General features: G+C 44.9%; 1 protein-coding gene and 1 pseudogene across 2 annotated transcripts; both read right to left on the bottom strand.

The window, feature by feature from the left end:
- Positions 1-50,867: 50,867 nt before the first annotated feature.
- LOC148500999 (uncharacterized) lies at positions 50,868-58,727 on the bottom strand (annotated as a pseudogene).
- A 10,653-nt stretch (positions 58,728-69,380) lies between these two features.
- Positions 69,381-124,966, bottom strand: KCTD15 (potassium channel tetramerization domain containing 15). Of its 2 annotated transcripts, none has more exons than XM_088451142.1 (5): positions 124,885-124,966; positions 119,588-119,763; positions 101,307-101,451; positions 73,518-73,823; positions 69,381-70,087 (listed from the first exon to the last, which is right to left on the bottom strand). In XM_088451142.1, exons 2-5 carry the CDS (start codon positions 119,749-119,751, stop codon positions 69,935-69,937), a joined length of 768 nt encoding a protein of 255 aa, XP_088307268.1. In that variant the 5' UTR covers positions 119,752-119,763; positions 124,885-124,966; the 3' UTR covers positions 69,381-69,934. The 2 variants fall into 2 exon arrangements, with proteins under 2 accessions (XP_088307268.1, XP_088307269.1); XM_088451143.1 differs by lacking the exon at positions 124,885-124,966 and adding an exon at positions 122,987-123,701.
- Between the last annotated feature and the right edge of the window lie 19,213 nt (positions 124,967-144,179).

The following is a 144,179-nucleotide window of genomic DNA, read 5'->3' as shown; positions in this document are numbered from 1 at the left end:
AGTGGGGACGAATTAATACTCTGTGAGGATGAGGATGTACACAACACTGAAGAGGGTGAGGAATCGGTGAATGAGGAGGATGAGGACGAAATCTTGCCTCCGTAGAGCCAGTTTGTGCAGCGACAGATTAATTGCCAGCTTGTTTTGTGGGGGCCCAAACGAACCAATCATTTCAGCCACAGTCGTGTGGCAGACTCTGGCGCTGAAATTATTGGTTTGTTAAAGTGTGTATGTCCTGTTTATACAACATAAGGGTGGGTGGAAGGGCCCAAGGACAATTCCATCTTGCACCTCTTTTTTTTCTTTGCATTATGTACTGTTTGGGGCCTAGTTTTTGAAACTGCCATCCTGTCTGCCACTGCAGTGCCACTCCTAGATGGACCACGTGTTTGTGCCGCCCACTCGTATCTCTTAGCATAGTCATCCAGCTACCTCGGTGCAACCTTTTGGACATAAAAACACTATTGTGAGGTGTGAGGTGTTCAGAATAGACTGTAAATGAGTGGAAATTAAGGTTATTGAGGTTAATAATAGCATGGGAGCAGAAAAACACACAAATTCTGTGATTTTAGCTGTTTTTATGCTTTTTTTAAAAAAAATACAGATCCAAAACACAAAACCCAGAACCCAAAACACGGAAGGGTGGTTTTGGCAAAGCCAATCCAGATCCAAAACACAAAGAAAGATCCAGATCCAAAACACGAAAAGTTGCCGGTGCACACCCCTATTTTAAATAAGAATCCCAGAGAGGAGATGCAGCAGACCACTTTGGGGGGGAGGGTCCAGGCTTTTTACGTCATTAGGCCGCTCCCCGGAGACGACAAAATGATGCAAGTCACTTGTCCGAGGGGAGTGGGCGAGGCTAAAACAATGCGTTTTGCATCATTTTAGCACCACCCCTTGCGACCTGGCGCCGCCCACCATCGCGATCATCGATGGTCGTGATGGTGATCCCAGCCTGCGACCTCCATCAGTGCTGGGACCGAAAATGCAGCAGGGGGCATCATATACTGCCTGCGTGCAGCGTTGCAATTGCGAACCTTGCAGAATCGCCCCCATATATTTTTATACGTTTATACACATATCCATACCTCCCAACATGACCCTCTCCAGGAGGGACACAATGCTCTGGTCCTGGTCTTCCCTGGTAAGAGGTGGGGCTGCAGAGCAGCTGAAATGTCAAATAGAGGAGTCACACCAACTGTCATTTCACACACTGCAAAACATCACTGGCTGGGACTCACTGGCAGTTGGTGTGACTCCCCTATATGAATTTTGGACTGTACTGCAGCCCCGCCTCTGAAGCCTCCACCAATCATACATTACCAGGGAAGTCCAGGACCAGAGCAATAGTGTCCCTCCTGTAGAGGGTCATGTTGGGAGGTATGCATATCAGCGCTGCAATGTTGCAATCTGAATTCTAGCTGCGTAGACACTTTAAGGGCCCCAAAATGCACACTAAGGCTATTTGGGTTAAAGGACCCTCCATTACTTAAAGGGACATTTGTAGAGTGCTACTGTAGCAGAATGCATATTATGTTTATATGACTTAATCCAGTATTTCTGTACGTTTATAGAATTTGGGGTATATTTACTAAGGTGCGGGTTTTTAGAAGTGGTTTTGTTGCCCATAGCAACCAATCAGATTCTAGCTATTACCTTCTAGAAGGTGCTAGATAAATGTTAAGTAGAATCTGTTTGGTTGCTATGGGCAACAAAACCACTTCTAAAAACCCGCACCTTAGTAAATATACCCCTTTGTCTTAAAGAAACATTCTGTAGTTTCATAGTAATATTCTGTGAGATATTTAATAGGTTTATAGGTTCCTTACTACCTTGTATTGGCTTTCTAGATCATAACTATTTCGAATTGTTTTTCATTAGTGATAAAGCTACAAGTAATTATGAGACTGCATTTAATTTGTTGTGAACCTAATGTTTATTTAAACAGGGCCGTAGGGATGGTCGTGCAAGCGTGGCCGTTGTCCATGGCGTAGGGCCCTGGGGGCAGTACCGTCGCTGCTGTACAGCCGCTGCAGTGTGTAGAGCTGCCTGGAGTGTCCAGGCAGCTCTCCACTCTTCCCCTGTCAGTGGCCCCGGCCCCTCCTGTGATGTCATGTTTGGGGGTGGGCAAGACACAGGGGTTCTCTGGTGGAAGCAGCTAGATCCCCTTACGTAGATTGACCCTGACGTCATCAGCCAGTGTCCAACGTCATACCCTACCATCCACGTGGGCATAGAGGGGGAATATAATCATGTGGCGAGCGTAGCGAGCCCCCGAGCCTGAAGCGTGGCGAGCGAAGCGAGCCCGCGAAGGACCAACTTTCTTTTTTTGTTGGACTGTGTGGGCAGGAAACTGCACTTCTGCCCTCAGTTCACGTCACTTCCAGGTACATTATCTGAAGGGGAACTAGTCTTTTCCCGTCTCTGGCGCTGGCCAGTTGCCTCCTAAAATAGGGAAATTCCAAAGGCAATAGTACATTTCAGTTTGGTCAACTGATCATTGGACGGGTATGGACGGGTATGGGTAGAGGAGCAGCCTATGAAGGTACTTCGATGGGGAGAAAGATGTGTTCTGTGGAAAATATTTGGGAAACAATTCCCTGCACATACTGGAGGGAATCAAATGGCAAGGCTTCAAAAGAGCCAACAGAAGAGAGTCAATAGGCTACATTTAAGCTTACGCAGTGGAACTGAAAGCCTAGAGTTGGTCTTTCAGTTCCACTAATAAAAATAAATTAATCAAATAAACAATAAAAAAAAATAATACATGAAAATATGTATTCTTAAAGTGTTGATAGAAAAAATACTTTATTGAAATAATAAAGTTTTTTTTCATTAATTTTTTCCCCCTGTTATTGCCATATGGAGATCGTGATAATGGAAAAAGGATTGCGGCCATGCCTTCCACAGCATGTAGTACTGAAGGAATGTCCACGCATAATAGCAGTTGTAAAACTATTTGACTTAATGATCAACACCGTTTATTATATTAATCAGTCAGGGAGTGACCTCACACATCATTAGGACCTGCAGTAGGTGTGACATGACCCCTTTGCCAGCTGGTTGGATGGTAACATTACCCAACCTGTTACTTTTAGAACAATGGGATTAGTACCTGAGTCAAGTATACCATACAGCTGGGATTCCATGACCACTATACTCATACTTGAGGGTGAGGTGGGGGATTAAATGAGGGCAGGAACAGACAGGTAACAACCTCCATCCTATCCAGAGGTTAGGCTAGAACTTTGAGGGCCCTATAGCGCGCCCCCCCCTCCATATCTTATAGAGACAATTTTCTCAGCAGCGTTCCACCGGAGTGGGCTTGCCTACTGCTGCCCAGAGGCCTTGCTTACAGCCACCAATCAGTTTTTCATGCAAGCACTGGTCCTTCAGTTTTGCTGGACAGTGACTGAAAGCCCAGCTCACATCTCAAGTCCAGATCCTCCATCCACAGTGCCTCTTCGGTGCATGGGGAATGCTGGGAGGTGTGATACAAGCAGGGAACACTGTTCTGCAGCGTTTGATGACGGGAATTACGGACATGCGCAGAGAATGCTGGGAGGAGTGACGTGACTGTCTCTCACAGCAGCAAACACTGTTCTGCGGCGTGAGGTTAACCCTGGATGCAGAGGGAAGCTGGCCCGTGGGTGCGACTTTGGACCCATAGAAGCCACACCCCCTGTACCTACGGTAGCTATGCCTTTGATCCTATCCATTATGCTAGGGAATGTTCACTGTTAGGTATTTATTAAATCTACGTATATATTGCAGTTTATTTAATTAGACTAAACAGTAACTTTTAGAGATGTGCGGGTTCGGTTTTATTCAGTTCTTTACACCAAATTAGGCAAATTCAATTAGTTCGGATTTATCTTATTGGCTATCCAAAACATGTGAGAGCCAGATAGCCACTATGATGCTGTTTTTGAGATCCGAACATAACCGCGTACAACCGAACCCGCACATCTTATTTTGGTGGTTTTTATAGCTCGATTATTTTGCTCCTTAATATGACATTTTAGTGCAGGGCAGGGCCACCTATTCCTCATTTACTGTCTGTAAAAGCATTTAATGGTTAAACCTCTGCATAGCATTGGAAACAATGATGCCTGCAAGCTATAGAATAAAATAAATGTACTCTTTTTTTTTTTTATAACACGGAAATCATGTCTCACATTGGGAATAACCCTGCAACATGTGTATTCTCCAGAATTGTGATTCAAGCCCTGTTAAGGTGCAGCTCATACTGTCTCACCCTCTTTTACAACACCCTGTCCTTTCAAAAGTCTCTGTGTTATTTTGTCATCTGTTGGATTATAGACTCCAAAACTACTCCTCTCCCTGAAAGCCCTACATTCCGTCTGCTCCTCCTTAGATATTAGGTTTTATATTCCAATATATCACACCTCATTCTGTATGTCATGCTCAGGGCACTCTATTATCTATCCAATTCATCTGATGTATAAAACCTTTCTAATCGCCCTTGTCTCTGCAACTCCTTGCCTAAAACCGTCCAGCGGGATTGCAAGATGTACACCCCAGGAGGATGTACACCCCAAACTGGGTTTTCCCATTTAAAAACTGCTTCTAAATTTACAACTTGGTGACGACTCCATACTCCCCTAACACTATATATAGGGCCGTACTCAATTAGAAGCGAAAAGTCAGAGGCTGGACTTTTCGCCGTCATCGGCGGTTGTGGGTGCGAAAAAGTATCGCGCTCGTCCCCGCTTATCCCCGCTTATCCCCGTATTCAATTCCACATCTGCGAAAACGGGACCCGGCAAAACACAAACAGGCGAAAAGTGCTGTCATTTTTGGGGAAATCAGCCTGACACCCCTCAAAATATGCTCTGACATGGGGGATCACTATGGGTACCCCCAATTAGCCCTGCTGAAGGTATTTGGGGTCTTTGAATGGTCTCAATAGGCGCTATTTAGCGTCTTTGAGACAGTGGTGAGGAATAGCATTTAGCCATTTTTGGGGGGAAAATAAGTCGTTCCAGCAAATTTGGGGTACATGAAAATGGGCGCAAGCATATTTTAAAGTTGCTAAAGTCAAGCATTAAAAAGCGCCCAAAACGCACCTTCAGCAAACACCTGCAATCAAAAAAACACCTCCCCCATACTTCCAGACCCCCCAAAGGCTATTACGCTAGTTTTTGATTATGTACCCCCACTTAGATTTTTTAGCCAACTTTTTCAAAGTGCATTTTCGGGGTGTCCTTTGTGTTTTCTTTTGCGTTTTTGACGCAGTTAGCGTCAAGGGGTGTCCAAAGGGTGCAGGGTGGTTGTCGCAATTGTTGCACCCCAAAACCCCAATTCTGCACTTTTTCCCGCCGGGTAATCTTTTTTGCTGGTTACAAGGCGCAAACTTTACACCAGCGAAAAGTCGGACAAATTGAATATGGGGATAAGTTGCAACCGGCGAAAATGACGTCATCGTCGAAAAAGTATCGCGGAAACGGACTTTTTTTGCTTCTAACTGAATACGGCCCTTAGTCGCCATTACACACAATTCCTAGAATCACCCACAATTTAAAAGTAGTGAGGCACTGGCGTTATGTCTTGTCTTCAGGTCTCGCAGTGACGTCACCGGTCTGTTGCTCCACCAAAGGTTATTGCTGGTAGAACAGAGCAGATGGAAAAAAAAGGCATTTTGGAGCTGGTGTTCATTGGCTCTGTAGGACCGCTAGTGTTTAAAATCATGTAGTAGGATGGCTCAGCCTACACCGATTCTGAACCAATTTTGAAGCTACTAAAATACTAGTACCTGCTTTGTGCTAATGTTAGCGTGATATAGGTGTAATTTAGGATTGCTACACTTACAGGGAACACCCCTACCACTTTTTGTGCAAATCACCTCCTTAAACACTTTTTGAGAATCATAGTCTCTCTCTCACCGGCCTAATTGCAGAGTAGACTGTGGGCCTGTAGCAGAGGCTACTGTGCCTTCACAGGTCTTCCGAGAAAATGGCAGCTGCGGCCATTTTCCCAGTTCTTTCTGCAGTTTCAGCGCAGGACTCCCGAGAGGAAAGTACACTTTATGGGTGCAGGGTGTGCATTGTGGCCCCCTCTGTACCCATGCACCCGGCACCCATTATAGATGCTCCCATGTTGAGGATGCATTTCACAGTAATATTTAACGGATGCGTAGCATCAATTTAGCACCTGTTTTATTCCCATATTTTTGTATATCTCACCTCTTACATAGATTTACTGTTCTGCTGTCAATTGTAAAGTGAAACTGAATATGCTGATGATGTATAAGTTAATGTTAATAAAGAAATAGATGCAGGGTTAGTATTAGGTAAAATAGGTCTCTGTTTGGGGGCAGCATACTAGAGATGGGGCTCCTTCCCTGTCTGGCACGTATGTCAGTCTGAGGGTGTTTATTCAGCAAAGAGAAAGGAACGGATGGAGTGAGAATAGTTAGCCGATGTGAGACTACCTGGAAATTACTCTTCTGGGATAGCGGCACTAGATTCTACGCCAACATTCTCAAGATTCGCAGCTTCCTAGAGGTTCCTGGCGAGGAGATGAGTATGGTAGAAGGTGAGGCTAGTGGATGGAGCAGGGTTTAGTGCAGCAAAACAAATATATTTCCAATGTCTCATCTTTGTTTTATCACATATAGGACCTCATTCAGAGTCGGTCGTTGCGGCCGCACGGTCGTACGCCACCGATGTTCGCTATACTGCGCATGCGTAAAGTTCGCAATGCGCGTGCGCAAACTAGCCGCTACGATCAGAAATTTCTCTCTCCTTGAACACAGCCAGGTCGGTAGTTTGAGTGACAGATGGAGGTGTTTGTGGGTGGTAACAGGGGAAGGGGCTTGAAAACGGGGGAGTGGAGATCCGAATGCAGGCGTGCCTCATTATGCGAATGGCGTTTTATGGGAGTGCATACGGATTATGGGAGTGCATAATTAACAAAGTAGCGTCATGGCACATGTGACATGGGAGGTTTTTACACTGACATGATCGTTGAGCTTAAGAAAGGGTATGGTCAACCTTAAGCTCTACGACCAGTTCCGATGGTCTCGATTAATCCTTATATGCCCGGAGATGACGTGCAATGCGTACGAGAAGGGGGCGTATTTTTTTGTCTTCCGACCGCTTCCTCCCCTTGGTCGGCCAACTACTGATCCGAACTTAGGGAAGCAACTTGCGAGGGAATCATTTGAATATCCGGCCCCTTTTCCCGTACGACCGCTTCGACCGACTCTGAATGAGGTCCATAATCTCCATCCAGGTCCTGTCATATACTTCTAAGAAACTTATCTAGGATATGCCCATATCTCGCACAGTACACTGCAAAAACTTGAATGCACTCCATCATTGACTATTGCAGTAGCCTTCATACTGGTCCTATGACCAGGCTTCCACCAATACATTGAATACAGGTTGGGTACGCGATCCCGGCGCTGATAATGCCAGTGGTCAGAATTCCAGGAAGCAGAATCCCGACGGGGGAAATCCTGACGCATGCAGTTAACTATTCTAACCCTTCCCCTAACCCTCCCCCTAACTCTAACCCTACCCTCCCGCTGCCTAACCCTAACCGCCCCCCTGCAGCCTAAACCGTCCCCTCCCACAGCCTAACAGAGGATAGTTGGGAGCTGATTGGCTGGAGCACCATTATCAAAAACAACGAGTTTTAAAACTTGTTGCGTATGATAAAACTCGTTGACAAATGGGACTCTGAATAAATGGCAGATGCAGGGTGCTTTCTAGAATTGCGCTCATCTTTGTTTGTTTAACTTGTGAATGTACCAAACAGAACCGTAACTAGACTTTTTGGTGCCCTGTGCCAGAGAGAGCATTGGCACCCCCCCTATTTTTTAAATAGAGACATAAGATAGTGGACCTGAAAAAGGGCAATGACCTCATGGGGAAGGGCCAGGGAAGAGATAGGGGAGGCCAGGAGATGCTGGGGATAAAAGAAGAGGAATCTACAAGTGAGAATGATAATAAACAGGAGAATGGACAGGCCCTGTACCATGGCACTGGTCGCACTACCCTAGTTACGGCCCTGGTACCAAAACATGAAAACAAATACTTTATTGCTAATTTGTATTAGAACAAATTGCAACTTTTTCTATGCGGGCAACTGCTTTGCATCTTACCCCTAGTTCTCTATACATGATATTTGGTGTACATTCGTTACTTATTGCTGGTGGCTGGCATTGGCAAAATAATCTGGTGGCGGATGAGTCTTCCCATGCATACGGCCTGAAAGGGAGTCACACAATCAATACTTTAAGCAATTCGATAACTTTCAGAAGCGTTACTATATTGATAAGTCGATTACTCGATTGTGTTAGAATTCAGTGTTCGTCAGCTTGTACTACCAATGAGTGTTAAAGTAGGCAATCTCTCTCTCCTCAATTCCATCTCTCTCGTCTTACTTTTCTCTCTCTTATAATATTCCAGAATATGCAATCTATACATAACGCCGTAGACCATCAAACCGTCTCCAGGCGCAAAGAAAAACAATATAGTGTGGAATTAAAAATCTGATTAATGTTAAACAGAGGAGGGCTGCAAATCCCCTCCATCGCCTGGCAATGTGTTCCAGGCTTTCCGGCAGCGCAAGGGTTAATCAGAAATTGAGTGGGTACGCTCCAGGGCAGCAGTGCTTCAGAACATAGCAGTGTTTCGTGAGAAAGAAAGTCATTTCCCGAAAACACTGCAGACACATGTCCTCGGGCGGTCTAAAACCTTTGGAGACCAAAATGGCTTGCAGGAGTTAGAAGTAATAAGGTGTTTTTTTTTTTTTTTTCCCTTCTCTTTCTCCTTGACTGAAATACTGTAAGGTTCTATGTATTTCCACAGAAACAATGGCACAGTCTATTCTGTGTTTCTATCCGGGTATTAAGATCTATTGCCAATGTGATAGTTTCTAGATTGGCTATACTGTAGCGTGATGTTCAATCACGGCTGTTTGTTCTGAATTGAATTATTCAGGTTTTGTTTTTTTGTTTGTTTTGTTTTTTTACTCTTTTATTTTTATCCACCACTAATGTAAAGACGGCGTGGATAAGTGGGACGGACGAAGGGTTTTCTTTACCAGTATATTGTTTCAGCTGTACATAATAGAATGATGTCTTGTAATAAAGGGGGGGGTGTATTGGGCACAGATTGTGCGATGTTAGGTGTTTGGAAAAGGGTGTTACTCACCTCAGCATTGCCTGAAAATCTGTATTTGGAGATGGAACCTGTGCAGGGCTGAGATGAAGCTGTTTTAAATCTAATTGCGTTGAAATTGCGGCGTGTATGAATCAAACAGAGAAGGCGATCCAGTCCCAAATGCTATCTGGTTGGGATCTATCAAATTTCAAATATCCTCCTGTTACCTGTAGGAAGGGTTTTACACACAGGTGCACTACATGGGTGTGATTGGTTTGGGATGTGTGGGGAGGATAAAAGGACTGCGGGATTCAGTGGGCAGGGCTTCCGATGCTGATTAACAGCCGGATGATAGCTAGGGCTGGTGGGTTCAGCTAGTGTCAGGAAGCTGTGGAGTGTGTCAATTGTTGTGTTACAGTGTATCTGTGATGACATAAAAAAGCCATCAGACTATGCAGGCGGGGCGAGGAGTCATTTGTAAGCAGGATTTTTCCAAAAGTTTCTATTTTTTTCTAAAGAAAATGTGTTTTGCAAAGAGCAACAATGGGCAACAAAATAATTTTGTTACATCCTGAAGACATTTTACAGAGCTGGGGGAAAAGAACAGTGTAAATTACGATCTTTACACTTCAATAGACATAACCCCTAGTGGCCAGAGTATATTAGGATTCTGTAGAATACATTATCTGCGGGCGATAAAATTGATCAGCCGTCGGCTATTTTGTTAAGGTGCCCGACGGAGGAATTCAATTGTTGCTCCGTCTGAGCGCAACAGCCACAGGCACTGGCAGTTAGGGCGCCTTAACCAGGACTTTAGGCGGGTTTAGCCGCTTTACAAGGCTGAACCGGTCTAATAGGGCATGAAAAGGGTGATAATTATTGAGCGCCCAGAACAATTGAATTGCAAAACTAGGCGTTCATTAATTATCGCTGCCCACGCACCAATTGAATCGCCCACTTAATATTACCCAGCAATATGGATAAGCGGGCTATTCTTCAGTCTTGTAGAACTTTGTATTTTAGAATGGAAACGACTAATAAAATTGCCATAAAACCATTCAGTGTCAGGATTATTATGCGTCTATTTATTAAGCCTTTCTGCCCTTAACATATGCTGATTCCGCATATTTAAGGGCAAAATAAAGTATCCCTACAATGTCGTAAGATATCTCCTACTTTCCGTCTGCCATCTCTTGCCGCAGCCGGCCCCTTCTTACTTTTCTATGGGCACGGTATGTAACCCAGGCTTGCCGACATTTAGCTCCCTCCTTCCGGGAGGGAGCTGTCGGGCTTACAGGGCTGGGGGCGTGACGTGGCCAAAGGGGGAGGGGCCCGGCACCTGACGTGTTGTTGGGGGCGGAGCATGAGGCGTGACAGCGCGATCGCGTCATCGTGGCTCCGCCCCCTCTGCACAATGCCGTGATTAATGCCATTGTGCAGCTGGGGGCGGAGCCACGATGACACGATTCAGCGCGAATCGCGTCACCGGCCCCCCTGCTGCCGGTGTTTTTACCTAAAAGTGCGGGGGGGGGGGGGTGCGGGCACATCGCCGGGGCCGGGAGGATTGCCTGCCTTCCCGGGAGGTCGGGAGCGGCACCCGATGTTCGGGAGGCTCCCGGCCAAATCGGGAGGGTAGGCAAGTATGATGTAACCATATCTGCAAAGTGTAGCTTTCCGAATCTTGCATGAGTGGGCAAGCACCATGCCGTTAGCCCGTCACCCTACCAGAGAGGGATCTTGTATTGGTATAGGTAATGTCTCTGTGTACCTATAATAATATAGCCTGCACTTGGGTTACACCACTGTCTATACTTTGCTGTGCAGGTAGCAGTGATATCTTTATCGCCTGGATCAATTTCCCCTGAGACAAGCTGAATAAAAGGTAATGCTGTGATATTGCTGGTGGAGATATTGGTATATTGGCCTAATACCGACGCATGCACCTTCCAGCATGAGCGTGATGTCCACAAAACAGACATTGGGTCCGATTCAGGGTTTTACACTATTCTGATGTTCACGCAACTGAGAGACTATCGGTGGCCTGCGCATGCAACACAGCCACAATGCGCATGCGCGGCGTTTGAATTGCGAATATGGTTGCAGTGAGGATTCATTCGCAAATGATTGACATGAAGCAAAAATGTTTTCTGGGAGGTAAAGGGGAGTGACGGCTAAAATAGAGGCGTGTTCTGGCCATTTTTGGGGTGTGTTTCCGACAGGGACATGCAGTCAGGGACAGGCAGGGGAGGCAGAGCCTCCCCTCTCATACTCCTGAGATTGCTATAAAAATGATTAGAATAATATAAAAGATATTTCTAACTTATAAACATCTTCTTTGTTTATTGTAATAATTGTTATAGTTAACAGTCACCAGCTTTGTGGAGCTCCCTGGGACTGCAGGGAGACAAGAGATGAGACAGCAACAGCTCAGCCTCGCTTTTGTATAGTCAGTCGGTCAGACAATGCTTGCAGATCTGAGGGCGGGGCCACACCACAGGCAGTTAGCTGCACAGAAAGAGAGCTAAAAGAGGCATGCCTCTGATAATGGGGATGTGCCTTGAGCACTGATGGACACTTTGGATGTGTCATGTGACCAGGAAGTGCACTGCAGTGTTTAGAGATCGAAGCTCAACAGCAGCAAGAGAAGATACAGTAATTCAAGTAGGAGAATCAATGGACACTGAAGCTTAGTGTAGTGAGGGGAGAGTTACAGTGAGTAGGGGGTGAGACAGGCTCCCAGCACTCAGACCCATCTCCATGTGTACCTCCCCAGCCAATGACCTCACCGCACATCACTGGTTTCAATTCGACACAATTCGAACAATTGAAGACAATAGCCGCAGTATTTGAAATTGTATATTTAATTTCTACGAGAAAAATTTTGTTATCTTTATTCACACACTATCATTTAAAAAAATATTTCACCTATTGATGACAGCAAGCCCCCTTTGGTACGAGACCCGGAGCAACGGAGTGCCCGCCGCTATCCGGGTCTCGCACATGTGCACAATGGAGCCGGCTCCGTCTAGCGCATGCGCACTGGGCCACCATTGACTCCCTCGCGAGCGCGTCTGAATCAGGCCCACTGTCTGAAGATGGCGCTTGTTCTCGTGAGCAAACTCTGAAAACTTTCAGTCTTCGGAGTTTGCTGAATATCAGGGGGTCCTATCGGGCCCCTGATGATGAATGGCCCGCTAACTACAATATGTGGAAACTAGCGTTTCCACATGGTTACCAGGCCATTTATCGATGATGAATAGGCCCCTAAGTGCTTTGTCAATTAATATGTTACGACACTGGCCTATCATATGTAAGTCTGGCATTTTTTATATCTATTCTTTTTATTTTGAATGCACTTTAGTCCTGTTCAGTGGTAATAACAGTAAAATATATCTAAAGAGATATAAGCATACATATACATAATGCTTTTCTTCCTATTACAATAAAAGTGATTCTGGAAAGTGGGGAGCAGATCGGATGCTTAAGTGATAAGATAACCTGCTTCTACAGACTGTGGTAATAAGATGTTGTCTTGCTGTGCTACATTAAAAGAGCTCTCAATAGTGTGAATTTACATAGCATTTCATCAACATTACACCACTGCCAATGGTGTGTAAAATTTATGCAAAGTAAGATTAGCTAGATCAATGTGATCCCCCCCCCTTCTGCTTTCAGAAACATGCATACATTGGATTATGCTAAAAGACCTTCCGTACTTTCAGGAAAATACATATTAACTGGTCGATGAAACTTCTTGCAAACAAGAGGACACTCTTCTGCTGCTGCAGTTTGGGAGTTTTACTTGTGGACACAATTATTTTGCAGACTTGCTGTCCGTGTATTTACATGAGAGCTTATTCCAGGCACACAGGAGGCTCATCACCTCTATTCTAGGGGGCCGAGACGCTGCCCATCTGCTTTCAATAAACTTCTCTTTAGCAATGAGAGCTGTGAGTGCTGATTCCTGATCATTTTCAACACATGCAGCTGAGTGATCGGAGCTTTTGCCTGGATTTAAAGGCACAGCAATGCTCTAGATTTCGTGCAAAGAACTATAATCTCTGGCAGTGTTGTAAATCTTAGTTTAATGGTTAAGGAAGGAGCAGGAGTAATATGAATCTAACCTGTAGGGGCTAGTGCAGATTTGGAAATAAAATGGACAAACAGGCTTACATTCAACCCTCCATTGGCCTCAGAGTATATAAACTAAGATATGTTGAGGGCGCAGAATGCTGTTGCGGGGCCCAGGTTCCTTTGGGCACAAATTGCCATTTTTCACTTTATTTTAGTAAAAATAATGTTAATAAATAGACCCCTTAGTAAGATTGTGTAGGCTGCTTTTTGCTACCACTTCAAAAAAAATCTGAATATCCTGAACATTGGGCCTGATTCAGAGCCGGACGCTATTTGTGGACGGTCGTTCCAAAAAAGGGGCTGGTTATTTAAATTGAGCGCTCGCTCATTGCGGTTTGTTGACGCCTCTATGTCTGAGCGAGCGAACGAAAAATTGCGTTCGCTATTTTGTAAAGACGCCCCTTTGCCGTTCGCATCACACGTCATCTCCGGTATTTATTTGATTAATCGGGTACATCGAAAGGCATCTGAACTGCTCGCAGTGCTTGTGGTAGGTTTTTCTTCCCGCTATCACTGCGAGCAGTTCAGGCTAAAAGACAACCAAGTGACGTGGTCGATGACGCTCCTTTACTAATTATGCACTCCCATTAAATGCCCTTTTTACCATTAGGCACGCCTGCGTTCGGATCTCCACTCCCCCGTTTTCAAGCACCTTCCCCTGTTACCACCCACAAACGGTATATTCTGTCAATCAAATTAGCAGCCCCTCGCTGTTTTGCGAGCGCACGATTTCCGACCGCAATGACTGGTTTGCGCATGCGCATTACGACCCATACGCATGCGCAGTTGTGCGAACATCGCTCATAGCGAACGAGCGGCCGCTTACGAGCGGCTCTGAATCAGGCCCATAGTATGATAGAGGTCTAGTACAGGAGGATAGGAAATTGTTCTCAAGTTGCCATATTAATAGATTTACATATTGTAGTGCAGTTCCTCTGGCCCTACTGGTTCCCATTCATTGTAAATGTATATCCTGGCAAAATGAGATGCAAATGTGTAATGAATATGAATTCATTGACTCATTGGTATCTGATAAGGTAAGATATCCTGGTCCAGATAGGATGAAAAAAGGATGTCTCTTTCAGTCCCAGACAGGTTGGTTTAGTGTGTGTGAGGGTGGTTTTATTGAATGCTGCCAGGGTTAGTGAATGTGGGGCCTATTCATCATACCTAAACTTTCTCTGGCGGTAATTAGGTTTAGAACTCGCATGAAGTTCTACCTAATTACCGGAGGAATCCATCATTCCTCCTCTCCATAACTATCTATTTCGAAAAGCTGTCATTTTTGCGATGACAGCTTTTCAGGAAATAGATAGTTATCTCTATCTACACTAACTTACCGCAGCTAGAATCCGTTCTGCGCATGCGCTGTTACATTCGCAAAGCCAGCGCATGCGCAGCACTGCCTACAGCGGCGGTAAGTTTGTGTGTCCCCCAACGCTCACCTCCCCCCCCCATTCCCGCACTTACCTGCCCGCTGTAGCGCCTCCGGAGGCTGTGCTGTCACGTGTTCTCCCAGTAGACCACAGTAGTTTCGAAGAAACAAAAAGTTTTTTTATTTTCTAACCTTTATTGTGTTCTGCTGGGAGAACACATGACAGCACAGCCTCCGGAGCCAGAGGACGGACCAGAGCGCTGGAGGGAGATGTTACCTGCTATTCGCCACCTCACAGTGGCAAATAGTAACTCAATCAAATTCCGAAAATACATAATTTTCGGAATTTGATGAATACCATAAATTCCATACCCCTCATACTAATGTACTAATGTATGGGGAGTGTGGAAATTAACGCAGGGGGACTTAGCCAGGAGATCAGTGATATCTCCTGTGCTAAGTGTGTTAATGAATACTAAAAGCAGTTTTCGGAGCCTTGACCGCATTTTGGGCTAGATGTAACCCGCCCATAAGCTCATAGCGCATAACTCTAACAATGTCATGTGATGTGGGAGAGAGGGGGAGGATGTCATGAAAACCTCTCTGTTGACTACAGGTTCTCATGGTAATTCATGACCCTGGAAATTTCCACATCATAAATAGCAGCCTGAATAGACACATTAAGAGAAAATGGTAAATTCCGGCATACCATAGTGATTCATGCATACTTACCTACTTCACTGACCTGCTATCTGGAAGAACAGGGCATGGAAAGGTCCAGATGACAGGAGTGGGGGGTGTAGATGTATGAATTACATGATTGCGCCCCTTAGTGAAACGCGTCGCCAAGTCTGCCCACCTTGCCCATTTCATTGGAGAAATGGTGGGTTACCCTTTCCCCCTGGAGAACTCACCCAAAACTGAGGAGTCTTCTGAAAATTCCTGGACAGTGAGCAAGTTTGGTCACTCCCTGATGAAATCAATGTGATGACAAATGCGTGGGTCATAATGGAGAGAACAGAAGCACAGCAGAATCCGTTCTAGTAAAGCGAGTCTTGTAGTAGCTCAAGTCCTTACGGAAAATCTTCACGGTTAGTGCAAGAAGCCTCTTGATCACTGCAGTCATCCAAGAAAACGATGGTTGATATGTGAATGTATTTTTAGTCTGATGTATGTGTTTTTAAATTTCAAGTAAAGAATTAAATGTTTTCATATACTTTACTATCTGCGCCCCCTTTTTTTTTTTTTTACAAGTATGGACTAATTTTTTACTGGATTGCTGCTTTAAATGTTATTTTATACATAATATTGTTAATACTTTATTATGAGAGCTGAAGCTGTTGTCCGCAAGCTCGAGGGCCAGTTTATTGATAAGAGAACCTGCGCTGCAGGGCCTCAGTGAGCTTTGCATAATCAAGCAACTGGGTGACGCAGCTAATACACATTAAAATAAAATTTGCAGCTAACACATATTTAATAAATTATGTATCGAATACATATATTCTATATTTATCCCAACCACAACGGAGTCTAAAAAATTTACGGTGAAAGCAATGCTATGCTCCAAACGTGCTTTACTTTATTGCAGCGCAGGTAAATAAACAAAGTGAGAATAAAACACACGTTATATACGGTAAAACGCAACATTGTGGTTTTTTTTATTTATTTCTGTCATTCTAACTTTATGTAAAATGCAGGAAATAAATATATAAGGATCACTGATAAGGTGACCATGTCTGTTAGTTTCTGTGTTGTGTGCAGAATAAGGAGACAACAAAATATCAAAAAATGCTTTGACAGAGGTACATCCAAAACAAGAGGAGAATAGAGAGAATTCAGCTTTAGAGCAGCCTGCGGGCAGCAAGTTCTACCACATATATTGCTTGTGTTCAGTCATATCATAATACTCCGGAATCTCCAGAGCCAACCAGAGCTGCCTCAGTGTTCTTTTATTATCGCCCATGGTGCAAATAAACCCCAGGGCATTATTCTACTTCTATTGATCACGCTACGTTTAAAATTGTGGAGCATCCTTTAGTTTATTGTGTTAATATATATATATATATATATATATATATACTCTCATCCCTTCCACAATAGATCACTGAAACATTGTCAGTGCAGGACTGGTGCCAGTAACGACATGGAACGGAGATATACAGCTGTGATTTGTGTACTTCTAACAGATGATAAAATATTGGTCCAAATAAAAGCAATCCCGGACCAAGCAATCCCGGAGGCGCTCGCTATCTGAATCAGGGCGGATTTTTTAAAAAAAAAATCCGTCTCCAGGCCGCTCGCATAGCTGTGGGTGACCACCCACAGCTTGTGCCGGCGGCCTGGCGATGGTCGCGGTTATCGCGACCATCGGGCTTGCGACGAGACCCTTGTGGTAGGGTCTCGCCCACCGCAAGCCCCAGTGAACTTTTTGCTCTAATTGACGTGTGATGTCAGTAGGGCCGCCCACAAACGGCAGGTGTTCCTTCGGGCCCGTATTCAATTAGAGGCGAAAAGTCGGAAAAGTTTCGCCTGTCCGACTTTCCGCCTCCTTCACCTGTTTCAGAGTCAAAAACTTTCCGTGCGCGTCCCCGCTTTTCGCCCTATTCAATTCCAAAACAGGCAAAAACGGAATTCGGCAAATGCGGAACAGGCGGAAAGTACTGTCAGAAGTGGGGAAATTAGTCTGTACCCCAAAAAAAGATGCACTGACATAGGGAAGATGTATACTAATAACTCTAATAAAAGTGTTTGGGGTACTTAAGTAGTTTAAATTGTTTCTTATTAGCGTCTTTATAAAAGTGGTGAAGAACGGCATAAAGCTGTATTTTTTTTTTGAAAATAAGTAGTCCAGTCAAATTTGGGGTACTTGAAAATGGGTGCTAGCATATTTTTATGTCTCTAAAGTGAACTTAAAAAAAAAACGAGAAAAACGCACCTTCAGCATGCACCTGCAATTCTAAAAACACCTGACCCATCCTTACAAACCACCAAGAAGTCTATTTCGATAGTTTCTATGCTTGTCCCCCCACTTTTATCTTTTTCGCCCCCAAAAGGAAAGTACGTTTTTTGGGTGTTCTGAGGTAACTTTTTTAATTTTTTTGTTGATTTGTCCTTTGGGGGGGCTGTTCCAAGGGTTCTGAGTTGTGTCCCCACGTTTGCACCCCAAAATAACGATTTTGCACTTTTTTTCACCTGCTATTCATAGGAGATACTTTTCCGCCTATTACATTGCATTGAGTTTCCTCTTAGGCGAAATCGTCCTGGAATTGAATATGGAGATACTTTGAAAACAGGCGGAAAGTCCGAAACAACGGAAACTTTTTGCCAAACGACACTTTTCGCCTCTAATTGAATACGGCCCCATGTCGAAATTAAGACCAAGGACCCCATTTATCAACGGGTTTTATCATTCGCAAAACAAATTTTAAATCTCATTGTGTATGATAAAGGTGCCCCAGCCAATCAACTCCTAACTGTCATCTGTTTGAAAAATTACAGTTGGTAGCTGATTGGCTGGAGCACCATTTATCATATGCAATGAGTTTTAAAACTCGTTGTGTATGATAAAACTCGTTACTCAATGGGCCCCCAAGTGGACAGTAATTGCGGCATATACTCAGAGTGTGGTCACATATACATTATTGCGGTGTAAGCACCGCGGCAGACGGATTTTGTCTTTCTTTCGAGTATCCATACACAGTAAAGGGTTACACCACTATTCATAAGGTTTTCGGTCTTTTGGTGGGAATAGCTTCCTCCTTCCCCTTTTGCGAAGTACTACGGCAATGGCAGATGAATATCATTTCTAAAAAGTTGCTTTGTGCTAAGCATTTTTTTTTCAATTTCAAAAGATTTTAGAATTTATTTTTTTTCTGGAACTTTTTTTTTTTTTTAAATATATTTATTTTTAGTTTTTTACTAGTAGAACTGAAATCCCAAAACCGGGCATTTAGGGCCCCATTTACAAACGAAGGGAAATACCAGCGGGAATTTTCGTTCAGTATCACTGTGATACAAACGAAAATTCCACTGGTATTTAGTAATACTTACCCCTCCGGCGAGGTCCTCTGCTGGGCTGCTGGCAGCCTAATGCTGCCAGCGACAGGGCTCCAGGGTCATGTGCATGCGCGACGGTCCGTCTGCGCATGTACATGACAGGGAGACCTGGCAGTGCCTGGAAGGCTTCGCTGAAGCCGGAAAGGCACCGCCGGGTCTCCATTGCCGACAATGGGGCCCGCATCGCTCTCGCCATCTTTTAGATGGCGAGAGCGATGCTGTACAAACAGCGGTAATCTTAGATTACCGCTGTTTACTAAATATAGCAGGATGGTATAACCCCTTTAGCGAGCGCTAAAGGGGTTATATTTTGTTTGTAAATGGGGCCCTTAGTGACACTGCGTGTGGGCTGGCTGAATTATGCAAGACAATGGCAAAAGGAAGCATTAGCTTAGCTGCTTTTGCTATATTATTTGGTAAATTATGATAAGAGGCTAAGCAATAAATGAATAAGATCGATTAATATGCCTCTAAGATCCGGAGAGTAACATGAGTCACAGGAGGTCTGCGTGTATTGTGCACTGTTTGGGCTTCCCATCACCCATGTGACTGCCATTGCTCCCCGGCTTGAGATAGATTCTCCAGATGATTTAGTGGATCAGCGTTCAATAAATCTGTGTTGTCCCATAAAATGACGTGTTGATGGCTGGATATTGAACGCTATAACATAGTAGTAAATAAATCAGACTTTTGATGCGTTTTTTCCGCCGATCTTGTGATTAATTTACATATGTGTTGTGTGCATGTGATGGTGCTTGACGTAAAATCTACAGAGGGCAGCTTTCACCTACGGCAAACGAGTATAAGCCATTTTTGGGGGCGCCTAGATAAGTTTTTGTTTCATCTCAGCAAAAGCAAACAATTGCTTGCAGATATCAGGGTTCCAAAAGAGATTGTAAGGAAATGGACCTGTACCTGTGTATGTTGAATATTGCTCAGGGCAGGATTAAGGCTTGTGGGGGCCCTGGGGCAACTAAATTGTGCCAAGCCACACAGAGCCTTGCCCCCGAACACCACACGGAGCCTACTCCAATCCCCCCATCTCCCTCTGATTATTTACACACCAATACATACATACATAATACATACATATATATATATATTATATATATATATATATACATACATACATACATACATACATACATACACTAACACGTAGACAGTATACACATACTGTTTATACAATAACACATATACACACAAACACATATATAGTTATATACACACTAATACATGCATACACATATACAGTCAGGTGCATAAATATTGGGACATTGAAATAATTTTCATATTTTGGCCTCTATTCACCACCACAATGGCTTTGAAATGAAACAAACAAGATGTGCTTTAATTGCAGACTTTCAGATTTAATTTGAGGGTGATTACATCCAAATCAGGTGAATGGTGTAGGAATTACAACGGTTTCTATATGTGCCTCCCACTTTTTAAAGGGCCAAAAGTAATGGGACTATCAACTCAAAAGCTATTTCATGGACAGGTGTGGGCTATTCCCTCGTTATTTCATTATCAATTAAGCAGGTAAAAGGTCTGGAGTTGATTCTAGGTGTGACATTTGCATTTGGACTCAGTTGCTGTCGACTCTCAATATGAGATCCAAAGAGCTGTCACTATCAGTGAAGCAAGCCATCATTAGGCTGAAAAATCAAAACAAATCCATCAGAGAGATAGCAAAAACATTAGGTGTGGCCAAATCAACTGTTTGGAACATTCTTAAAAAGAAAGAACGCACCGAAGAGCTCAGCAACACCAAAAGACCCGGAAGACCACAGAAAACAACTGTGGTGGATGACAGAAGAATTATTTCCCTGGTGAAGAAAAACCCCTTCACAACAGATGGCCAAATCAAGAACACTCTCCAGGAGGTAGGTGTATATGTGTCAAAGTCAACAATCAAGAGAAGACTTCACAAGAGTGAATATAGAGGGTTCACCACAAGATGTAAACCATTGTGAGCCACAAAAACAGGAAGACCAGATTAGAGTTTGCCAAACAACATCTAAAAAAGCCATTACAGTTCTGGAACAACATCCTATGGACAGTTGAGACAAAGATCAACTTGTACCAGAGTGATGGGAAGAGAAGAGTATGGAGTATGGAGAAGGAAAGTAACTGCTCATGATCCAAAACATACCACCTCATCAATGAAGCATGGTGGTGGTAGTGTCATGGCGTGGGCATGTATGGCTGCCAATGGAACTGGTTCCCTTGTATTTATTGATGATGTGACTGCTGACAAAAGCAGCAGACTGAATTCTGAAGTGTTTCGGGCAATGTTATATGCTCATATTCAGTCAAATGCTTCAGAACTCATTGGACGGCGCTTCACAGTGCAGATGGACAATGACCCGAAGCATACTGCAAAAGCAGCCAAAGAGTTTTTTAAGGCTAAAAAGTGGAATGTTATGCAATGACCAAGTCAATCCCCTGACCTGAATCCGATTGAGCATATATTTCACTTGATGAAGACAAAACTGAAGGGAAAATGCCCCAAGAACAAGCAGGAACTGAAGACATTTGCAGTAGAGGCCTGGCAGAGCATCACCAGGGATGAAACCCAGTGTCCGGTGTTGTCTATGCGTTCCAGACTTCAGGCTGTAATTGCCTGCAAAGGATTTGCAACAAAGTATTAAAAAGTGAAAGTTACATTTAGGATTGTTTAGTTTGTCCCATTAGTTTTGGCCCCTTAAAAAGTGGGGAGGCACATATAGAAACCGTTGTAATTCCAACACCGTTCACCTGATTTGGATGTAATTACCCTCAAATTAAATCTGAAAGTCTGCAGTTAAAGCACATCTTGTTTGTTTCATTTCAAAGCCATTGTAGTGGTGAATAGAGGCCAAAATATGACACTTCTGTCAATGTCCCAATATTTATGCACCTGACTGTACATACACATATACACACTAACACATAGACAGTATACACATATACACACTAACACATAGACAGTATACACATATACACACTAACACATAGACAGTATACACATATACACACTAACACATAGACAGTATACACATATACACACTAACACATAGACAGTATACACATATACACACTAACACATAGACAGTATACACATACTGTTTATACAATAACAAAAACCATACTGTATATACACACTTATATTACTGTGCAGCAGCTGCAAGTTGCTAGTGGGTGCGGGAACCTCACATGATTAGGCGCCGCCCCTCACGCTGTAATTCCGCAAATCGTGGGGAATATGGGGCAGAGCTTGCCGTATCAGCTCTGCCCTCACTTCGCCAGTGTAGGGGGGGGTTGTTCTGTCAGGGGGGGTTTCTAGGTACTCAGAACCACCCCCTGCATGCGCTAGTGGTGGGGGCCTCTTTGTGTGTGTGGACCTAGCGAGACCGCCCCTGTCGGCCCCCTTCCCCCCATAATCCAGCCCTGATAGCGCTGGAAATGAGTTCTCGCATCTATTCATTTGTCCCCATCCCGAGATGAGGTTTACGGCGCCTAATGCTGGGTCTTTAGTCGCGGTAAACGGCATTCTCCATCTAAAGTGCCGGCTGCTATGCTGTTAGCACACACGCTAAGGCCGCAACCAGCAACGCGGCAGTTTAGTCGGATTTCGGGAGTATGCGAGCACAAATCCTCTAGGCGTGGGTTAACAGCGCAGCCAATTGAATAGCTCAGAGCGCTATACAATACCGCCTTTAATTTAATTGCCCCCTTTATCTTAGATGGTCAACCTTACAATGAGACTACTGCACACTTGGAAAACAAGAAATGAGACTATGTAAATAAAAGCCATTGAATACTCAGTATGGTGGGAAAAAGAAAATATTGATTGTACAGCTTCGACTCGATTTTCATAATCCAGGGATGTAATCAACAGATAAGAGAGAAGGGAGATGGATAAGGGAAGGAGAGGGAGGAGGCTGGGGGTGGAATGCAGACATATTAATAAATAAGTAGTAGGAATAAGATTCTATGAGAGACTAGGGGGTATATTTACTAAAGTGCTGTTTTTTAGAAGTGGAGATGTTGCCCATAGCAACCAATTAGGTTCTACTTATCATTTATCTAACACCTTCAAGAAGATAATAGCTAGAATCTGATTGGTTGCTATGGCAACATCTCTACTTCTAAAAACTGGCACTTTAGTAAATATACCCCCAGGAGTAGGTATAGATAACAGGGCAGATGTCCAATGACAGATGATAGGATGGAAACATATTTCTCACGGTTTGCCCTGGGCCATACTTGCTGACTTTTAGTTCCCTCCCTCCTTCCAGGAGGGAGCTGTTGGGCTTCCACGATGGGGGGCCGTGCCGCGGCAAAAGGGGGAATGACACAGCAATGACGCACCATTGGGGGCAGAGCATGGGGCATGATTGTGGCCTCGTCCCCTCTTCACAAAGCCGTGATTAACGGCATTGTGAAGCAGGGGGAGGAGCCACAATGATGAGATTCAGCGCAAATCATGCCACTGCCCCCCCAACACCCCCCCCCCCGGGGTATATATTGTAGTTGGGGCCTGGAGGCTTGCCTGCCATTCCGGGGGTCCAGGCATGGCACCCGATTTTCGGGGGGCTCCCGGCTGAATTGGGAGGGTGGGCAAGTATGTCCTAGGCACCTTTGAGAAGGGTAATGTTAGCATAGAATGCTATTCTAGAGAATTGTGTGCTTCCAACTTTGTGGCAACAGTTTGGAGAGGGCCCTTTCCTGTCTCGGTGCCCTTGTGCACAGAGCGGGGTCCAACAAAAAATAGTTTGTCAAGTTTGGTGGGAAAAACCTGAGCGGCCTTCACGGCGCCCTGACCGCCGCTCTATCGAACTTATTTGGGATGAGTTGCATATCTACCATACTGCATCACATCTATGCCCGACCCCACGGCAGTGGCGGATCCAGGGGATCGCCCCCGTACCACAACTGCAAAAAAAAATTATTATTTTTTCTTCCTTCACAAGGGGGCGTGGCCACCTGACCCGCAATTAGGCCACGCCCTCTTGACCCAGTCGGCTCTCTTCAGGCACTGCTCAGGAAGAGGAAGAGCCTGAGGAGCAGCAGGAGCAGTAGGACGCCGTACTGGAAGAAAAAGGAACAGTCCGGCTGCAGAAATGAAGGTAAGTGGGTTGGTTGTTGAGGTTACTCGGGGCTGGAGGCTTAAATGACAGGGGCTTGGAGGGGAGACAGGATGACTTGGGCCTGGTAGGGAGACAGGATGACAGGGGCCTGGAGGGGAGACAGAATGACAGGGGCCTGGAGGGGAGACAGGTGGCTGGAATGTTGGGGGGCTGCAGGGGACTGAAGGCTGGAATGTTGAGGGGCTGGAGGGGACAGGAGGCTGGAGACTGGAATGACAGGGAACTGGAGGGGACACAGAGGACTGGAGACTGGAATGACAGGGGACTGGAGACTGGAATGACAGGGAACTGGAGGGGACACAGAGGACTGGAGACTGGAATGACAGGGGACTGGAGGGGACACAGAGTGGTGGATGCTGGAATGATGGGGGCTGGAGGGGACACAGAGGACTGGAGACTGGAATGAGAGGGGGCTGGAGGGGACACTGGGCTGAAGGTTGGAATCACAGCAGTCTGGAGACTAGAATCATGTGGGGCTGGAGGGGAAAGAGGGGGCTGGAGGGGACCCAGAGGGCTGGAGGCTGGAATGATGGGGCTGGAAGGAACACAGGGGGCAGGAGGCTGGAGAGGACACAAGGGGCACATTTCTGGTTCAACTTCTGTCGTATGATGATGACATTGATTATATTCCTACACAAACAGGAATCTTCCGGACCATGTGATCTTCAACGTGAATAGTGACTACTGATTGAGGACACTGCCCATGGAGGATCAATTTCTTCGAACGTTCCCCATTGCCGAGAATCCACCATATAGGTAAGGTGAGTTTTTATTTAGTACACACAAAAACAGTACTGATTTTTTTGTCCTTGTAAGTGGGGCACCAAAGGAATTTTCACCCTGGGCTCTACTTGTTCTAGAACCGGCCCTGATATGACACACAAGGTCCCCCTCCTACAGGTGCCTAAAACCGGATTAATGAGGTGTCTGAGGACACAGGTAGTGTTCCCGCTAGGCTGTTTTAACGGGGCACGGCGCCCTGCCCTCCTTCTGGAGGGCAAAAAGCACCCTGCCCTCCTTTAGGAGGGCAAAAAGCGCCCTGCCCTCACAGCCTGCGGGTGCCGTCTTCACCCGTGGGTCGCAGTGTCCCGGGGGTGGGGAAATGTGCGTCGACCCGGTTACCGCCGGTGAATAGACACTGGGCGCATGCACTCGGCATCTATTCTCCCTGTCAGCAGCGCTTGGGGGCTGCCCGGCGTGTCTGTAAGTGCCGGGCACGCCCCCAAGAGTGACGAAAAGGGTGACGCGTCTTATAGACACTCCCCCTTTTCAATGGTCACGCCCCCTTTTCGGGTGCGGCGCACGTGGAAGTGCCTTCTCTAGCTCCGGCGCCCTGCCTGCTGCCGGAGCTAGAGTGAACACTACACAGGCGACACGTACCTCACTCCCAGGGGTCCCATTGGGATCCATGATGATGGACGGATGGCCGACGCGGTGGCAAGCACATCCTTGCCACCACTGCACATACAGACACACACCGCCCCCCCTAAAGCAAGAGTCTAGATCCGCCCCTGCTAAGAGGGAGATGTCTCAAGCCTTGGAGAGGGATAAAGTGGAGAAGTTGCCCAAAGCGACCAATCAGCTTCTAACTGTCATTTATCTAGCACAGTTAGAAGCTGATTGGTTGCTTTGGGCAGGCGGGGGCCTGGGTCCGGCGCCGATCTCCCCCTCCCTCCTCCCACCCACACAGCAGCCCAGTCCAGCACATGCTGTGTGCTGTGCTGCAGTGGGAGACTGCTCGCAGCGCTGCAAAAGTGTTTTTTTTTCTTTCTTTCGGTCAACGGGGTGTGGCCACGCCTCCCGCAATTAGATCACGCCCCCTTCACCTGGGCCTGGCCGGGCTCTCTACGCCCCTGCGTGTGTCTTATAGGGGGCAATCGCCCTGATGACCCCCCCTATAACTACCACGGAAAGGATAGATGGATTAGTGTTAGGCTAGGCTAGGTTAGTGCTAGGCTGTTTCAGTGGGGTGCCACGCCTTGCCAGATTTAAAATCACTGAAATGCACCCTTCCCTTATGGCGGCACACCGCTGAAACAGCCGTCCCCGATTTGCGGGCCGTACTGTCCCGCGGGGGCCGTGGGAAATTCCAGTGAATAGAGTCACTGGTGAGTGAAAAGATGAATATTCACACTGCGGGGGGAGCTTGGGGGCAGCTTTGAAAAGGGGGCATGCCTCATGGACACACCCCATATTCTAGTGACCACACTCATTTTTCAAACGTGCGTGCTCAGAGCAGTACCCTACAGCGACAGCCGCCCTGCCGACCCTAGAGGCAACCGTATTGATGGATGGATTCAAAGAAAGGACACTGATAACTTACGGTGTAACTGCCACAAATTTAAGACTGGATGGGGTACCCTCCTTTGCCTTATTTGTGTACCACATTGAGGGTTTACTGTCATTTCAGATGAGTCCAGGGCAGAGTGTCCCCCAGCCGTCACCTGAGTCATGGTCTCTCTGATCTCTCATGGCTGTGTCGCGCACCCTCTGACTGAGTCCTCCGCTGGCAGCGCTAGGCTTATATGTCTAATGCAGTCAAACATCAAATACATTAGGTTTTTTCTATTCCCTGTACCTGGTGATAATAAACAGATTCATACAGATGCAGATGACCTTAACTGCCATTATGTTAAGTAGTCAGACAATAGAAGCAGTCTCCAGATGGCATTCAGTACGAAAGGTTAAGGATCATTTGACTGCCCTGCGGCCCTACAGATTCTGCACAAATGCCATTAACGTACTGTCGGCTGGTTATGAAGAAATGGTACCGCAATCAGGGGGAAACTACCCTGTCCCCTTGAGCATGAATACAAGGCACCAAATCTGAGGCTGTCGGACATGGGGAACATGTGTACACACAGCATCCTGGCCCCCTCTAATCATCATCTGTATATGTACCAGACATTACATAAATCCACCTCCAACATCCTGCTCACTGGTAAATGTTTCTCTGGCAGGTACTGAACGTATGATCCTTTATACGAACAGCATTTGGAACCTCGCATTTGATCTTATACAGAACGCAACATGTACGTTTCTTATATTCGTTATTTGATCTGCAAAGATAGATACAATTTTTTTTGGTACTCCCAAGTACCTGGTGACATACAGTATGCATGTTGGTAAATATTGGGGAGCAACTATCACTTTTGCAGATCAAGATTAATCCAAACACAGGATCTATATTTGTCCTTCACTTCCTGGACTTTTGAAGTTGCTATGGAAACTCCACGGCAATAATGCAAATCATTTTCTATAGAAACTTGATCCTTGCCCTTTGCTTTTAATTGATAGTAGAGAGAAACTTGGCGAAAGCCATAATAATAATTTCAACGTTAAAACAAAAAGCATTATTTTTATGTTTTAGGGGAAGCCCTCACTGGATTTTAAGTTTAGTATTTTACCCTTGTTTATAATACATGTAAAATGCATGTAACTGGATTTGAAACTTGAAATGATTGTTTTTAGAGTCACCACAGACATTAGCGCAATAACCTCTAAAACACATATCAAAAATCACGCTTCATATATTCTTCTATAAAGTCCCAGGCCACCAGTCTAAGGGGCATACGTAATAGGGTGCCAGCTGCGACCGCTGTGGGAACTCCTGCGAGCCTTCCTGTATTTTTAAAGCAGCAATCATTTTAATGGTAAAAACAAGCTGGTTTTGCCTTTAAAATGATTGCTGCCTTAAAAATATGGGAAGGCTCGCAGGGGATCCCGTAGCGGCTGCAGCTCGCAAACCTATTACATAGGCCCACATGTCTCTTAGGGGTCTATTCATCATTATAATTTATATAAAAGCAGGTGATGTGTAAATTAAGTATCGGGGCTATTCATTATAAAGGTAACGCAGGAGATATCACAGTTACCACCTACTTACATTTCACTCCCAATCTGACCCGCTGAAATTCATCGAGCTCCAAAAATACAACATTTTTGGTACTTTACTGCTGGAACTTTCACCATCTTCAAATGGCGTTTGTTCGCATTCTGGGCTTGATTCAGACCCGGTCGCAAAGCTGCGTTCGCACGCACGCAGCCTGTCGAGGCGAAAATATGCTAATGACCGCATACGCGATGTAACTGCAGCACATTAAGTAGACACCCAACACTAGATAATGCCGCATGCTTCCCTTCACATTCTCGCAAAACAGCGAAAATATCGGTAACATCGGGAACCATCGGACCCATACGCACAAGTTGTGGTTGACCTGACCCTACCGCAGACATTGCTAATGTTTGTGTGTATAACTAGACGTTAGGATGCGTATGCCATCGCTGGGGCCTAATTATGCACGCCCCTGAAACGGCATCTAGACGCCCAGGCACGCCTGTGTTTCTCTGTCCACCCACCGTCACCACCCTCAAACGTTCACTTCCTGTCAATCACTGTATAAAGCCTCTGCGTGCTCGCTGCGGTCGATTCCCGAACGCAGCGGCCGGTTCGCGCATGCACACTGTGATGCATATGCATGCGCAGAATGCAAATATTGGCAGGCTGTGTGCGAACGCAGCCTTGTGACCGGGTCTGAATCAGGCCCTCTGCTTCTTCTCTATGGGAAGGAATCCCAGTCCCACCACCACTGCTCGGCTCTCTCCGTCGGAAGTTGCGCACGTACAGTGGTACTGCGAGTCAGACTTGGTAATGCTAAGTTTTGTGGTGACAGCTGATCTCGCTCCTGGAGAGTTAGAATGTCAATTATCACTGGCCGTCCGGTCCCCGATAATTACCATAGTGAATAGGCCCCTTACAGATTGATTTATCATATCCCACATTTTAAACGCTGATGGGATATGATACTATTGACTAACTATGCAGGTGTGAACATGTCAGTTTTCAGTAGGGATATGCAGGCATTAGTTCAGATTTTCCCGCCAAATTTGAATTTTCCCGCCAAAAATCGGGTCTCAGAAAGAGGCACAATGTCATCTTTCATAGACAAACATCATCACTCCTGGACAAAAGTCCATGAAAGATGATGTTTGTCTATGAAAGATTAAGAAATGCCTCTTTCTAAGACCCGACTTTTGGCGGGAAAAAAAATCAGAATTTGTCAGGAAAATCCGAACTAATCCAAGCCTGCACATCCCTAGTTTTCACATAGATTTGATATTAATTGCTTGCTGGGACAAGGGCTCTGATAAAAGCCCACCCTTGCAAAGAGCTGGAAGCTTAGCGCTATCACTCCGCTCCCGGGCTCCATGGTAGATATTGGACATATCTGGTGCGGTACTTGTTTCTTACAACCTGAGGATCATTAATATTTGCGGATATCTCGCAAATACTCTTTAATAATTGTTCTCCTTTGGCTCATAATTGTGGAAAAAAAATCCTTGATGCATCCCTAAAAAGTAATATATCTTATTGCCGTACATTGCCATCACTTATTGCGGTACATTACTATCACTTTATTTTTGGGTTTGGACCCAGACTTGCAACTGTGCATGCTGCATTTGCACAGTGGAATTGTTGCAATCGGCTCCAGCCCTCCAGAGAGGGATCACAGATACCTCCATTGATGTAAGCGAGCGGTCTAACACCATCTTCACCTGAGGTCTCTAGGAGCTGCAGCCAGTGGACTGATGGCCGAGGGTGTGGTCACTCTGCCTCTGAAGCCTAAATTGGGCCAGAGGGAATGATCATGTCCCCCCAACAAAGCCCTGGAGAAAGATCTAGGTGGGAGATTAAAAAAGAAAAAGAAAAAGAAAAAAATCACAGTAATTAATGATTGATCCTCATTATGGACAGTTCAGTTTTGATTGCATTTATTTATACTCTTGGGATATTGCTTATAGTTATATTATTGTTATGTTGTCCTTTATACTGTAGTTTAAATTACTTTTAACTCTCACTATTACCTTTGCTGGTTAGTTACTAAATTCTTATTTATATCTTTACACTTTAGTTTTTTAGTTATACACCTGCTGATCTCTATAGCACTGCATAAACCAATCTTTTTAGCGAATATTTAGTATATATATATTAGGGGTGAGCGGGTTCGGATTTCTGAAATCTGATCCCCCCCGAGCCCCCCCGATCCGAGGCCGATCCGAGTCAGGCTCGGCTTTTCCCGCCTGACTCGGATCTGAAATCGAGGCAAAACGTCATCATCCCGCCTTCCGGGTTTCGCGGGTTTTGGATTCTATATAAGGGACACGCGTCGGCGCCATTTTCTGACTCGGCTGTGGACAGTGAAGAGGGAGGGTGGGAGTTAGGGCTGGCTGGGCTGTGTAGTGTAGTGTAGTGCAGTGTAATGTTGTGCTGTGCTGTGCTGTGCTGTGCTGCGCTGTGCTGCTGTTGTCCATAGGGGCTGTGTCCACTCCTCCAAAGTCCATAGGGGCTGGCTGGACTGTGTTGTGCAGTCAGTTGTCCATAGGGGCTGTGTCCACTACAAAGTCCTGTGCAGTGTCCCAGTCCTAAAGGGGTGCTGTAGTGTTGTCCAGGGGGTGCTCTGTCCATCAGGGGTGCTCCCCCCAAGTGCTAAAAAAATAAATATTTTTTCTGTGTTTGTGAATTGTGTGCGCAGTAGCCGCACGTGCATCAACAAAGTAGTGCCAAGCGTGCGCCTGTGTCATAAGTAAAGGGCCGGCTGGCTTGACCGTTAAAGGGTGCTGTAACCCCCAAAGTACACTCCAAACCAAATAAAAAAATATTTTCTGTGTTTGTGAATTGTGTGCACTGTGGCTGCACGTGCATCAACAAAGGAGCAGCGCCAAGCGTGCGCCTGTGTCCCATAAGTAAAGGGCCGGCTGGCTCATTTCTTAAAGGGTGGTGTAGCCCACAAAGTGCACTAGTCTCCAACAAAAATAAAAAAATATTTTCTGTGTTTGTGTGCACCTTAGCCGCACGTATATATCAATATAACATAAATGGAGGACCAAACTTTCTCCGATAAAAATAAAATAGGTAAAGATCAAGAACCACTTCCTCCTAGTGCTGTTGCTGCTGCTGGGAGTTGTTCATCATCCCAGAGAGGAAGTAGGAATATCACTACTTTTACTAAACAATTGACCCTCCAACAGTCCTTAGCGAGGAGGATGAAATACGACAGCAGTCATCCTGAAGCAAAACGTATAACTGAGGCCTTGACTGCTATGTTGGTGTTAGACATGCGTCCGGTATCTGCCATTAGTGCACAGGGGTGTATCTACCCATTGGCCAGGATGGCACTCGCCAGGGGCGCCGGACAAAGGGGGGGCGCCGCCCGGCAGTGCCACAAGTAGCCAAGGGGTGGACAAGTCCCTCGGCCCCACAAGTGTAGGGCAGACCGCAGTGAGAGTGGTCTGCCCTACACAGTGTACAAACAGACAGCCGCCAGCGGCGGCTGTGTGTTTGTAATAGCAGCCAGCCAATGAGAGTCATACAGACTCTCATTAGCTGCTGCATCGTCTGCGGAGGGAGCCGGCTGGAACTCACTCATGAGCTCCGTGTTCCGGCTCCCCCCGCAGCATGTGACGGGAGAGATGTCATACGTCATGACGTCTTTCCATGCAGGAGAAGAGCGGGCTGGGACTCGGACAGCGGCGGTCGTGTCAGGAGCAGGGACCAGGTAAGTTTAATTTTTTTTTTGTGTGTGTGTGTAAGCAGGGGGGAGGGGCACTGAAATAGGGGGTGTCCGCTACTGGGACACTTTATGGGGGGTGCCCGCTACTGTATTGGGGTGGCCACTACTGGGGGCAATTTATGGGGGGTGGCCACTACTGGGAGCCCTGTATGGGGGTCTACAACTGGGGGCACTGTATAGGGGACTACTACTGGGGGCTACTACTGGGAGCACTGTTTTGGGGGGCTACTACTGGGGGCAATGTAAGGGGGGACTACTACTGGGGGCAATGTATAGGGGGGACTACTACTGGGGGCAATGTATAGGGGGCACTACTACTGGGTACTATTACTGGGGGCACTGTATAGGAGGGACTACTACTGGGTACTATTACTGGGGGCACTGTATAGGGGACTACTACTGGGGTCTACTACTGTTGGCACTGTATAGGGGGGACTACTACTGGGGCAATGCAGCATAGGGGGGATTATTACTGGGGGCACTGTATAGGGGGCTACTACTGGTGGCAATGCAGCATAGGGGGGATTACTACTGCGGGCACTGTATAGGGGGGCTACTACTGGGGGCAATGCAGCATAGCGGGGATTACTACTGGGGACACTGCATAAGGGAGATAGGGGGGCGCCATTACATTACATTGCCAGGGGCACTTGGATCCCTAGATACACCCCTGTTAGTGCAGTGGGATTTAGACAATTGATGGAGGTAGTGTGTCCCCGGTTCCAAATCCCGTCTAGATTCCACCTGCATCCTCAAAGCAGCAGCGACAAGCATGCATCTGTCTGTTAAAGGGTGGTGTAACCCCCAAAGTGCTCCAAAAAATAAAAAACATTTTTTTTTCTGTGTTTGTGACTTGTGTGCGATGTAGCTGCACGTGCATCAACACAGTAGCAGCGCCAAGCGTGCGCCTGTGTCATAAGTCAAGGGCCGGTTTGGACATCTGGTCCGGACTGAAGGACGTGCCAACAATTTCTGACAAGTCTACTGTCACTGCATATGATACTGTCCTCAAAGCAGCAGCGACAAGCGTGCGTCTGTCTGTTAAAGGGTGGTGTAACCCTCGAAGTGCGCTCCACATAAAGTAAACAATTCTTTTTTTTTCTGTTTTTGTGAATTGTGTGGGCTGTAGCCGCACCTGCATCCTCAAAGCAGCAGCAACAAGCATGCATCTGTCTGTTAAAGGATTACATCGGTGACAGCATCCAAGTAGGCATGTCAGACAGTCCGTACCTGTACTGGCAGGAATAAGAGGCAATTTGGAGGCCCCTGTACAAACTGGCTCTATTTTACCTGAGTTGCCCCCCCTCCAGTGTGTACTCCGAAAGAGTGTTTAGTGCAGCCGGGAACCTTATTAGCGAAAGGCGTAGGAGGTTGTTTCCACAAAATGTGGAGAAGATGATGTTCATAAAAATGAATGATCAACTCTTGCAGGGAGACCAGCCTCCATAACGTACAGAGGGACCTGTGGTGGTGGATTCCAGCGGGGACGAATTAATACTCTGTGAGGATGAGGATGTACACAACACTGAAGAGGGTGAGGAATCGGTGGATGAGGAGGATGAGGACGACATCTTGCCTCCGTAGAGCCAGTTTGTGCAGGGACAGATTAATTGCCAGCTTGTTTTGTGGGGGCCCAAACGAACCAATCATTTCAGCCACAGTCGTGTGGCAGACCCTGGCGCTGAAATGATTGGTTTGTTAAAGTGTGCATGTCCTGTTTATACAACATATTCCCAAGGACAATTCCATCTTGCACCTCTTTTTTTTCTTTGCATTATGTACTGTTTGGGGTCTAGTTTTTCAAACTGCCATCCTGTCTGCCACTGCAGTGTCACTCCTAGATGGACCACGTGTCTGTGCCGGCCACTCGTGTCGCTTAGCATCATCCAGCTACCTCGGTGCAACCTTTTGGACATAAAAACACTATTGTGAGGTGTTCAGAATAGACTGGAAATGAGTGGAAATTAAGGTTATTGAGGTTAATAATAGCATAGGAGCAGAAAAATCAACACATTCTGTGATTTTAGCTGTTTTTATGCTTTTTAAAAAAAAATACAGATCCAAAACACAAAACCCAGAACCCAAAACACGGAAGGGTGGTTTTGGCAAAACCAATCCAGATCCAAAACACGAAGAAAGATCCAGATCCAAAACCAAAACGCCCCTAATATATATATATATATATATATATATATATATATATATATATATTAATTATATATAATATCGCTACTGTTTGTAAGCTATAAGTTATTTTAAGGTGATTAATAACTGGTAATGTAGATGAGCACAGTAAAGGTTGGTTGGACTGGCTCGCCAGGCTGACAGACAGCCCTCCAGTAATATCCTAGCAAGTGAGGTGTGTATGAATTAATATTGGTGTATATCCTGCCTCCCTCATTACTGTGCAGCTGTGTATATATTACTGCTCCTACAGAATGTGTGTTTTGTATTAGACGCCTTTACGGCTCAGCACTGGACCTTTCCTAAACCTGACACTGGAGAATGTCTCTGCTATGAGCTAACGCTGGATCATGTCCATGTTTTTCTATTAGGATATGTGTCCCAGGAGAAGCTGAAATTCCAATTCTCTGCTTCCAAATTCCCTACTGAGGCGGAAGCTGTCCAGCTGCCAAGTGACGGGGCACCGCGCAGCGTACACTGGACCAGGAAGCTAAGGGAACACTCATTTGTTTTCTTACTGACCTATAAACCTGCATGTGATCCTGCCAGTTCTCTTCTGCAGAGAGACACCTATTTACTTGCCATTGCAATAGATGGCAGGTTATTCATTTAAAGGGGAACCCCACCTTCAGAGGGATCTGTCCTTCACTATGACAACTGCTGGTCCAATGCACAAACCCTACTGACAAACAAATCTGTCTGGGCCACAGATTTCTATGATAATGAAGATACTGTACTGCTGCATAGTTTACAAATATTCTCCAGGGGCACAGAGCACATCTTATACCCTACTGACCTTTGGAGTACTAGAACAATATCATGTCACGGGTTCCAGACTATAGATAGACAGTAAAATGATCGACAATGTCTAGATAGACACCAGGGGTGGGATGCATGACACGTCGAACTTGCGATGCATTCCACCGGTCAACGCATGCATGGTTGGTAACGTCGGGATGCATGACGATCCCCGCAAAGGACCGCTCTGTCGCTAAGAGCGGCCCTTTGCGGTGGAGGGACTTCTGGGTCATGCGCAGAAGGACGCGTGTGCTTCGGGGGGTGCTGGGAGGGATCCGATTGGATCCCTCTATCAGCACTCGTTGGAGAGAAGCCCATAGGCTTCTATGGGTAACGCCATCAGGAAGACGCATTACCCACCGCAGCCAAATCTTGGAGTGCATCGCACTCCGGGGCTTGGTGCATATTAAAAATGTGGTCAAACCCACATTTTCGGGGTTTGCCCGCATTTTTACCTTTGATGCAGATGTTAGACAGTCAATAGGTCGACTGGGACAAATGATCAACATGGTGAAAAGGTTGACAGAAAAAAATGTTGACGCAAAAAAAAGGTCGACACGTGATTTTTTTTTTAATGGTTGGGGTTATGATTAGGCACTTACCGGAGGGTTTGGGTTAGGCACTTACGCCAAGTGTTAGGGTTAGGCACCAGGAGGGAGAATTAGGGCTAGGCACTTACCGGAGGGTTAGGCACTAGAAGGGACGGTTAGGGTCAGGCACCTACCCCAATGGTTAGGGTTAGGCACCAAGGGGAGGGTTAAGGTTAGGTTGAAGATTAGGGCTAGAAAACTAAAAAAAAAAACATGCGTCGACCATTTTTTATGTTGGTCTTTGACAATGTCGACCATCTTTACATGTCGACCTTCTCACATGTTGACCATTAGTGTGTCGACCTTTTGTCACTGTCGACCTTTTGTCTCAGTCGACCTATTGACTGTCTAACATCTGGTGTCTATCTAGACCAGTGTTGGCTAACCTTGACACTCCAGCTGTTATGGAACTACATAACCCAGCATGCACTGCTACAGTTTTGCTATTAGGGCATGCTAAAACTGTGGCAGGGCATGCTGGGATATATAGTTCCACAACAGCTGGAGTGTCAAGGTTAGCCAACACTGATCTAGACACTGTCGACCTTTTTACTGTCTATCTCTTAACCCACACCCTCATGTCACGTGTAATGAATATCCTGGTATCATTTTATTTTGGACTTTAAACGCCCAAATATTAGTGATTAAGCGTCACAGGGGCATGTCCAGTGCGGAACGGCTGGTCAGCGCCCTGGCCTGTGCCTCTCCACTAAAAGCACCCTTTCAATGCCACTCACAGCATGGCATGTACGTGCAGCGCCCGCATACTGCCGTTCTATTCTGCAAAGTAGCATTGAACAGGACATACACCCCAGCCATCCAGCCCGATCAGGAGAACGCCCTCAAAGTGAGACTGTCCTGCCGAGTTCGGGACAGTTGGGATGTATGGATTTTACAATGATAAAATATTGCAAGAGCATTGCATGGTGACATCAGCATGCAACGCTTCACAACAGAAGGCTCCTATCTGATTAATAGCCCTCAGGCCCTGTATATGTGGAAGCAATCCACTTCTGCTTTGTGAATACAGGAGCTCATGGCGACTATGGCGCAAATGTGTCAAAATACATAAATATTTAAGGAAGCACCTATCAATCTTCAGAGGTGAATTTGCAATCAGCCAATCAGATCAACTAGCTAGTACTAGTCATTTATCTGCACGGTCACCATTGCTGAGGCACCTATAAGTTATATGACCACTGACAGGCATATCTGCATCTCCGTGCCTGCCTCAGTTAGTAATTAAACAAAGACGCCCTTACTGTCCTTGGCTGTATTTGGACGCACCTCCCCTCTCCCATTCCGCCTTTCCAAGTTTAAGATGGCTCAAGTGGCAGAAATGTATGCGGGCTTTGGTAGATTCTTTTCTTGGGAATGCAGAGTAAAATGTATCTATTTTAAATGGGCGTACGCCAATCTCACCAGGATTAGGAGCCAATCAGACAGCAGGATCCAGAGATGAAGCCGCAAACTGCCTCCATCTCCGGCCCCCTGGCACCCATTGCTGTTCTCCCAAAGTAGAGTTCCCATTGCCCACAGTCTATGGGGTATATGTACTAAAGTGAGAGTTTTTAGAAGTGGAGATGTTGCCCATAGCAACCAATCAGATTCTACTTATCATTTAAGTATCACCTTCTAGAAGATAATAGCTAGAATCTGATTGGTGCCTAACCCTAACCCCCCCCGGAGGTGCCTAACCCTAACCCCCCTTCCCGCACCCTAACCTAACCCTCCCAGGGGGAGGGTGCCTGACCCTACCCTCCCCCCGGGGGTGCCTTACCCTAACCCCTCTTCCCCGCAGACTAATCATAATCCTCCCGGGGTGGTGCCTAACCCTAAATCCTCCTGGGAGTGCCGAATCCTAACCCCCCGTGGCTATCACTTTACTGGGTTCACTGTCTTACGATCCGGATGCTGGCTGACGGGATTCCAATGCCGGTATCCTGATCCCTAAGGAGATAGCGGCCTCAGTATTTGGCCGGGCGGTGGGATTTCGGCATCAGTATATCGGCGGCTGGCATCCCGTCCGCCGCCAATATAACTACATGTATTATTATTGCATGCAGGGTAAATACTGGCTACTTTTGCATGTAACCCAGAAATGCTGGACAGCTTTATTTTAACACAGCAATTTAGATTTCAGTCTGGACGCGACGCTCTAACATCTAAGTCTCTCTGCACATGTTACATCTGGTACATGAGTTTATATACCTCATGCCATAGGGACACAGATGCTGGGCCTGCACCGCTGGGGGTGATGAGTGGCCAGAGTCTATCAATGAGTCATATGAGGTCCCGGCCCAGACTTACCATTGTTCTTCCCTGTATCACGCAGTCATATGTTGCAACCATGTTGGTATTTTTAATGCTTGTAAATACTCGTGGAAATCAAGTTTTCCTGATGTTCGGCTGCAGGGCAGGGCGTGTGTTTTAAATGCCTGGGGAAAATGGGATGCAATTACATCCAAGAGGGTGTAGCGTGCAAGCATATGCCAGATCTGAATGGTTTCAGGCGCTTTGCCTTAACTAGTTTGGACTAAACATTCCAGCTTAGGAAAACAACAGGGAAAGTCTGAGATTGTCTCCTGAATAAATTCTGCTTTTGTTACAGCACAAACCAGTCTATTGTGTCAGGTTTCAGGCACACACACAACTCTGTCTCATCCGTCGAATTTAAAAAGAGGTAAGGGCTCCTTATTGCTGTTTACTCAGTCATCAATGTAGGAATCATTTAATTTTATTAAAATAATACGTTTGATATATATGTTGTTTAAAATTAAAAAAATTAGAAAATAAATTAAAAAAAACTACAAATAAACATGCAAACATATAAGTAAATGTCCGGGAGACTCGTGAATACTGTAGGGGTCTCCCTGACCGCTGAGAGAGTAGCGCAGCCTCCTGGATCCTCTCACAGCCTCTTAGGAGTAAGTGGTCTGGGGGCTCATTGACGCAATTAACGGTACCAGGTCCCCTCACATTTCCCCCTTTGTCATATGCTGGGCGGCACGGGTGACAAGCCGCACGTGTGATTGGAAAACACTTCAGAAGCCTAAAATGGTTGATACCACACTACATGGAGAAATCCTAGCGCTGTTGTTATATATAGAAATCTTAATTAATACCTGCGCTGCAGGTAATTATTATGGTCTAGTTAGGACCCGCAAGATACGAAAAATATCCCAAAAATAATAAAAAACAATAATCACTGCGCTGGTATTAAATATTCTCTACTTGATAAATATTTGCAATTCATTTGATGGAAGTTTTGCTCTCTATTATATAAACAGGAGGTGTATTTAATCATACCAAACATAGGTTTTATTAAAAAACATAGACATATATCACAAAAGTAAATTCACATAAATAGCAGCAATAATCTCATTAGACAATAAAACCCAATCACATGAAAATATATATGGAATATTTGGAAGGTGCTCCCGGTGGCTGGATGGAGGGTGGTGCTGCTTAGACAGGTGCCTGGTATGCTGGGTGCTGGTTGTACGGACAGAGTGGGCGCCCAGCATAACAGGCTTCTGTCTGTGCAGCACCACCCTCCATCCGGCCACCAGCAGAGCCTGTCTCCATGGGCCTGTGGGGTCACTGCATTTTACAGCCCTCCACAAATCCAGCATCACCGCCAAGCAGACAGAGGAGTAGAGAGAGTCCACCAGGACTGAATACAGATGCTGCATACCTACCGGTGGGTAAGTCCTACCACTAATTGAAGTCCTAACACCAACCAGATAGAGGAGTAGTGGGAGCCACATAGGACTGAATACAGGTGCTAAATGCCTACTGGGCTGTAAGTCCTCCCCCTAACCACGCAGGACGCTGCTTCTTATTCTTGTTTGCACTACAAACACCAGCAGGTTTGTAGACTCACCAAGGCTGCAGACCATAGATCCAGCAGGGGAAACGTACTGGTCTGGAACCATAGGTAAAGGAGCCCCCTAAAAGGGTTCACCAACCTCCCCTACAGAGCACATAATTTCATACCTAGCAGGGGTCAGTCTTTGACTACACCAGACAGGGTGTTCCACAAGAACATAGCCAAATTATCCATCTCCACCATCCATTGAGAAGCACTGTGCCTGCTCTAAATAAACGGATTTGGTCCTGCAATATTGTCTCCCTGTCATTCTTTCACCCCGCACAATGTAGTCAGCTCATACAACTATTCACACCACCCACTCCACTACCAACCACCACACTGAAACTCATTCACCATCAAACATATATCCACTCCTACACACAAAGAACACACCACCTTCCATGATACCAACACAATCATTCACACTTCCATGCCACACACTCAACACAGCCGCTCCCCTCTAAACCCACCAACCCATTTCCTCGCCTTCCCCACACTTACACAAGCGGTGAGTGCTCATATCCACTCTCTTCTCTGTTCCTTACAGTAGGACAGGTACTCCTACCATACTGAGCTGCACACCCATTCCCATTCCCTTCCACCTTCCCCATCGCCCACATCAAACACATAAGACCCCAAATCTCAACATAACGATAAAGTGCGGTTCACCATCCTTCCATTAATAGTGCAGCATAGCAAATGCCCTGATTGCGATCGGCTACAGTAGCTTTATATTCTGTGCACCAATGTTCATAAATGAAAGGATAATTCCTTCAACATGGATACGTTGGCCACTGCCATATTAATGCATTGTGTGCCCCCAGCGCATACTTGCCAGCAATGGAGAGACTGGGCAGCCCGGTGGGAGGTGTGTGTCCCTCAATCGCATTGTTGTTGCCCAACACCCTGCTGTACCAAGCTGCAATTCCCGCCATTGTAAACCGGAGGCAGATCCAAAATTATGTGATTCGCATTGAATCAAGTAAGCCTGTGAGCAGTAGTTACAGTCTAAGGATGCACAGAGTGGCTCTCCAGTGTATCTGAAGGCTACAGGGTATAGGCATATTTATAATTGCTCTAATGTTTGCTGTTCACACGGTCCCCTGAGTCCTGGAGGGCCCCGTACCATACACCCTCCAAGTACCTATCACAAATGCTGTCAAACTGGTCTCTCGCTGGGACAGTGCCATCTTCCCAGTTATAACTTTGGAAAGATGGCACCATGCAGTGAAAGCAAAGACTCTGGCACTGTGCCAGGGCCTTCAGTATCTCCTGTGCATGGGCCAACTTCCTGAATATTACTAACAAGTTGGTGCCAGAAGTGGGGAAAAAGGATTAATAATACACCAGATGCCCTATAAGCAAATACAGGTGCCACTGGGCAGCAGTGGTGCCTCCCCCTCTGACTTGCACCCTGGACGGTGGCACCTCTCGCACTTCCCTAAGTATGGCCCTCATATTGGCTGTAATGTACTCCAAGACATAACAGGGAGAGTGATAAACAAAGGAGGAAGGGGATAATTGTGCTGCTCTTAGTTCCACAGAGAGGGTAAAATGAAGAGAAACGTTAGGAAGGGATACTTATCTGCATGTGCAGTTCTCCTTCATTTGTGTTCCTCGTAAGCAAGCGATTTCAACGTGATATGAAAATAAAATACTTGAAAAACTTATTAGCTTCTCCCCTTAAAATGAAAAAAGGATGATGGTGAATATAGCAGTCCCAAGCAAAAAAAACAGGGGTTTTGTGCTGCACACTAAATGAGGTTTTGTGTGGAAAAAATGTAGTAGACCTTGTCAAGGGACCTTGATAAAGACATCAACCATGTCGAAATGCGTTGGTTTAGGACTAGCATAAGTGGATTTTGTGCTGGTTACACTCAGCGGTATATGCTTTATATTTATTTTTTATTCAATTTTGTGTAGCAGGAACCGGACCTACTACATTTTTTCCACACAAAACCTCATTAGAGTGCAGCATAAAACCCCAGTTTTTTTTGCTAGGGACTGATATATTCACCATCACCCTTTTTTCATTTTAAGGGGAGAAGCTAATAAGTTTTTAAAGTATTTGCATAATAAACACATTATCCTTATAAACCGAAGTTGAGAATCTCACCGGAAGAAACGTACAGAAACCTTGACGTGTATGAAAATGCTTGGCGTCGTGTAAGTATTGGTACGCTATTCCTATTAACTACTCAAATGCAGCCAATATTACCCCATATTGACCGAGTGTTATCATTATTGTCTGGAGAAAGAAACCGCTACCAGTCTGACCAAACACTATCCTGAGGTGCGTGCGAAAACCTACTCATTCAGAGAAAGTTGGTTGTGTCTTTCAGCAATACTTAAAGAGGTATGCAGTCGGAAAGCCGGCGGACCTAATCCCAACAGCCGGCTTCCCGACTATCATATCCCGGCAAGGGTCTAAAGACAGGCGTTGATATGCCGACGCCTGTCATTAGACATACGCCAGGAGCCCGACGCTCGGCATCCCGATCGAAGGGACGCAGAGGGTGGATAGCCGCGGGGTTGAGGGTTAGGTTTAGAGTTCCCGGGGGGGGACTTAGGGTTAGGCACCCCCCGAGAGGTTAGGTTTAGGCTAGGGGAAGGGGGGTTAGGGTTAGGCACCCACGGGGGGAGGTCAGGGTTAGGCACCCCCTGGGGGACTTAGGTTTAGGCGGCGGGGAAGGGGGGGCTAGGTTTCGGCACTTAGAGGGGGGATTAGGGTTAAGTACTGGGGGGGAGGTTAGGGTTAGACACCCCTAAGGAGGGTTAGGGGGTAGAATTAGGTTACCTAATACTTACCTGAGGATAATCGGGATTTCCACTGCTGCCGGGATGGTGGTGTCGGGATTCCAAACCATACCGTTTCCCTTAAAGATACCATTATGAGGGTGCAACAACTCTATTATGTGTGAGTTGGGGTGAGCCCACTGACTTTAGTATAGAGAGAAAAAATCTTGAAGGATGTTTATATAGAAGAAACTATACGTTGTGTTATTATTTTATTTTCATATCACCTCGAAATCGCTTGCTTACGAGGAACACAAACGAAGGAGAACTGCACATGCAGATAAGTTTCCCTTCCTAACATTTCTCTACATTTTACCCTCTCTGTTGAACTAAGAACAGCGCCATTATCCCCTTCCTCCTTTGTTTATCAGTTTGTCTATTTCCTAAGATCTTGAGGGAAGATCTTTATAGTTATTGGAGGCTGCAGCTTTTACTGTGTAGTGCCACCTCATTTCCTAAAAACTCCCTACATATAACAGGGAGGGTGTTGTATGTAGATAGTTGTGCAGTTTACAAAAATAGTTGTTGGGGATCACATTTTGCACTGGACCTGACTGTTTTGCTTAATTCAGAAGTTCCAACGAAACAAACATCAAGCCTGCATTTTGCATTACCAATACGTATTGTATTTGTAAAAAAACAAAATTCTAAATTTATATCCCGAACAAACATCTGGGAAAATGATAATAAATGCATTCTGGTTTGCATTGCATTTGGTTTGAATTCTGATCAAAACTAAAATATGTCCAATTACATTAAAAAAAAACATTCCAAATTCCGCTGCAGAAACATTCGAAATTCTCCAACCAAATTCAAAGCAAAGTAGAAATTCCAAGGAATAGTATGGAAAATGTTACTGGTCTCTAGGGAGAATGAATACCAGCCCATCTTTAATAGGCTGGATATTAAAAAAGAATTTGTATTTGTGTTTATATATAACATACTTAAAGCATATGTGAATAAAAATAACACAAACATACTGCAGTATAAAATATATATTTTGTTGTTAGGCTAAGTGGCCCTTTTAAAGCTAAAGAAAATCAATATGCGTACAAATCTTTTCCAATCCAGTGTCACAAATGTGAGAACTGATAATGATAGATCCCAGTTGTTACACACCCGATATGTTCTGTTCCAGCACTGCCCTAATTGCTCATCACAGCGGTGGTCCGAGCAGTCCTGGGGTTAATCCTATCTGACTGGAAGAGGGGTGTCTGCATTTGAATGACTGATCTGGTGATCAACGCATCTGAGTGTATTATTTATTAATTGTTATTATTGTTTGTAAGGCTCAACAGTGCTCTGCAGCGCCAGACAGTGGGGAAAACAGGACATATAGAAAATAGGGACATACCAGGTAGACAAAATAATGTACACATGAAGCCAAAGGGTGTAAGGGGCTCTGATCAGGAGTGATTACATTGTAATTGGAAATGAGCAGAGGTAAAATAATAGTGTAGAGTAGAGGTTGGGACAGGCAAGGTTGTAGTAGTCAGGTTAGTACAGGTGGGAGTAGGTGAGGTGTGAGGGGCATTAGTGTGGGTAGTATAGGTGGGAGTAGAAAAGGTGTGTGGGTGCATTAGTATGGGTAGTATAGGTGGGAGTAGGGTTGGTTTGTGGATGCATTAGTGTGTGTAGTATAGGTGATAGTAGGGTAGGTGTGAGGGTTTATTAGTGTGGGGAGTATTGGTGGGAGTAGGGTAGGTGGGAGGGTGTATTAGTGTGGGTAGTATAGGTGGGAGTAGGGTAGGTGTGAGGGTGTATTAGTGTGGGTAGTATAGTTGAGAGCAGGGAAGGTGTGAGGGTGTATTAGTGTGGGTAGTATAGGTGAGAGCAGGGAAGGTGTGAGGGTGTATTAGTGTGGTGGGTAGTATAGGTGGGAGTAGGGTAGGTGTGTATGTGTATTAGTGTGGGTAGTATAGGTCATGCTTCATTTTATTAAAACTTGCAACAAGTATAATAATAATAATAAATACATAAAATGTAAATAAATAATTACATAAAATCAAAAACTTAATAAAAAAGGCAAAAAAATTAAAATACATAATATTATACTTTTCCTAACCTAATACAAACACTTATCTACCCTACTACCTATATACAATCCACCACCTGCAAGGGAAAACTAAGCAAGGATTTAGAAACCACCTCAAGTATAAGGAAACTATCTAAATCATACATCAAACCCTAAACTATATTACCCATCACCAACACCTACAGGCAGATGTATGCAAACCTTTCCATAAATAAAACAAAATACTTCAAAAAAACATCTACAAGGTAGTGAAAAAAGAGAAAAGAAAACCCAAAGCCGGAATTGAGAGAGACTGTTTGCCACCCACTCAAGGGGGTTTCAACTGGCCCCACCGACGAGACCAGCTGACAGCATCCAACCCCTCCCTATCCAGATCCATCATCCTTCTCACCTCTTGAAGAATCAAACCCACCACATTCCTATAGGGGAGGAACTTTTTCCTTATGGACACCTGACACCGTGCGCTCAACATGTGAAATCTAACTGCTAAACTAACTAAATAAATCGTGACTAAATTAAATCCACCGTATCTTCTGACTACCCCATAAACCCACTCAGGGTAACTAAGCCCCGAAAGGCACGGAATACCAATGGCTTTTGACACCTCCTCATAAACCCTTACATTGAAGGGACACTCAAGCAGAAAGTGGTCCATCGTCTCCACCACCCCTGGACACTCCTCGCGTGGGCAGCCACGATCATTGACACTCTTCCACCTGAGATTCTCCCCAACATAAAGTCTTCTGTGAAAATAGAGCCAAGCAATGTCTCTAAACTTCTGCGGTATCCTCTGTGAATTTAACAGAGCTAACCTGGCAGAGCATCTAAAATCAAACTCCCAAGATTAAATTTTAAAAAGGCTGCTACAAAAAAGACAACGGGGTTTACCATATTTAAACCCCCATCTTTCCTCATTCTGTAGGTGATGTTTCTCCTGACAATATTGACCCCATTTCCCCACAAAAGAAGGAAAAACAAGGAATTCAATCTGGACCACATAGATTGAGGCAAATAACACACATAACTGACATATAAAAAAATCGGAATCAAGTAAGTCTTACACAAGTCAACCCTTTCCCTCAGAGATAACTTCCATCTCTTCCAGCTCTCTACCTTCTTGGTAGCATCTTCCAGCTTCTTATCCCAATTTAGGGTGGCATAGTCACCATGGTCAAATGTTATGCCTAGAATTTTAATCTGCTGACTGGCCCGAGGGAAGCTGTCCGGAAGGCAAAATTCATCACCCTCCTCCCCCATCCAGAAAACTTCACACTTTTCACGGTTTACACTGGAGCACGAGGCTTCAGAGTATTCACAGATAAGATGTTCCACATCACGGGCCTCTGTCCGTGAGGAGAAAACCACCGTGACATCATCTGCGTAGGCCACCATCTTTAGCGGAAACTCTGGGCTCAGCTGCACCCCACCCACAGTTCCGCTCTCTACCCTTCTGATGAAGGGGTCAATCGCAAAAACATATAGGAGGGGGCTCAGGGGGCATCCCTGACGAACACCAGAGCCTACCCCAAAAGTTGGACCCACCCAACCATTTACAAGTGGGAAGCTCTCGGCCTGACGATAAATAGCCTGCAGCCAATTCACCACCCGCTCTGGAAGACCATACCTTTTCAGTAGGGCCCAAAGGTACTCATGGTCTACCCGATCAAAAGCCTTAGATTGATCCAATGCCAGTAAATACTTTCCACACTTCTCAGCCCTGCACCGCTCAATGACCTCCCGGACACCTAGGACAGCACTAAAGGTGCTACGGCCCTTCACCGTACAGTGCTGAGAGGGGGAAAGCAACAGCTCGGAAAATTCCGATAGCCTACTGAACAGTACTTTTGCCAAAATCTTCCTGTCCGTATTAAGAAGGGTTATGGGGCGCCAGTTCTCAATACGGGACGGATCCTTTCCTTTAGACAGTAGTATAAGGGCAGATAACCTCATGGAAGGAGGGAGGACTCCCTCATCCAGGCTCTCATTAAATACTTCCACAAGGCGAGGAGTTAAGAGGTCTGAAAAGGTCTTATAGAATTCAGATGTTAAACCATCCGGTCCTGGAGATTTTTTGGAGTTTAACCCCTCTATTGCTATCTTAACTTCCTCTGCCGTTATATCACTCTCTAAAGATTCAGAAGAAACAACCTGAGAACCCAAACCTGGTGTCCTCCTCAGAAATTCCTCCATCCTCTCCCTGATGAGTGAATGCTCAGATAAAAGATCTGAATAATAGGACTCAATCACTTCCAGAATGCCCTTCTTATCAATATGAAGAACACCCTGTCCATCCTTCAGTCCCCTGATCTCTTTGGCATCAACTGACCTCCTACAGCTCTGGTAGGGATCTGGCGAGTGGTATGTTCCATAATCCCTCTCCAGAACTAAGGATGCCAGTCGGTTGTACTGAAACTCCTTCATCCGAGCCTTCACCCGGGAGATTTCCCCACTATCTCCCTCCTCAGAGATCAAGAGATCCAATTTCTTTCTTAGGCTATGGTAGATGTTACGTCTTAACAAGTTTTTTTTAGCAATAGACCCACGGAAAAACTTCCGGATTCTCTTTTTAATCACCTCCCACCACTCAGATCTACTCCAACCCGCCTCCAAAAGTGTCTCCTGAGATTGAAAGAAGACCTTAAAGGATTGTCTAACGCTCTCTTCTTCCAGAAGCTCTGAGTTCAATCGCCACAGGCCCCGCCCTTTCTGAGGCATTCAAAGTCACTGAGAGAAAAGCATGATCGGAAAACTCCACTAACCTCACCCCTAAAGATGAGGTCTTTGAAGATTCCTTAACAAAAAAAACTATCTATTCTAGATCTATGACTACCACTAAAAAAGGTGAAACCTGTGAGGTCTGGGAAATGCCGAATATGCACATCTACCAGACCTGCCTGTGTAATCATGCTAACTAAAAAATTGGAGTCATAGCCCAGAGTTTTCTTTGAACCTCCCCTATCTTTTGGCCTAATTATGGTATTAAAATCACCACCAAAGATAACTTGCTGGGCAGTAAAAAGAAAAGGTTTTATCTCCATGAAGAGACATTTCCTATCCCACTGTGACTGAGGACCATAAATATTAATTAACCTAAGGTCCTGTCCCTTCATGTTGATATCCAAAATCATACATCTACCTGCTTGCAACTCTATAACCTTGTACACAGTTACCATGTCAGTAAAAAGCACTGCCACCCCACCGTATGGCTTGGCCGCAAGAGACCAGTAAGAAGGACCCCTCCTCCACTCACGCTTCGCTTTGTGGAGGAGATCCAATTTACTAATCCTAATCTCCTGCAAAAACAAAAAATCAACCTCAACCGTGTTGAAATAATCAAAGGCCATTATACGAGCACGTTCAGAAACGACGGAAGCCACATTAATCGTGGCACATCGTGTGGGTTGGGGATCCATGATGTATAGATTATTAAATGCAAGACCTTGCTTTCTTTTACCTTGCACAATTCCCAGCACCAAATCCACCACAAAACTACAAGCTAACCCTACTCGGGCCAGCCTTCTCTTCCATAGCGACAACTGTCATTACCCCTTCTTCCCTCACTCCCTGACAATCTACAGGGACCTTCTCCCCCGTACGAGAAGGCCCAGGATCAGGAGGTTTGGGTACAAACTTGATAACCTGATGCTCAGTACCAGGTACCTTTACCTGACTCGGCCCTACACAGGAGCCTTGGGACACACCTTGAGCCACCCTGTCCTCCTCCATACCCTGGATTTCCTCTATCACCGTCACTTCCTCCACCACACTCCCTAAACTGCACATATTTTCCTCTTCCAGCTGAGTTCCAGCAGGGTCACACTCTAAACCCTCCCCATCACCTTAATCCTGATCTGCTCTCTTTCTCCTCCTTTTATTCCTTTCCTCCCCCCCTCCAATTTTATTAACTTTCTTTGTCACTGTCCTTGCTTGCTTCTTATCCTTCCCTGTTACCAAAATCAATTCACCCCCACTCCTCATTACTTCCTCCTCATCAGAGGAAAATACATCAAATTTGTTGCTTAGCACAACTTGCACATTTTCACCTTTCCTCTTTTTCTTATTTCCTCTCCTTACCTCCTGAAAAGGTGCCTCCTCTACCTGTTTCCCTTGCACCTGCTTTACATGCCCATCACGTTCATCTACACCTAGTAGTTCTTTTTGTCTCACCTCCTCCTCCTCCCTTCTTGGTTCTGGCCTAAGCTCCTGCCCACTATTATGGCTGGCCCGAGGACACCTGCTATATGGGTGGCCTTCTTCCCCGCATAAATTACATTTTACCACCCCACATTCTCTTGATACATGACCGATCTTATTACACAATGAACATTTTATCACATTACATTCGCTGCTCAGATGCCTAAAATCCCCGCACTTAAAGCAGGTTCTTGGTTGACCCTGGTAGAAGCATTGTACTCGATCCCTACCAATGTACGCAGCGGACGGTACATGGATGAATCCTCTGTCAGAATGACGCAGCTTTACCAGGGCCTCCCAAGCTCCCCCCCATACCCCCATTGTATATCCAGATTTGCTTAGGTCAGACTGTATATCACAATATCTGGACAACCAGTACGCAATATCTTGTACAGGAATGGACTCATTCCTCACTAGAATATGCATCTTCACTTTATCATGCTTTGTAACCAAATTTAGGATAAAAAACTCAAATCAAACTCTGCAGATTTGACCGGGTGTATGCAAGCATATAAATCTGAGGGTTTAAACCCCAGACCAAAAATCATTTTTAAGAAAGTCTCTTTTGTAGGAACTTCCCCCTCTCCTGCCCATCGGAACTGGATTAAATTTCTCCTTTTTCCAACCTGGCATGCTGCACCCGGCATTTGTGGACCAGCATTATTCACATTCATATTGAAAACATTAGATCTTGTCACCATTTTAGCATACGATATACTTCCAGGAACAGTTTGTTTGTCCAATACGTTTGTTACCACACTCCCCCCACCCTCTCTCCTTCTTACATCATCACAAATAATTTGGGCAGCCTCTGCAGCCCTGGCTGGTACAAGCATTTTATCTCCATAAACAGTTTCTATTACTTTAATCTACTCCTCCGGCAGCCCAGTCTTTTCTAATGCAAGCATTCCTTGTGCAAATTGTCTTTCCTTTATGCGCCCTCCTAAACCAGTACCATGCGGCAACCTCCTTGTACCTATAACCTTCTCGCCCTGCACGTCTCCGGGTACAATCCCCAGAGCCTCCCCAGTAACAGGTAATTCACCTGCCACTGCAGATTCACCTGGAGATCCCCCCTCAGTGCCACTTTTCTGAAAAGCTTCCTCAAGCCTTAATTCCAGCATAACAACCTCCATTTGAGCCTGTAACACCGCGCCCTCTGTGTTCCTGGCTCCGCCATCTGCCATCACTACAGGTGGAAATAGTTCATGCCGGGCACTGTCAGGTTCAGCCGTCACCGGCCACTTCTTTCCTGCCTTACCCCCAGCAACCGGCACACTGTTACTCACTTGCAGGACAGCCGGCTCACCGAAAGCACCCTTTTCCGCACCATCCTCCACCTCAGGCTCGCAAGACATCTCCACTGTGTCCCCTGCCACGGACTTCTCCTGGGAATCAGCAATCACAGCACCAGACACCACCACCTCTGTCATAACTTTATCCTCCATATTTACTGCATCTTCAGCTGTATTAGACTCATCCACTGCTGCTGCCTCCAGCTGCATACTCTCTGCCTGGACATCAGCTGGTAGGTTTGTGTCACTTTCAGATGCACAGACAGGCTGTGGGGTGCTGCTGCAATCACCAGGTACACTGATAACACCTGTCTCCATGGGTGTCGGCCTTGATTGGACCTTTGCATGAACTGGTAACCCTTTCACTGCTGCCTGCATCTGCTTTTCACAGAAAGAGTTTCAATCACATCTTTTAACACCGGTTTCTCCCATTCATAGCAGGTATTTCTTTTTTTCTTCTTATCATTAATTCTGGTCTGTATACGCTTTGCCTCTCTTTGTAATTCCTTTGTAATTCCTCAATAGAGAAGCTATCAAATGATTCCTCCTCCTCATCTTCCTCTTCATCCCCAGTATCACCAGGGAACCAGGAACATTCTCCAAGGCATCAAGGGGCCTCACCCCCCTACATACTTCACTACCCCCTGGGCAGACAGTAGCTGCTGTCACTCCACCCTGTGTTACATCACACAGGGGAGCACCCAGGGAGAGTTTGTGGGAATCCGACTGTGGGTCCAGTTTCTTCACTGGGCCCACACCGACAGGGTAGGTAGCTTCCAGCACTGCTCGACCCTTTGTTCCATCACATAGGGGAGCACCCTCAGACATAGGGGGAACAAGCTGTGGTTCCAACTGCACAGAAGCCGGGCTGATGATATTACCTCCACTGTCACTCATGCTGCTTACTGATGATCCGGACTGGCCTGCCGCACTACTTGTCCGGACACCAGGAGTCTTTGCTTTGGCTTTTGCTTTAGAGCCCGAGCCATGGGCTGAACGTCGGGAGCACTGTCCCCCAGGAGGATCCAACCCCCTGGGGAAGCCAGCAGGGAGTCTCCCTGCAGACACGGGACACACCTGCAGCAGCTAGAGCTCTCCTCCACACAACCTCCTCACAGCTCAGACAGCACACACTGCAGAGTCTCCGCCCCCAGGATAGGTGGGAGTAGGGTAGGTGTGAGGGTGCATTAGTGTGGGTAGTATAGGTGGGAGTAGGGTAGGTGTGAGGGTGTATTATTATGAGTAGTATAGGTGAGAGTAGGGTAGGTGTGAGGGTGTATAAGTGTGGGTAGTATAGGTGAGAGCAGGGAAGGTGTGAGGATGTATTAGTGTGAGTAGTATAGGTGGGATTAGGGTAGGTGTGAGGGTGTATTAGTGTGGGTAGTATAGGTGAGAGTAGGGAAGGTGTGTGGGTGTATTAGTGTGGGTAGTATAGGTGAGAGTAGGGAAGGTGTGTGGGTGTATTAGTGTGGGTAGTATAGGTGGGAGTAGGGTAGGTTTGAGGGTGTATTAGTGTGGGTAGTATAGGTAGGAGTAGGGTAGGTGTGAGGGTGTATTAGTGTGGGTAGTATAGGTGAGAGTAGGGAAGGTGTGTGGGTGCATTAGTGTAAGTAGTATAGGTGAGAGTAGGGAAGGTGTGAGGATGTACTAGTGTGGGAAGTATAGGTGAGAGCAGGGAAGGTGTGCAGGTGTATTAGTGTGGGTAGTATAGGTGAGAGCAGGGTAGGTGTGAGGGTGTATTAGTGTGGGTAGTATAGGTGGGAGTAGGGTAGGTGTGAGGGTGTATTAGTGTGGGTAGTATAGGTGAGAGCAGGGAAGGTGTGAGGGTGTATAAGTGTGAGTAGTATAGGTGAGAGTAGGGAAGTTGTGAGGGTGTATTAGTGTGGGTAGTATAGGTGAGAGCAGGGTAGGTGTGAGGGTGTATTAGTGTGGGTAGTATAGGTGGGAGTAGGGTAGGTGTGAGGGTGAATTAGTGTGGGTAGTATAGGTGGGAGTAGGGTAGGTGTGAGGGTGTATTAGTGTGGGTAGTATAGGTGAGAGCAGGGAAGGTGTGAGGGTGTATTAGTGTGAGTAGTATAGGTGAGAGTAGGGAAGGTGTGAGGGTGTATTAGTGTGGGTAGTATAGGTGAGAGCAGGGTAGGTGTGAGGGTGTATTAGTGTGGGTAGTATAGGTGGGAGTAGGGTAGGTGTGAGGGTGTATTAGTGTGGGTAGTATAGGTGGGAGTAGGGTAGGTGTGAGGGTGTATTAGTGTGAGTAGTATAGGTGAGAGTAGGGAAGGTGTTTGGGTGTATTAGTGTGAGTAGTATAGGTGGGAGTAGGAAAGGTGTGAGGGTGTATTAGTGTGAGTAGTATGGGTGGGAGTAGGGAAGGTGTGAGGGTGTATTAGTGTGGGTAGTATAGGTGAGAGCAGGGTAGGTGTGAGGGTGTATTAGTGTGGGTAGTATGGGTGGGAGTAGGGAAGGTGTGAGGGTGTATTAGTGTGGGTAGTATAGGTGAGAGCAGGGTAGGTGTGAGGGTGTATTAGTGTGGGTAGTATAGGTGGGAGTAGGGTAGGTGTGAGGGTGTATTAGTGTGGGTAGTATAGGTGAGAGCAGGGAAGGTGTGAGGGTGTATTAGTGTGAGTAGTATAGGTGAGAGTAGGGAAGGTGTTTGGGTGCATTAGTGTGAGTAGTATAGGTGAGAGTAGGGAAGGTGTGTGGGTGCATTAGTGTGAGTAGTATAGGTGAGAGTAGGGTAGGTGTGAGGGTGTATTAGTGTGGGTAGTATAGGTAGGAGTATGGTAGGTGTGCGGGTGTATTAGTGTGGGTAGTATAGGTGGGAGTAGGGTAGGTGTGAGGGTGTATTAGTGTGAGTAGTATAGGTGAGAGTAGGGAAGGTGTTTGGGTGTATTAGTGTGAGTAGTATAGGTGAGAGTAGGGAAGGTGTGAGGGTGTATTAGTGTGAGTAGTATAGGTGAGAGTAGGGAAGGTGTTTGGGTGCATTAGTGTGAGTAGTATAGGTGAGAGTAGGGTAGGTGTGAGGGTGTATTAGTGTGGGTAGTATAGGTAGGAGTATGGTAGGTGTGAGGGTGCATTAGTGTGAGTAGTATAGGTTAGGGTAGGGAAGGTGTTAGGGTGTATTAGTGTGGGTAGTATAGGTGGGAGTAGGAAAGGTGTGAGGGTGTATTAGTGTTAGTAGTATGGGTGGGAGTAGGGAAGGTGTGAGGGTGTATTAGTGTGGGTAGTATAGGTGAGAGCAGGGTAGGTGTGAGGGTGTATTAGTGTGGGTAGTATAGGTGGGAGTAGGGTAGGTGTGAGGGTGTATTAGTGTGGGTAGTATAGGTGAGAGCAGGGAAGGTGTGAGGGTGTATTAGTGTGAGTAGTATAGGTGAGAGTAGGGAAGGTGTTTGGGTGCATTAGTGTGAGTAGTATAGGTGAGAGTAGGGAAGGTGTGTGGGTGCATTAGTGTGAGTAGTATAGGTTAGAGTAGGGAAGGTGTAAGGGTGTATTAGTGTAGGTAGTATAGGTGGGAGTAGGGTAGGTGTGAGGGTGTATTAGTGTGGGTAGTATAGGTGAGAGTAGGGTAGGTGTGAGGGTGTATTAGTGTGGGTAGTATGGGTGGGAGTAGGGTAGGTGTGAGGGTGTATTAGTGTGGGTAGTATAGGTGGGAGTAGGGTAGGTGTGTGGGTGTATTAGTGTAAGTAGTGTAGGTGGGAGTAGGGTAGGTGTGAGGGTGTATTAGTGTGGGTAGTATAGGTCGGAGTAGGGTAGGTGTGAGGGTGTATTAGTGTGGGTAGTATAGGTCGGAGTAGGGTAGGTGTGTGGGTGTATTAGTGTAAGTAGTGTAGGTGGGAGTAGGGTAGGTGTGAGGGTGTATTAGTGTGGGTAGTATAGGTGGGAGTAGGGTAGGTGTGAGGGTGTATTAGTGTGGGTAGTATAGGTGTGAGTAGGGAAGGTGTGAGGGTGTATTAGTGTGGGTAGTATGGGTGGGAGTAGGGTAGGTGTGAGGGTGTATTAGTGTGGGTAGTATGGGTGGGAGTAGGGTAGGTGTGAGGGTGTATTAGTGTGGGTAGTGTAGGTGAGAGTAGGGTAGGTGTGAGGGTGTATTAGTGTGGGTAGTATAGGTGAGAGTAGGGAAGGTGTGAGGGTGTATTAGTGTGGGTAGTATGGGTGGGAGTAGGGTAGGTGTGAGGGTGTATTAGTGTGGGTAGTATAGGTGGGAGTAGGGTAGGTGTGTGGGTGTATTAGTGTAAGTAGTGTAAGTGGGAGTAGGGTAGGTGTGAGGGTGTATTAGTGTGGGTAGTACAGGTGGGAGTAGGGTAGGTGTGAGGATGTATTAGTGTGGGTAGTACAAGTGGGAGTAGGGTAGGTGTGAGGGTGCATTAGTGTGGGTAGTATGGGTGGGAGTAGGGAAGGTGTGAGGGTGCATTAGTGTGAGTAGTATAGGTGGGAGTAGGGTAGGTGTGAGGGTGTATTAGTGTGAGTAGTATAGGTTAGAGTAGGGAAGGTGTGAGGGTATATTAGTGTGAGTAGTATAGGTGAGAGTAGGGCAGGTGTGAGGGTGTATTAGTGTGGGTAGTATAGGTGGGAGTAGGGAAGGTGTGAGGGTGTATTAGTGTGAGTAGTATAGGTGTTCAACCTGGGTAGAGACACTAATGGATCGGTTCAATAGGAAGTGAATCAGGATAGACCTGTGTCTGACGCTAATGGAGCGTTTGGCGTTTAGGAGAAGAGTGCGACCAACAGAGACGAAGCAGCAACGTGGTCCTGGAATACTCGTATATCTGTAAGTATGGAGAAGTCCAACATAGAATTCCCTGGAAGTAGATCATTGATCACTTTTGTGAGTGTAGTCTCAGTGGAATGTTGGGGGCGGAAGCCTGATTGCAGAGAGTTGGGAATGGAGCGAGTGGAGAGGAAGTGAGATAAACGATGTACACAAGTCACTCAAGGCGTTTGGGAGGAGAGACATTGGGCAGTAGCTTGAGAGAGGAACTTGGTCTAGAGATGGTTTCTTTAGAATTGGTTAGACAAGAGCATGTTTAAAGGAGGATGAGAATGTGCTGATGAGAATGTGCCGTTGTAGAGGAGGAGTTGGGAGGAAACAGAACGGGGGGGTAGGTTGTAGGATGAGATGATGAAATGAGTGCAGGAGAAGGTGGGTAGAGTGTGTGGGATTTAACATGAGGAAATATCTGACGAATAGTGGTGGGGGGCAATGCCCTCTCTGGCACAGGGCACCAAAAAGTCTAGTTACGCCTCTGGATGGCGTTATATAAAGATTTATCGAGAGCAAAAAAACGTTAAAGCACTGTAGAGAGCAATGGCTTGCTCCCTACAGTGCGATATTCTGCGAGATAGGTATTAACAGAGAAGATAATTGCATTATCCTCTCTGCTAACCCTTTACTGAATAGTGAAAATACTTTCAAATTGCGGAAACATTTGTTTCTGGATTATTTAAGTAAATATTGCATAACTGAATAGAGTCCTGTGTAATCCCTGTTACCTTGTGTGGGTGATGGCAATGAATTAGACTTAAGTCCTGTCTTACAGTTTACTGGGGTCACCCTCCAGGTGTAGCTCAGTCTCCGTGGCTCACCGAGCCTGTATTGTACCATTTCAGAGTGTCTTTGGAAACTATTCTGAAGTGCTGGAAAGTATGTAAGTATAGTCAGGTCCATAAATATTGGGACATTGACAGAATTTTCATATTTTGGCCTCTATTCACCACCACAATGGCTTTGAAATGAAACAAACAAGATGTGATTTAACTGCAGACTTTCAGATTAATTTGAGGGTAATTACATCCAAATCAGGTGAACGGTGTAGGAATTACAACGGTTTCTATATGTGCCTTCCACTTTTTAAGGGGCCAAAAGTAATGGGACAAACTAAACAACCCTAAATCTAACTTTGACTTTTTAATACTTTGTTGCAAATCCTTTGCAGGCAATTACAGCCTGAAGTCTGGAACGCATAGACATCACCAGATGCTGGGTTTCATCCCTGGTGATGCTCTGCCAGGCCTCTACTGCAAATGTCTTCAGTTCCTGCTTGTTCTTGGGGCATTTTCCCTTCAGTTTTGTCTTCATCAAGTGAAGTATATGCTCAATCGGATTCAGGTCAGGGGATTGACTTGGCCATTGCATAACATTCCACTTTTTAACCTTAAAAAACTCTTTGGTTGCTTTTGCAGTATGCTTCGGGTCATTGTCCATCTGCACTGTGAAGAGCTGTCCAATGAGTTCTGAAGCATTTGACTGAATATGAGCATATAATATTGCCCGAAACACTTCAGAATTCATTCTGTTGCTTTTGTCAGCAGTCACATCATCAATAAATACAAGGGAACCAGTTCCATTGGCAGCCATACATGCCCACGCCATGACACTACCACCACCATGCTTCACTGATGAGGTGGTATGTTTTGGATCATGAGCAGTTCCTTTCCTTCTCTTCTCTTCCCATCACTCTGGTACAAGTTGATCTTTGTCTCATCTGTCAATAGGATGTTGTTCCAGAACTGTAATGGCTTTTTTAGATGTTGTTTGGCAAACTCTAATCTGGTCTTCCTGTTTGTGTGGCTCACCAATGGTTTGTATCTTGTGGTGAACCCTCTATATTCACTCTTGTGAAGTCTTCTCTTGATTGTTGACTTTGACACATATACATCTACCTCCTGGAGAGTGTTCTTGATTTGGCCAACTGTTGTGAAGGGGTTTTTCTTCACCAGGGAAATAATTCTTTTGTCATCCACCACAGTTGTTTTCCGTGGTCTTCCGGGTCTTTTGGTGTTGCTGAGCTCTCCGGTGCGTTCTTTCTTTTTAAGAATGTTCCAAACAGTTGATTTGGCCACACCTAATGTTTTTGCTATCTCTCTGAAAGGGTTTGTTTTGATTTTTCAGCCTAATGATGGCTTGCTTCACTGATAGTGACAGCTCTTTGGATCTCATATTGAGAGTCGACAGCAACTGATTCCAAATGCAAATGTCACACCTAGAATCAACTCCAGACCTTTTACCTGCTTAATTGATAATGAAATAACGAGGGAATAGCCCACACCTGTCCATGAAATAGCTTTTGAGTTGACAGTCCCATTACTTTTGGCCCCTTAAAAAGTGGAAGGCACATATTGAAACTGTTGTAATTCCTACACCGTTCACCCGATTTGGATGCAATTACCCTCAAATTAAATCTGAAAGTCTGCAGTTAAAGCACGTCTTGTTTGTTTCATTTCAAAGCCATTGTGGTGGTGAATAGAGGCCAAAATCTGAAAATTCTGTAAATGTCCCAATATTTATGGACCTGACTGTATGTTATACCCCTTTTACACCGGAACTAAAACCTGAGTTATTGCAGGGTTAACCCGGGCAGCTCCCTGGTGTAAAAGGGGAGAGGGTTGGATCGCCGGGTTTAGAGACCCGGCAATCCAACCCAGTAAATAGCAGGGTTTAACATGGGCGTAGCCCGTGAAACCCTGCTGTGAGAACAGTGCACTCCGGGTCACGATGACCTGGAATGCGCTGCTAGCCGGCCGATTGGGCCGGCTGCAGTGGCGCTTGGAGATGACGTCATCTCCAAGCATCCACTTTGACGCCGGGAAAGCCAGGTCTATGCAGACCCGACTCCGGTGCGAGCGGCACCGACTCGGGAATATCCCAAGTCGGCGCCAGCTAAATTCCGGGTCTGATCCAGATAGGAACTGTGGTTCAGACCCGCTCGCGAGCGCTGAGCGCTCGCAAACGGGTCAATGTTGGCCCAATGCGCATGCGCACGACGGAGCTGGCTCTGTCGTGCGCATGCGCGAGACCCAGATAGCGATGGGCAAACCGTCGCTCCGGGTCTCGTACCAAAGGGGGTGTGCTGTCGATGGTGAGTGACAACACGCCCCCTTTGGTGGGCATGCCGGGGGCGTGGCTGCCCAGACGGAGGCATTCCCATAGGAACGCATACCGTCTGGGGCCGGCCCCACTGACATCACAAGTGATGTCAGTGGCAGTGCTCTCGGCTCTGATAGAGCCAAAAGCACTCCAGGGCTTGCGGCAACGAGATCCTACCACAAGGGTCTCGTCGCAAGCCCGATGGTCGCGATGGTCTTGACCATCGTGACCATCTTCCTGGCCGCTCGCTATAGCTGTGGGTGGTCACCCACAGCTATACGAGAGTCCAGGACGCCGCTCTAAAAATTAAGGACGGCCCTGTTTCAGAGAGAGCGCTCTGTCAGAGCGTCCGGCTGTGAATCAGGGCCTCTGGGCCTGATTCAGAGCCGGACGCTCTGACCAGAGCGCTCGCTCTGAATCAGGGCCCTCCTCCCTGAAAATGGAGCGGCCTCATGGACACTCGCATAGCTGTGGGTGACCACCCACAGCTATAGCGAGAGTCCATGATGATGGTCGCGATGGTCAAGACCATCGCGACCATCGGGCTTGCGACGGAGACCCTGCGGTAGGGTCTCGCTGCCTCAAGCCCTGGAGTGATTTTGGCTCTATCAGAGCCAAAATCACTCCCATTGACATCACTAGTGATGTCAGTGGGGCTGGCTTCAGACGGTAGGCGTTCCCATGGGAACGCCTCCGTCTGGCAGGCACGCCCTCATCCCGCCCCCCAAAGGGGGCGTGCTGTCACTCAACATCGACAGCACGCCCCCTTTGGTGCGAGACCCGGAGCGACGGAGAGCCCGTCGCTCGACGGGTCTCGCGCATGCGCACGACGGAGCTCCCTCCGTCGTGCGCATGCGCAGTAGGGCAACATCGACCCACTGAATGACCCCCTCTGTTCCAACTCCGGGTCAGACCCGGAATTTTGGTGGAAAAAGGGTATAAGTGTGCTTCAGCCAACCCTGGGAAATTGTGAAAGGGAGTTTTCTTATACGAGATATACCTACTGTAGCAGCCAGTATCATAAATGTTGTGGTTTTTTATGGTGATTGTTGACAAGAACCAGACTTTAACTTTGCGATTATTTTGATATTTGTTCTGAATTTTGTTTTCTCATATCAAGTACTGTTATGTATTGTATATTTAGCAATTAATGCTGCAATTATCCCCCTTTGGATAAAGGAGTCACATTTGGTTTATTTCTAGACCTAGCGGTGTAAATTGGAATCCAGCCCTGAACCAATGATGTTTGGTTTGTAAGAAGGCCAAAAGTGTTTTTGGATGTATAAAGTAAGCACATACATTTACCACATTTCTCTCACTTGTCCTATTTGGATTACTGCCAGTTATCCCCCTCTACCTTCATTCATTACCTGAATCCTGGATTATAAACTGCAGATTAAGCTGCGGACGCCTCTATGGCGGTGTATGTTGTGCTTCAGGAAAACTTTAAATCCGTGAAAGCCGCGGTATACTGTCGTACCCCGAGGACCCGTGTGTCTCCTAGTGAATCTCAAAGTTTGTGCTTATCAACATCAGGTCTCGCCTGTTTCAGGTCTTGTTACGGCTTTGATGTGCCAGTCCACCATCCCGCTTCAGTTGAGACAGTGCATCTGTTTCATCATTTTCGCCTTGTCTCTCTGGGTCACAGCGAAGCAATATCCTCAGCTGCAGTTCGTTATTCAAAGCCCTCATGTCAGGAGTGTGATGGAGAAGCTGTGCGTTAACTCCTGGGCTGCCAAACAGACCTGCCCAGCCAATTGCAAAGCAAAGTGCTCAGCTGGTGACACAGAGCTCAGGTACTTCCTATGGAGAGTTCGGGACTCTCACACTGTATCTCTCTCTAGGTCAGGGGTCTTCAAACTTGGCCCTCCAGCTGCTGTGGAACTACACATCCCAGCATGCACTGCCACCTTTTTGATATAACAGCATGCTAAATGCTAAAACTATGTGCAGTGCATGCTGGGATGTGTAGTTCCACAGCATCTGGAGGGCCAAGTTTGAAGACCCCTGCTCTAGGTAATCCCTCTACCATAGGCTGGGACATAAATGTGATCTTTATGATTCATCATTCCCAATGATCAGCTCTTCTGCAGTCAATGACACCGCTATTCCACGGGTCAATTATTCATTCGGAGCAGTGGTTAGCATGGCTGCCTCACGTCCCTGAGGTCATGAGTTCAATTCCTGCCCAGGGCCCTATCTGTGCTGAGTTTTTATGTTCTCTTTTCCTCCTGCACTCCATAACTCCAATGCTATTAAGTTTATTGGGTTTTGACAAAAATAAAATAAAATAACCATAGTGTGTGTGTGACCATGTGGTGGAGAATATAGATTGTGTTCTCCGCTGGGCAAGGGACTAATGCAGTGTTGGCTAACCTTGACACTCCAGCTGTTGTGGAACTATATATCCCAGCATGCCCTGCCACAGTTTTAGCATGCCCTAATAGCAAAACTGTAGCAGTGCATGCTGGGTTATGTAGTTCCATAACAGCTGGAGTGTCAAGGTTAGCCAACACTGGACTAATGTGAATGACTAAAATATTCTCTGAAACGCACTGCATAATATGTGTGCGCTTTATAAATAACTGCTAATAAATAATATTAAGTAAGTATCTTTCCCACTCAGAATGGGCAAGTAGCCCCCGAAGTTCAGAAGAAAACTATGCTGTAATGATTGCTTGGCTTCTACGACTGTGGACCCTGCTTAAGCATTGTAGGGAGTTATTTAGTAGCATGCATAGTTATCCTTAGTGTGCCACTGTTGTTGTTGTAGTCTCAATTATATATATATATATATATATATATATATATATATATATATACATACACACACACACACACACACCGGGTAAAAGAAGTATTGAACACAACATTTTTCTCAGTAAATATATTTGTAATGGGGCAGTTGTAATTTTCACCAAATGTCAGCAACAACCCATGCAATCCACACATGCAACTAAATCAAATCATAGATGTCCATAAATGAAGTAATGCGTAATAATGTGAAATGACACAGGGAAAAAGTATTGATCACATGAAGAAAGGGAGGTGCAAAAAGGCATGGAAAGCCAAGACACCAGCTGAAATCTATCAGTAATTAGAAAGCAATCCTGCCCCTTGTCAGTGCAAATTAATATAAACTGGTTCAGTCCCAACTGATGGCCTATAAAAAGGTGTCTCATTACCAAGGTGTCACACAAGGAACATGTCAAGATGAGTAAAAGCAAAGAGCTCTCTCAAGACCTTCACAACCTTATTGTTGCAAAACATACTGATGGCATTGGTTACAGAAGGATTTCTAAACTTCTGAATGTTCCAGTGAGCACTGTTGGGGCCATAATCTGGAAGTGGAAAGAGCACTGTTGGGGCCATAATCCGGAAGTGGAAAGAGCATCATTTCACCATAAACCAGCCACAACCAGGTGCTCCTCGCAAGATTTCTGACAGGGGAGTGAAAATAATTATCACAAGAGTTGTCTATGAGCCAAGGACCACTTTTGGAGAGCTTCAGAAAGACCTGGAATTATCAGGTACAACTGTTTCAAAGAAAACAATAAGTAATGCACTCAACCACCATGGCCTGTATGCACACTCACCACGCAAGACTCCAATTGCTGAAGAAAAAGCTTGTTAAAAGTTTGCTGCACAACATTTGAACAAGCCTGTGAAATACTGGGAGTATAGTCTGGTCAGATGAGACCAAAATTTAACTCTTTGAATGCCATAATACACACCATGTTTTTAGGAGAAATGGCACTGCACATCACCCCAAAAACACCATACCAACAGTGACGTTTGGAGCTGGAAACATCACGGTGTGGGGCTGTTTTTCAGCATACGGTACTGGTATACTTCATGTGATTGAATGGAAAAATGTACCGAGACATTATTGATAAAAATCTGCTGACATCTACCAATATGGTGAAGATGAAACAATGGTGGACATTTCAGCAAGTCAATGATCCCAATCACACAGCCAAGGACAATCGCAATTGGTTTCAGAGAATCAAAATAACGCTGCTAGAATGGCCCAGCCAATCACCTGACTTGAATCCAATTGAAAAATCTATGGAAAGAACTAAAGATCAGAGTTCATAGAAGAGGCCCACGGATCCTTCAAGATTTGAAGACTGTGTGGAAGAATGGGCCAAAATCACACCTGAGCAATGCATGCGACTACTTTCTCCATACAGGAGGCATCTTGGAGCTGTCATTACCAACAAAGGCTTTTGTACGAAGTATTAAATACATTTCAGTAAGTGTGTTCAATTCTTTTTCCCTGTTTCATTTTATATTATTACACATAATTTATGGATAAATATGAATTGATTTCTTTGCATGTGTGGATTGCATGGGTTGTTGCTGACATTTGGTGAAAATTTCATTACAACTGCCCCATTACAAATATATTTACTGAGAAAAATGTGGTGTTCAATACGTATTTTACCGGCTGTAATATATATATATATATTTCTCCCCATGCACAGGATGACAGCACCATGATGTACTGTATGCTGAGCGTATGCCTTTTTACTTAACCTCTGCCCGTACCTCACCCTGGGGGGGCCTGCTGTCTGTCCCCTGGGGACATTCTGCACTCTAGAAGAGCGTTCGGCCTCGCCCATACCCCCAGCAGCTACTGTACTTCTTTATTTACCAAGCTGCCTCTTCATTTGATCTCTCAGCATTGTCATATAAAAGCTGCATTACCTCGCCGCCCTGAATACATCATTACCCTACATCACTGCATGAGCCTGTTGTCATAACACGTATATGCATAACATGTATGTAGATGAAATGGGAAGAGGGGACTTTTTAGAAAAAAAAACTTGGCTTGAAAAGAAGGCAGCACAAATGTGAACAATTTGCCCCAGGCTCTCTCAGTGCACACAAAAAGCTCCGCAGCCTGCAGCTCTCCTGCTCAGAAAATAGTCTCGCCATGGGTCAAACATTGCCATAGGCGCACAGGCACCTTCTCCTGACTCTCTCGCCAGAGGGGGAGAAGAGAATGGACTTCAAACTATGCAACGAGAGACGTGGTCTGTGACACACATCAGAAGGGAAGCATTCATCAGTGCTGGCCTGTACTTCTGGGTATTCCATGGCTGCAAACAGTGATCGGGCTGTACTGTGAAATGACAGATACAAGCAGGTTTACCAGCTTGGCTATTCAGGTGGAACAATTCATTTCAAGGCATTCCATCTGCTCACTAACACTCCAATGCATCTGTCCAAGACTAAGCCAGCTCCTGAGGGTTGGCTGTGTCCCTTTCTAGGGGGGCAATTATCAGCAAGGGTGAACCCTCACCTGAATATAGGTCCGGCACCAGGACTGGGTACAGTGAGAATATATATGTTGATGCCTTCAAATAAATTTCACGCTCCCAACTCAAGATCTCCTGATGTTTCTGAAACACTACTGATGCTGTGTAATACATAATAATCTGTGTAAGAGAGGAGGGTATGATGTCCGATAGGCATACCCGTGGCTCAGAGGTCTAAGTATATACATATAGTTTATCCAGAGCCCCCAGCACAGTGGACGCAGTCAATTTGTAAGATGTACTGTAATAAGAATGCAGCCGATCTATTCAATACAGACTAAAGACCGCACTGTTGGATGTAACAAATTCACTTAGGGCCATTAGTTGGCCAAAAATGCTGTTAATAGTCCCCCAAAAATATTAGAAAGCTCTATTTGTAATGGGAGCAAGTCTAAATCCCTTCTTGTTTTAGGTGAAGGGTAAATATAGGTGTCTTATATAGAGGGGGTTATGTAGTATTTAGGGTACACAATTACTAACTTAAGGCACATTTGTTTACAATGGCAAAAACTTTTTTAGTAGAGATTGAGCTGTACTTTGGGTATAAAAAAAACTGCTGGGTAATGAATTATTATTTGCTTATCGATTGCCATATTTAAAAAAAAAAAAAAACTCAAGGCAGAATAAATATATAAATTATCATATAAATTAGCAGCAACATGCTACATTTCTTCATTTTAGCTGACCATACATGGATCAAACCTGCCGCCACGCAACAAGATCGATGCCCAGTTTGACCACACACAGAAGTGATGAAATTGGACGCCGATTGGCTTCTTGAGCAGAGCAGTAGGGCGAAGTTGCTGCATAACTGAGGCCCTGTTGGTGCAGCTGAAGATCAGGACATCACAGTGTTTTGGGCACACGCTCTACTATTTTGCCACATTATAAAATAAAAATAAAGTTTTGGTATATTCTATAGTGTCACCTCCTTGGCTAGTCATTGGCAGCTTCCAAATCAGCAGAAGCAAATGCTAGTCGCACACAAAACAGACAGCAACATGCAGCAACTTGGCATAACACGCTCAATATAAGTCAGTTCTTCATTGGTAATGTTGGTAAAACGCGTCTGGTAAATGACAAATGTCCTGTGTGTAGTTTTCTCTAACAGGATTTAGAGAAGACAGAAATTTGTGCCTGGGGGGGGACTTGTCCTAATTGCCAGACCTCACCTGAGACAAATCCCTGGCACTTGTTGGCTATGGAAAACATGTATAGTTTTATAAAAGTGTTTAGAATGAAAATGTAGCGTTTCTCGTGAAAAGGGCGTCTCTCACTGTTAAGCTGACGTACTGTATTTTATGGAGACAGCAGAAGCGAAAAAAGCCCAGTGTCTCAGTCTAACGATCATATTTTATGGACAGTACATGGATAACATAATTGAAACATGTCATTTTCACTTAAAGGTCTATCTTAAAAGCATTCCTGAAAAGCAAACTGCTTAATTTTCTTTAATCTGTTGGCAATTAGACCATAATAACTGGCAGATAGGAAAAAAAAAAATCTATACTGTGAGCATCCATGTTGTGCTGTCAATCACAGCGGATAACGAAGGGTGTTTAGATTCTTCTGCAGGGCGTGAGACGGATACATGTACACAAAACCATCTCTCAAAAAAAAAAAAAATAGCCCGCGTAGGTCTGATGTCTGGGAGATACTAAACAGACTATGAATTCAAGATGTCTTAGCAATGCCTAGGGCAGGACGAATGCTACGCATTTACATGAAGAGATCTGCATATATGTTACAAGCATGTGCGCGTGGCCCAAATACTATAGTAAATTATATCATACAGTAGAACCTATGGTGGCAGTTAGGGATGCAAGCGTCCAAAGAAGTCTTGGAAGGCCAGTTGGGTAGTCCTGACCAAATGAATGTATAAATATCTTTATTTTCAGAGGGGTTGCTACAGTATGTTAATATTTAGAATTAGTCCTGGAAAGTTTTTTGTAACAGTCTGTGTAATGCACAGAAGATATATTATTATATTACTCAAGTAAGATGACTATTTTTATGTAAAAGACTCAGGTAACATATGTCCTCATAGTGGTGACGTCATCATTTAGCCGTTGTCATGGTACTATGCTATAACCTACGTCCACGGTGTCCCCCACAACCACTTTGTATGACATCTGTCTAACCGACACTCTACCTCTTCATTAAGCGATGGTGGAACTTACACCAATGTTTGATAATCAATAGCAAACAGTCAGGTGTACCCTAATTTACACTAAAGCTGTTATCTCCTGGTTGGTTGCTACAGGGAACTGCACATTTGTACATTATTTTGTTTCACATGTTATTGAATAACCTTTTAAAATGAGCTGGTTAATTCAGATTCATCCTAGGCATGAACCCAGTTGGCCTATTTGGTGAAATAAAAAAAAATTGCCCATTCTATTAAAACGGATTGTATATTCAGACTTGGAACAAGTGAGGCTGGAACAGACAAGTGAACTGAGGTTGAGAACATCCAACAGTATTTGAATGTCACTTGTTATAGTCTGGGCCGGTCTAAGCAACCAACACAACATAGTTACTGGGCAATGTGCAACAACTCTACAAACAAATGCATCTTGTATTAACTTGTGTTACTACCTGTACCCTAAAAGTAAATACATCTAATGGAAATAGCTACTTGGTTTCTGTATATATATATATATATATATATATATATATATATATATAAACGACAGGCTCAATCCACGGCACTCGACCATCTGGGGTGCCCTTGGTATGTGACCACACCATCTACATAAAAAATATCATACAAACTCGGCACTCACATGCTTTTCAAACTGCAACTCCTTTGAACATAGGGAATGTTGGTTCCAAAATATTGCAATAATTTGTTAAGCTGGCCACCGCTTCACGGTCATTCCCATCTAGCCAGTCCCTACATTGATTCTCAGATAAATGAACTTGATCTGCCATCTTGGCCTCAAGCTTGCATACATTTTAAACAGAAAAACAAAATTGTTTTTCTAAAGCTCCACCCCCCATTCCTGAACCTATTTTACCAGAAAAATAGCCCTGTATATAGTTATAACAACACAATGTGTAAACACTGCTTGTGTGCACAAGACATTATTATGCTTTCCATGTTTTCACATTGAAATTTGAAAATGTGGTAGAGGTACTTCCCCTGGCTGCCTAACCTGGGGAGATTATAATGACTGCCTAGCTGCAGTAACCAATCACCTAAGGCAGGCGCTCCACAAAGCTGATGCTCCATCCTATTTACAAAGTTCTTGCTAGAACGAACATGATTATCTTGTAAGTAGTAATTGATTTCTTCAAGATGGGCCAACTTGAGAGACGATGCCTCTTTATGTTGGGGCCAACTCTTGAAGCCGGTGGAAGCTTTCCACTTACAGTATGTTGAAGGCAGGGAAATTGCCCAATTATGTTGGGACTAACTCTTGAAGGTGGGGATTCTGTAAATTTGCACCAACTCTTGAAGACGGGGAAGCTGTCCACTTCTCCTGGTTTTGGTGTCATGTACACACTACTTGCTATCTCTTTAGTCAGTGCATCATGCCATTGGGGCGACTAGAACCCAAGGTGTTTGAATTTTATCCCTTTAATTTCCAAACTGTCTCTAACATCATGCTACCAGACCTGGCCTTGTTTCCTTCCCAAACGCGAAACTTTGTTTCATTTAAAATAAGTTCAATAACCAGTTAAGACCAGAAGTTGTCAAAGTGCTAAACTAATTTCAATTACTAAAGCGCCTTGAGTCCTATTGGGGAAAAGCGATATATAAATAAAATTATTATTACTTTGTACCAATATTGTGCGCCATCCTTCAGTACTCCTGCTTCTTGTAAACCTTAAATATGCTAATAGACATTTTTGGTCTCAGCCAGGAGTACTGTTGGCAAAGTGAACATTTCTAAATGTGGGGAAGGAGGGATGTAGGGAATCTAGCATCCGATTGGTTGTCAGCAGCATCTGCCCAATCAGGTTCTGCTTTTATTACACGCCTCATTAGTACTGTACAACTTTAGCACCCCCTGTAATCCTTATCCAAAACAGACACAGGTAAATCTCTGGACATTAAGCGGTATATTTACTAAAGTGCTGGTTTTTATAAGTGGAGATGTTGCCCATAGCAACCAACTACTTATCATCTATCTAGCACCTTCTAGAAGATAATAGCTGGAATCTGATTGGTTGCTATGGGCAACATCTCCACTTCTAAAAACCCGCACTTTAGTAAATATACCCCTTAGTCATTATTTTTTTTTTTTGTATACTAAATATTTTATTTGCTGGATTGCAGTTCTGCTTTATAGCACGATGTAGTCACTGCTGCTTACACTATTGGTGGCTAAACCATTTTAGATACAGTAGACGTTACACAAATGGTTCAATCTAATATAAGAAAGATGAGGGACAGTAAGGGCCTGACGCTGAGGCACAGGCAATGCCGATTGTCACGGTTTTGAGCGATTATTTGATACTGAGCATGCGCAAAAATCACTAAAAACTAGTATGGCGCATACGTTATAGATGTGTCCACATACATCTTTCCTCCATGCGCTACAAGTCGCGCCACACAATGCGGGAGCACCGCGTGCCTATGTAGCGCCGAGCGCCGTCCGTGTGACTTTTTACCATCAAATGCGTGTTATGCACACAGAGAAGGGAATAGGACGCATAAGCAGCTTCTGCTGATTAAAATGATATGCAGCATGCCTATATTCTGCGTGCGTCTGCATGTAAAGTGCTACATTACAGTGTCAGCGGCTGTGATACTGTAACGTAGCATTCCGCATGCAGATACACCCGCAGACGCACACAGAGCACAGGCATGCCGCATATCATTTTATTCAGCAGAAGCTGCTTGTGTTATTTATTTACATCGTTGTGTGAATAAGACGCATTTGAAGGTAAAGAGTCGCACAAAAAGACGTTCAGCTCTACCGCGTCAGGCCACGGCATGGTGCGATTAGAAGGGCTGTTTAAAGCGCAAAGGAGGCTTGATGTATGAGGACACATCTGTATGCTGTGTGTATACAGAGGCGCAGCTACGATTGAGACATCAGAAATGTGCTGGTCGGTGACTGGGAGGTGGCTATTCAGCCGCATGAAAATGGTCCATCTTAGGGGCGTGTAGCTGTAATGGCTGCGCACACAGATGCTTAATCACTCACATTGGAGGCCATACTAAGACGGAAAATAGACGCTCAAAGTGGGCGCCCCCGTCCTTGTACAGTTAGACTCGCGCTTGTACACCAGGGGAAGGCCTGACATTAGCATAAAGTGCAGCCGCGACGACATAAGACGTTAAAGCGGTCGTAGCAGCTGGTGACTCAGATCCAGCCCCTAAATGTCATTACAATTACGCCGCCGTCTTCTAATGAAAAAAAAATAAAAAAAATAGAAAAGCAACGTTCTACTACACATCATATTAAAAATATATTTTGAGATTCTACCTCTTTAACAGCAGTCAAGTAGACAAAATGTTGTGATTTACTAAGATAAAAAAAAAACTCTTGCTTTAAAAAAACAAAAACAAAACCAAAGTATATAAATAAGTAACTGAATTCAGATTCCACCTTTTATCATTTACTATACAGAAATGTTTATGGCATGAATTACTATATTAGAAATATGTATACACAAGTACATGACAATATTTTTTTTTTGTCCTTTTTACAATAATATGTAATATACAATTCTACATAAAGTTTATGTACAGATCTGAATGCAGCACCTGACCCATACAGATAGAAAATTGCGGAGATAAAACATTTCCAAAAACATTTTATGTGAGTCCAATGGGATAGTGTGTGTCAGTGATACGTCACCCCAGATATGTAGCGTGTTTAACCCTTATACGACTGGAGCGCTGTATCCTGACACCGCCGGATACTCCAGTACTAAGAAGTGATACAATGTAACCCCTTCCTCTGTGTTTAGGTACAGGTATTTCTGTTATATACAATAGCTTAGTTAACTTGTGTGCGCTCATTGGGGCAACTTGAGTTCTAGATCAATCCGGTAACTTATAAATAAAAGGGGACGACAGGTGGGGGATGAAAATTGCAATTAACATTGGGGTCATTTATTGGGACCAGAAACATGCTAACGTCACGGCGTACAGAGGGACGCCGTTATGGTCAGACACCTGCATCACCTGCCACCCTTATGTCGGGCAGGGAACTGTACGTTAAAAAGTTGGCTATAAATATCACAAGAAGCTAAATATGGGGTGTGAACATGTTCAATAAATTCAGTTTTCATCCATTTTAACGGAAAATACGAGTACTAACGTGACAAAGACCCTTGTTTCGGGGGGGGGGGGGGGGGGGGGTTAGAGCCCCCTATTTTTTTTATAAATGGAACTCTGGGACACACCTTCTATTTGAGTGCTACAGGTATTAAAAGCATTATTATATGTGTCTATCCAACACATCTTGTTAGGAGTTTGAATTCAAGGATTTGTGTTGTCAAATACTTGGGACTGTCCAAAACCTGGACCCACGATCACCCACGTTAATTTTGGATTTATGGAACAGAACAGACTTCTTCACCACCGCAGTAAACAAAAGAGTTTGAACCAAGTAAAATAGTGCTACCCTAACCCTGAGAGTGTACCACTAACCCCCCCCCCCCCCCCCGCCCGCTCCCCTCCCACAGCTATACGTTTCCTTCAATTGGGGTAAGTGCACTCTGGATTCTGATTCATTAATAATTACTGGCTACTTGCCTTAATAAAGGTTATATTACATAAGAAAAATAAAATCCTAGATGGACTGAAAACTCGACCTCCTGCTGAAGTGTTCATTTTGCTACGCAGCGAAGGCTAAACAAAATCATCGCCGTAGGCCGCCATCTTTACTTACACGCTATACTTTATGTTCATCGACCTCATGCAGAGCAACAAGGCAATTCCGTCTCCCTGTGAGGAAACCGTTGGTGGGACTTCTAATGGAATTTGTGAATTAAAAACCAAACAATGTTTCATGGAACAGCAAAACTCTGCAATAGACTGCACATGGCCTGGTCTGTATCTTTTTTTTTTTTTTTTTACATCTTTAACATTTTTATTGGTTTTTAATCTAAAATGTCAGCAGCATCAATCCAGAAGACTACTGTATATAAAGGTATTCCCCTTTCTCTTTTCTAGGGAACGGCCATTGAAGCAATCGGACAATAGTGATGTTCTTCTACTCAATGCGTTACACTTAGAAAAACAAGGCAGCTTGTTTCATAGGTCTGGAATATCCTCATTATTAGGGGCCTTGGTCGCTGGATTGTCCCAGCTGATCATCTCTGGCTTTGTTGGGGGCACAAGAATCCAAATTTGGGCAGAAGTATCCACTTGGCGAGAGTTTCGTCCTTACAGCACAGCTGTTGAGGTGAACTGGCATGGCTCGTGGCCTCATCAGTCGAGAATCGGGCAATTTGTTTGGCTATGTCCAAGTTACCCTTTTAAAAATATCACAAACTGGCAACAAAAAGAGAGAGTCATATGAAGTCTATTAATACTGGTTTGCGGGTCCTGACGTTTTCCACATCAAGGACTATGGAACACTTCAACGGTGCCAAATATCTCCGGAATCGTCAGTCTAGAGGTTCCTGTTTTATCCTCATTGTGTTCGGCTGCATTCGTCTGTCTTCTCGGCACAGTACGTATTCGCTAAACTGGGAGGAGTCAACTCCACCTCCGCAAGAGGCGGCCACATGAAAGCCCTTTTGAAACAGTCTTTCGAGAACCTGAAAGGTAAAAAAGGAGGAAAGGCTGTCAGAATGGTGGACAGAAAAAAAAAATATATATATATTTATTTTAAATTCCAGCTACACATAACTTTTACTTTCCCGAAAACAGATTAGTCCCCCGAGGTCATTTCCGTATCCGGCAAACCCATATCCTATCTACTTTTCTGATCATTCGTAACCACAGAAAGAAAAAACTAAACCATCCCTGGGCACGGTTATAGCAGTAGGTGAAATATACCTCTTATTAAAGCCCAGGTTTCTAATTTTATCACTTTATATAGACGGAAGTTTTGCTGTGAAAAAAAAAACCAAGGCGTTATCAGCGAGATTGGTAATAGTGGCCGTGGTAACACCTCGGTAAATCAGAGTCAACTCCACAGCAGATCGTTCCTCTGGCAGGGAGGCGATAAAGTGCATTACTCAGGTATTAAGTGATACCCAACAGTTGTACCTGACTAGGCCGCAATTTACTTGTTTGCACCTTCCTGACATTTTGAATGCAGCATTTTTTATTTCTTTTTTTTGGTCCATTTTGGCCTCCGTATGTGCTTTTCAGCTACGTCTTTATATGACCAAGTGGAGGTTTATTATTTTAATTGCCCTAATGTACAACCTAAAGCTCCCAAGCTAGATTCATTTGCCTCCAGCACAGAAAACTTTCGCCATACTCCAGGGCAACAGACAAAAAACATAATGTAGCCTTATGCATGGGAGTTTAAAATAAAAGAAAAAAAACAGAAAAAAAAACAGAAAAAGGGGTTTCTTTTTTTAAAATTTTTGTATCCGATTGCGCTTTAAATAAAACCTGTATTCCAGCTAGCCAAGGAACAAACACTTGTTATCAAGTCTACGGGCAACTTTCCTGGGAACTCTGCTTTTGAAAAATAAAAAAAGGAAAAGTACAGATCAATTTTTTTTTTTTTTAAGTCCACACCGCAGGCGCCATCATTTAATTATGAGCAGCCCATAAATTATGCATTTATACATTGTTGCATTCTCTGAAATGGCAGAACATTTTACTATTTATAAAAAAAAAAAAAAAAAAAAAAAAAAAAAAAAATTATATATATATATATATATATATATATATATATATATATATATATATATATATATATATATATATATATATATATATATATATATATATATATATATACACACATATATATATATATATATATATATATACACATATATATATATATACACACACACACACAAATATATATATATTATATATATATATTTTCTTTTGGGGGCTAGGGTATTTTTGGGGGTATATAATTCACTGGATGTGGTGGGTAGTAGATATACATTTACATTACAACAGTAATGACAGAACTACATATATTATTCTCTGTTTGATCTTATTTCCATTGAAATGCTGCCTTGGTGCATTAGGTTTGCAGTTAAATGCAGCTCGTCAAAGATCTTTTAGGATTCAGATACGCTCTTGTTTCGGCAAATAAAGGACCACAAACTGGATCATCGTGAGTTTAGCCAGGTTTTCTTGCCTAATGTCACAAGTAACGATTAGGGAAGCAGGTTGTGCAGTGGTAAGCATTGTTGTCTCTCAGCACTGGGGTTAAGGTTTAGTAATAACCAGACGTCTATCTGTGTGGAGCCTGTATGTTCTCCCCATATTTGTGTGGGTTTCTTCTGGGTTCTCAGTTTTCCTCCCACACTCAAGGCCTGATTCAGAGCCGGACGCTATTTGCGGACGCTCGTTTAGAAAAAGGGGCTGGCTATTTAAATTAAGCGCTCGCTCTTTGCGGTCTGTTGACGCCTCTATGTCTGAACGAGCGAACAAAACATGCGCTCACTATTTTGGAAAAAACGCCCCCTGGCCGCTTGCATCCTACGTCATCTCCGCTATTTATTTGATTAATCGAGTACATCGTAAGGCATATGAACTGCTCGCAGTGCTTGTGGTTGGATTTTCCTACCGCAATCATGCGAGCAGTTCAGGCTAAAAGACAACCAAGTGACGTGGTCAATGACGCTGCTTTGTTAATTATGCACACCCTTAAAACGACCGTTTTGACCGTTTGGCACGCCTGCGTTCTGATCTCCACTCCCCGTTTTCAAGCACCTTCCCCTGTTACCACCCACAAACGCCTCATCCTGTCACTCAAAATAGCAGGCATTCGCTATTTTGCGAGCACACGATTTTCGACCGCACTGACTGATGTGCGAACATCGCCCGGAGCGAACGAGCGGCTCTGAATCAGGCCCTCTATACGTTAATTGCCTTCTGAAGGTTTTCTGACACGGACCCTGAACTCGCTGCTGCTTTTGCTTGAGCACACTCTCCCAGCCAATATATTATCGGGCATCAAAGACCGGGTCAGCAATAGAAAGGAGACTCTACGGCTAGATTTAGTAAGCGGTGGCTTTTGCAAGTTGCTGATTCTCTGTAGTTTTCTATCCAAAATATAAAACGGCAACAACATGCGGAGTTTTTGCATTTATTATTATTGGCCTTTTAAATATCAGGGTCAAAAATGCAGAGAATTGGCAACCCGCAAAAGCCTCCGCTTTGTACATGTAGCCCCGAATGTCTGCTCTGTTCTCCCCACCTTCTGCAGAGTTAATGTATTTTTCAGACAGGACACGGCTGTTTTCTGATAATCGGCTGCCTTCGGGAGTGTGGAGGGGTGCGAGTCGCAGCCACAGGCGTGCTCAGGATATCAGGGGACTTGCTGGAGAGCCTACAGTAAATGCCAGAAACGAGGTGAACGACCTCTAGGGACCGGGCTACACTTACAATATAACACCCCTAAAACTAAAACAAAAAATTAACAAACCTGGAAATATTTTTAAACTACAGCTGTGGCTGAAACCCTAAAACACTCCAAACTGACAAATCCACAAGAGTATCTGCACCTCCCTAGAACAACCTCAGCATGCACTCTGGTACAAATAAAAAAACCAAACACAAAATATCTGCTTATTCCTTTGTTGTCATTGGGATTCCACGTTGACGTCTATGATTTCTGAATCTTCCTGAAAACATCATGTAGAACCATAAATCTCAGCAAACGTACAGTGCTACTTACTTTCTAAAGCAAAAACATAAAAGCAACACATAGGGCCGATTTCAATTACCCGTGGGAAACCCGCAGGCTGCACTTAACGGCGAGTTTTGTTGGCAGCTGCCCGCGAGTGGTTAACCCATGGCTCTGGGCACTTAACCCGGGATCTATGGGTTACCGCGGGATATGAGGGATATAACTGAATGGCTCCAGACATTAAACCCGTGAGCTGCAGCCGCGCGGTAAGTTCTATGACTACTTGAATTCCTCCTGTAACGTAAATATATAGAAAACATGAACTATAAATGAATTTAGGTAAAATAAAATGAGGGGGATAATGACCTATAAAGTAGTACATCAGTACGTAAAAAGCACTAATTAAAAATTACCTGCACAGAGTTTAATCGGCAGTAGCCGTTTAGTGGAAACCTGATAACGTGAGTTGGGTCTTGGTTCCATCCGGCGTTTACCGAGTTGCACATGACATCTCCGGTTTCGGGGAAGATCTCCTCTATTAATGCCTTCTCTCCGCTCAGTGCAATCCTCTCTCCGAGGTCTGGAGTCACCCGGACCACTAAACAGTCACAGGGCTGGAAATGCTTCCGATGCTCCTTGTCCTGTTTCCACCGCTCGAGTTCCTTCACCATCGGATGGAGCTGATAATACTTTGCTTCTTCAAACAACAGGTTAAACTCCTGGAACCGTAAAAGAAAGACAAACGTCAGATATAGTGGTAACACAGTTGCATGTACTCAAGGTTCGTTCTATGAAAACCCTGGCTCTAGCGACAGCCCAACAGGAACCCGATGAGCTACAGTATGAACAGTCTTTTACCTATCCACCTAGGTCCATATCTACCGTGTGAGAACAAGCCAACAGAACCACACTACCGATAACCGGTAGTCAACGTTCATCGGAATACTGGCTGTAAGCTGGTGAGAAGACTCCTGCAGGACCCTACTAGCTAGACTGTGACAACCAGAATACCAGCTCCAGCAAGTGAGAAGACCTCGGAGTCTACAACGTGTGACCAGTAAAAGGTTCACTGCAATCCGTGTCTGGTACTGGAACCTCACAGCTCTAGTAATTTAGGGGTGTGAGGTTTAATATAAACAAAGTGGGCTCAGGTGGACCTTTAAAGTACCAGTAGCACCATCGCAAACTCTGTTGGAGTATTTAGCAGAAGAAGAATTAGATATGAGTGAAGTTGTGGGGAAAATTTATTGTTGAACAAACCGCCATAATGCTCAAGTAGCAGAATTTTGTTTACTTACGTAAGTGTCACAACTTGCCCTATTCTTTCTATGCTTCGTGTTTCATTGTGCATGCATGTTAAATTCAGATCTAGACAATTATATATGAGACACTTCGTACCTGTCAGAAATGATCCCTTGTTAATTCATACAAAACTATTAGGTAGTTGTTAGTAGGTAGTAAATTGTCTGATTAGTGACGTGTGAGATACAAATTGAATGGATATGAGCGTCTATTAATGGCAGATGACCTCTCCCGTCTCTGACATGCAGTTCCCATGGCGAGATACGTAGTGAAGGGACAGCGGGGAGTAATGGGTCCAGGGATCGGTCGAAACATGGTACAACCCCTGAAGCATAGAGGGGGAGGGGGGGATCCCACGACCCTTGTATTGACGGGTTCATTTTGCTAGTGAAGGAGAATAATCAACCATACACGGAGCACATATACAATGTTTAACTCTGTATATAGTAGATCCCTATGCTCAGTGGTTGGACTTGGGCATGAAGGGTCCAGCAGGGGTATGCAGCGGTAGGGGCCCATGCTTAAGGGGTGTGGACAGCCAACAGGCCATGATCCTTCTCCACCCAATAACTGACCTTCTAACAGAGTAACAGTGTATTTATAGAGTACATGGTGTGGAACATGACCCGTAAGGGAGGGGAAGGGGCCCACCAGGGTTTTCCCCTGTCCCCCTATAGGCCAGTCCTACCTTGCCTATACTATATATATGTTCGTCTCCACTGATAATATATAAGAGATTGCACTGCGTCTTCACAAGCAATTACAGACACTAATGTACACAATAGGAACAAGCAATTCCTGTAAATGGAATAGAAACCTCCTTGTAAGTACAGTATGTATACATTATACCCAAATGCAGGACACACGTGTGTATAATATAAAGTACACGGCTAGTGCAGCCACTACATAATATCATCTTTATTATACTTACAGGATAACTCCGGCTAACGCAAAGAAACATGACACTTACCTTGGACCCGCCATTTGTCAGGGTATGTCTGTATCAGTCCCACAATGCCCTGCGCTCTCCTCTTACCGCATTGTCTGAGTTTGTCAGAGTTAGCTCAATGCCCCTCCATGCAAACAGAGCGCAGCACTGACAGCTGTTCTGCAGCCTGGGCACTTAGAGGCAAAACGCAGCACTGACAACCGCTCTGCAGCCTGGGCGCTTAGAGACAAAACAGAGCTCTGCACTGACCCCCATTCTCCAGCCTGGGCAGTTAAGAGGCAAAACAGCGCTGCACTGACACCCGTTCTGCAGCCTGCGCGGTTAGAGGCAAAACAGAACGCTGCACTGACACCCGTTCTGCAGCCTGGGCGCTTAGAGGCAAAACAGAGCGCTGCACTGGCACCCGTTCTGCAGCCAGAGCACTGCACTGACACCCGTTCTGCAGCCTGGGCAGTTAGATGCAAAACAGAGTGCTGCACTGACACCCATTCTGCAACCAGAGATCTGCACTGACACCCGTTCTGTAGCCAGAGCGCTGCACTGACACCCGTTCTGCAGCCAGAGCACTGCACTGACACCCGTTCTGCAGCCTGGGCAGTTAGATGCAAAACAGAGCGCTGCACTGACACCCGTTCTGCAACCAGAGCGCTGCACTGACACCTGTTCTGCAGCCAGAGCGCTGCACTGACAACCGTTCTGCAGCCAGAGCGCTGCACTGACACCCGTTCTGCAGCCAGAGCACTGCACTGACACCCGTTCTGCAGCCTGGGCAGTTAGATGCAAAACAGAGTGCTGCACTGACACCCATTCTGCAACCAGAGATCTGCACTGACACCCGTTCTGCAGCCAGAGCGCTGCACTGACACCCGTTCTGCAGCCAGAGCACTGCACTGACACCCGTTCTGCAGCCTGGGCAGTTAGATGCAAAACAGAGCGCTGCACTGACACCCGTTCTGCAACCAGAGCGCTGCACTGACACCTGTTCTGCAGCCAGAGCGCTGCACTGACACCCGTTCTGCAGCCAGAGCGCTGCACTGACACCCGTACTGCAGCCAGAGCGCTGCACTGACACCCGTTCTGCAGCCTGGGGGCTTAGAGGCAAAACAGAGCGCTGCACTGACACCCGTTCTGCAGCCTGGGTGCTCAGAGGCAAAACACAGCGCCATAACTGTTACTACTATTGGGGGGTCCCCGGCAGTTTAGTTTATTATATGACCCCTTTATACTCCACTCAAAATGTCATTTTCAGTGTTAGGGGCAATTTTTCTTTAAAATATCTGATTTACAGGAGACAGCATGTTATTTTGCTATGCCTGGAACAGCAAACGGTTGTCACGTTTCAATGATCAATGACGCCCACACATATAGCTGTTGGTTTGTGAACGGAATTATCAGACATGCAGGACACTGAACAGACTCTCTAACACGTAAGATATTAAATAATTATCATTTTATGTATTTATTTCACTCAAAATAATTCAATAGAAATTTTTTTTTCCATTGTCTTTAACTATATCCCAGTGCAATTATTCCATTAAAAACTGGGAATATTTTTTTATTTTGAAAGGATTTGGGCTGGAAGCCAATATCTCGATTCTTATTCCCCCTGCTAAAACCTCTCTGAAAGTTCTACGCTGAAATCCATCCTCTCCTGGAAATCAAATGAACATACACAAAAAAAATATAATTTTCAAAAAATTAGTCATGGAAGGAATAGGGATTGAACTTTTAATAATGAATTTCCATTTACATAGTCACCTGAAGCAAACGTAATTACAAATGGCCAAAAGCCCTAATAACTTGTAGAAAGTGCCGAAACACAGGTATGATATTAACCGGCACCCTGATCGATAGGCCACGTGGGGCGGACAAGCTGTTATTACTAATTGGAAAAATACCAATGTACCATCGCTGTCCTTTAAAGGGGCGCCACCCTCAGATATATATTTAATTCTTTATAAACAACTATTTATATAGTGCAAATATTCTGCAGCGACTTACAGAGTATTTCAGTCACTCACATCAGTCCCTGTCACGGTGGAGCTTACACTCTATGGCCCTCATTCAGAGCCGTACGCTCTGAGCAGAGCGCACGCTCTGAATGAGGGCCGGGCTCCATTTTCATGGAGCGTCCTCCTGGACGCTCGTATAGCTGTGGGTCACCACCCACAGGCTATACGAGCGTGCATTGTGATGGCCGCGATGGTCGAGACCATCGCGACCATCGAAATTGCGAGCCGGAGCCTGCGGTTGAGGTTTTCAACCGCAAGCTCCGGAGTGATTTTGGCTCTATCAGAGCCAAAATCACTCCCACTGACATCACTAGTGATGTCAGTGGGCCGGCTTCTGACGGGAGGCGTTCCCGTGGGAACGCCCCCGTCAGGGAGGCACGCCCCCGGCACACCCACCAAAGGCGGCGTGCTGTCAATCAACATTGACAGCACGCCCCCTTTGATCGGACACAACGAGCGAAGGACTTTCCTTCGCTCGTCGCGTCTGGCGCATGCGCACGACGGAGCTCCCTCCGTCGTGCGCATGCTCAGTCCATAACATCGACCCACTTGCGAGCGGACAGCCGCTCGCGAGTGGGTCTGAATCAGGCCCTATATTCCCTACCACATGTACACACACATGGGGAATACGTAGTCAAGTGTGTGTTTTTAGTTTTTCTAGCTATGATCTTCTAGAAGGTGCTAGATAAATGATAAGTAGAGTCTGATTGGTTGCTATGGGCAACATCTCCACTTCTAAAAACCCCGCACTTTAGTAAATAGTAATACACTCCCTTAGGGTTCATTTGTTTTGTCAGAAGCCAATTAACCTGCCGGGATGTTTTTGAAGTTGGGGAGGAAACCGGTGTACCTAGAGGAAACTCACGCATGCACGGGTAGAACATACAAACGCCACACAGATAGTGTCTTTGGTCAGCAATTGATTTTATGATCCCAGGGCAGCGAGACAGCAATGCAAACCATGCTGGTTGGTAAATCGTGATACCAATGCATATCGACCACATTGCACTACCACATATAGGAATAAAAGGGGCTAAACCCCTGAACAGCCCAAAACGCGCCCAATCTCCCTATACCACATCCATATTTCCTGTCCCAGGTGTTCAAGTTATAGTTAAACAGAGATTTAAAGGAGAATATGGCTATTATCTATTTTTGTTTTTATCATACACTTTAAAAAAAAAAAAATGATCTGTGTTATTCCTTGCACAGTGGCGTCTCAGTGGTTCTCCGTATAGGTTTTATATGTCGGTCTCACAGTGCTGCATAGAAACACCTTGCTGTAATATCACTAGTTATCTGTTACAGTTGTCTATTACTCAGTCTGTGGTGGAGGGTTCAATGGGTGAATGAACAGGACAAGTTACCATGAGCAAGGCTTTGGCAGAGACACATCGTTCCTCAGTGAGACAGGACAGTGATGGCGGGTGGCTGTGAGGAATGGAAGTGGACTTTGATAAATAGCTTGTTGTTAGTTTTTATAGCCGCCCTATAACATGGCATTTAGTTATCTAACAATTATTACAACATATTTCTATTTTTTCACCTGGCGATGGTGACTGTTTAGTCCTTATCAGGTGATGGCTTGGCGTAATGCACTGGATGTTTGAACTTCATCTTGTATAGACTTTGGTACATGTTACACCATTGCATAACCACTCTGTGCTTTTGGGGGGACCCTGCGTCTTCCACTATCTAAGCCTCAGTCTGTAGCTTCACCTTCCAGTATAATGATACCGCCCCGGTCTCATGCAGCCCTGTCCTCCCCTATACTTTTACGCGAGGGCGTAGCCCAGTGACTTGTGCAAGATCAAAACAATCCTGAAATACTCTGTGCAGCTTTAACAGAAAAGGGGGAGATGGAGTCTAAAAACAAAAAGATGCTCAGGCCATTGTCAAACTCACCTTACCAATCTGTGATTTCAGCTTCTGAAATGTTACATGTCTGTCTGACTAACGACCCTACCTAGCTTTGGATGCTGTCCACGTAATACTTTTATGTGGCGGGCAAAGTTATCAATCGAATGACAGTAGGTGACGACAGCCAGCGTCATCAGCCTGGTGTATACTCTTTGGGGTGGAAGAGACCCGTCTGACCCAGGCTTCCTGTCCCCTCAGGCACGCCTTGATCCGCTATATGCGCAAACTTTCCATGTGTGCACGTGGAGAGAGCTCCGGGCCATTCACAATCAGCCTCTTACTGTTCTCAGCCAATCTGATCATTTTTGTCCCTTATTCACCCAACATTTTGGGAACCTATAGAAACTACTGCAAAGGCAAATCACTAGTGTTGCCCATGGAAACCAATGAAATCGTACTGGTCACTTTGTTAATGCAGCTAGTAAAATGAAAGCAAAGCTCTGATTGAATGCTCAGGGCTGGGCTAGTCATAGTTTTCATAAAGGTCTCCCCCCTCGCTGTAAGTCTCTCCTCCACCGATGGCAATTCCCCAGGGCACACTATGACCCAGCCAGTCGCCCAGTTCGTTTATTGAATTATTTTTTGCCATATTTAAAGCATACTGAAGAGACCTTTTTGGGCTTTACGAATATTCAAAACTTCACATGCATTCACCAAAGTGATGGTGAGGTCACCAATTCCCAGCTGCATTACTACCAATAAAATGGCTGCTTCCGATGTGCGTTGGCGGCAAATCCATCTTAGGTTGGCTAAAACCAGATCTGTACTGTAACGCCAAGCAAACAATTTGACATTTGCCACCATTAGACTGATCAGAGGAAGCATCTGATTGGCTGCTATTGCTCATCACACCAGATACATATATGACTGTATTCGGAGATCATGTTATTAGATTATTCTGTCAAAGGCCCACCTCTACGCTCCCTTCCTGTCCCGCCATCCGTCTGCTTGCATTTGGATTAAGGACCTGATTCACTACCGTTCGCAACTGCGATTACTCATGCAATCGGGTGATTGTTGCCGTATGCGCATGCGCGAACCGGCCACTGTGATCGGGACTGCGATCGCAGTGGGTTCCGGACTTTAGACAGTAATTCTATAGACACCTGAAGTTAGGCAGTTAATAGATCGACAGGTACAAATGGTCGACAGGTACAAATGGTCGACTTAATTTTTTTGTTGTTAAGGGTTAGGTTTAGGGTTAGGCACTAGACGGAACAGTTAGGGTCAGGCTCCTACCCCGATGGTTAGGGTTAGGCACCAAGGGGAGGGTTAGGGTGAAGATTAGGGCTAGAAAAAGAATATATATAAAAATCATGTGTCAACCTTTTGACCCCGTCAATCATTTGTACCTGTCAACCGTTAGTGTGTCGACCTTTAGTCCCGGTCGCTCTCTTGTCTGTCTAACATCTGGTGTCAACCTAGACATTGTCTATCTAATTACTTTCTATCTCCTAGACCATACCCGATCGCAGTGACTACGCAGACCCATCGCAGTGTGATTGCCAGGAAGTGCCGTTTGTGGGAGGTGATAAGGGGAGGGGGTCGGCGGAACGCAGGCGTAACAGGGCTTTTGAGCTCTGTTGCAGGGGCGTGCAGAAATTATCCACTGTGATGCCTTACACAGCTTGAGCTCTCGCTGCGTGCGATGAGGTTAGCAATTCCGGAGTAAAGTCTGATCTTGTGCAAGTGTGCGTGAGGCTGCGATGGTACTCGATGTTACCGATGGTTTTGCAGTCTTGCTAAGCATTACGGATGTGTGTACGGTAAAGTGGGCGTCCTTGTGTAGTGCTGTGATGGCATAGCGATCTCAATGGATTAGCATACTATCGCAGTTGAACTGCTTGCGTAATCGTTATTGCAATCGCAGTTGCGTTTCTGTAGTGAATCAGGCCCTAAACACTCAAATTCTCGGTACGGCCGGGTACCCCTCTCATTACTGACGAGCCCCTACGAAAGCCATCTTGATGACAACCAATTTGAGGCTGTATTTTTTGCCAGGCATCCTGCAAGTTAACACATCAAAGGTTGAGAGAAGCCCCGGGTTATTTTCAGAGATCACAGCAAAACCCTGCTGCCGTAATGCTATTTTTTGGGCGTGAAAGGGCTGAGCTGTCTGCAGTAGTGAGGGGTATTAGTGGTGAACGCAGACAGATTTAAGAGTTGTGCAATCACCAGGTTGAGCCACCTTCTGAGTGACTGCACTTAATGGTGCGGATGAGAATCACGAGATGGGCACTTAAAAGTGCATGACTGTATCTTACTATACGTGTATTTATATATAGCAGTGACACGCTGTGCATTACAGGACGCACATGAGTAAAAACGTAACACTCAAAGGTGTAAATAAAAGGGCGGACTTAGGCCTTGCGAATTCACTGATCTATACAGTATACATAAAAAACATTTTGCTGCCCTGACAGAACTTTCTATTCCATAAACTGTACATGAAATGTTCTCTGAACACATTTCACAGTCTCTCTCCCTTAAGGCTTCTTTGACAGAGCTTGAGGCAAATTGTGTGTTTACTTTTGGTGCAGAAAAAGCATATTTTAAAGATAAGCATATACTCAATTTATCCAATTAACTGCAAAAAAAAAAAAAAATCAAATAAAGATTATAAAAAAATAAATAATTTCAGGACTACTGAAATCTCCAAGCTCACAAGTCCATAGGTTAGAAACAGTATATACACCTGCTTTGTTTATCATCAAAAGGCAATAGGGAACTGAACGTTTGCTCTGCAGTAAAGCGAGCACAACAGAGTATCAACAGCTCCTAGACTGCGACAATGCAGATGGTAGTTGCAACTATATCTATTCTCATTAACCTGCTGAATCCATGCAGTCTTCCTTTGTACTTGGCAGTACAATGATCTGAATCTCTATACTGAACATTGGTAGGTTTGAGGGAAAATAAATTGTAAATGAGAGTGAACTATGCAAACGTTTAGGTTTTTCTTAAAAAAAAAATATGAGATATGGTAAGAACTTACCCTTGTTATCTCTATTTCTACGAAGTCCATAGGGTTCCACAGGATACCTTGGGGTATAGGTGTGACGTCAGTCGCAGGGCACCAAAGAGTTAAGCTTTCAGCCTCCCAGGATGCACTAGGTCCCCCTCCTATACCCCGCCCCCAGGCCAAGGCACCTCAGTTAGTTACCAAGCCATAGGCCGGAGGAGGAGAAGGAAGAGAGAGAACAAAGATCTGGACACATACAAGAATCACATTCTCACCAGAGGGAGACGGAAAACCGGTGACCAGAGCAAAGCCCATCTGCAGCACAGGTGCGACAGGGCGGGAGTCCTGTGGAACCCTATGGACTTCGTAGAAATAGAGATAACAAGGGTAAGTTCTTACCATATCTCATATTTTCTACTTCAGGGTCCATAGGGTATCCACAGGATACCTTGGGGATGTCCCAAAGCAGTATCCTTTAAGGGTGGGGACGCTCCTGTGCAGAAAGGAGAATCCGCCGCCCGAAGGAAGCATCCTGAGAGGCGAAGGTGTCAAACCTGTAATACCTCACGAAGGTATGGACAGAAGACCACGTAGCAGCCTTGCAGATCTGAACTGCCGAGGCACCACGTCAAGCTGCCCACGAAGGACCCACAGACCTAGTGGAATGAGCCTTCAGAGAAGGAGGGACCGGTAGGCCTTCATGAAGATAAGCTTCAGAAATAGCCATACGGATCCAGGCTGCCAAAGTTTGCTTTGAAGCAGGCCAACCCTTTTTACAGAAGCCATAGAGGACAACAAAGCGTCCGACTTCCTAAACAAAGAAGTGCGGTCCACATAAGTCCTTAAGGCCCGCACAACATCCAAAGAGGCCTCACCCACGGAAAGACCCGGTGAGTTAAAGGCCGGAACAACTATTTCCTCGTTAACATGAAACTGGGAAACAACTTTGGGAAGAAACTTGGGCCGAGTGCGGAGCACTGCCCTGTTCCCATGAAAAACCAAGAAAGGGGGTCTACAAGAAAGAGCCCCTAACTCAGAAACACGTCTGGCTGAAGCAACGGCCAGAAGGAAAACAGTCTTAGCTGTTAGCCATTTAATATCCACTGAGCCCAGTGGTTCAAACGGCGGTCCTTGGAGAGCCCTCAGGACCACAGCCAAATCCCAAGGCGCCACAGGTGGAACAAAGGGCGGCTGAATACGGAGAACACCTTGCATAAAGGTGCGCACATCCGGGATTGTAGCAATCCTACGGTGAAACCAGACAGATAGGGCCGAAACCTGTACCTTCAAAGAAACAAGGCGAAGCCCATGATCTAGTCCCGCTTGCAGGAAGGCGAGAATCCGAGACAGACGAAACTCCCGCGGTGCATAACCTCTCGGTCGACACCACTGGAAGAACATATGCCACACGCGATGGTATATCCTCGCGGAAGACGGTTTCCGAGCTCGTAACATGGTACGCACCACAGAGCTGGAAAACCCCCGGGACCTCAGCATGGCCGTCTCAATAGCCACGCCGCCAAAGACAGCCGAGTCAGGTCCGGGTGAAGACAAGGACCCTGAGACAGAATGTCCGGTCGTAGCGGCAACCGCAGAGGACTGTCCACGGACAGACCCTGAAGGTCTGAGAACCAGTGCCGTCTGGGCCACGCGGGAGCTATCAACAGGAGCATCCCTCCTTCCTGTTTGAATTTCCGGACTACCCGTGGAAGAAGGGAGACCGGAGGGAACAGGTATGTGAACCTGAACGTCCACCGGACGGACAGAGCATCCACCAGAGACGCCCCTTCGTCTCTTGTGCGAGACCCGTACACCGGCAACTTGTTGTTGTGCCGGGACGCCATGAGGTCGATTTCTGGAAGACCCCACCTGTCCACCAGTAGTTGAAAAACGTCCGGGTGCAGGGACCATTCCCCTGGATGAACGTCCTGGCGACTTAGAAAGTCCGCCTGCCAATTTAGCACTCCCGGGATGAAGACCGCTGATATGGCCGGAAGATTGCGCTCCGCCCAAACCAGGATCCGAGAGACCTCTACGAGAGCCTCCCGACTGCGAGTTCCTCCTTGCCTGTTTATGTAGGCCACGGTGGTAGCATTGTCCGACTGGACCTGCACCGGGTGACCCTGGAGAAACCGCTGTGCCTGCAGGAGAGCATTGAAGACCGCACGGAGTTCCAAGATATTTATTGGAAGCTCCGCTTCTGTCGGCGTCCACCTGCCCTGGAACAAGTGTGGACCCAAAACTGCTCCCCAGCCCCGAAGACTGGCGTCCGTTGTCAACAGGACCCAATTTGGAACCCAGAACGGACGTCCCTTGTTGAGGTGGGTCGTCTTTAACCACCACGCAAGGGACAGGCGAACCTCCGGGGTGAGCACAATCGTCTGGAACTTCAGAGACTGAGGCAGCCCGTTCCACTTGGACAGGATCAGGTGCTGCAGAGGTCTGGAGTGAAACAGGGCGTATTCCACCATGTCGAACACCGACACCATGGAGCCCAGTAACCTCATCGCCGAGTGTAAGGACACCCGGCGGCTGTGCAGACAACTGCGCACCCTTGACTGTAAAGCAGAGATCTTGTCCTCCGTCACGAAGATCCTTTGCTGTCCCGAGTTCAATAAGGCTCCAAGATGCAGAATCCTCCGAGACGGGATTAGAGTGGACTTCTGCCAGTTGATTAGCCAGCCGTGCCGTTGCAGCAGTGCAATGGTCAGGTCCAAGTGGTGTAACAGGAGCTCTGGAGATCCTGTCACCAATAACAGGTCGTCCAAGTACGGCAACATGCGGACTCCTTGCAGCCGCAGAGAAGCCGCCATGACCGTCATCACCTTGGTGAAACACGTGGTGCTGTCGCCAGGCCAAAAGGTAACGCCCGAAACTGGAAATGGTCGCTGCGGTTGCAAACCGAAAGAACTCTTGATGGCGCAAAAGAATAGGGACATGCAGGTAAGCGTCCTGTATGTCCAATGACACCATGTAGTCCCCAGGTTCCAGCGCCAGAATGATGGACCGTAGGGTCTCCATCCGAAACTTCGGGACCCGCAAAGACTTGTTGAGTGCTTTGAGGTTGAGAATCGGACGATATGACCCATTGGGTTTCTGTACCAAAAATAGATTTGAATAGAAACCCTGGCCCCTCTGGGAGAATGGAACAGGCACTATAACTCCAGCCTGGAGCATAGTGTGCAATACCTTCCGCAGCTCCGTAGCCTTGTTCCGGTCTGATGGTAGACCCGTGGTGAAGAATCGAGCCGGGGGTCTGTGCCGGAAGGAGAGGGCGTACCCGTGAGAGACCACCTCCAGAACCCAAGTGTCTGTCGTAGTGAACGACCAACACCGGGAGAACTGCAGCAGGCGGCCTCCCACCCTGGGATCCCCCAAGGGGAGACCCGGACCGTCAGGCCGCAGGCTTGTCATCTGGCTTGGGGGCCGGACGTCTGGTACTCCATGCCTGTTTCCGGGGCTTGCCCGATTTCTTAGGGCCAGCCTGTCGAGGAAACGACTGTGGTTTGGGCCTGCCCTGGGCCCTAGATGACCGAAAGGACGATGGTCCAGAACCAGAAGGAGCAGCGGCCGACGGGAGACAAGCAGATTTGGCTGCCGCCAGCGTGGCCACAATCTTATCCAGATCCGGACCGAAGAGAACTTCTCCGGTAAACGGCAACGCTTCCAGACCTTTCTTGGATCTGCGTCCGCCTTCCAGGATCGCAGCCACAAGGTGCGACGAGCAGCTACCGCTGCTGAAGAAATTCTAGACACCAGAGTACTAATGTCTAGAGCCGCCTCGTTGATGTAGGTGGCCGAATCACGGAGATTGCCAATCAACTCCGCTTGTTCGGCCGGACAGTCGGATTCAAAAGAAGCCTCTAATGAATCCGCCCAGCGCTCCATCGCTCTGGCAACCCAGCAAATGGCCATAGCCGGCCGTGCTGCCCCCCCTGCAAGGGAATAAGCGGACTTCAGGCAGATTTCTACCTTGCAGTCCGTAGCATCCTTAAGGGAGGACATGGATGGCATCGGCAATGTGGCACTACGGACAAGACGGGTCACGTGAGAATCCACCTGTGGAGGGGATTCACACTTAGCAAAATAATTATCCGCGAACGGATAAGCCACCGCCAGGCGTCTCTGCGGCTGGTATCTTTTGCCAGGTTGTTTCCACGCCTCCTCTAAATGGTCCACCAACTGACCCGAAAGAGGAAAGACTGTGGCATCGCCCTTCACATCTTTGAAAAAGGCATACTTAGATTTAGCCGCTGGGGGAACTTCGTCCTCAATCACCAAGGCTGTGCGGACCGCCCGAATAAGTCCAGGAATATATACTTTGGACTTAGCATCAGCGTCCTTAGTATGGAAAGGTTCCTGATCGTAAGGATCCAGAATCTCCCCATCATCAGACGTCCCTTCGTCATCCTCATAAGGAGCGGACAGAGACGCCACCGGCCTTTTATGAGGCCGCATCACAGACTCCCCTTGCAATACATCCGACAAGTGCTGTAAAGAACTCGTCAGGGAGTTAACCCACGCTGGCTCCTGAGAACCCGGGTGCGGGGAAATAGGGAGACTGTGGGGTACCACCAATTGTCGTGGGAACCCCTGCATGGGTGACGACACCACAGACTGCTGGGACAAACCCATCGGAGTAAACGCGGGCTGCGGAGCTAACTGGCCCACTAAAGCTGTTAACGCCTGAGCGAAACAAGCCCAGGGCGGCTCCTGTACCGGTGCTGTAACCGTAATAGGCCGCGCCATGGACAACACTGCCGGCAAAGGCCCTCCGCGCTACCCTCCCCCTCCGCTAACGGTACTTTGCACGTGGTACACTGTAGCCGGAGGGGAAAATCACTTTCAGACATGATGGCACCACGTATGTGACCTCTCTCACCAATTAAGTATTAAATAGGCGAGAGACCACCCTGCAGCACCGCACCGCAAGGGCTTTAGCAGAAAGAACAGGGACAGTAATAAAGCTGACAGTTTAGTGAAGAATAGTTACAGGCAGCGCTAGCACAGTCACATACAATGCAGAGAAATAACAATTCCTGCACTAACAGCGCTGATCACTCAACTACACAGACACAGGGCCTGGTAGGACACAGCGCTGCATACACAGACCTGAGCCACAGCGGAGGAGAGGTATGCGGGGGGACCCAGACCACGATGCTTCCTTCCAGACTTCCAGCAGCGTTCACCATGCGTTGCAGAGAAGATGGCCGCCGAGGAGCAGAGAGAAGCTGGCCTGGGGGAGGAGCGCTGACACAGGACCAGTCAGCACAGTGCAGAGAGGGCTGTGTGCAGCGGGGGAGGCGCCGGCTGTGAGACAGGGAAGGCGCGCTCCCCTGGCATGCATTTAACCCCTGGGACGCCGCAGCGCTACCGCTCTGCTGCGGTCCGCTGTCCCAGGGGGTAGTGGAAGCGCAGGTTGGTCGCCTGGCTCCACGCTGCAGCCAGTCCCCAGGGAGCCCCCTGCCTGGGGACTTAGGACCATGTGATCAGCGGGGACCCACCGCGGGACCCCGCTGCTTACCTCTGTCCCCCTTGAATCCGGCCATGGTCCGGAGCATCTGGGGTCACCGCTAGCTGTGACCCCAGACGCCCACCAGCATCCCCGGATCAGTACCGGCGTTCTGGTACCGGCGGGGTGTAGGGAAGACAGCATGGACGTCAGGACTGACTGTCCATGCTGTTCATCCAGTTGTGCAGCCACAGCTGCATGAAGAATAAGCTTCAGGGGCTCTTCTAGCCCCCACTCCAACAGGTGCACCCGACTCCGGCCGGGCACCAAACTAAACTGAGGTGCCTTGGCCTGGGGGCGGGGTATAGGAGGGGGACCTAGTGCATCCTGGGAGGCTGAAAGCTTAACTCTTTGGTGCCCTGCGACTGACGTCACACCTATACCCCAAGGTATCCTGTGGATACCCTATGGACCCTGAAGTAGAAAAATAATTTTAAAGTTGTTCACCAAGAAGTGCCATATTTCTGTGGTAGTGGGCAGAGATCTCAGGTATGAAAGCACTCAGACGAAGACTGATGTAGGATCTGCTACCCTCTGGATAGTGCGGTATCCAGGTGAAAGTAGGAGAGGGTGGTCGAGTGGGCACAGGGCCGGAATAAGGGTCACATGGGCCTCGGGCTGAAAATGATCAAGGGTCTATTGTGAGGAGCAGGGGAGGCGTGCCTAGTGCTGTGTGGGTGTGGCCAGTGACATGTGGGCGTGTTCACCGCTACACTATAAGCCCCAATGTGTCCCTATACCTAAAAAGTACAACAATTTTATCATTTTGTAAGGAAAAAACTATTTTAATACTTAATTGCTGCCCGTGTGGCCAGCCTGGCAACTGGTCATCAGCATGCTGTCATAACAGGCCTAATTTTATGTGGAGGTTGGGTTGTAGTCCCATCCGGCCCATTGTCAGACCATGGGTGGACATTATTAGGAGGATGGGCTGGGGGGTGTTAATGAAAAATGACAATGATGATAGGTGGCCAATGGAGAATAATGATGGTGTTACAGGAAGGATTAATGACTGATCATTTATTTAATGGGGAATGAAGAGGGGTTAATAAGAGGATGATTGGGGGGTTTAGCAGACACTGATGATGAAAGGGGGTTAATGATGGATGCTGGAAGGATCCACATGCTTCCGGATGTAATGTTAGCCACTAATCGCCATTTATCATTATCACAGATATGTACAGATGCTGTGCCCCTTACATGTGGTATTATGCTATATACTCAGAGTTTCAGATCTTGCGCAGATCAGACTGATATATCTTGTTCTATGATTATTTAGTCTAAACTCTAGATGAGGTAAACAGTCTAAAATTGTTGCTGTGGAACTAATAGTACCAGCATGCATTGCCGAGCTGCCAGACAGTTAAGGTGCGTACACACTGGGCGATTAAAGTGGACGACTGAACTAAAACGTCCATTTATCGTCCATTTTTTTACCTAAATGATGAACGATAGACGAACGATGTGCGTTCCCGCAGGTCGTTAGTCTTTATCGTTCATCGGGCAAACATGCAGGCCAACCTGACGATATCGTCAGGTTGCTGTATGTTGGGCAATGGAGGAGAGAGCCCGGCGCTGAACGATATCGTTAATGATATCGTACAGCGGGTGTGCTCAATGTCATGAACGACATTGAGCGCACCCTGCCAGGGACACTAGACGATATCGCTCAGGGAGCATATAGTCTAGTGTGTACGCACCATTACCGTAACTTCTGCGTGACATTCATGTCTGCTTCCTACAACTTCTTGGTGCTCTAAAACCTGCCAATGTTCTCACTTTGATTTCTCCCTACAATTCTGCAAATCAAACTCCAACCACTGGGATACACTTGCATATATTATACATGAAGGGGCATTTGTCTCCAAGGGAGGATGAGATGAACGAACAACAATTAGCAATAATAATGCAAATGAAATTCATAGGAATACAGCGATCCCAGTTCAGTAACGCCCGGGAGGTTCAGAGTGTGACACTTCATGTACGTACGACAATTTCACGCCCGCTCCCTAAGCGCTGCAAGACCTATAGACGGCCCCCTCGCTGGTTTCGTGTAAGGTTGGCAGAAATTAACAGGGACCTCAGTTGAACACTAAATATTGCAAAACTTTTAACATCTTTCACAACTGTCTCGGTGAAGCGAAATGCGATTTAACCCAAAGGCACTTTATTCTATTTGATTAAACAAAGGTGAAAACTGATAAATATTCAGGAGCCCGTTGTAATGATTTCTTTAGCATAAGACGAGGCTCAGAAATAGAGCAAAAACTGCCTGTGTTTTACACTCTCCAAAGTGTTTGCCAATTAGAAAAACACAAACACTATATTTATCTTCGCTATACAATTTCCCAACATCCTACTACTTACTGTGGGAGGTGATTTTTTTTTTTTACTGCTAAAACTCACCAAGGGCATCCAATTAGAGACTAGTATTGACTTTCTAACTTGCACAATGCAAATGAAGGCTAATTGCTGATTGGTTTGCTGTGGCCCCAGAATGCACTGGTACTAAGAAGCGACCACTATGCAGATATAGACGGAGCTATTTGCTGACAAACCACCAGTTGTATAATATACTTGAATGGTCACAAGCAGGCTTCCCTGTATCATATACCACATTTATTGCACAAACATTCTAAAAATGTAGATAAAATATATCCAGGACTGTTATACCCCTTTTACACCAGAGCTAAAACCCGGGTTATTGCAGGGTTATCCCGGGTAGCTCCTTGGTGTAAAAGGGGAGAGGGTTAAATTCTTGGGTGGAGCGACCCAGCAACCCAGCAATCCAACCCAGGTAACTTGCAGGGTTTCACATGGGAATAACCCGTGAAACCCTGCAGTGTAAACAGTGCGATCTGGGTCACAATGACCTGGATCGTGCCGCATGCCTGCCAATTGGCCGGCTTCAGTGGCTCTTTTAGATGACGTCATCTCCAAGCGTCCACTTCAATGCCGGAAAAGCCGGGTCACTGCAGACCCGGCTCCGGTGTGAACGGCGCAGAATCATGAAAATCCTGGGTCAGTGCCGGCTAAATTCCGGGTCTGATCCGGTTTGGAACCCAGGCCCTGATTCAGAGCCGGACGCTCTGACAGAGCGCTCGCTCAGAATCAGGGCCGGCCTTCTTCATTTTTAGAGCGGCCTCCTGGCTGCTCGTATAGCTGTGGGTGACCACCCACAGCTATAGCGAGCGGCCAGGAAGATGGTCAAGACCATCGCGACCATCGGGCTTGCAACGAGACCCTTGTGGTAGGGTCTCGTTGCCGCAAGCCCTGGAGTGCTTTGGGCTCTGTCAGAGCCGAGAGCAGTCCCACTGACATCACTTGTGATGTCAGTGGGGCCGGCCCCAGACGGTAGGCGTTCCCATGGGAATGCCTCCGTCTGGGCAGCCACGCCCCCGGCATGCACACCAAAGGGGGTGTGCTGTCACTCACCATCGACAGCACACCCCCTTTGTAGCGAGACCCGCAGCGACGGCTTGCCCGTCGCTATCCGGGTCTTGCGCATGCGCACGTCGGAGCCGCCTCCGTCTTGCGCATGCGCACTGGGCCAACATCGACCCGCTTGCGAGCAAAACTTATATATAGCTACCTATGGATATTAACACATACAGCATATAATAACAATAGTTCTATCCAATACACCATTCTCCTCAGTGAATCTCAACCTGATAATCACCACAATGCTAATAACTTACCTGGAATATTATTATCCCAATCTCCACCTAAATAAAGAGAATTACTGCAGTGTCCAGCAATAGGGTGATTTAGATAGTACCTATGGAATCTCAATTAAATCCAGAGAAAATCTTTCCAAAGTGTGTCCAACTCATTAGTTGTATAAATTGTTAATGGCAGGATGGTATCTGTAGTGCACCAGTCCAGCACCTTTACCATAAAATCCCTCTGATTGTGAGTTATAGCCACATATATGGATAATAGCAAAGTCAGTAGTCTATTCTCCAGAGAACAACTGCAGCACCGTGAAAGACCAATTTAGTATATCAATCCCAGTTGGCTGTATCTCTATCCTGAAAAAGCTCCAAGGTGTGAGCGAAACGCGTCGATTAGCATATACTACTACCACTGCTACCTTGGAATTGATCTATCCATCCATCCATTATAATCAGTAACTTACAAACTTTTCCCAGCGGCAGTCCTAAAGGAAACAACAGGCCGCGTACCCGTGGCTCGAGGAAAAGGCGGAAGCGGCAGATTTGTCATAGCCAGGGCTGAACATACGCTGGGCAGCTGACCGCGGCCTTCAGAGAACGCAGTGAGCCGGGACACAGCGAGCTGGGACTCAGCGCTGTTACACTCATGGACAAGGTGACCACTGTATTTCTGTGGGGTCCAGTGTGAAGCGGGCTTATGTCGACAGCCAGGAGATACAGCCAACTGGGACTGAAAGAATACTAAATTGGTCTTTCACGGTGCCTCAATTGTTCTCTGGGGAATAGACTACTGACTTTGCTATTATCCATATATGTGGCAATAAATCACAATCAGAGGGATTTTATGGTAAAGGTGCTGAACTGGTGCACTACAGATACCATCCTGCCATTAACAATTAATACAACTAATGAGTTGGACACACTTTGGAAAGATTTTCTCTGGATTTAATTGAGATACCATAGGTACTATCTAAATCACCCTATTGCTGGACACTGCAGTAATTCTCTTTATTTAAGTGGAGATTGGGATAATAATATTCCAGGTAAGTTATTAGCATTGTGGTGATGATCAGGTTGAGATTCACTGAGGAGAATGGTGTATTGGATAGAAACTATTGTTATTACATGCTGTATGTGATAATATCCATAGGTAGCTATATATAAGTGTTATTGTTACTAACAGTACTGGATATATTTTATCTACATTTTTAGAATGTTTGTGCAATAAATGTGCTATATGATACAGAGATGCCGGCTTGTGACCATTCGAATATATTATACAACTGGTGGTTTGTCAGCAATTAATGCTGTCTATATCTGCATAGTGGTGTTTTCTTTTAGGTGTGTCAGAATTGCAACCGACACTTAGTCCAGCTGCACTGCTGAAATTTACTACACCCCTGTTTTATATACTGCCTTAATTATCATTATTTCACTTATACATTTGTTTTAAATTTTATATAATTAATCTACCTCTCTATAAGCGACGGGACAACTATAGCTTCCCGGCGATTGGGCAGCTATAGTAAGGATGGCCCTCGATAATGAAGCATCCAACTCCATTATTACGGTTGTGGGATAGCTTCTCCAAAAAAAAAAAAAAAAAAAAACAGCTGTCCCGTGATCTCTATCACTGATAATATCACCTCTGATCCTTAGCGGTGAAAGTTTACACTGCCAGGCAGTGTGAGTGCACATGCACACAGAGGGCGACTGGAGGCGGAAGGATCTGTTCGGATCCCTCCGCCACTGGAGGCGGAAAGGTCTGTTCGGCTCCCTCTTCACACTTCGGAAAGAGTGGGCCACCGAATACTAGCGCCACCTAAAGGTGGCAAGAGTTCCTGCAGACAAACTTCACAAACTACATTTTGAAACACTATGGGGTAAATTTACTAAAGTGAGAGTTTTTAGAAGTGAGTTTTAGAATAGATGTTGCCCATAGCAACCAATCAGATTCTAGCAATTATCTTCCAGAAGGTGCTAGTTAAATGCTAAGTAAAATCTGATTGGTTGCTATGGGCAACATCTCTTCTAAAACTCACTTCTAAAAACTCTCACTTTAGTAAATTTACCCCTATGTGTTGAGTAACGGGCCCATAATGATAATGAATAGGCCCATGAATGAGCCCCAAAGTGCTAAGACTTCAGATTAGTACAGAATATGAAACAAAGCAGCATAAGTAAGTATTGTATATAAGCTTCAACCATGGATTCTCCAAATAAGCAATTGTGATAGCAGCCCAGGAAACTTAAGAGCACAGGTGTGTGCACAGGGCATGTGGAGTGGGCACTCGCACACACCATAGGCAGCCTCAACCCGTCTGCACTGACTATAATCACTGGGATCAGCAGACACATATCCAAGTCGTGTACCTGGGGATGGAGCAATGCAGAAGTGATATCCATCCAATCCAGCACAACCACTTCATCGGCCGGCCCCCAGGTAAGCAGTCTGTGTCTGAGGAGAGAGGGTGTGGCTATTTTCCGCACACCCCTCGCCAAGGCGCTGCGCACGCCTATGCTTAACAGTTCCAATCTGGGAAATGTGGACGTCATTTGGTACTCGTTAATCGTTTGACATAGCTCCAGCAACAGGAATGGGACCTTGAGTGGCAGGTTATCATCAAAGGTCCTCGACACAGAACTCTCAAAGTATGAAAAACAGATTCCCGATGCATCCCACCGTGGAAAACGCTTTCACGATGAATCATGTGATACAAATGACTTCACTACTGTCTCTGTATAAAAGTTATACTTTTCGGATGTGACATCACCGCTTTCCAAATATAAGTGACATCATCACTACTCACCAAACATATACTGTACTTTACAGATGTGACATCACATTTCACTAAATAGAAGGATATATTTTACAAACATTAGAAATGCTACTTGTGTATTGAACATGCTATTGATATTGAAAATGATATGGAAATTCTGTGATGAATATAAAAACACACAGCTCTATGAAATAAAGGAACCGGATTACTATGGAAACACAAAATAGCAAGGCTTCTCTAAAGTCCTGTACCGAGACGTTACTGTATGCAAACAAAAAGGAAGTGTAGCCAACCAGGAGGTAGATACATACATACATACATACATACATACATACATATTACTAAATCCCTATCTTGTCCCATCCCAAACACTACTTTTCCCTTACAAAGTTTTATATGAACCTTATATCTGTACCAACTTCAGCACTAAACAGGGCCAAATAGGCGTCACTGCAATGGTGCCGGATGACACAGATGCTCAGGGGTGGGTAGAGAGGGGGCCTCGGAAATAGATGAATCTGTTCCGCCAGGCCCCCCCCTCACTGCCCTTGTGTAACCACCTCCAGCCTCCAACGTGCCATACCTTGGGCAATGACTAGGTCCTTTTTAGTAATACTTACGTAGCCATAGAACACTGATTGTGTTTGGTATATTGGACAATGCATGGCATACTGTAACATGTAAACATACTTGTGAGCTAACTGGCTACTAGCTGCATTGGCAAGAGTGTGTCTGTGTAGTAGGGAGAGTAGATTGTAAGCTCCACTGGTGCAGGGAATGGTGTGAATGAATAGACATTCTATGCGTAATATGATGGTGCTATACTATATTACCATACTATGATAGGAGGAGATGCATCAAGGTTTTCAAAGAGTGGACAAGTTGCCCATAGCAACCAAACCGCTTTTACCTAAGGAGTAATAGTTATAATATTAGAAGTCACTCGGTCATAGTGACTGTATGTTTGCTGTAATGTCTGGCTGCAATAACTGGGTGTGAGTGATGAGCCAGAGGACCCAAAGCCGCCACATTGTATGAATAACTGGGAATATAGTGTTGACTTGATCACTCTGTGACATGGATATACTGTATGTCATGTCCCGATATTAAAGCTATTGTATTGTTTACTTTGTCATTCTCTGGCATCACTAATCACCTAACACTTACTCCTGAAGAAGCTGGGTGGTCTTTACCCAGTGAAACGCGTTGAGACCCCTCTGTACTCCTGTGATACTGCTGGACTATAATTTGGACTCTGCTCTGCCCCTCCTGGACCCCTTTGGCATATACTGGTACTTTCCATGTGGATTGATTACACAGCTCACCAAGTGTTGCATCTGGAATGCTAAGGACTGTGCTGGTGAGTTACACATCACCTCATGGTAATTAAGTGTTGCCTTCATATATCTATTCATCTGTATGGGACGTATTGGAGGTTGTCCTAGGTCCAGCTGTTTATTACACAGGAACAGACATTCATTCATCTTGTTCTATTGTGAACTTTTATTCATTCATTTTTTATTTGAGGTATTTCTGTTTTTTAAATAAAACTTTGTGGTTTATATTACGCCGTCCATCTTATTTAGCGCTGGTTTTTTGTGTATATACTAATCACCTAAGAAAATGACATATTTCATATCACTTATTATTATCCTTTATTTATATGGCGCCACAAAGGTTCCGCAGCGCCTGACACAGTACATAAATGAGCACACAAGAAAAACAGTTTAAAGTAATACAAAACAATACAGGACAAGGACAAGGTTTATACACATAGCTGCATAACACAAGCAGCAGGACGTGAGCAACCAGGTGTTAGGTGCCGTTGTGGGGAGTTAGGAGTATTATACTATAAGTAGGTGGAGGAGAAGCACGTGAGGGACGAATGCATTATACCCTTATCTCTAATTAGAACTTATGCATTATATACAAGCGATGTCAGGTATAATTGTTTTTAAATAGCATCTGTATAAAAAGGTGAGTTCTCGTGTCATCATGTCAGTGGCCATTAGGAAAACTTGTAGATTACAAGGATCGATGTCCCACCTACTATAACGTACTAACCTGGGTACGCACTTACCCGACCCAGCGGCCGATATGGTAAGCTACACACGCTTACCAATCGGCCGCTTGATGTGTCTGCACTGACATCACAACTGGGCGGGCATTTAAATTTACCCGCCCAGTTGTGATGTCAGTGTTGGCGGTCCGTACACACATGCAGATGTAGCAAAATGTCTGAACGATATACAGGCAATGGCTGTGCCGCAGGGCCGACCTGACAGGTCTGTGATCTACGACGGTCACAGACATATCGTCTGTACACACCTTCCGATGCGCTAACAATGTACTATTCTTCCTTCTAGCAATGTATCTAAAAGTAATTGCCCAGATTTATTGATTTTAATATAATCATAGAACGTGTTATAATTTACAGAAGGGGGCGATTTATCTTCTAAATCAGAGGTTCCCAAGGGCGGTCATCAAAGCTCCCCAAAGGCTGCGGTGATGGAGGTGCCCGACCTCCTGACTGCCCGCGGGACACTTTGGCACACGGGTGGAACAGCGGGGCAGTGCCTGAAAAACGGGGCTGTCCCGCTGAAATTGGGAATAGTTGGGAGGGGTGCGGCCTCTATGGGGTGGTGCCACTGTTTGTCCGCACTGATCGAACGTGCCTTGAGCCGGCCCTGCGTGCGCAGCTAAATCACCCCCACGCCATCACTGTATACGGAATTTGACAGGTATTTTTTAGTCCACTTTAGCTTACAATCTATTTTTTGTGCTCGGGACAAATGGAGACAAAGCGACTTGTACAAGATCATGAGGAGCCCAAACTAGGACCTACAGAAGGAGTCATTGTTCTATAACCACTCCCCCTGTAACCTTCATAATAATTCATTGGTTATACAAGGGTTTCCAATATGGCATAGTGGCGTCACGTCATTGAAATCTTTTCATAACATATTATAAATAAATATCTTTGTGACTAGGAAGCGCCTGGAGACGACACCAATTAGTTTGTTATGCGACACTTGTATAGCTGCGTACGACAAAGTCTGTAAACGAAGCACGGCGGAACTTGGCGTGAAGAAAAACGTTGCGGCCGCTGCATTGTACACTTCCTATACAGATTCAGAGTCACGCACAGATATACAAGTGTTGCATATCAATTGAATCAATCCTGGTGCGTCTTAGTTGCATCGCTTTGTCGCATGTTCAGGTAAAAAAAGAGGCTCTATGCTAGCAGCGTGGCACGGGACCTGGCGTGCCGAGAGGGGCTGTTTGGTGTGACTGCAGCAATAATGTATGAAGGCACATCTGTACGTAAGGTCTAACAAATGCGAAGATATTGTAACAGGGGTTCCCAACCACAGTCCTCAAGGCACACTAACAGTCCAGGTTTTAAGGATAGCCATACTTGGGCACAGGTGACTTAATTAGTACCTCAGTTATTTTGATTTAACCACCTGTGCTTTAGCATGGATATCACTAAAACCAGGACTGTTGTTGTGCCTTGAGGACCGTGGTTGGGAATCACTGTTGTAACATGTACCACAAGGAACCACTAGGCCTTTTTGGCAACGATACACGGGTCTCATGTCAAACTAGAGATAAAAACCGCACCTAAAGGCGCACATCCACTAGGCGATATTAATGTGCGATTGCACGATTACGCCCTTGTAATCGTGCAATCACTCATTAATTGTGCACTATAATGTCGGAAACGACCAGCGATGCGCTCTCCCGCTGGTTGGTTCCGACATCAATCATCGCCCGAACATGCCGGTCAATCTGCCGATAACGACAGATTGGCCATGTTCGGGGATGATGCAGGGTGCCTACACTGAAAAACTAAACGTTCAGTGTAGGCACTGCGGGGGATGGGGAATGACGGTACGATTATGATTCTGTAATTGTACTGTCTTTCCCTAGTCGCCTAGTGGATGTGCCGCTTAAGACATCGCTGAAACATAGGCCCTGATTCAGAGCCAGACGATCTGACCAGAGCGCTCGCTCTGAATCAGGGCCCACCTCCATTAAAATGGAGCGTCCTCCTGGACGCTCGCATAGCTGTGGGTCACCACCCACAGCATATACGAGCGTCCAACAAGATGGTCGTGATGGTCTTGACCATCGCGACCATCGGACTTGCGAGTGAAACCCTGTGGTCGGGTTTCTCAACCGCAAGGCCAGGAGTGATTTTGGCTCTATCAGAGCCAAAATCACTCCCACTAACATCACTAGTGATGTCAGTGGGGCCGGCTTCAGACGGTAGGCGTTCCCATAGGAACGCCTCCGTCTGGTAGGCACGCCCCCGGAACGCCCACCAAAGGGGGCGTGCTGTCAATCAACATCGACAGCACGCCCCCTTTGGTGCGAGACCCGGAGCGATGGAAAGTCCTTCGCTCGCCGGGTCTCGCGCATGCGCACGACGGAGCTCCCTCCGTCGTGCGCATGCGCAGTGGGGAACATCGACCCACTTGCGAGCGTACTGCCGCTCGCGAGTGGGTCTGAATGACCCCCATAGTTTTCAGAGAAATTCAACTTTTGAGAAAGTTTATAGATAACATTCTTGCTTCAAATGTATCAAGGTGAAATAATCCGCTGGTTTCTATGGGCTCTATTTATTAACCTTATTTTGACTAAAATAAAGTGAAAAAGGGTGTTTTCACACCATTTTCACATTATTTTAGTATCACCTGTAGTTATTACAGGGCAATTGGAGTAGAATTCGTAAAATTCTACTCCAACCCCTAGTATCACTTATTTTTAGTAAGCAGATCACATTTCCCATAACTGTAATGGAAAATGTGATCCGACCAGAGTTACTAAAAATAAAATGTGAAAAAACATCGGGGATAGCCCTGTGATAATAACGCCACCTGGAGGTGGCGTTATCCAGGGTCTCCACCGGTTACCGGACTCCTGCCCTGCTCTAACGGGGAGAGCAGAACCGGGAGTCAATCCCAGTAATCAGCTGTGTGATCTAAACAGACCGCAAGCTGATTACTGTAAAAAAAAGAAAAAAAAAAAAAAATTTACTTACCTGACTCCAGGGACCGGTCCTCCGGAGATGACTCCCCTCCGGTCAGCTGGTCTCCCATAGTGTACTGCTGCCCGGTCATCAGGTGATCGGGTCCCAGTGCAGTATGGGAGATCACCTGACCGGAGGAATGGAGAACATCACCAGAGGCCCGTGATCATCCAGGTAAGTGTAATTAAGGGAGAGGGAGGTCGCGGGGAGGGGAGGAAGGGGGGTCACGTTGGTATGCGATCACGGGAGCGGGGCTTAGCACCGGAGGGTAGCAGCGGCGACCGGTCGGCGCATGCACGGGCACTTAATCACTTTTTTTTTTCGAAAATACTGTGATAAGGCTCCGAAGGGGATTCGCAGGGACAGAGCTTTATCGCAAGCTCTGTCCCTGCAAGGGATTTGTAGTAAATCCCTGTGATAGTGCCTGAATTCGCAATGCGAATTCAGTTGTTAATATCACACTACAATCTGCATTCAATCTGCGGATTGCAGTAAATAGAGCCCTTAGTAACTTATTTCCCCTTTGGTGGACCAGTGAAACCCATCTCTGCTCCAATGTATAATATGGATTCCATGTCTGTATAATTTATTAAAGCTGCTGTAGTTGGAGCCCTGAAGGCTGCTCTATGATGCCGTTGTCCTCAGGGGCTCATTTGGTTCTGTTATACAATACCGGCTGTTCCATTTTATTCCCCACTTTAAAATGGCAGAGGAGGCCGTTTAAGTGGGAGGACCAATCGAAAGCCAGTATCACACAGCCTCAGTTTCTGGCTGGTGCTGAGTGATACCGGTGCTGGTTCTTCTCCAAAAAACACTTTTTTTTGTTAAAAGTAAAGCAAAACGAACAAAAGAATATGTTCAGTAAAGCAGGTTTGTATCGCAATAAGTGCTCTAGAATTGATTCATTATAAGGTTCCGCGATCTGACTGAGCATTAGAACATGAAAAGAGCTAGACCAAAATATAGCCAATTACAGCAAAGAGTTAGACTAACCTGTTGCAAAGCATATTCCAGGGCTTGACCAACCTGTAGCCAATCCCATTGTAGGATTAGTCCAAACTGTAGCCAATCACAGCATAGGGCTAGATCAGCATATAACCGGTCACATCATAGGACTATAGTAACCTGTAATCAATAACATTACAGGACTAGACCAACCGGCAGCCGATCACATCATCAGGCTAGACCAACCTGTAGCCAATCACAGTATAGGGCTAGACCAGCCTATTACCAATCACATCAAAGTACTGTATTAATCTTTAACCAAATCACATTACAGGGCTAGACCAACCTGTAGCCAATCACATCATCGGACTAGACTAACCTTTAGCCAATCACATCATCGGACTAGACTAACCTGTAGCCTTTCATGAAATCGGTATGTAATGCAGATTAGCCGCCGGATGAAATACCAACGCCGGAAGCCCGAACGCTCTACATCCCGACTGGAGCTGGTAAGTACCCTAACCCTCCCTTGCCTCCCCCTTAGTGGTGCCAAACCCTACCCTCCCCCCGGTGGTGCCTAACCCCCCCCCCCTAATCATGACCAGTCATTTCGACAGTACGGAACTTCCCCTAAAATACTTATGTTCTACACTAATATTGATGAGAGTGTGCGGACATCATGACTGTCTATGATACATATGAGATAATTACATTGGTAAACACACATATTCCCGTATACAGTGAGCCTGGTTTCCATTATAACGGGCCCTGGGAAAATCAAGTCCTTTATGTTAGAAAAAAATATGCCCTGAGGCCCCCAATGACCTAGAAACGCCAACTTAGAGGCACCTTCTCCACCTGTGGGCTGTCCTCAAGCAAAAGAAAGTGAATATTAGAGCATAACTAGGTGCATTAATGCGCTAAGTCTGTACTCACTCTGTAAAGGACACCCAGATTGGCCCATGACACGATGTGTGATGTTTTGCATCTGCGCAGTGTGTTTTTTTTTTCATTAAAAAAAATATATTTGTTTAAATTAAATAAATAAAATTAAAAAAAAATAAAAATCGGGCATTGCTTGGCATAAAGAGCCATTTCGGTATCTTCTTACCTTAAAACCTTCAGGAAGTAGCAATTTACAGGTCCGTAGAAAACTTAAGATGTAGCGGAAAATCTCCCCGTCTCGATCAATGAAGTAATGCTGCTTTAAACTGTCCAACACAATTGGTTCTGTGCCATTAAACAGACGACTTATTCTGAAAGGGAAAATAGTATTTGTTACAAGTTGGATCTCACAACTTCGCACAAGTTCAAACGGATAAATACAGCTTATGCAGACAGCTTTGTATCAGTATCGTGGGTATATGAAAACATCTATAGATAATTTAGAGAGTGATAATAACAATATACCCATTGTAAAGCTGGGCACACACTGAGACGATGTTGACGCAATATGTCGTTGCGAATCGGCCGGATCGCAACGACCTATCGGACGCATCGCTCATTGTGTGCGGGCAATATGCGCGCTTCCGCGGTCGCATGCGGTATTGTCCGGTCAGCTGCGCTGCACGCCCAACCGGATGACATGAAATGCGGCCCCCTTGCAGGTAATGAAGGACGGAATGAGGGATCGTTCATTACCTCGTGTAGTCAGGGCCAATGAGCAGATTTATCAGTGGGTTTATCAGTGTCCCAGATGGTCTCAGTGCTCAGTAAATAAAGACGTCCTTTTAATCATCATTGCCACAGAGGTCTGCATAGGTGGTCAGCATAATCCAGCCTGGACCTATGGTGTCACTGGTTATATATATATATATATATATATATATATATATATATATATCTGAAGTATCACAGTTCCAGCACCGCACACATCTCCCTCCCCCCCGTGTGCAGCTTTTTGCAGCACATGGTACAGCTGTAACACTAGGTCAATAGCCCCTGGCTCTGAATCTCATTGGGCCCTGGGCAATCTGCTGCTCTTGTTTTCTGTAGAATCCAGGGAGCAGAGTTTGGAGTATTCATTACAGAACATCTAGCACAGGATTCGCAAGGACAGGCCAACACCATTACATCCTGAATTTTGTGTATGTTAAAGACTATGGCCCTGATTCAGAGCCGCTCGTTCGTTCTGACCGATGTTCGCACATCTGCGCATGCGTACGGATTTTAAAACGCATGCGCGAACCAGTCAGTGCGGCCGAAAATCGTTTGTTCGCTATATAGCGAATGCCTGCTATTTTGAGTGACAGAAGGAGGCGTATGTGGGTGGTAACAGGGGAAGGTGCTTGAAAACGGGGGTGTGGAATTCGAACGCAGGCGTGCTTAAAGGTCAAAACGGGCGTTTTAGGGGAGTGCATAATTAATACAGCAGCGTCATTGACCACGTCACTTGTTTTTTTTTTTACTCAGAACTGCTTGCAAAATAGCGGTTGAAAAACCAGCCACAAGAATAGCGAGCAGTTCATACGCTGTTCGATGTACTCGATTAATCTAATAAATAGCGGACATGACGTATGGTGCGAGCGGCAAGGGGGCGTAGTTTTCAAAATTACAACTGCAAGTTTTGCTCGCTCGTTCAGACATAGAGGCGTGAACAGACCGCAATTAGCGAACGGTTCATTTGAATAGCCACCCCTTGTTTTAGAACGAACGACCGCAAATAGCGAGCGGCTCTGAATGAGGGCCTATGACACGAGGACTTTTGCTAGCATGACTGTGCAATAAAAAAATATAATATACCTATAGCTATTGATAATTCGCACACTGATCATTATAAACAAGTCATACATTGCTAAACCCTCTCAGCTATTTGAGTGTATTTAATGCAACAGACAGTGGTATCTGCCTTTGTTACAAGGACAAATGTAAAAGTCCGTAAACTGCACACTGTACCAATTAGGGGAAATTAGAATTGGTGGCACATGATAAATGCAGTGAATCTCCTCAATCCAATGTTAACCCAGTAACGTACGTGCGCATGTGCGTCCTGCAAAGTATAAACTGCTGATGGATTACCGCCTTCTGCAAACCGGTTGCCGGGTTTTTCTTTTTCCAGTATGATTTAATGCTTTACTAATTATTGCGACGTTGAACAAATAAGCTTAGGAGATATTATTAGACTAGCTGGCAAAATCAATATAAAAAGAGACTTTATTCATTTTTACTGCCCCCTGTATGGGTAACGGACATTTCATCCAATCAGCTTCTTTGCAGGGCTGAGTTCACGTCTTTTTTTTTTTTACTGATATTTATAGTCGCAGTAAGATAAAAAAACAAAGTGAATAAACTTACAGGAACAAGGTATAAGTGTAATAGGCACAGGGATCAGGATGTGGTGCTCAGACCTCTAATGTAGATAAAGTTATAGGACCTCAAAATATTTCCCAAAGTGAGCCAGCCCCCAAGCCGCATCCCCAGGGTCCAATCCGTGCAGCTGTTTTAATGGTGGCTAATACAGTTTCCTAGGTGGCAATACAACATTAAAGAATAGCTGTACCATGGTTTCTGTGAAGTTGTCATTCATTCTATCTATTTCTCTCTCTCTCTCTCTCTCATATCTATCTCCAGGCTCGGACTGGCCTGCCTGGGAGCCGGGGAATTCCCCGGTGGGCCCCACTGACTCTGCTGTGAGGGGGCGGGGCCTACAACGCTGCCGATGTCTGCAAGACATTGGCAGAATAGCATAACAAGGAAGCATAGCCGGGGGCCAACCGCAGAGAGTAATTAAAATACTTTATTTTTCCTAAATCCCAGGCGTCTTGCTTAATCTGAGTCCAGCACTCGGAGGTGGCGGAGCTTCAGTAGAGGGGGCCGCCCTTCAGTGTCACAGGACAGACCGATGTGACCTGCCTTCCTCTGTCCTCTGACTCTTCCTGTTGGCTGCACAGCCAATTCAGGATGCGACAGGGACGTCAGGCTCAGTGAGTGACAGTGCAGGAGCTTTCTTGAACCGAGCCTCTCTTTCTCTTCATATACCCCTCTCCCTTCCCCATCTCTCTCCCCTTATAAACCTCTCTCCCTTCCCCATCTCTTTCCCCTTATATACCTCTCTCTCTCCCCCATCTCTTTCCCCTTATATATCTCTCTCCCTTCCCCATCTCTTTCCCCTTATATACCTCTCTCCCTTCCTCATCTCTTTCCCCTTATATACACCTCTCTCTTTCTCCCCATATACCCCTCTCCCTTCCCCTTTATATACCTCTCTCTCTCTCCCCCATCTCTCTCCCCTTACATACCTCTCTCCCTTCCCCATCTCTTTCCCCTTATATACCTCTCTCTCTCACCTTATACCTCTCTCCCTTCCTCATCTCTTTCCCCTTATATATCTATCTCTATCTCCCCTTATATACCTCTCTCCCTTCCCCATCTCTTTCCCCTTATATACCTCTCTCCCTTCCTCATCTCTTTCCCTTTATATACCTCTCTCTCTCTCCCCTTATATACCTCTCTCCCTTCCCCATCTCTTTCCTCTTATATACCTCTCTCTCCCCTTATATACCTCTCTCCCTTCCCCATCTCTTTCCCCTTATATACCTCTCTCTCTCCCCCCTTATATACCTCTCTCCCTTCCCCATCTCTTTCCCCTTATATATCTCTCTCCCTTCCCCATCTCTTTCCCCTTATATACCCCTCTCTCTCCCCTTATATACCTCTCTCCCTTCCCCATCTCTTTCCCCTTATATACCCCTCTCTCTCCCCTTATATACCTCTCTCCCTTCCCCATCTCTTTCCCCTTATATACCCCTCTCTCTCCCCTTATATACCTCTCTCCCTTCCTCATCTCTTTCCCCTTATATATCTCTCTCCCTTCCCCATCTCTTTCCCCTTATATACCCCTCTCTCTCCCCTTATATACCTCTCTCCCTTCCCCAACTCTTTCCCCTTATATACCCCTCTCTCTCCCCTTATATACCTCTCTCTCCCTTCCTCATCTGTTTCCCCTTATATACCTCTCTCTATCTCCCCTTATATACCTCTCTCCCTTCCCCATCTCTTTCCCATTATATACCTCCCCCTTATATACCTCTCTCCCTTCCTCATCTCTTTCCCCTTATATACCTCTCTCTCTCTCTCTCCCCTTATATACCTCTCTCCCTTCCCCATCTCTTTCCCCTTATATACTTCTCTCCCTTCCTCATCTCTTTCCCTTTATATACCTCTCTCTCTCTCCCCTTATATACCTCTCTCCCTTCCCCATCTCTTTCCTCTTATATACCTCTCTCTCCCCTTATATACCTCTCTCCCTTCCCCATCTCTTTCCCCTTATATACCTCTCTCTCTCTCCCCCCCTTATATACCTCTCTCCCTTCCCCATCTCTTTCCCCTTATATATCTCTCTCCCTTCCCCATCTCTTTCCCCTTATATACCCCTCTCTCTCCCCTTATATACCTCTCTCCCTTCCCCATCTCTTTCCCCTTATATACCCCTCTCTCTCCCCTTATATACCTCTCTCCCTTCCCCATCTCTTTCCCCTTATATACCTCTCTCCCTTCCCCATCTCTTTCCTCTTATATACCTCTCTCTCTCTCCCCTTATATACCTCTCTCCCTTCCCCATCTCTTTCCCCTTATATACCTCTCTCTCTCCCCTTATATACCTCTCTCCCTTCCCCATCTCTTTCCCCTTATATACCTCTCTCCCTTCCTCATCTGTTTCCCCTTATATACCTCTCTCCCTTCCCCATCTCTTTCCCCTTATATACCTCTCTCTCTCTCCCCTTATATACCTCTCTCCCTTCCCCATCTCTTTCCCATTATATACCTCCCCCTTATATACCTCTCTCCCTTCCTCATCTCTTTCCCCTTATATACCTCTCTCTCTCTCTCCCCTTATATACCTCTCTCCCTTCCCCATCTCTTTCCCCTTATATACCTCTCTCCCTTCCTCATCTCTTTCCCTTTATATACCTCTCTCTCTCTCCCCTTATATACCTCTCTCCCTTCCCCATCTCTTTCCTCTTATATACCTCTCTCTCCCCTTATATACCTCTCTCCCTTCCCCATCTCTTTCCCCTTATATACCTCTCTCTCTCCCCTTATATACCTCTCTCCCTTCCCCATCTCTTTCCCCTTATATACCTCTCTCCCTTCCTCATCTGTTTCCCCTTATATACCTCTCTCCCTTCCCCATCTCTTTCCCCTTATATACCTCTCTCTCTCTCCCCTTATATACCTCTCCCCCTTCTTCATCTCTTTCCCCTTATATACCCCTCTTTCTCTCCTCATATACCTCTCTCCCTTCCCCATCTCTTTCCCCTTATATACCTCTCTCTCTCCTTATATACCTCTCTTCCCCATCTCTCTCTATATACAGTACCTCTCTCCCCATATACCGCTCTCTTCCCCATCCCTCTTCCATATCTCCCTCTCTCCATATATATGCATTTCCCACCCTAGGCTTATACTCGAGTCAATAAGTTTTTCCCATTTTTTTGTGGTAAAATTAGGTACCTCGGCTTATATTCGGGTCGACTTATACTCGAGTATATACGGTACCTCTCTTCCCAATCTATCTCTCCCTATATACCTCTTACCCAGCTCTCTCATAATATAAATATATATATATATATATATATATATACATACACATATATATACACGCACACACACACATACAGTCAGGTGCATAAATATTGGCCTCTATTGAGATGTGCTTTAACTGCAGACTTTCAGATTTAATTTGAGGGTAAATACATCCAAATCAGGTGAACGGTGTAGGAATTACAACGGTTTCTATATGTGCCTCCCACTTTTAAGGGGCCAAAAGTAATGGGACTATCAACTCAAAAGCTATTTCATGGACAGGTGTGGGCTATTCCCTCATTATTTCATTATCAATTAAGCAGGTAAAAGGTCTGGAGTTGATTCTAGATGTGACATTTGCATTTGGAATCAGTTGCTGTCGACTCTCAATATGAGATCCAAAGAGCTGTCACTATCAGTGAAGCAAGCCATCATTAGGCTGAAAAATCAAAACAAACCCATCAGAGAGACAGCAAAAATATTACGTGTGGCCAAATCAACTGTTTGGAACATTCTTAAAAAGAAAGAACGCACCGGAGAGCTCAGCAACACCAAAAGACCCGGAAGACCACGGAAAACAACTGTGGTGGATGACAGAAGAATTATTTCCCTGGTGAAGAAAAACCCCTTCACAACAGTTGGCCAAATCAAGAACACTCCCCAGGAGGTAGGTGTATATGTGTCAAAGTCAACAATCAAGAGAAGACTTCACAAGGGTGAATATAGAGGGTTCACCACAAGATGTAAACCATTGGTGAGCCTCAAAAACAGGAAGACCAGATTAGAGTTTGCCATGCAACATCTAAAAAAGCCATTACAGTTCTAGAACAACATCCTATGGACAGATGAGTGAAGTTTGTGAAGTCGCCTTGCGTGCCGCCCGCAGGTCTCTTTATGCACTATTCCATTCCCAGTCGGGAGTGGAAATAAAGGAGGGCACCGACCCATTATTTATCCGTGGAGCACAGGAGTATACTAGCGACCCACCCTGGCTTCGCGCAGGAGCAATTTTGAATTTTCGCCAATAGTCTTTTTTTTTTTTTTTTACTGAGGTCCTATAAGATTGCCTTGTAGAAGACATGAGTCATTTTTCCTCCGGACGTCAGCACAGTAAAGATGTAGGGCCTGATTCAGAGCCGTTCGCTATTTGCGGTCGTTCGTTCAAAAACAAGGGGTGGCTATTCAAATAATCCGTTCGCACATTGCAGTCTGTTCACACCTCTAAGTCTGAACGAGCGAGCAAAACATACGCTCGTTTATTTGATAAAAACGCCCCCTGGCCACTCGCACCATATGTCATGTCCGCTATTTATTAGATTAATCGAGTACATCGGACTGCTCGCTATTCTTGTGGTTGGTTTTTTCAACCACTATTTTGCGAGCAGTTCTGAGTTTAAAAAAACCAAGTGACGTGGTCAATGACGCTGCTGGATTAATTATGCACACCCTTAAAACGCCCGTTTTGACCTTTAAGCACACCTGCGTTCGAATTCCACTCCCCCCTTTTCAAGCACCTTCCCCTGTTACCACCCACATACGCCTCATTCTGTCACTCAAAATAGCAGGCACTCGCTATATAGCGTACAAACGATTTTCGGCCGCACTGACTGGTTCGCGCATGCGTACTAAAAACCGTACGCATGCGCAGATGTGCGAACATCGCTCGGAACGAGCGTACTGCCGCTAACGAGCGGCTCTGAATGAGGGCCCTAGTTTTGAAATAACACGCAAAAATGCCACGTAAAGTTATCCATGAGCAAAACAGGTCAACTCCAGCCACGTTACGTGTCTGTCCCTGCGCGTTATTTATTGTCATTCTAAAGCAGCCTCTTCCCGGGAATTGGACTCATTTGAAATTAAAGAATCGTTTTTCACATAAATGAAATAGGAACGGTAAATATTTGCAGTTTTTTCCCTTTTTTTAATCAGTAAACAGGGCTTACATCAATTTGTCCTGGAGAAACCGTATAATACATCAATCTCTACATGGTATAAAATAAAATCCATTGTTGTGATATATCTTTTAAGTTTCTTTCATTGACATTAATGTGTCATACACCTAAACCTTCCGCGACAAAGGCTCCATAGAAGAGTGACAACTACATCAAAATCCGTCCAGTGTTTCCCAAGATTAGCCCAAAACACACACACACACACAAATGGCCTAACAGGGACACAAGAGAGAGAGCACGAGCGAGATGGTTTGGCACTTGATTGCTCAAACGCCATACCGTAAGATGCAGGCTTTCCACCCGACACATACAAATTGCAAGAGGTGGCGGCACTTCGGACTCGTAATGAAATCAACTCCACGAATGTTGTGCTGTGTCCGCAACGTAATAGTGCAATAAAGCGTTATTACGTTGCAGACACAACATTCACAGAGTTGATTTCTTTAGAAGTGTGGAATACTGCCATCTGTTGCAGTTTATATACAGTGGGGCAAAAAAGTATTTGGACAGCCACTGATTGTGCAAGTTGTTGCACTTTAATAGATGAGAGAGGTCTGTAATTTCCATCATAGGTACACTTTAACTGTGAGAGACGGAATCAGAACAAAAAATTCCGGAAATCACATTGTATGATTTTTAATCAATTTATTTGTATATTCTTGCAGAAAACATTTGGACAGCTACCAACCAGCAAGAATTCTGGCTTAAGGCCCCCATACATCAGAGATTGATTGCAGCAATCATGCAATTTGCAATCGATTGTGTATTAAAATCTTTCCCTTTTTCAATCGATTGTGGCAATTCTGCAATCGATTGAAAAAGGGAAAGATTTTTATACACAATCGATTGCAAATTGCACGATTGCTGCAATCAATCTCTGATGTATGGGGGCCTTTACACAGACCTGTTACTTCTTCTTTAGGAAGCTCATCTATCCTACACTCGTTACCTGTATTAATGGCACCTGTTTGAACTGGTTAAATGTATAAAAGACACCTGTCCACACCCTCAAACAGACTGAAACCTCTCCACCATGGCCAAGACCTTAGAGCTCTCTAAGGACACGAGGGACAAAATTGTAGACCTGCACAAGGCTGGGATGAGCTACTCGACAATAGGCAAGCAGCTTGGTGAGAAGAGATCAACTGTTGGCGCAATTATAAAAAAAATGGAAGAAATACAAGATCACCTGACAATCTCCCTCGACCAGGGGCTCCATGCAAGATCTCACCTCGTGGGGTATCAATGATCTTGAGAACGGTGAGGGATCAGCCCAGAACTACACGGGGGGACCTGGTCAATGACCTTAAGAGAGCAGGGACCACAGTCACAAAGGTTAACATTAGTAACACACTACGTAGTCATGGATTCAAATCCTGCAGCGCCCGAAAGGTCCCCCTGCTTAAGCCAGCACATATCCAGGCCCATCTAAAGTTTGCCCATGACCATCTGGATGATCCAGAGGAGGATTGGGAGAATGTCATGTGGTCAGATGAGATCAAAATAGAACTTTTTGGGATGAACTCCACAGGCGGGAGAAGAATGATGAGTGACATCCCAAAAACACCATACCCACTGTGAAGCATGGGGGTGGAAACATCATGCTTTGGGGATGCTTTTCTGCAAAGGGGACAGGACGACTGATCCGTATTACGGAGAGGATGAATGGGGACATGTATCGTGACATTTTGGGGAAAAACCTCCTTCGCTCGGTAAGAGCACTGAAGATGCAACGTGGCTGGGTCTTCCAGCATGACAATGACCCCAAACACACCGTCCGGGCAACTAAGTAGTGACTCCGTAAGAAGCATTTCAAGGTCCTGGATTGGCCTAGCCAGTCTCCAAACCTCAACCCAATAGAAAATCTGTGGAGGGAGTTGAAAGTCCATGTTGCCCGGCGACAGCCCCAAAACATGACACATCTAGAGAAGATCTGCATTGAAGAGTGGGCCAAAATACCTGCTGCAGTGTGTGCAAACCTGGTCAAGAACTACAGGAAACATCTGACCTCTGTAATTGCCAACCGAGGTTACATTACAAAGTATTGAGTTAAACTTTTTGATTGCCCAAAAATATTTTTTTTCCGAAAGAATATACAAATAAATTGTTTAAAAATCATACAATGTGATTTCCGGAATTTTTTGTTCTGATTCTGTCTCTCATAGTTGAAGTGTTCCTATGATGGAAATTACAGATCTCTCTCATCTTTTAAAGTGCAACAACTTGCACAATCGGTGGCTGTCCAAATACTTTTTTGCCCCACTGTGTTATATATATATATATATATATATATATATATATATATATATATATATATATACACACACACACACACACACACACATGAGTACATACACATACATGCCCAACAGAAGGTAACAGACAGGTTAATTTACAAATGTTATGATTAATGGGAGGCTATGAATTAAAGGGTGGGGAAAAAAAGCTGACAGGGAGGTGTATGACAAACGATAATTACTACAGGCAGTAATAACAGCAACTACACAATGGATGAGCTATGTAGTCACAGGCACTTATTACATACTATTAGGTACCTCCCCTCACTGGTCGCTTGCTCATGCTATATACTGGTGATTGCAGTAACATACCTTACATCCATTATGGTGTATGTAGTGGTAAATAGCAACATCACAGCCCAAGTCACTGGAAGACAGCAGGACAAGTATTGCTGGCCATACACCTGCACGATTTCGGGCTGGTTGCCCGATTTTCGAGGAGTCATATGATGGATCTTGTGAAAATCGTGTATTATTTTAGTAGGATAAGATCCGATGCGCGCTCCCGCAGCTCCTATAATCGGATCTTATGATCAGATGTGCAGCCCATATGTTCCATCGTATCGTGTGCAGACCGTGCTGTTTATTTTGTTCATGCGATCCATCGAGCGCGTGAGGCACAGGATCGATCATACGACAGATCCTGTGCTAAGAAAAACAACAAATATGCTACCGGGACTGCCGGGGTGCTCCGGGGAATCGGATGGTGAATCGGATCGGATGCTGGTCCTGCAGGTGTATGGCCAGCATTAGAACGGCTCGCTGTTCCTTTGGGAAACGGCATTATACTAACTTCTTACACAGAGGGGCTGATTCTGGGTTGGGAGCAAAGCAAATAAAAAGCAAGTAAGTTTGTATCTGGAACCAAGCTGCACTGCAAGGGATGCAAATACATTTACTTATTTATTTTGCATGCAGGGTAAATACTGGCTGCTGTTGCATGTAGCCCACACATGCTGGATATCTTTACACTGCACTTTAGATATGAGTTTGGACACACCCCTCCAAAATCTAAATCTATGCAATTTTTTTTTTTAAATAAATTCTCTGCAGGAGGAGGCAAAACCGGTCAGAGAATTACCTGGGCTAAGCCACTCACTGCGCAAGCAGTTTGGTTGCCCCATTCTGGACTGAGTATTGCTGCTGGGAGATTTTTACACACTGTTGCCGCAGCCGAGGGGGGTGTACGGCTGTTTGCGATTGCTACTGGTGCATTCATTTTCCCCTGTGCGTATTCAGCAGCGCCACCAGAGCCCTCGCCATTCTTGTGCCGCGTTTGGGGCGTGTTGTTGGTGCAGGAGCACTTTGCACGGGCATGCTGCGCCCTTAGCAGCTTTTACATCCGCTGAGCAGCGCAGCGTCCGGTGACCACCACTATAAGTGCCGGACCGAGGACTATGCCATTCAGCCAAAGGTGGGGGGGGGGGGCATTCTGATAAAGGGATGTAGTCAGCATCCCGGCGTGCGGGATGCAGACGTCCAAAATTACGGCGCCGAATAACCAACAGCGTAGGGATCCTGGTACCAGAATCCCGATCACCAGCATCCCGAAGGTAAGTATGGGGCGTTAGGGGAGGGTTAGGGTGTGGGCTTACGCAACAGGGGGGAAGGTTAGGTTTGGGCCCCAGGGAGGGAGGGTTAGGTTTAGGGTGCAGGGAGGGCAAGGTTAAGTTTAGGCACTAGGGTGGGGGGTTAGGGTTAGGCACCAGGGAGGGAGATTTAGGGATAGGGGTAAGGGTTAGACTTACCTGTATTTCCTTATGGGTGTCGGTATTCTGACTGTCGGGATGCCACTGTCAGTATTCTGAACAGCGGCATTCCCAACAGCCGGGATCTCCTACCCAACCCCTGGTAACTACATTATCAGCTCCAACTGTGCCAGGGAACAGACTGCTAGTACTACCACCCATTATTACTGGTTACAGTTGCTATTGGGACGGATTAGTTCCCCCTATATACTGTGAGAGGCACTATATAAAGAACCTTTCTATATATATTTTAATCATAAGATCTTTTTTTATCTGCAGCCGGTGCGGGTTACATGTGCTATAAATAATCTTCTATTCTTGAAGTTTGCATGCATTTGTACGACACATGATTAGTGTGATTGTTTGTACATAACTTTCATTCTACATTATTAAATACAATTTTTACCCTTACGTTTTAAATACAGCGTGTCCCAGTATCTTTATTATCGGCCATATCAGTTGTGGCGTTTTCTTTTTTTAAAAGCGCAGTTTCTCATAAGGTAACTTGTTTACATCTGCCCCACCTGTAGTGCAACGTTGTTTTTGCCAACATACAAAGTTACTCGCCTTGTTATTTTTTTTGCTTTACTCCCAAATCAAAAATCAGCCCCAGAATGGGCTATGATATTAACTGCAGGGTTTGATGACATACAGATGTGCCCACATACATCTATCCTCCGCGCGCTACAAGTCACGCTGCACATAACGCGGGGGCTCCTTGTGTCTCGGTAGCGCCGAGTGTCTTTACGTGCGACATTTTACCTTCAAATGCGTCGTGTTTGCACAAGCAGCTCCTGCTGATTAAAATGATATGCGGCATGCCTAAGTTCCGTCAGCGACTGCATCTGCAGACGAATCGCTACGTTACAGCCGCTGACACTGTAACGTAGCATTCCGCTTGCACATACAGCCGCTGACACTGTAACGTAGCATTCCGCTTGCACATACAGCCGCTGACACTGTAACGTAGCATTCCGCTTGCACATACAGCCGCTGACACTGTAACGTAGCATTCCGCTTGCACATACAGCCGCTGACACTGTAACGTAGCATTCCGCTTGCACATACAGCCGCTGACACTGTAACGTAGCATTCCGCTGGCACATACACCTGAAGTGCAAATAAGACGCATTTGAAGGTAAAAAGTTGACACGAAAAGGCGCTCAGCGCCACCGAGTCACAGCACGGCATGACGCGACTAGAAGGGAAGTTTAACGAGCAAGGAGGACCCATCTGTAAGTGTAAAAAAATCTATTTACTTTCCAGCATAGAGTTGTCCTGGTTTTCAGTTTTACAGAACAGAGAACCCCAACCACGATCTTCTGTTTCATACAAAGTTATAGGCCCCGATGACGGCAGATGTCAACTTAGTTTTTTATTTTACGGACCCCGAGGTATTGAATTCTAATGTTGTAATCACCAGAGTCTAATAGCTCTTCTTGATGTGGGTGCCTTTCAGTATGTACCAATATTTGCAGCTCACCATAAACATTTGCAAAGAGAACCAAACCTCAATTATTGCAAATACTTCCTAGCAGGAACGGCTTCCCCTTACTTGAACCGCTGTTTGCACCTACAGTGTGGTTGAACGCTATCAGTAGTATTCACGTGAAACAAAATGTAAAACGTTATGTGAGCAGAAAAGACAAGGACATCCCCACGTATAGTGACGGTTAGCATTACTGCCTCACAGCACTGAGGTCTTGGGTTTGATTCCCACCACGGCCCCAACTGTGTGGAGTTTGTATGTTCTCAATGTCCTTGCCTGTGTTTCCTCTCACACTCCAAAAATTACTGGTAGGTTAATTGGCTACGGACAAAAAAATTATACACAGTATGTGTGTGTGTGTGTACATGCGGTAGAGAATATAGATTGTAAGCTCCTCTGGTGCGCAGGTAACAGCTCTGTTTTACACAAGGCCTGTTGTCGGTCTTTACTCTACTAACATTGACTGGAGCACCAAACCTGAGGATCCTGGCAGAGATCTTTTTTTTCATACTTTTTCTAATATATGTCTTCCTAAAATGAATATTTAACTCTGCATGGAGGAAAGCCAGAGAGTCCGGGGTAGGAATAATTACCTCTCTGGAGCGGGAATGCCTAAAGGACTTGCAGAAGATAAAATTTGAAAGGCTAGGAGGGGATGTCCGTAGTTACAAAGTTTCATGAAAGAGCATTAAGGTTCATAACAAAAGCTCAAAGTCCCCTATTACAGGTTAGAGGATAAAAGGTGACAGTTTTAAAAAGGACATTATCCTAAACCTCTTTTTTTTCTTTGCACAGCAAAGTAAATGTGAAATATTGTCTGTTGTATGTTCTGTCTTTGGATACAGACAGTCTGGTGGTAGGCGGAACGTTTATACTCAGCAGGCCGTGTTGCGTGTTCCTCCGCGGTCTGCTCCTGCTACCTCACTTTCATCTTCCTATGGACAAATGCCCGTTTATAAAGTAATGTAGTTGGGAAAGGAAGTGTCGGAGATAGAGATGGGGGACAGAGATCTTTACCATACACATATAGGAGAAGAACAATGCCGATGCTTCAAACAAGCTCTAGAAGTAGAAGTTACCAAACATACAAAAAAAACCCACTCTGCCTAATTTTCCTTTGCTAATATAAAAACATTATATTTCTTTAGAATTCCACTAGATAAATCATACGAGAGAGCTTCGAAAATGGAGCGAATGAGCCTTTAATGCAACGTCCTAAATCGGTGGTTCCCAAATTCGGCCCTTGCAGTCCTGTTTTTAAGGCTATCCCATGCTTAAGCCCAGGGGACTTTATTAGTACATCAGTCAATCTGATTATATCATCTGTGCATGGATATCCTCAAAATCGGAAATGTTAGGGTGCCTTGAGGGCCGAGTTTGGGGAAACCTGTCCTAAATAAAGAGTTAGAGCAGAGTTTCCCAACTCCAGTCCTCAGGGACCTCTTTCAGTGCATGTGTCACAGATCTCCTCGGTATCACAAGAGAAGGAATGAGTGAATGAACACACCTGTGCGCTAACAAGGAGATCTGGAAAACATGCACTGTTAGAGGTCTAGAGTTGGGAAACACTGCTTCAGAGGATGAGTAGCATACAAAGCATGACTCACCAAGTCCTTGGTAGTGGTGGATATAATTTTCAGCATTTTCCATTGCAGCCCTCTAATTACTATCTGCTTACATACATACTGGTAAAGCACAGGCCCAGCACTCCAATACTGCCCAGTACAGTACAGCACTGCCAGGTACAGTACAGCACTGCCAGGTACAGTACAGCACTGCCAGGTACAGTTAGATTTTATTTTCCTGCATTAGTATTGTTACTTTCTATATAAACCAGATGACTCAGTTATCATTAGAATGAAGTATTAAACATAGAGCTATCTCCAGAATGCAAAACTTGCAGGTATATCTAAACATGGATCACCAAGCGCACCCAACAGGGAGGTGGTGATGCTCTCCCTTTAATTACAGGTCACAGTAATGTGCACAGTACCTGTAATTAGAACCAGGTCATCAAACAACATAGGAGACCAGTTTCTGCCTCCTAAGTAGAAGAGCAAAACTATTGTTACGCTGCCGAGTTCAGTCACTTTTGACCTGTAAACACAATGAGATGTCCGTCCGACTGTAGCCTTCCCCAATCGCTGGTTGGCTGGTGTGAGAATCACTAATGTCACGGTGACATTAGTTAAGAGTTCGGCTGTATTGTGTGTGCAAAATATACAGGTGACCTTATAGGTGGCAGACATAACATTCAGATTGCTCATACAAATCGGCCTTGTGTATAGCATCTTCTGTTGAAGCTCCTAGAGGTGCAGCAAGCAGGAGTGGGCAATAACGTCCCAGCATGCCTTGCCACAGTTTTACTATTAGGCCATGCTAAAACTGTGACAGGGCATGCTGGGTTCTGTAGTTCAACAGCAGCTGGATGGCAGCATATTGCCCACAACTGGGTCAGATGCATCTTGTGGGTGGAGGAAGGAGGTAATTTAACAACATTGCACAATGTTGCATCCACTTACCTACTGCTACCAAATCGGTTCGCTCACCACTGCCACTGGCTTATCATTTAGGGTACCTACCTCCTGGTGTTGGAACTGAGCATGTACCTCCGCTTATCAAATGCATTTGACCTGCGTCTTTTTTAAGAATCGGCCCTTTAAATCCCGCTGCAAAATCGGCAAGTTTGCAAAACGCACAACCTAGCATATGCCCCTGCTCCATGTATTTCCACAACTAGCTACTCTGAATATAAATGATAATATATTATTACAGGAAGTACATGTTACACACATGTGAGGTGTTCGTACAATCATTTTATTAGTAGCGAATGCCTCCAAAATCAGCCATATTAACACTTCAGTGTCTTCACTTTTTGTCTGAGAATTTGATATAATTGCTGGCAGCTTTGCTTTCAATGCAGCCCTGAGGCCCTGGGCGTGATGTACTCGAGAATAATGAACCAGGCATGTGACTGGCAATCGGGCTACATCTGCCTCAGGCAATTTAGGAGGAGAAAATTGAGTTTAGCTACCTAATTAGACTGTAAGGCACAAGTATACCGAAATTCACATTAACACAGAACTATTAGTAAAAAGAGTGCGTTATACTTGAGGCTATAGTTACCTGCGTACTACAGAATGAAAACCCCAAAAACAACTAATGTCGCAGTTGCTCATTCACTAACACTGAGATTCGGAGTGCGGTCCCGATGTCAAAACTGCCCTATGCCAAACATTGCACAGGGGAGTGGCTTCAAATCTATGATTTGCATGTCTCCACCCCGATCTGATAACAGCCTCCCATACACCGTGTAATGCAATTTATTACATTATGAAATAACCAGCACAAATAAACTAACTGAACCAGCTCATAACTATTGCCGTACAACAGATACAATCACTCATTTCCCAAATACAGTAATTATTTAAGTTTTATTAAAAAGAATTGACATTTTAGCTTGATAAATCTAGCACAGCTACATATAATAAATCCGTCCACTTGATGTAAAATGTAGGATTAATATTCTAGCAATGATTTCAATATTAAGAATAACCAATTGATATTATGCTTTACCTAATGGCGATACATTGGGTCAGGTCAAACTATACAAAAATAGTTTTATGCCCAATAGAAAATGATTTAGATGGCAATATAGAGATTTACGGTTAACACAGAACCCATGTATACAGCGGTGTGCCTAGCCATTCTCCTTCGCTGTCGCCGATATGTCGCTTAAAATACCGAAAACTATTTTTTACCTTGTGTGTACATTAAAAAAGACCATTAATCCACATTTGTGAACATGATTAAATCCATTAATAAGATAAAAGAATACCAATTTAACGGAAGATATATTAAAATACAAAGGACAAGAGGGGATGTTGCCCATAGCAACCAGAATCTAGCTATTTTTTTTTTTTTTTGGACAGGTAGGTTCACATTGGCTGCTATCGGCAACACCGCTACCTGCGTCAAGACAATTGTTTTTGTTTCCCAAAAATGTTCCTTATTATGCCAAACTTTGGAGCCTTAGACGTCTGGCATCAGGTTGTTATATCAGGAAGTATATAAATAAATACAGGTATTCCGCATATACCAACACTAAGTCCAGGACAGACTAAAGAAGTCTCTCAACCTCGAGAACTAAAATGTACCCCAGATGCCGGAAAGTGATATTCTCACCACACAGTGCAATGGACTGTAATGTCTGCAAGTTCTGCCAAACATCTGGCAACAGAGGATTGGCTTGTGTTCCTAATTATTATGTGACAAACGTAGCTCTTTTAGCCAAAGTATGCTGTATATAGGAAGCTACACAGTATACAGGGCTGCCCCTTTACCTCCAGATTGTTTTCTACAGTATGTGAATAAAATAAAAAAAAAAGACAAAACGTGGCAACTTTTTGATTTTGGCTGTGACCTTGCAAGATTGAAATTAATAGTTACAGTTTAACTAGTGAGAATGTTCTCCTAGGAACCGAATGCGCCCAGGCACCACCTTGCTGTCTTTGTAATAAGTTTTGTGTATCGGCACGTCAGACATAACCGGAAAGCTCAGCAAAGTCACCCTTCTGTCCCTGTTGCTAGAATGCAAAATGCTGCTAATTATGGAGCTAATTGGCAGAGCACGGCTAATGACAAAAGCCTGTGTTACAGCTTACATCTGTGGCGGTGTCCCGTGGGTCAGACATAACTAGTGGATAGAAAGTTTATGGATATACTGTAGTTGCAGACAGGCTCGTGGTCAGTTCATACAAAGGATGAACAGAACATAAACTCATTTGCACTGTAAAAGTAGTCCTTAAAGGCAACAAACAAACAAACAAACAAACAAACAAACAAAAAAAAGATGATTAACCCAAAGTCGCGTAAGGCACTTTTTAAAGTTTTGTCAACACGTTCGGTGATCTAAGAAAAGCAAGACCTCCCTTTGCTCTGCCTTGCAGATATTTCAATGAAAAAATACCCCTTAATCGTCAACGGAGAGCCAAGATCGGCCGACCATTTGGTACACGTGGATTTAAGTGAACGTCACAAACAGAGTTATTTGGATAAAATATCTCCGTTCAAAAGACACTTTAAAGACCTAATAAACCAAAAGGAAGCAGCGTCCTTTATCTGTAATGCAAACACTTTGAGTACCAAAATATTTAATGATTGTGCATCACAATCCCCTGGGTATTCCGAGGGTATAGAGCTGTGCGTCTAAATCCCTTGGGTATTCAGAGGGTATAGAGCAAATACACATTTTTCAGTCATGTACTCTAGGGTCAGCATAAAAGAAGAACAGAGAAGAACAGAGTCTAGTCCGGGCACAATGGAATATAGTCGTTCAATGTGAGATGGAAATGTACAAAGTAGCAAGTATTGGTCCTTACCTGGAGTCCGGGTACTTTGTCAGCGTGGCTAAGCTGCTGGTATACATATGTCCCCCTACATCGATATGTACCGGAGCATTGGATTTGGTAAGCTGAGCTGGAAGAGGGATTCCTTGGGATGCCAGGGGTGATACCGGGGAGCGGGTGAGAGACAGTCGGGACATGCTGATTTCCTCCTGGTAGCAAAGAACAAAAAAAAAATAAATAACATCAATCCTTCAGCACAATCGGTATTATCTTTGTGATGTGATCACAGATCTAATCAGATCATTTTTTGCATCCGCCTGATTATATCGTCAGCTTACAATTATTGCCACCACCGCAATTAAATATATTTGCATCGTTTTCTTAAAATACCAGAGGGTAAGTGGAATATGCTTATTAGCAAAAAGAAATCAGGAGCAGATTTTTTTTTTTTTTTTTTTTTCAAGGTGTCAGCCTTAAGGGGCACAAAACAAACTGCAAAATTCTAATTAAAGGTCGTGGGCTTATGTGTTAGAAGTGAAATATCCCCTGACAAACGTAGAACCAATTTGTGAATTGGGATTCAGGGTTTTTTTTATCACGTGTCTCTCAATAACGAGACACCTCTAAATTAGTGACTTCCACAGTAGCTGAGGCATTTATTTTATACACGGAGTCAATTTTACATCAATTCACCTACTGTACTATCCCTCAACTGTACTTACCTGTGCACAAAATAAAATAGTGCAAAACTACATTTTTTTACTAGTTGCAGGGGCCTACCTACTGTATTAACAATGTGTGATTAAGCTACACACCACCGCCAAATGGAATAGGTTAATGTTAAGGATACTTAAAAATCCATGGCTTTGATGCATATAAAAAAATGGAAATAGTTACCAGCTGGCCAACTTAAAGTACACGACGCTAAACGAAAGTTACCTATATTAGGTGGTACACAAACATTAACCCTATTACTGTAACAGTTTACATCTTTTCATTCTAACTTTTGCACCCAACAAAAATCAATGCATACAGTAAGCAAACTTAAAATATGGAATTGGTTCCAGTGGAGTAGTTTCGTTATAGTAGGACAATTGGCCAATGACGAATGTCGTTGAATGTAATTTAGTCCACGAAACATCTTATTGGCCAAAAAAAGTATACATTTATAGAACAGAGGACTCCACTGTCCACCAGTTCCTCTACCCATGTCTAAAACACAGCTAAAATAATATTAATAAAATACGGTAATCTTACAATACGCTCAGGTTATAGCTTCACTAAACTCGTAAATTTATTGCACATGTACAATCCAATCTAGTTTATAGACCATTAACTGACCCAACGTGTCGCACGTCCTTTGACTGACCTAACGGAGTGCAGACGTTACCCCTGATTTAACTGACCCAACGTGTCGCACACCCTGGCACTGAACTGACGGAGTGCAGACGTGACCCATGATTTGCCCTACTGTACATACCTGTCACAGGTGCCGAAATACAATATAGAATGACTGACCGCTGTATTACAGCTGGTTAGGACTCCAGATTAATCGAGATTATTTCGTTTTAGAGTAAGAATATTTAGGTTATAATTATAAACGGCAAAAATGTATCAAAGCTAAAAACAAAGTTATTTGATCATCTGTAATGCCTGTCTTAATAAAATCCCAAATGCAAATTGCATGAACTGCTTAGCCTACAATGTACTCTAACAATGCACTATTGATTACACAATCCTATCTTACATTGACTGAGTATGCAGCTACACTGTAATAGGATAGGCGTATTGTATAGTGTGATATAGTATATAACACACACTGCAGTCACCACTGTTCTGTGATATGATAAGAACTGAGTACAGTCTGTTACACAATACTTATTCTACTCAGACACAATACAAGCCTCTGGGACTGTGTGTGTCATATTACTATACAGTGCGCACACACACACACACACACACACACACACACACACACACACACACACACACACACACACACACACACACACACACACACACACACACACTATTAATGGGAGAGAGGAGAGAGTTACCTATAGACTGTATTGGCTCACTGAGGTCCCACATCAGATATACACTTGATATAAATGATACATAATCAATAAATTGATAATGCATCAATATAGAACACTCATTTTAAAGCCAGCTCGCATATAGGTTTTATGCTGGTCTATTCTTTGTCCCATTTAGCTTCCGTTTCATGGCAATGTGGGTCATGTGTAACATATGTACAGTGCTGCATACAATATTGGCGTTTATAAATAAATATTATATCGGTCTGCAGGTAAATGGGTGAACTGACTATTCTGCAAGTTCTTATATGAATGGCTGGGTATTACTGATGCATACTTTTATACGGTGCTTGATTGAACATAGATACACAGATTGATTCATAGATGTAATTATTGAGCTATAGGTATATAGAAGGATACATAGTTCCTTGACAGATGTGCTAATTGATAAGATCAAGCAATAGTTGGCACATTGATTTATAAAAGGATACGAAATAGACTCAGTACAACGCTACATGTTGCTCTGGGCTTTTCTACAGGTTACTTACCTAATTAATGGAGAAATTTAGATTATGCAAGTACAAGGTCATTTAAAACCAATGTGCTGTAGTCATTTACTGTAATACGGTAAGGGGTGAATTTCTATATGGGAACAATATTCATCTCCACAGATAAAGTTCAGGACATTATAGCATCTTGTAAACTAAGTGCAGCACCCAAACTGAGTGCAAGGCAAAGTGAGGTTAAGGCCCCCATACATCAGAGATTGATTGCAGCAATCATGCAATTTGCAATCGATTGTGTATAAAAATCTTTCACTTGTTCAATCGATTGCAGAATTGCCACAATCGATTGAAAAAGGGAAAGATTTTTATACACAATCGATTGCAAATTGCACGATTTACTCCATCTATTAATTATTTTTACCACATATAAGCTTAATACCTTAGTTTCCCCCACGCAATAAACAGCCTCATAAAAAAAAAAGGACGCAGATTTAAACATCTTTAAATAACAAATAAGAACAGTAAACGATATCCACTTTAAGCAAAGGGTTAAAATGACCAACTTTTCCACTCCCAGAAGACACAGCGGAATAGGGCACTTAATGCACCCTGCAGACCTATGAGATGAAATAGTGTTTAGGCAAACCTCTGTGTGAATGTAGTGATGCCGTTGAGTGCAAACCTGTGTGAAAGTAGTATTGCCATTGAGTGCAAACCGCTGTGTGAAAGTAGTAATGCCATTGAGGGCAAACCGCTGTGTGAAAGTAGTAATGCCATTGAGGGCAAACCGCTGTGTGAAAGTAGTAATGCCATTGGGTGGACCATGAAAACAGCCATGCATAGATTGAGAGAGGTGAAACTGGTCAGGACTGATCAAAAATGAAACTCACTTTAAGAACTCCCACCTAATCGCAATAGGATGTCATTGTGCGGCACAGAGACGCTTCCTCCTGGCCCCTCCGCCACTGGGCCCTCCTGGCGCACACTGGGTTAAACGCAATTACGTTGGCCAGCTCTTTGCGAAGGAACCACCGTCTTTAATTGCATTTAAAAAAAAAAAACACAACAGGAGGGTGAAGTATTAGCTGATGGCAAAACCCAATACCACCAGGTCCTCCGATTATGTGGCAATGTAGTTGGTTTTGTTGTCCTTCCTCTCCTCCAGAATAGCCCAATGCAGTCCTCTGAAAAGGCAGATTATCTTCCCCCTGCTTCTGTGGAGGAGCTGCACAAATGTTGCTTGTAAAAGCTATTTGCCCATGTAAAGTGAAGTAATCAGAATGCCATGCTCATTTACACACAAAATGACTCTGTGTCCCATTGTGCTCACAGTTGTTAAGCTCTCTGGGGGTGATTAAACTAGCTAAGGCTGCTGCAGCTTGGGCAGAGCTGAAGAAATTGTTTCTCCATGAAGTTGCCTCTTTACTAAGCTGTTATTTTAACCATAAAAGGTAAACAGAAGGCAATTTCGGAGTGCTCCATCCCTGCCGGGGCGCCTGGGGCAATTTGCCTGAGGCAAAGAATGCTGAAAGTGGATAATATTCCAGGGTGTTGTCTTCAGAACACAAAAGCCTGCAGGAATACTCCGCGTTTGAGGCACACACACACCGGGACGATGCATTAGAGCCCTCTTAAATAGGGGGAGAAGGGGGGGGGGGGGGGGTGGGAGAGAGGAAAAAAAAACTTCAAAAGTGTAACAAGTTTGGGGTGCAAGAGGTTACCCCCACAATCCCTCTGATTTGGTCTGCAGGCCCTTGGTAACTAATACTGGAGGCTGTGGAAACTATACAGGGGCAGAATGAAGGGACTGGGGTAGGTGAAAGGTTGCTGCAACACCCTCAGCACCTACTGCTGGCAATAGAAGGAGGAAGGTTCACAGGCAGGAGGTAAGGAAGCAGGTTGCAGGCAGCAGAGAGGTAGTCAGGTCACAGGCAATGAATGCCAATAACTTGTATACAAAACATACTGACATATTAAAACTGAAATTACGATTCAACACCCCCCCTAAAACCTCCACAATGCCACATTGCAGCTGTATGAAAGAGTTAAATCCTTGTATCTAAATTGCAAGTACAAAGATAAGTTCCAAGGATAGTACTCAGCCCCTTCTTATTACTGTGAGGGTCCTCTATTATACAGCACTACATAAATATATGAAGGTGATTATGCACAGGCAAGCAGAAGGAACTAGATAGCCCTACATATACATACATATACATGGGGACACTTATGGTTAAATTAAAGGGGTAGTACCCTGGTACCTTGACCACCAGATATGACAGCAGTAGGGGGACTCAGACATCAGCTATTTCCTAGAAAGTTTTGGACAAGTGGATGGAAACTCTCAGCACCAGGACACTTGTGTCGCATCATACTGGACCACACGTGCCACTTCCCCCCCAAATCCTGTCCTTCTGCACCCCCTCCCCTTCCCCAACACGAACCTCAGCTCACTTTTTAGGAACACCAGATATAATAGAGTGCATGGGGGGAAGGCTGGTACTGCAGGCATTGTACATACATACAGTGGTAACAGGATAGATCTAAAGTACCCAGACAGCACAGGATGGGCAACATCACCCATGGGCTTCTGCAACCCCCCTCCCCAAAATCTGCTGCAGCTCTCCCTCTCCATGCACACATATCATGCAGGCACAATACATCCATGCGCTGCACACTACATGCCTATATAATGTCAGTCACCCGGGAGGGTGTAGTGGGGTTGATGAGCTGCCCCCTGCCCACACTACTTCCAAGTCACTTTTCACCCACCCAGCCCCTCTCTCACCTGGGTCCTGGGCAGACGTGCCCCTGTGTGCAGAGCCCCCGGTCCGCGGCCGCCGGGTGAGTCAGTACAGGCGCCGGTGCTGCTGCTACTGCTGCTGCTGCTTGGAGAGGGCGGAGGAAGAGGAGAGAGAGAGAGAGCGCCGGCCGCACGCACTCCCAGCTCTGGGCTTCCCGCCGCCTCCGGGGCCGCCGCGGATTAGCTGCAGTTAGCTCTGCCCCCTCCTCGGTGCCAGCTGCGGATAACGGAGATCACCGGGCGCGGGCGGCGGCGGCTGCTGTCAGGCTCCCACCAGGCGAGTCAAGGGGAGTGAGGAGAGGGGAGCTGATGGTAATCATTGTCATTCTGTCTGATGTAATGTTACCCGGGGCACTGTCAGCCAGGCATACATTCTCAGCTCCCACATAAGTAACACAGGGCACGTTTCTCACATCCTCTGCCTGGTGTGTGACTCTGCCACACACTGCAACTGGCATATGGGGGGGGGGGGGGCAGCACCCTCTCTGTGGTCTCTCCTGGTATCCCAAATCTACACCCAAGTCTTCCCAGCCCCAACTTTCTCAGGTACTTTTTCCCTTTGCCTAAAAATATCCCTTTTAACAATCCCTGTTTTTGTTTCACCATTAAATATATATATATATATTTATTATATAGAGGCACAAATGCACTTTTATCAGCTTGCCCCCCCTCACACCCATATTTGTGCTCTGCCCATTGCCTCACCTCCCTTTCTGCCCACCTATTGCTCCCCCAAGGTTTTTTTTTTTTAACTTTTACACATCCCCCATCCCCACCTCACCTCAATATCCCCCCACCCTCCAGGTTTCATTGCTGCTGCCAGCTCTTTTCTTTACACCCCCTCTCTCCACCAAATTACCCCTATTACCTTTCATTTTTCTCCCCAAGCTATTTTCACCCCATAGCCGACCCCCCCCTCCCTTCCCCTGAAGTTCCCTTTTCAGCCTCCCTGCTAATGTCTGGCATTAGATTCCCTTCAGGCCATTAATACCAAATGACGTCTGTGGACAAGCTTTGTGCTATTGCAAAATGCACCCTCTGCACTAGCCCCTGGCTAAACGCGCCATTTCAATTATAGAGCACGGCTAGCTGGAGATGTCTGCTATGAAGATCTCCCATGCAGATATTTCACATCCCCCCCCCCTTTCTCCTCTATCCCCCTGCATCTTTACAGTGTTTGTAGCCGCGCTTCTTTCGACAAAAGCACAAAAACCAGCAAAATGATGAAGGAAAACTTTTGTATGGGGTCACTTTTGGTTTCTGTGGGGTTAATGTTACTCTCTAGACAAACTACTATAAATCCGGCACGCGTGTTCGGTTGGCCGGCGTCAAAAGAAACAAAATGCCGCGTGGCGCGTGCAAATAGGAGCTCAGATGCCGCAGAACCTCTTTTACGGCCGAGAAGCTAGTCGTCATTTTTGTAATTTTTTGGATGTTGAATGCAGTCGTTAGTGTGACCATTTATGTCGGCCTTGCTACGCTGGCCTGGTGGCCACGGTCATTAAAAAAACACTCCAGCCTAAGGGTAAATTGCCCCCACCCCTCATACTCTCAATTTAGCCAGCGACTGCTTTTACGAGGACGGATCTGATGGAAAAGACAGGGATTTTATGCCGAGGAGCGGTTGCATTCTGTAACACTTACATCACTAATTTTTGTTACAGATACGGGGATGTGGCTTTGATATGCACAGTTTTCACTTTTTAGGCTTGTAGCAATAGTACCGTAATAATAATCATCAACAGCAGACTCCATTCCTATAGTTTCTAGAAGATCTCCAGCACCAACTAGTGCCAAATGTCCGCAAGTGCAACCAAGCGGCAGTTCTGCGTTCACCCCTATCTATAAAGGTCAAGTACTTTTGTTTTTGAGGTTAGCAGGAGACTACGTCCCAGTTGTCGACTAGGTTCTGGGATTAGTATAATTAATTTAATATTCCATATGCCTTTTGTTCCGGCATATCACAAAGCTACAAAAGAACATCATACAGTCTTTTTATCCCCATGGCAGGAATAAACAACTTTTGGTTCCCGGGGCACTTTTTTTTTTGTTTTTGGAGTACGAACTCCAGCAGAAAAGGGAAATTTTCTCATTAAAGTTACATCCCCGCAGTTAGTTCAATTACTTGATATATGCAAAAGATGTTGTAAATTTAAAGATTTAAATAGCTTACAAAGATGCCAGGGGCTCCATCAGTTAATTTCCTTAATTTATGGATATTTAACGCTGCTTTTGAAATGAAAAGGAGAATCAGAAGTAGGTCATCTTAATGATTAGCATCCCACACGCCTAATGTTGTTTTTTTTTTCGGGTTCATTGCAACAGGACAGGTAGATCAGGGGGACAGGACAGTTGAATCTGCTCAAGACAAAGACTTTTTTTTTTTCAAAGGAAAAAACACAAAGTAGATAATGTCTTTATTTATTAGACTTCAGTATAGAGCGATATTGGATACGGGCAGCCGCAAGGATAGATATAACACCTTCGTGCTGACATTGTAGCCTAAATCTTCATTACCAATTCTCTTTGAGCTCTAGAGGGTGTGAAAAGAAATATAATGAGAACTATTGTGTGATTGAGATTTTTAGCTCTACAAAACTGCTAGTTACTGTTCCCAATGTCTTGTAAAATAAATTATACTGATGAAAGTACTTCTGAAGCTTGTGTATGGAAGTAGAAGAAAGGTATCGCCATCCAAGCGGTTTCACGGAGATGGGCGTATATATACACTATATAGACAAAAGTATTCGGCCACACCAATTAATCATTGAATTGAGGTGTTTCGATCAGACTCGTTGCCACAGGTGAATACAAAATGGCTCAGTGACTTCAAGCGTGGTACTGTGATAGGATGCCACCTCTGCAGTAAGACAGTTTGTGAAATTTCATCCCTGCTGGATATTCTACGGTCAACTGTAAGTGATATTATTAGAAAGTGAAAGCGAATAGGAACAACAGCAACAAAGCCGAAGACCTCGTAAATTCACAGAGCGTGGTCCACGACTGATGAGGAGCATGGTGCGTAAAAGTCGCCAACACTTCTGCTGATTCCATAGCTAAAGAGTTCCAAACTTCTACTGGCATTAATGTACGCACAAAAACTGTGCAGCGGGAGCTTAATGGAATGGGCTTTCATGACTGTTCAGCTGCATGCGACCCTCGCATCACCAAGTCCAATGCCAAGCGTCGGATGGAGTGATGTAAAGAACACTGACACTGGACTGTGGAGCAGTGGAAATGTGTTCTGTGGAGTGATGAATAGCGCTTCTCTGTTTGGCAGTCAGATGGGCGAGTCTGGGTTTGGCGGATGCCGGGAGAACGTTACCTGTCTGGCTGCACTCTGCCAACTGTGAAGATTGGTGGAGAAGGGATAATGGTATGGGGCTGTTTTTCAGGGTTTGGGCTAGGGCTCTTATCTCCAGTGAAGGGCAATCCTAATGCTTCAGCATACCAAGACATTTTGGACAATGCTATGCTTTCAATTTTGTAGCAACAGTTTGGGGAAGTCCCTTTTCTATTCTAACATAACTGTACCCCAGTGCACAAAGCAAGGACAATAAAGACATGTTTTGATGAGGTCGGTGTGGAAGAACTTGACTGGCCCGCACAGAGCCCTGACCTCAACCCTATTGAGCACCTTTGGGATGAACTGGACCGCAGATTGCGAGCCAGGCCTTCTTATCCAACATCAGTGCCTGACCTCATAAATGCTCTACAGAATGAATGGGCACAAATTCCCACAGAAACCCCCCAAAATATCGTGGAAAGCCTTCCAAGAAGAGTGGAAGCTGTTATAGCTGCAAAAGGGGGACCAACTCCATATTAAAGTATATGTATTTGAATACAATGTCATTACAGTCGCTTTGTCCATATAGAGTGTGTGTGTGTGTGTATATATAATAACAATATGGTTGCAAGCAGAATACTAGTAGACAAATTGTCATACAACATAGTCTGGGAAGATTGTCAGTGCCAGCTGGGGCCAGAACAATTGCTTTGGAGAGCCACATCCGGCCTATGGGTAGCCAGAGATCAGCTGTAAATGAATGTACTTTCATTGCATTAATAACTCATGCTAAACTACTTTTGGTCCAAACTTCTATGTATGCTCTATAGCAGGGGTGGCCAAACTCAGTCCTCGAGATCTACCAACAGTCCACGTTTTCCAGGTCTCACAGAATCACAAGTGAAATAAATAGCTCCACCTGTGGATCTTTCAAAATGTGTCAGTGAGTAATGACTACACCTGTGCACCTGCTGGGTGACCTGGAAAATGTGAACTGTTGGTAGATCTCGAGGGCCGAGTTTGGCCAACTCTGCTCTATAGAGACTGACATTTATCACGTATGGCTAAGGCTATGTATACAGAATATTACCATTCTTATATCAGGAAAGGTAAGCAGTTACATTTAAATAGAGAAGGACAAAACGCAAGCAAAGCCATTTTATCACATTGTAGTGGGTTGCTTCCAAGGATGGTCTGTGTCACGACTCTAGGAAATATTCCCTCCAGTGATGGATCAGACTCTGTGGGCTGAGACCGTGGTAGCAATAACTGAGGAGGTTTCAGATAGCTTTTCTTCATAGGAGAAATAAGACTTGAATCCTAGTAGATTTTGAAAGAATACAAGGCTTTATTGAACAAACAGGAGAGTGGGGAATGATAAGTAGAATTAGAGCAAAAAGTCCAGAATGATAAGAACTCGAATCTTGAGAATCTGTGACGAGAAGGTGGCAGCGTAGTAGGAGTGGGATGACTGGTATTAGTGCGTGAACTCCACAGCAAGCAGGAAACTAGACAAATGACACTGAGTTATCCTCATTCGACGGATGCAGGAATCCGGAGTCCGAGTCACTGGGGTTCACCCTGTCGAAGTCAAATAATTGGTTATGATCATTTGTAATTATTATCTGATGATCTAGTCGTCTGTGGGCTGATAAAGAGTAGATCGGACGCTACTCTGCATCGGCGAAATCCGATTCGCACAAATGCGTATATGTATATTTATATCTATGCAAGGTTTAGTCAGTAATGAGAAACAGGTTCCGTATACATGTCTGTGACTAGTAATTAAAATACACAAAGATACTGTGAAGTGTTTAGGAATATTTTAATTGCAAAGAAACAATTGTCAGAAGTTTGACTATCGTTAGCAATTGTATGCCTTGTGTTCAATGCTAATGTGGTTATGAAGAACTGACAATTATATTCTAAATAAGCATAGGGAAGCCTTTGTTGAGTTATCAGACTTCTTGACTCCTGCAAAAGCTTGCTATGTCCCCTGTGAGCAGAACAACTTCATTGTATATGACTACTTGGAATTAGAATCAGACAGATTCAATATCAAAAATGCCAGTTAATGGATAAAGCGCTATATATATATATATATATATATATATATATATATATATATATATTTTAATCCATGACATATACAATTTTACACATACATATATACATGCATACACATGGACGTTTACATGCATACTCGCATACATATACATAGTTGTTATTTCAATATACAGACGCTCAACGCATACTGATGAATTATGGTAAATATCTCACATTCACTTATGCAAGCACATATGTAAAAGGTTCCCTAGCATTGAGCATAATATTAGAGTTTTGTTAGCTAATCATGGTGCAAAATGTACATATATGATATTTAAGGTATAGAACTTAGTAGACATGTCATGTTTGGTATCATACTGACACCCTGTTTAATTCCAGATATCCGAATCTATCGGCGAAGGAGTCTCCTCTTGCGTTCGGTGGTTATGGATTATGGGGAATTATTGGTTAGAATGTGTACTCTGTATGTAGTGTCTTAGCCAGTTTTAACTCGTTTGGAGGGATGGACCATATCCCTGCTGTCACCATATGAACTGTCCTATGACCTGCATCGTACCAGAATGACAAGACTCAAGAACCAATGAAATCACGTATGCTTGTCTCTATTGTTGGTGTAACACTCTGGAGGGTATATAGGCTTGTGCTTTTGGGGCTAGATCTCAGTCATATCCATTTGCTGACCGCAGACGTCAGGATTGATGACAGGGACCTGGATCCGAGGTGCATGCGTATGTATTGGCTGTACCTTTTGTATTTAATTGTCTTTGCGCTAATTGTGATAGATCAAAGTGTGTAACTTGCTTTTTGTTGCAATAAGAACTTTTTGTGCTTTGGAACCACAATCAAAGTCTGGAAAGCAATTATTTCATGTTTAGCGATATTGGGGTATTCATAACCCAGTAAGATGAGACGGGGATCCTAGGTCAAAGGTACAGAGGTATATCCAGCTAGACCATGATGACCTTGGCTTGCGATGAGTGTGGGTCTTGAGTACACAACGGTGCGTCGAACTCCAGATGAAATACACTGAGATGCATGACGGAGATATGGACGAAATGCGCAGGTGTGCGACTATAGGTGCTTCGGGTTTTGTATCCAAAGTAGCGCCTTTAGGTGCTTCGGGTTTTGTACCCAAAGTAGCGTATTTAGACAAAGAGCAGGACATGGAGATCTAGACTAAGTCAGACTAGACGATAACAGGAGCCAAATACTTGGACTTGAGAAGACGTCGTACAGGTACTGAATTAACGTCCATGAAGGATTTATATAGGCAGTGCCTGCCGCTGATTGGCGGCAGATTCCCAGCAGACTTGAGGGCTAGATCTGATTGGTTGGTCTAACATCACATGGCAGAAGCAAGATGGCCGCCCCCATGAACCGGAGTCCTCGCTGATGGTATTGGAGAATGACGCATTACTGCAGGAGAAGTAGCAGTCCGCACTGGAGAGAGAGTTTGAGAATGATGGGATCCACGCTTGGTGCCAGTGACCCAAAGGCCGGAGGTACGTAATGCCACTGAGTGGACTTTGCATTGAGGCTTGGCGATCACATTCCTGACAGTCTGGAGTTGTCATTTCAGGTGCGAACGTAGCAGTTTTGTTTAGTGTCTACGACAAAAGCACAGCAAGAAGGGTTTACACACAGGATCATCGATTCAGATTTGGCAGCAGTGAGAGGGACATATTACAGGTAATCTGTATGTCCCATCTACATACATACTAAGGCCATAAATAGGCCGTACGTTTTCCACCTGGGAGGTAGGGGCAAACTCACCACCTGAAACCCAGATGGTTAACCTCTTCCTTATAACTTATGTGACAGTTCTTCACCCACATACCACCCCAGTTAACAGGTGACCCTTCACCTCCCGAGGTGCAAGCTCGATACTCCCAACCTTTACAGGACAAAAAGTCATTTAAATGTAAGTGTCTCGGCTAGTGATGCACTTGAAACTTGAAGGCCAGGCACCACCTCATGAGAGGGCCATTAGAGTCTGGTAGAGAGGAGCCACCTAAAGTGAGCATGGCCTGTGGCTATCACAAAATTAACCCCCCACCAAATAATAGTCGAATGTTTCTACAGGCCACTTAACAAATGTAGAATGACGGCCTTATGAGGATAGTGCTTTCTGCTGAGTTACAGGACAGAATGCTCCATACCTCAATCACCTGATGTAATAGAGACCCTAAACCCATGTCGGAAGTATTTGTCAGTAACATATCGTTGGGTAAAGTCAGGAGCTCGCAATAGAGGACCTTCAAAAAGAATGCGCTTGACAGTGAGAAAAACAGTGCAACATCCATTAAAGGGGCTGCTATGGTTTAGAATGTAGGGATAGCTGACAATGGACATAACTGTTTTGTAGTAAGTGGTATTGTAGCGTTATTCACGGCCCGAACCTTATCTAGTAAGGGCTTGGGACAGTCATTACCCACAATGTACCTTGAATATTAGCGTTGGAGAGCAGCACATGAACTCTGGAGCCATGAGGTATTTCAGTTGCAATTAGTGGTTTAATTCGCTGACAGTGGCGTAACTATGGTATTTGGAACCCAGGGCAAGATGAAAAACTAAGAACCCCCCCACCCCCACAGAAAAAGTAGGCGTGGTCACATGCCACGAGGGGTGTGTCCACTGAAAAATGGGGTGTGTCAACATAACACTTCACTGTTTTTCGTCACTCTGGGAACATTCCTTTCTCTTACATATGCACCTTAACTATATGGTGGTTTCTCACAATGGGGAACATCTGAAGAAATTTATCCTCCCATGGCAGATGGTGTCTTCAGTTGGTATTTACTATTCATGTAGGACATGGTCCAGAAGGTACCTGTTTGTGTAAGAACATTACCAAGGTCGTCATCATACAACAGCGGTTCAACCAGACTCGTGCCCCATGTGCCACTTCCTGCCCCATGCATTTCTCAGCCACACCATAATTTCTTCCCTGCGTCGTCTCCCAGCCACACCATCATCTCGCCCCTGCGTCTCTCAGCCACACCATCATCTCGTCCCTGCGTCTCGCAGCCACACCATCATCTCGCCCCTGCGCCTCGCAGCCACACCATCATGTCCACTCTGCATCCCCTCAGTACACCATCATCTCTTCCCTGCGTCATCTCTCAGCCACACCATCATCTCCCCCCTGCGTCTCTCAGCCACACCATCATGTCCACTCTGCATCCTCTCAGCCACACCATCATCTCTTCCCTGCGTCGTCTCTCAGCCACACCATCATCTCGCCCCTGCATCTCTTTGCTACACCATTACGTTCCGCTTGCGTCTCTCACCATCCCACTTCACTCCATGTCTCTGTCTCCCCCTTTCTTCAGTCTGTGTAAAATAGCCTCCCCTCATTCATTCTGTGTTTCTCTGTGCCACCCCCTCATTCTGTGTCTCCAATCCCTTCTTTCTCTCGGTTTCCCTCCTTCCCCCGGTAACTGCCAGCCACCCTCACCTCTGCCTTTTGTCTGGATGAGCTGCAGACGGCGGGGCTCTAATTCCCTGCGGGACAGGGAGTGTGGTGTCACGTGACGCTGGTGTTGCGCTCCCGGCAGCAATGTGGGAGGTGCAGTCATGCCGCTGAGCACCATGGGCCTTGCTCGGCGGCGCAATGGTGAGTGTGTGGCGGGCGCTACAGGGAGCTGTGTTATTCCTCCTCATATCTCTTTGTATGGTCCCCTCTCCCCTATATAATAATGATACCACATATCAGTGTGTGCCGGGAGCTGTGTTTTTACCCCTCAAATATCACTGTACAGTACCCTCCTCCTTATATAATAATACCACATTCATCAGTGTGTGCTGGGTGATGTGTTATTTCCCCTTATATATCATTGTACAGTCCCCTCCCCCTTACATAATAAATTAATTGTCAGGAATGTCTGCAATAAAATGGCAGTTAAAGCACCTGTAACCCTGCCCCCTCTGCTCTGTGACTGGGAGACTATAAGAATATGGCCGCCAGTCACCGTACTTGAGGACACCATTAGACTATAAAGCTGTTACTCTAGTGATGAACCTATGAGCGGCAGGTTGCTGCTAGTTACAGGACTTCCTCCGTACTTTGTGCCACCTGATTGGCTACTCGCTGCTACCAGTCACTGTAGCCAATCAGGTGGTACAAAGTACAGAGGACGCCCTGTAATCTGCCACTCACAGATCACCACACTTAGGAGAATGAGAGAAGGGCGGTCAGGGAGGCAGGGCAGTTCTAGTGTAGCAGCCATTGGCGGAACATTATGAGACCCACGGGGCAGGTGAGTACGCTGTCCTGGCCGGTGGCGCCCCCCTCTGCTATGAGGCTTCAGACTGCGTATGGTATCGCAGTGGCTAATTTAAGCACGCCCCTGCAACGACGTCTCAATGCGTTTGCCCGACCACCTCCCCCGTTACCACCCACAAACCTGTCAATCACTCTACCATGGGTCTGCGTATCCTCTGCGATCGCATTCCCGATCACAATAGCTAGTTTGCGCACGCGCACTGCGATGCATGCTCAGTACGCAACAATTGGACGATTGCGTGCGAATTAGCAACTGAGATCCTGGCTGAATCAGGCCCTGTGTTCCTAAAAGCATGTGGACTTTAATACATTTGATATGTGTTGATATGTTTCATTGTTGTTTGATGCATAACCCAAATGTTTCTGGTTACAAGATGGGCTTTGCCAAATAATTATTGAGTAAAGTGTTATACAGATGTGGCGTGAGACGCCTGGCTTGATTGTGCTGCCATTTCTGCTTGTGCCGTTTGTCTTTTTTGCCAGACAATGTGTCTCTTAGTCGCAATGCGATGCGTCTAAGATGCACAAGGAGACTGCATTGTTTAATTTATACGCAACTTTTTTTTTATATCTGTGTGCGACTGAATCTGTAAATTTCATTTGCCCTGGAGCATGCAACTTCCAGATCAGAATAAGGGGTCTATTTACTAAGCAGTGTTAGGAGACAGAGTGAAAAGTGATAAGGTGCCAGCCAATCAGCTCCCAACTGTCATCTCACAGGCTGTGTTTGACAAATGACAGTTGGGAGCTGATTGGCCGGCACCTTATCACTTTCTTATCACTTTTCACTCTGTCTCCTAACACTGCTTAGTAAATAGACCCCTAAGCATCCTCTGTTGCACAACGGAGACTGATTACACAGTACCAGGAGCATATCCCGGATCAGGAATGTTCAGTTTGCACCATATGTTCTTCATCCCTCCTTAGGAAGCTACGTGATTCCCGCTTCATTAAAGGAAGGTCAGGATTTTTTTTTTTTTTTTAGCAGTACCCTGTTATGCACCAGGGTGCTGCAAAGTTACGTCTGTTATTAGCTCTGCCTAAACTTATGAGCAAACATTCTCTAACTTAGGGCACATTTAAAACATTGTGACAGGTGGAAACCTACCTGCAGAACTACACCGTCCCTGTTCCAGATCTTACTTTTCAGAAACTGATGGACCATCTGGTCATCTAGAAGTCACATTTGTGTGGAACAGCTTGTTTCATTTTGTTTATCTCACAGTAAAATCTCAGCTGATGTATTATTACAGCGTGTTGTCTTCATTTGATTAAATGTATTGATGTAAATTATTGCCAAGATTACAAGAGTAAAGAGCGGCCCAGTTGAAAGTTATAGAGCAGCCCATGTGACCCCACATTGCATCTACACTCGCTTCTTTTCTCTGAGTGGGAGCTGCCATGATAATCCTTTTTAATATAATCCATATTATGCTATATAAACTGAAAAAATCATATTCATCCAAGAATGTGCCTGTCTGTCCATGACTTGTAAACATGCAAAGGAGGTAAAAAGCTTGTTGTAGGATACGTAACTGTAAACAGAGTAGGTAATTGAGTCAAGTCAGTGACTTGGATGTAGGATGGACCCTTACAGAAATTTGCCAGATTCCGGGCATGTCTTAATAATTTTTTTCTTTCTTCGACATCCAAGGAGAAGCAAAATTTTAACTAAATAATGGAAAATAATGCACATATTAAATCCGATCTGTGAAATAGCTGCTCTGCTGTGGCTGTCAAGGCTGCAGGTTGCCGTCCCTGGCTCCCATGCAACCCAAATGTAGGTCTGACTGGGGCAACCACTTGTGCAACTGCACCACTCGCTTTCCCCTTGTTATGGGCCTGATGTGATCTGGGGGTACAGGTGACACAAAGTTAGGTACTCGTCATCATCAGTGCGCTCTTGCACTTGACCTATACTGGAGCCAGACATACAGCACAGCTCATAAGTCTTTTAACAGATTGGTTTTCGTGCTTCGAGTTGGCAACAGTGGTGCGATAGGCTTTTGCGCGTTAGCTCAGACTATCGGAAGTGCCCACATTTCTCCTCACCACCAGGACTTCACTAGACAACGGTTTTTATAAGAAAAATTACATGGGGCGATTTGTCAAAAGCGTTTTGTAGGTTACATCTCTACTGAACATTGTTTATATTAATCACAGACTGTGTAACGGTATTCACCGAGAGGTACAGTATGGCGAGAACAGGCAGAAAAACTGTGAAGCAGACTGTCGTGTGTACTCTAAGGCAGGGACGTAGTCAGTATTGCGATACATGTGATTTTGCACCTTGTGTCAAATAGTCAATGTTTGGAATCCTCTCCAGTGGGTCTGAATCCTTGTCAACAACAAGCTGTGGCAAGACCTCCCCCAGGATATATTTACAACCAGGGCGGATTTAATGATTAGCAATAAGTCTTAAAGCTGATCCCCGCAAGACTGCGCGGTAAATAGCCCAACATTTACGGGAAAACTATAAAGTAATTGTCCATGTTACACCTGTAAAGTGTCGGCTGAAGGATCACTGCTTACTGGGTCACCATCTGGGCAAGAAGCCCTTCATCAGTGCCAAGAATAAAAGAGCAAGGGTTGCTTTTGCCAAGGAGAACCTCAACTGGACGGCTGCTGATTGGCCCAAGATACAAATGCGAAGTGCCAGGTACCCACTGTGAAACATGGTGGGGGGACTTGTCATGGTTTTGGAATGTTTCTCTCTAGCAATGGTGTCGGTCCTCTACACTGTCTGGGTCAGTTCGTTAACAGAGAAAAGAAACACTACCATTTGAAGAAACAGAACATGCCACAAAACTGTATCATCCAACAAGACGGTGATCCCAAACACCCGTCCAAAATGATTCAGGATAACTTCCAAAAAAAGAAAATCAATGTACTGTAGAGGCCAAATCAAAGTCCCTGCCTAAATTCTATTGAGTACTTGTGAGAAGAGCTAGACAGACGTGTAAAGACACGAGATAACTCAAAGCAGAACTAGTTGGAGGTCGTTTGAAACTTTTTTAAGTGGATCACACGTCTTTGATACATCTTTAAATATTTTTAATGTGTTAATACACAACTTTAAGGTCTACTCCTGGTTGACCTGGCAGATCAGCATCTTTATTGTGCCAATTATCTTATATTGTGACATTTGTACAGCTATTTGAAATACCCATGATGAAGTCTCATGAGGAGAGATGAAACACATAGGGTTGTAAGAGCTGCTAGGCAACAGTTGTGAACCCACATTCCCAATCTAAAGGTGCCCACACACATACCGACTTGCTCCCAATCAGCCGATGTACACGATTTCCCCTGAACTCTCCCAAGGCAGTCGTTGTCATGATTTGGAGTTAAAAATGTCCAATCTGACTTAAGATCTATTGTGCAGCCAGTGCGTTGTATCCCAGATTGGCTAATCTGCTCTACAGCACAGCAGATCTGAAGATGAGAGGTACGACGAGCGGGGACGCGCATCGGCATCGTGACCAAGAGTAGAAACTCACGATTTGGCCACTTTTTACATGATCTGTCGTCACGATTCGTCGAAATCGGCCAATTTGTATGAAAAGTTGGTATGTGTGTGTGGGCACCTTAAGGGTACATGGATATTTGATGATCACCCCTATATGTGTATCCTGACAGCACTTTAAGACATTGGGGGTCATTCAGACCCGGTCGTTAGCGCCGATGCGCTCGGACCGGGTCGATGGCCCCCCACAGAGCATGCGCACGACGGCGCCGTCGTGCGCATACGTGAGACCCGCTACGACCGACAGCGCCGGTCGTAGCGGATCTCGATCCAAAGGGGGCGACCTGTCGATGTTGATTGACAGCTCGCCCCGTTTGGAAGGCGGGCCGGGGGGGTGGCAGCCCAAACGGAGGCGTTCTCATGGGAACGCCTTCCGTTTGGGGGAGGCCCCACTGACATCACTAGTGATGTCAGTGGAGAGCTTCCGGCTCTGACAGACCCAGAAGCTCTCCGGGGCTTACGACAAGTGAGACCCTACCCTAGGGTCTCGTCGTAAGCCCCGATGGTCGCGATGGTCTCTGACCATCGCGACCATCACCCGAGCGGTCGTTAGAGCTGTGGGTGTTAACCCACAGCCTAACGACCGCAACAGAGGTGGGCGGTCAGGATGCAAGTGGCCGCCCAGTTTCTGAGCGACCGCTTGCATCCTCCGTCCGCCTCTGAATGAGGTCCATTGTGTAAGCACTTTATATGTCCATTTTGTGAAATTATTGGTTTTAATAAAAATGTATTTGATTATATTAATGCGGGCCATCGGCCTGATTTTACAAGTGTTTCTTTCAGTGAGGGTGTACTTGTAGAACCCCAAGAAAAATGACAGACCAGCTCAGACATTTCATGCAATGACGCTCAGACATCTTCATTTGGTGGACATTGAACAGAGATCCACAGGAAATTGAACACTGGGGACGGAACATAAGTTTGAAGTTCAGAACCGAAAGCATGAAAAGGGCTGTTTGCTCCACTTCTGCAAATAAATTTGTTTAAGAATTGTATGATTGAATACATTTTATATTATGTTTTGTAATTATAAATATTATATGAAATTTTAGGGTATTTATTTATTTGGGGTCTTGCTAACGGGACTCACTGAGAGGAGCAGCCATTTTTTAAAATTTATTTTGAAGCACAGGATAAGGGTAAAATTTGGTGGTTTATTTTTATATACAGCGGGTAAAATAAGTATTGAACACATCAACATTTTTCTTAGTAAATATATATGTAATGGGGCTATTGTAGTGAAATGTTCACCAAATGTCATCAACAACCCATGCAATCCACACATGCAAAGAAATCAAACCATAGATGTCCATATATTAAGTTATGTGGAATAATGTGAAATGACACAGGGAAAAAGTATTGAACACGCTAACTGAAAATTATTTAATACTTCGTACAAAAGCCTATGTTGGTAATGACAGCTTCAAGATGCCTCCTGTATGGAGAAAGTAGTCGCATGCATTGCTCAGGTGTGATTTTGGCCCATTCTTCCACACAGTCTTCAAATCTTGAAGGTTCCGTGGCCTCTTCTATGAACTCTGATCTTTAGTTCTTTCCATAGTCAGGTGATTGGCTGGGCCATTCTAGCAGCTTTATTTTCTTTCTCTAAACCAATTAGAGAGTGTCCTTGGCTGTGTTTTTGGGATCATTGTCTTGCTGAATGTCCACCCTCGTTTCATCTTCAGCATCCTGGTAGATGGCAGCAGATTTTTATCAAGAATGTCTTGGTACATTTTTCCATTCATCCTTCCTTCAATCATATGAAGTATGCCAGTACTGTATGCTGAAAAACAGCCCCACACCATGATGTTCCCACCTCAAAACTTCACTGTTGGTATGGTGTTTTTGGGGTGATGTGCAGTGCCTCCAAACATGGTGTGTAGTATGACATCCAAAGAGTTAAATTTTGGTCTCATCTGACCAGACTATATTATCCCAGTATTTCATAGACTTGTCCAAATGTCGTGCAGCAAACTTTAAACAAGCTTCAACATGCTTTTTCTTCAGCAATGGAGTCTTGCGTGGTGAGCGTGCATTCAGGCCATGGCGATTGAGTGCATTACTTATTGTTTTCTTTGAAACCGTTCTACCTGCTAATTCCAGGTCTTTCTGAAGCTCTCCACAAGTGGTCCTTGGCTCATAGACAACTCTTCTGATAATTATTTTCACTCTCTGTCAGAAATCTTGTCAGGAGCACCTGGTCGTGGCCGGTTTATGGTGAAATTATGTTCTTTCCACTTCTGGATTATGGCCCCAACAGTGCTCACTGGAACATTCAAAAGTTTAGAAATCTTTCTGTAACCAATGCCATCAATATGTTTTGCAACAATAATGTTGCAAAAGTCTTGAGAGAGCTCTTTGCTTTTACCCATCATGAGATGTTTCTTGTGTGACACCTTGGTGATGAGACACCTTTTTATAGGCCATCAGTTGGGACTGAACCAGCTTATATTAATTTGCACTGACAAGGGGCATGATTGCTTTCTAATTACTGATAGATTTCAGCTGGTGTCTTGGCTTTCCATGCCTTTTTGCACCTTCCTTTCTTCATGTGTTCAATACTTTCTCCCTGTGTCATTTCACATTATTACACAACTTAATTTATGGACATCTATGGTTTGATTACTCTGCATGTGTGGATTGCATGGGTTGTTGCTGACATCTGGTGAAAATTACAAATGCTCCATTACAAATATATTTACTGAGAAAAATGAGGATGTGTTCAATACTTATTTTACCCGCTGTGTATGTGTGTGTGTATGTGTATGTATATATATATATATATATATATATATATATATATAAAATTATGTCATTGTATGTACTATTTCTTTAAAGCAAGTTTTTTGTTTTTTTTTTACCCAGCGCATCTTGCAAATTATTTGTATTACATCTGCACACCTTGTATGTGGTTTATTTAAATCCCATTTGTAGCCTGAAGAACCTGTGATCACGTAGAAATGTGACCAAAGTGACTTTACAGAGTAGGTGTGAAATGGGTGCATCTAATTATGATCTTCTGCAAGTCTTATGTGTCACATTCTAAATGGAACACAAGAAAAAAACAACACTACAAGAATAACATGTTATGCAGATGCTACAACAGGATAACAAAGCATCATGGAGATACTGCTAAGCCCTTTACCTGCTAAACATAGAACATATCATATTCATGTTTCCCTGTACCAGTATTGCCTTGAATAAAGGCCTTGTGGATGGATTTATAACTACAGTGTGATGAAGCTATAAGGATTTTTAAACTTTTTTGAGTGCCAGAAATCGTTGGCACTTTATGAAGTACCCATGTTTTCGGTCAGGGCAGCCATTTTGTGGCTGAAACAATACTTATGAAAATCACCTGGTCATTCATGGACACCAGACCAAATGGCTTCCTCCTCTTTGTGTAGGAAACAGGTTCTCTATATTGTATAATTACATTAGAACGTAGGGTAATATTTGTATATTTTAAAAACATTTTTGGAAGAGCTGTTATTATAAATTATAATCACATACAATCATAGATTTGATCTTTAAGGGTTATATATATATATATATATATATACTAGGAATGTTTGACCGGCACTCCAATATACGAAAAGTAAATACCTGGGTGCCCTCCCCGGGAAATCGTAATCTCCAAACTACAAAAAATACAGGCGGCACTCCTTGGATTTTTCAATAATCACCAACTGTGGTCGTGAATATCTGCCAACGTTTCAAATGTTTAATTACATTTTTTGTCAGCGACAAGTAATACAAAACACATCTTACCTCTTGTACCGCATCTCACCCAATGTGCAAACTGCCCCAGGACCACCACCGTCCTCCGTGTACCTGCGTCATCACGCATGACGCTACACGGAGGTCAGGTGACTATCCGGGTCCTATTAGCATCAGTGACATCCATCACCAAGGAAACCGATAAAGCATAACAATTAAAAACAGAAAAAACTAACATGGAACCGCATATAGGGACGGCCGGCCCTCATGCAATGGCGGTCATCATCACTCCCTTATTATAAACATGCATATAATAACACTAAACAATATGCACAAACACAGGCATCTATACAATAGCTGGTATCTAAAAATATCTGTTAGTACAACGCCGCAATGCGGCCGGAGGTGTTGACAATACTGTTACTCAACACTGTACAATATCTATATACTGTATATATCATCCAAATCAGACCTACTCATGGTCCCCTGCTACTTAAAAATAGATATATGTCAATACATAAACATATTCAATACTTGAAAATTACTGGAGAAAAAACTATTGTGCCTTGTAAATTCACATTTTATTCTAAGTATAAGTGATTATTTTGGTGATAATGGCTAAAATAATATGAATATTTAGCAAGGTTTATTTAACTTTTTTTTTTACTTATATTTTTCTGTTTTAATTCATGGATTGTCTAATTCAATTGTTTTTTGCCTTAAAATAAATTTTATAAAACTTGAAAAAAAAATAGCCCCCAAAACATGATTATTATAATTTTTTTTTTGCATATATGAAATAGATGTGCACAGGCAATACCTGAGGTGTTGCCGATGACTTTCTTCAGAAAATGTGTTTTAAATGTAAATATAATGAATATAATAAGAGAAATATGTAGAAATCTGAAATGAAAAGCAGTCAAAGTTTTTAGTATTGATGTTCATTATTTAACATTTTATTCCACCAGATGAAAGTTCCATGATTTGCAAGGTACGTGTCAAGGACGGATATATAAAAGGATTTCTTATTTATTCACAACTGCAAGACTAATTGCTTCACTTTGCCTGAAGGCGTAGAGATTGGTTTTAATATGGCACTTCAAAAGTATGCACAGAAGTACAGAGATAGTAAGTGTTATTGTTTAAGAGGAAAAAAAATCTCAATATGATATTTTTGACCCTGAAATGAAAAATCTATTTTATTGAGTGATGTGAAAATGTTTATCAGTGCTATTTTTAATATTCAGCTATACCTTGAAGGTGAAATGCATTCTAGTCTAATGAAAGGCGACAATTAAAATACATTTCATTCTAAGCACAGTGTTCTATATCTGGGCAAAATGTTATGTTTTTATTGTTCTATTCATTTGGATAAATTTCTACACTTGGGGAAGATTAAAAAATTATTATTAACTCTAGCCTAATTAAATTCCCGGTTTTGAAGGTCAATCTGTTTAAAATTGTGGGAGCCCGGATATAATTTAATTGATGTTAAGGCTTATTGTCTCCACATCACTGTGTATCGGCCATTACTGTGGGCATCTTAAAGTACTGTGCAGCGTTAAAAAAAAAAAAAACTTCCACTGATGGCCATGCTTCTTTACAAGGGGTTTCCAGTTTCAGATTACTTTAATTTATGGACCTGTTCATCGTCTCTATAGGATGCAGAGTTGAATGCAAATCATTTGCAATTGCCCCCACATTATGTGGGCAGAACTAAATGCATATATTCAAGCAGAGTTGCGTTTGTGATACTCATGACTCCACATCGCCCGTACTCAATTCCGGAGGATGCACAGAGCAAATTCAGGCAATATATGCTCCGCAAACAGACTTGCGTTCAACTTGGTATCAAACTCGAAATACTTTTTCAGGTATTGGAAGTCAGTACCACCGCTAGGACCACCGATCACTATTCTGCCGTTAAGCTCGAAAGTCGTCTCTTGGTGTTTTACCCTAAGAAAGATAAACACGTTTTTACAAAACATGTAATTGGCCACACCAATGGCTGGAGTACGTCGCCTCATGACAGGACTAAGGTGTGATTAATTAAATTGGGGAAGAGGACTATTGCCAGGGAAAACAGGTGATAGGAATTATTATTTTTTTTTTTTTTATCTCAGCCTATTCCTATGCATGGGGATGACTATTTAACAAGTATCGCGGAGATACGTGTTTCATGATGGCATTAACTGATTATTACCAAAAAGATGAGGCTTTAAAATATTTTTGGATTTAATTTAATGATTTTTTTTTTTTTTCCGATTTCTTTTTTTTTTTCCCCCAAGTACTTTGTCTTTTCATAGTACTCATGCATGATAGATATGAAATAGATTAAAATGACTGATATTAGAGATATATTGTGTGTGTATATGTGTGTGTGTATATATATATAT

Source organism: Taudactylus pleione, unplaced genomic scaffold, assembly GCF_031769625.1.
Source record: "Taudactylus pleione unplaced genomic scaffold, aTauple2 ptg000537l, whole genome shotgun sequence".
Classification (NCBI taxonomy): domain Eukaryota; kingdom Metazoa; phylum Chordata; class Amphibia; order Anura; family Myobatrachidae; genus Taudactylus; species Taudactylus pleione.
Note: the sequence above shows the minus strand (reverse complement) of the source record. Positions and strands in the feature narration are given on the sequence as shown.

What these genes read in the sequence shown, in the direction of transcription:
- KCTD15 (XM_088451142.1), bottom strand. Translation starts at nt 119,751, where the DNA reads ATGTCCCGACTGTCTCTCACCCGCTCCCCGGTATCACCCCTGGCATCC. An exon ending in ACAAAGTACCCGGACTCCAG is followed by an intron (nt 101,452 to 119,587) that starts GTAAGGACCAAT and finishes TTTCCCTTTCAG; the next exon opens with AATAAGTCGTCTGTTTAATG. An exon ending in GCCGATTAAACTCTGTGCAG is followed by an intron (nt 70,088 to 73,517) that starts GTAATTTTTAAT and finishes TTTACCTTTCAG; the next exon opens with GTTCTCGAAAGACTGTTTCA.